This window comes from Globicephala melas, chromosome 4, assembly GCF_963455315.2.
Source record: "Globicephala melas chromosome 4, mGloMel1.2, whole genome shotgun sequence".
Lineage (NCBI taxonomy): Eukaryota > Metazoa > Chordata > Mammalia > Artiodactyla > Delphinidae > Globicephala > Globicephala melas.
In genome coordinates this window covers 131052747-131196925 of record NC_083317.1, presented here as the reverse complement: position 1 = coordinate 131196925, position 144179 = coordinate 131052747, and the positions used below count along the sequence as shown (strand labels likewise).

The 144179-nt window shown below is 38.5% G+C and overlaps 2 protein-coding genes across 11 annotated transcripts; one reads left to right on the top strand and one right to left on the bottom strand.

The window, feature by feature from the left end:
- Positions 1 to 14956: 14956 nt before the first annotated feature.
- On the top strand, positions 14957 to 31348 carry CDV3 (CDV3 homolog). Of its 6 annotated transcripts, none has more exons than XM_030873460.3 (5): positions 14957 to 15596; positions 16316 to 16392; positions 26003 to 26148; positions 27434 to 27587; positions 28777 to 31348. In XM_030873460.3, exons 1-5 carry the CDS (start codon positions 15357 to 15359, stop codon positions 28925 to 28927), a joined length of 768 nt encoding a protein of 255 aa, XP_030729320.1. In that variant the 5' UTR covers positions 14957 to 15356; the 3' UTR covers positions 28928 to 31348. The 6 variants fall into 6 exon arrangements, with proteins under 6 accessions (XP_030729320.1, XP_030729323.1, XP_030729319.1 ...); XM_030873463.3 differs by having other exon boundaries at positions 27428 to 27587; positions 28955 to 31348; XM_030873459.3 differs by having other exon boundaries at positions 27428 to 27587.
- Positions 31349 to 65629: 34281 nt separating this feature from the next.
- TOPBP1 (DNA topoisomerase II binding protein 1) lies at positions 65630 to 142990 on the bottom strand. 5 transcript variants are annotated; one of them, XM_030873457.2, is made up of 28 exons: positions 142820 to 142990; positions 142090 to 142180; positions 139739 to 139873; positions 138133 to 138276; positions 137282 to 137463; positions 135862 to 136058; positions 134233 to 134412; positions 133347 to 133507; positions 131481 to 131644; positions 131082 to 131332; positions 104981 to 105324; positions 104164 to 104336; positions 100002 to 100213; positions 98256 to 98542; positions 91472 to 91645; positions 91270 to 91379; positions 88562 to 88685; positions 87823 to 87969; positions 87603 to 87705; positions 85821 to 86013; positions 84194 to 84414; positions 83229 to 83395; positions 82879 to 82990; positions 80843 to 81006; positions 80173 to 80310; positions 77329 to 77418; positions 77030 to 77191; positions 65630 to 66453 (listed from the first exon to the last, which is right to left on the bottom strand). In XM_030873457.2, the coding sequence occupies exons 2-28, from the start codon at positions 142171 to 142173 to the stop codon at positions 66310 to 66312; spliced, it is 4563 nt and encodes a 1520-aa protein (XP_030729317.2). In that variant the 5' UTR covers positions 142174 to 142180; positions 142820 to 142990; the 3' UTR covers positions 65630 to 66309. The 5 variants fall into 5 exon arrangements, with proteins under 5 accessions (XP_030729317.2, XP_060154580.1, XP_060154581.1 ...); XM_060298597.1 differs by having other exon boundaries at positions 142090 to 142175; XM_060298598.1 differs by lacking the exon at positions 87823 to 87969.
- Positions 142991 to 144179: the final 1189 nt, after the last annotated feature.

Here is a 144179-nt window from a genome sequence, read left to right as displayed (position 1 = left end):
TTTTGACAGCTGGAAAATTAAGGTTGTGTCAGGATTCTTGTTGGTTTTGAAAAGATTATAAATCTTCTTATTTCAAAAGGGCCAGGTGAAAGGTTTTTAAATCCTGTTAAGAATTTTAGCTGGTATCCTGAGAGCAATGAGTAACCTTTGAATGGTTTTAAACAGGGGAGTGATAACCTGATCTGATTTTTTGATCCAAAAAAAAACACCCTGGTTTGGAGGGCAGGGTTTAGTGATTAATGGGATGGAGGTGAGGAACAAGGAGTACTCTAGCATGACCCTAGGGCTCTGCCCAGGGCAGCTGGGTGGGTAGGATGAGAAGCAGAAAAGGAAGGGAACGATAAGTAGCTCTTTCTTGGACCAGGTGAGCTAGGCGTGCCTGAGGGCAGGGCCTGGGGCAGGCTGTGATGGGGGCAGGCAAGCAGGCTGACTTCAGATGCTTATGCCCCAGGGCGCTGGCTGGCTGGCTACTTGGTCACAGGGACTGAAGCCCAGAAGGAGGGACCCATAGGCCAGGCCAGCTCATGGAATCAGAGGGTTCTAGGAAGGCACAGCTGGCCCAGCAGAAGAACTGAGGACACTGGGGAAGGCCCTGAGTCCATGAGGCCTTAGTAACCCAGAGACTGTTAATCCCCTCCTTTCTACCAAGGGACCAGGACTACCCCATCTTCAGGGACTGTTTGTGCTAGAGGTCATCAAGTCCCTGGAGCTTTTCAGTTTGAAGATTCTGATTCTATACCTAAGGGAAAGCACCAGCTCAGATGTAGCCCCGGGAAGAAAATCCCCTGGGTCCCTGCCCTCCCAAAGATCTACAGCCAGCCAGTGACAAATACCAAGGTGACTAGCACAGGCTGGGATCAGTGCTTTAAGAGAGATGCAAACCTGGGAAAGGCAGAGTTTAATTCCATCTGGACACCTGGAAAGGTGAAGAAGTGATGGCGGCCCTAAAAAACAGGTTGACTTCCACAGGGTGACAGGAGAAGGCAGAACAGTCTAAGAGGCAATGGTCAATGAAAAAGTCCAAAGAGGGGAAATACAGGACTTGCGGGAGACAGAGAAACTTTGCAGTGGCATGATTCTTTCCAGATGCAAGGAGGCACAGCTGTTCATACAGCTCAGACTCACAAGACTGTGAGGGTCTGGGGCAACAATCCAAACTTGGCCCCCAAATCATCTTCATCATCAGTGGCTAAAATCAAAATTTCCTGTGACATTATCTGGGAAAAATGCTAGGCAGCTCGTTCTGAGCTTGCCCTGTCCCCACCTCCAAAAGCAACTTTCCAGAGCATTTGGATGTGCATTTGTTGTACTAGCTTCATCTCTCCCTGCCTTACTTTCCTACCTGTAGTTTTCCTTTTGCCTTCTTTCTATTTAAGCCTTTAGATGAGGAAATAAGGTATGTAAAAATAAACCTATAAAACACTAAATCATATCTTTCAAAACCATTCCAATGTCCACCAAATCTCAAAGGGGCCATGAGTCTCATGGGTGGATCCAGACAGAGCAAGGGTCCAGGAGAGGACCCTAAATGAAGTGCAGGAAGGAGCAGGCTTAGGAAGGGGACTCTGGGGACAGTGCTTTGAGTGAACTGGAACTGAACACAGGAAGTCCTCAGGAACCTTGGAAGGTTATCAAAGTCAACATGCACCTGGAGTCAGCTTCCACCGAGGCTGGTCAGGTAAGACCAAATGCCAGGTCGTTTTCATCCAAATGTCACACTCAAGGGTAAAGGGAGGAGATTTTCAGTCTGCACATTTTCCACACCCAGGAAACGAGGTTCCCTTTTGTGTAGGCCATCCTGGGGAATGTGAGGACCCAGGGACCTGGGAATTGAGTTGGAATATGGTGATAAGCATTCTCGGAGCCATTGCAGATTTGTTGCAGTTTGGCGGAGCAGGACAAAGTAAGCTGGTATCAGAGCTTCTTTGTCATGGATGTGGGGCTAGGGGAGATGGAAGGGCACAGCATCACTAAGAACCTTTAATTAACTTTGCCATTTTACTGAGAACTTACAAGCAGCGGTATTCTTCATTGAGCTGCGTTTGGCAGCAGCTTTAATATATAAGCTTTGATTGTATCTTATTGATTTATATTATTTTACAATTGGTTACGTGACATGCTTTTTGTTCCTCCAGGGACAAGACCCACAGAGGCCCATAAGGAGGAGGTTTGCCAACAACAAGGGTGAAAGCTCCCAGCAGCCTCACAAAAAGTTTCCAGTTTCTACCCTCTGGCACTTCTCAGGCTGGGCATCCCACTACATGGAGATGTCTGCCTGAGGATGGGCCCGGGGGGTGGACGGGGGTGGGGTGCAGACCCCAGAATCATACCATCTTGGAGGAACTCCACACAGGAGGTTGGTCCAACTCATCAAAATACTTTCTTCCTCTGTGTAACCATTTGACTAGGGGCTAATCAATGATTCCTTGAGGCTACGCCAGGCACCTCCCTCAAACCCCAGACTGGGGAGTAGGCCAGCAAGTCAAATTCTGTTGGGCTGAGAGGGAGGGTGCCTCCTCATCTCAGAAGACTGAGCGGACGTCAGGTAGCACTGAGGTCCTCAGATGAAGCCACGGGAGCTCTAGGCAGATGGGTACTTTGTGGTGGCTATTTGCGTCCAGCCATTTTGAGGTCACAGGTAATTTTGAGATTTGAGAGAAGAGGCCAATATACCAAGTGATTTCATATTTAGTAACTACAATTACGCAGCATGAAGCTTTAATTTTTTTAATTGTCTTTTTAAAAATTTTATTTATTTTTTTATACAGCAGGTTCTTATTAGTTATCCATTTTATACACATCAGTGTATACATGTCAATCTCAATCGACCAATTCATCACACCACCACCCCCACGCCCCTGCCACTTTCCCCCCTTGGTGTCCATACGTTTGTTCTCTACATCTGTGTCTCAGTTAATGCCCTGCAAACTGGTTCATCTGTACCATTTTTCTAGGTTCCACATATATGCATTAATATATGATATTTGTTTTTCTCTTTCTGACTTACTTCACTCTGTGTGACAGTCTCTAGATCCAACCACGTCTCTACAAATGACCCAATTTCATTCCTTTTTATGGCTGAGTAATATTCCATTGTATGTATGTACCACTTCTTCTTTATCCATTCGTCTGTCGATGGGCATTTGGGTTGCTTCCATGACCTGGCTATTGTACATATTGCCGCAATGAACATTGGGATGCATGTGTCTTTTTGAATTATGGTTTTCTCTGGGTATATGCCCAGTAGTGGGATTACTGGATCATATGGTAATTTTATTTTTAGTTTTTTAAGGAATCTCCATACTGTTCTCCACAGTGGCTGTATCAATTTACATTCCCACCAACAGTGCAGGAGGGTACCCTTTTCTCCACACCCTCTTCAGCATTTGTTGTTTGTAGATTTTCTGATGATGCCCATTTTAACTGGTGTGAGGTGATACCTCATTGTAGTTTTGATTTGCATTTCTCTAATAATTAGTGATGTTGAGCAACTTTTCATGTGCTTCTTGGCCATCTGTATGTCTTATTTGGAGAAATGTCTATTTAGGTCTTCTGCCCATTTATTGATTGGGTTGTTTGTTTTTTTAATATTGAGCTGCATGAGCTGTTTATATATTTTGGAGCTTAATCCTTTGTCTGTTGATTCGTTCGCAAATATTTTCACCCCTTCTGAGGGTTGTCTTTTTGTCTTGTTTGTAGTTTCCTTTGCTTTGCAAAAGCTTTTGTTTCATTAGGTCCCATTTGTTTTTTGTTTTTTTTTTATTTCCATTACTCCAGGAGGTGGATCAAAAAAGATCTTGCTGTGATTTATGTCAAAGAGTGTTCTTCCTATGTTTTCCTCTAAGAATTTTATAGTGTCTGGTCTTACATTTAGTCTCTAATCCATTTTGAGTTTATTTTTGTGTATGGTGTTAGGGAGTGTCCTAATTTTATTCTTTTACATGTAGCTGTCCAGTTTTCCCAGCACCACTTTTTGAAGAGACGGTCTTTTCTCCATTGTATATCCTTGCCTCCTTTGTCATAGATTAGTTGACCATAGGTGCGCGGGGTTTATCTCTGGGCTTTCTATCCTGTTCCATTGATCTATATTTCTGTTTTTGTGCCAGTACCATATTGTCTTGATTACTGTAACTTTGTAGTATAGTCTGAAGTCAGGGAGTCTGATTCCTCCAGTTCCGTTTTTTTCCCTCAAGACTGCTTTGGCTATTTGGGGTCTTTTATGTCTCCATACAAATTTTAGGATTTTTTTCTTCTAGTTCTGAAAAAAAATGCCACTGGTAATTTGACAGGGATTGCATTGAATCTGTAGATTGCTTTGGGTAGCATAGTCATTTTCACAATACTGATTCTTCGAATCCAAGAACATGGTATATCTCTCCATCTGTTTGTGTCATCTTTGATTGCTTTCATCAATATCTTATAGTTTTCTGAGTACAGGTCTTTTACCTCCATAGGTAGGTTTATTCCTAAGTATTTTATTCTTTTTGTTGCAATGGTAAATGGGATTGTTTCCTTAATTTCTCTTTCTGATCTTTCATTGTTAGTGTATAGGAATGCAAGAGATTTATGTGCATTAATTTTGTAACGTGCAACATTACCAAATTCATTGATTAGCTCTAGTAGCTTTCTGGTGGCATCTTTAGGATTCTCTATGTATAGTATCATGTCATCTGCACACAGTGACAGTTTTACTTCTTCTTTTCCAATTTGTATTCATTTTATTTCTTTTTCTACTCTGATTTCCTTGGCTGGACTTCCAAAACTATGTTGAATAATAGTGGTGAGAGTGGATATCCTTGTCTTGTTCCTGATCTTAGAGGAAATGCTTTCAGGTTTTCACCATTGAGAATGATGTTTGCTGTGGGTTTGTCATATATGGCCTTTATTATATTGAGGTAGGTTCCCTCTATGCCCACTTTCTGGAGAATTTTTATCATAAATGTGTGTTGAATTTTTTCAAAAGTTTTTTTGCATCTATTGAGATGATCACATGGTTTTTATTCTTCAATTCGTTAATATGGTGTATCACATTAATTGACTTACGTATATTGAAGAATCCTTGCATACCTCAGATAAATACCACTTGATCATGGTGTATGATCCTTTTAATGTGTTGTTGGATTCTGTTTGCTAGTATTGCGTTGAGGATTTTTGCATCTATATTCATCAGTGATATTGGTCTGTAATTTTCTTTTTTTGTAGTATCATTGTCTGATTTTGGTATCAGGATCATGGTGGCCTCATAGAATGAGTTTGGGAGTGTTCATTCCTCTGCAATTTTTTGGAAGAGTTTGAGAAGAATGGGTGTTAGCTCTTCTCTAAATGTTTGATAGAATTCACATGTGAAGCCATCCGGTCCTGGACTTTTGTTTGTTGGAAGATTTTAAATAAGTTTCAATTTCGTTACTTGTGATTGGTCTGTTCACATTTTCTATTTCTTCCTGGTTCAGTCTTGGAAGGTTATACCTTTCTAAGAATTTGTCCATTTCTTCCAGGTTGTCCATTTTTTTGGCATAGAGTCGCTTATAGTAGTCTCTTAGGGTGCTTTGTATATCTGTGGTGTCTGTTGTAACTTCTTTTTCGTTTCTAATTTTATTGATTTGAGTCCCCTCCCTCTTTTTCTTGATGAGTCTGGCTAAAGGTTTATCAATTTTGTTTATCTTCTCAAAGAACCAGTTTTTCGTTTTATTGATTTTTGCTACTGTTTTTTTGTTTCTATTTCATTTATTTCTTTTTGTTTGTTTGTTTTTATAAATTTATTTATTTTATTTTTGGCTGTGTTGGGTCTTCGTTACTGTATGTGGGCTTTTCTCTAGTTGTGGCGAGCAAGGGCTACTCTTTGTTGCGGTGCACAGGCTTTGCATTGCAGTGGCTTCTCTTGTTGTGGAGCCGGGCTCTAGGCGTGAGGGCTTCAGTACTTGTGGCATGTGGGCCAGTAGTTGTGGCTCACAGGCCCTAGAGCGCAGGCTCAGTAGTTGTGGCGCATGGGCTTAGTTGCTCCGTGGCATGTGGGATCTTCCTGGACCAGGGCTTGAACCCATGTCCCCTGCATTGGCAGGCAGATTTTTAACCACTGTGCCACCAGGGAAGCCCCTATTTCATTTATTTCTGCTCTGATCTTTATGATTTCTTTCCTTCAGCTAACTTTGGGTTTTGTTTGTTCTTCTTTCTCTAGTTCCTTTTAGGTGTAAGACTAGATTGTTTATTTGAGATTTTTCTTATTTCTTGAGCTAGGCTTGTATTGCTATAAACTTCCCTCTTAGAACTGCTTTTGCTGCATCCCATAGGTTTTGGATTGTCCTGTTTTCATTGTAATTTGTTTCTAGGTATTTTTTGATTTCTTCTTTGATTTCTTCAGTGATCTCTTGGTTATTTAGTAACGTATTGTTTAGCCTCCATGTGTTTGTGTTTTTTATTTTTTTTCCCCTGTAATTGATTTCTAATCTCATAACGTTTTGGTTGGAAAAGATGTTTGATATGATTTCAATATTCTTAAATTTACTGAGGCTTGATTTGTGACCCAAGATGTGATCAATCCTGGAGAATATTCCATGTGCACTTGAGAAGGAAGTGTAATATGCTGTTTTTGGATGGAATGTCCTACAAATATCAATTAAATCTATCTGGTCTATTGTGTCATTTAAAGCTTCTCTTTCCTTATTAATTTTCTGTTTGGATGATCTGTCCATTGGTGTAAGTGTGGTGCTAAAGTCCCCCACTATTATTGTGTTACTGTCAATTTCCTCTTTTATAGCTGTTAGCAGTTGCCTTATGTATTGAGGTACTCCTATGTTGGGTGCATATATATTTATAATTGTTATATCTTCTTCTCAGATTGATCCTTTGATCATTATGTAGTGTCCTTCCTTGTCTCTGTAACTTTCTTTATTTTAAAGTCTATTTTATCTGATATGAGTATTGCTACTCCAGCTTTCTTTTGATTTCCATTTGCATGGAATATCTTTCTCCATCCCCTCAGTTTCAGTCTGTATGTGTCCATAGGTCTGAAGTGGGTCTCTTGTAGACTGCATATTTATGGGTCTTGTTTTTGTATCCATTCAGCAAGATTGTGTCTTTTGGTTGGACAATTTAATCCGTTCACGTTTAAGGTAACTATCCATATGTATGTTCCTATTCCATTTTCTTAATTGTTATGGGTTTGTTTTTGTAGGTCCTTTTCTTGTGTTCCCACTTAGAGAAGTTCCATTAGCATTTGTTTTAGAGCTGGTTTGTTGGTGCTGAATTCTCTTAGCTTTTGCTTCTCTGTAAAGCTTTTGATTTCTCCATGGAATCTGAATGAGATCCTTGCTGGGTAGAGTAATCTTGGTTGTAGGTTCTTCCCTTTCATCACTTTAAATATATCATTCCACTCTCTTCTGGCTTGTAGAGTTTCTACTGAGAAATCAGCTGTTAACCTTATGGGAGTTCCCTTGTATGTTATTTGTCACTTTTCCCTTGTTGCTTTCAGTAATTTTTCTTTGTCTTTAATTTTTGTCAATTTGATTACTATGTGTCTTGGCATGTTTCTCCTTGGGTTTATCCTGCCTTGGACTCTCTGTGCTTCCTGGACTTGGGTGGCTATTTCCTTTCCCATGTTAGGGAAGTTTTCAACTATAATCTCTTCAAATATTTTCTCGGTCCTTTCTCTCTCTCTTCTCCTTCTGGGACCCCTATAATGCGAATGTTGTTGTATTTAATGTTGTTCCAGAGGTCTCTTAGGCTGTCTTCATTTCTTTTCATTCTTTCTTCTTTACTCTGTTCCGGGGCAGTGAATTTCACCATTCTGTCTTCCATGTCACTTATCTGTTCTTCTGCCTCAGTTATTCTGCTATTGGTTCCTTCTAGTGTATTTTTCATTTCAGTTATTGTATTGTTCATCTATGTTTGTTTGTCCTTTAATTCTTTTAGGTCTTTGTTAAACATTTCTTGAATCTTCTCAATCTTTGCCCCCGTTCATTTTCTGAGTTCCTAGATCATCTTCACTATCATTATTCTGAATTCTTTCTCTGCAAGGTTGCCCATATCCACTTTATTTAGTTTTTTGGGGGGGTTTTATCTCATTCCTTCATCTGGTACAAAGTGCTCTGCCTTTTCATTTTGTCTGTCTTTCTGTCAATGTGGTTTTCCTTCCACAGGCTGCAGAATTGTAGTTCTTCTTGCTTCTGCTGTCTGCCCTCTGGTGGATGAGGCTATCTAAGAGGCTTCTGCAAGCTTCCTGATGGGAGGGACTGGTCGTGGGTAGACTGGGTATTGTTCTGGTGGGCAGAGCTCAGTAAAACTTTAATCTGCTTGCTTGCTGATGGGTGGGGCTGGGTTCTCTCCCTGTTGGTTGTTTGGCCTGAGGTGACCCAGCACTGAAGCCTACCTGGCTCTTTTGTGGGGCTAATGGCGAACTCCGGGAGGACTCATGTCAAGGAGGACTTCCCAGAACCTCTGCTACCAGTGTCCTTGTCCTCATGGTGAGGCACAGCCACCCCCCACCTCTGCAGGAGACTCTCCAACACCAGCAGGTAGGTCTAGTTCAGTCTCCTGTGGGGTTACTGCTCCTTCCCCTGGGTCCCAATGTGCACACTACTCTGTGTGTGCCCTCCAAGAGTACAGTCTCTGTTTCCCCCCGTCCTGTCAAAGTCCTCCAATCAGATCCTGCTAGCCTTCAAAGTCTGATCCTCTAGGAATTCCTCCTCCCATTGCCAGACCCCCAGGTTGGGAAGCCTGATGTGGGGCTCAGAACCTTCACTCCAGTGGGTGGACTTCTGTGGTATAAGTGTTCTCCGATTTGTGCATCACCCACCCAGCCATTATGGGATTTGATTTTATTGTGATTGCGCCCCTCCTACCATGTCATTATGGCTTCTCCTTTGTCTTTGGATGTGGGATATCTTTCTGGTGCGTTCCAGTGTCTTCTTGTCGATGATTGTTCAGCAGTTAGTCGTGATTCCATTGTCCTCGCAAGAGAGAGTGAGCGCACGTCCCTCTACTCTGCCATCCTCTTAAATTGTCTTTTTAATTATTTTTTTAATTGTCAGCAAATGTTTAGTTATTGTTTACTATGGGGCTGGCACCCACTCAGCAGGAAATGAAGACCCAGTAATGAGCCGCAGGGTCAGAGAGGACAGATAAAGGAACAGTCATCAAAAACCCCTATGCAACTATAAATCATGTTACATGCCTTAGTAATAACAAGAATACTATTAATAATAATAACTAACAGTAACTGGGATGACTCTGTGCCAGACACTGAGCTGGGTGGGCTTCAATTCCATCCTCTCATTGAGTCCTCACAGCTCCACAAGGCAGGTGTGTTTATCATCCTTAATTTACAGGTGAAAAAACCTGAGATGCAGAGAAGCTAAGTGACTTGCAAGGAAGAGGCAGAGCTGTGATTTGAGTCCAGGTCTGACTTTAGAAAACAGGTGCTTGGGGCTTTCCTGGTGGTGCAGTGGTTGAGAGTCCACCTGCCGATGCAGGGGACATGGTTCGTGCCCCAGTCCAGGAGGATCCCACATGCCGCGGAGCGGCTGGGCCCGTGAGCCATGGCCACTGGGCCTGCACGTCCGGAGCCTGTGCTCCGCAACGGGAGAGGCCACAACAGTGAGAGGCCCGTGTACTGCAAAAAAACAGGTGCTTGATCATGAAGTAAAGAGCAAGGTGCTTGTGAGAATGTAAAGGACTTGCCTTTAGTATGGGAAGCTCTCTCTAGGCTCCCTACACCCTCACCCTTTTCCTGCTTTTTTAGTCCAAGGAGGATGACAGTACTATTGACCTACTGACTTGGTAACCAAGACTGGGCTGGCTCTGATTCAGAAGCAGAAAATGTCAGACAATTTCACATTTACTTGTTGGGTCATGAAATAGGATTAGGACCGGAGTTAAGGTCAGGGATAGGATAATGGTACCTTGCCAACATAATTATATCCTTGCACTCTATGATCAAAACGATTGAGTCAGAAGGTTTTGCATTGTGCCAGAGTCATCTGACTGGCTCCCAAAGAGGCCACCCAGGGTAGTTTTACCTTGATCAATTTACCACAGAGCTGAAACTGTTTCACAGCCAAGTCAGGGTTCTGAGGTTTGTCTGCCTAGAGAAGACTGACTCCCAACAATCCAACGCATAGGAGGCTGAAGTATATAACCAGATGCCCATGTATTCATTAACAGTTGGTGTTAGTCCTCCAGTAACTGGCTGTCTCCTCCCTCAACCAGAGCACCCTTTTCCCAATATAAGCAATCCCTGGGAGCCAAATCAGTCATCAGCAGGCTGGTTGGTGAGTTAAGGGAGGCAGATGTAATAATCCAAGTCAGGGTGGGGTTTGGAGAGTCATCTCCACCTCACAGCAGGGTACGGTGTGAGCTCCAATTTCATGTTGCTCTTTCCTGGACAGTGGTAGGTAATAAGTGCCAACTTCTAGCCTCTTGGCTTTACCCTACTTCTTTTTCCTTCCTCTTTCTATATGCCAGCCTCATTCTTTCTCTTTGTTTCATGCATTCTCCATAGAATACAATGGATTAGATTGCTGATTATTCAACTGCCATCACATTCCAGCCCTTCCACCCTAAGATTACATCAAGGACATCACCTTAATGGGTGGGTTGGTTGTTCCCAAGCTCTTCATTCATTTACATAATTTTTTTGTTTATTCTCAGATATATTAGGTTGAACCATATGGAACTGCTATTTTGGTAGGTTAAAAAACAGATAGCTGCAATTTCGTGTGGTTCAACAAACAGCAGACCTGATCCACTAGGGGTGGGCTTAATGAGTCCAACTCCCTTTTGCAAGCCTTGGTGGTAGGTTTATATATGGTGTGGGGGGGTGCAGGGTCATGCATGGCAACCCTTTACCTCTTTCTGGAAACAGGCTCTTCTGGGTAGCCACTGGTGTCTGGGACCTCATTCCTCTTGTTAACCATTTATCCTCCAACTAGAACCTTAATGTCAAGGACGAGCTAACGAGGGACTTGAGGTTGAGGAAGAAGGTCAAATTTTTGGCTACACATGACTGGCTATGTATTCTAAAGCCAACAAGGAAAGATGTTAAGGAACACTTAGATAGTCCATGGTTTGTGCAATCCCCTGTTAATGTGGAAAACTGGGGACTAGTGGAGACATTTTACAAACTTCGGTCAAATGCCTCTGTGACATAGGCTGTATGCCCAACACCATTCTTACCTTCAAGTGTTTTTGTTACTGAACACAAGGCCGTGTGTCCAATGCATAGTGAGGCGAAACAATACCAAAACATCAGAGTTTGGAGCAGAGAAAGGTTTATTGTGGGGCCACGCAAGGAGAGGGGTGGCTCATGCCTTAAAAACCCCAAACTCCCCAAAAGCTTTCAGCAAAGCCCTTTTCTAGGAAAGGTAAGACAGAGGCATGGTTAGTTGCTGCAAACTTCTTGGTGTCAGATCCTTTGTTCTTGAGGTCAGGTCACCATGTTCCTGTAAACCTCCACCAAAACAAATGTTATCCTCTGTTCTACCTAAAAGGGGCAAGGTTCCAAGGCTCAACTTTCGCCCTCCAAGGTCCAGGCCCTGGCTAAGGGGAGGGGGTCCTTGCATAGGCCGGTTACCCTGCCCAGGAGCATTTGTCTGGCACCCAGTCTGGGTCCTCCCTCCAGTGCCCAGGCCGGGCTGAAGAGGCAGATCTCAGCTGGTGGCGTCCTCAGGGCCAGGTCCCCAGACCCGCCCAGCCTTCATCACTGAGGGGGCAAGGTGCACAGGACCCCACAGGCCCTCATGTTCCTCAAGCCACCCAAACGGGGGCCAGGTCCTGCAGAAGACAGCCGCTGCCATTAGATCACAGAAGTGGGGATGAGGGAGAGGTTCTCGGCTGTTTCAAGGCCTGGGCCTGGCCAATGGGTGCCTGTGGCGAGGACTCTGGAGCCCCGCAGGACACAGCCCTGTCCCCGGGCCCCCCAGCTCACCTGCTGGCCCCGAGGCCGGAGGGCCTGGAGGGTCCCAGGGAGAAAGTCGTGATCCCCCTCTCACCGCACTCTCTGCTGCAAGGACCACTGCAAGGATGTTGGTGGAGTGGACCTCTAACCCAGGCTCTAAGGGCTGCGCACCCACCCGGCCCCTATTACATTTTCAATGTGCTATAATTGTATGTATACGTGTGTGCTTCTGGCTACCAGTTTACCATACAGTAAGCTCTGTGAGGGAAGGGCCTATATCTGACTTATACTTAACTCCTAACATCAGGCCTGGCATACAGTAGGTACTCATTAAATAAATGTTTTACATAAATGAATGAGTTAATGAGTGGATGAATAGTTAAACAACAAATCATACAAATACCAGGAAAGCATCAAATACCCATGCCAAACAAAAGGTCTCTGGGCCTTTAAAGGTCAGGAACCAGGCTGCCTGTAGAAGTCAGTAGAGGTTTCACCAGAGGAAGTGACCTGAAAGTAGCTGCTCCCCAATTGGAAAAGGTCATCAGTGGAACAGGCCAGGCAGTAGCTCACAGATCTGAGAGAGGAAGCCACAAATGAAAAGTTGCTCCCCATTTCCTGGCAAGTCTTTGGCCAGCATGAGCTGCATTCCTTTGAGCTGAGCGTGTGTAGAATTTCCAGCCTAGGTAGCAGAATGGAACTTGGAATGAATAGCTCAGCAAAAAAGAACCCAGGGATAATGGGGCTGGGCCCAGCTGCCCTGTGCCAGCTCTTGAGCTCATGGAATATTGGAGCTCAGTGGGCCTTGTCGAGGGAGATAAATGATGTCCTTTGGATTATACCACTTCAGAGGACTCAGAGAGAAATTTCCACATTCAGACAGCATTAGGATACTTAGAAGATGTGCTGAAATACCTGGTAATGTTCCGAGTGCTCGCCACTATTCAACTTTCCATCTACCGAGTACAAATGAAGGTCTGTTTTGCTTTAAAGATGGGGAAGGTCCAAATATCGAGAGAGCTGGATGATGCTTCATGATGAGGACGGGGTGAAGATGAGGATTCAGGGCTCTGTGTAACACATCTGGAGGAGGGTAGCAAGGGAGATTTAAGAGGAAAACCTGGTAGGAATATATGCTGTCAGTTTCAGGTCAGGGGATTCAAAGTGGAGGAGACCAGCTCCATGCAGGAGACTATTAACTACAGATAATGACACAACCACAAAGACCCTTGTCTCTCTACTGGCCTGACCTGAGTTTTCTACATATGATCAAGTTTGGGGAGCATGCCAACAATCACAGTGAAAGATGTAGTAGAGAATTTTACTGCATTAACCCTCAACTGCTGTACCTTCTCTGCTTTTTTCCCATCATTACTTCTTTCAAGACACGGATACATTGATGGGGACCTAAGAAAAGGAGGACTGAATTTCAGTTATTCATATCTAGATCTTTTCTTCTAGATTATAACGGAGTTGAAGGCAGGAATGACAAATTACTCTGCCTGGAACAAAGGACATTGCCTTAAACATAGCTAAATAGGTCCTTCACAGATGATGAAAGAAAGAACAAAAGGAAGGAAGGGAACGAGGAAGGAGGAAAGCAAGGGAGGGAGAGAAAGGAAGAAAAAGAAATTGGATCAGAGATGTTAAGGAAGGTGGGGGAAGGGCAATACTGAACTTGGCCTGCATCACAAGAAGATACCTGGTGTCACAGAAGGAAGTTACCTAGAGACCCATCCCAGATGGTTGAGGGCAGTTTATGTTTGCGGAATTATACGTAAGCTTGCTGTTGGCCAAGGCCAGGCCCTTGATTTGCTTCTTTGACATATTCTAGGCTTAGTACGTTAATAGTGTAGGTGGAGGGGGCATGGGGGAGACAAACTTTAACGGAAAAACTGTAAAGGAAAAGACCAAGAAGTAGCTCCATTTATTGGCTGTGCTCTATCTACCCCACAAGGCTACTAACATAAGTCTGAGTCATTTCCTCAGTGGTTGTGACAGTTCTCTGTCTTTAGAAGGAGGAAGTGGAAAGTTTAATACCTTACATTAGAGGCCCTTTTTCATATGCAAGGATTCATTTCATTCTCAAGGCCAAAAAGGTACTTAAATGGCACAACCACGTATAGCATGGGCACATTTGGTCCCCATTACTATGGTATGCCATTCCCCTCCTCTTATCAGGGATAAAAAAAAAGATAGATTACAGTCATCTCGTCAGGGCAGGGGATACTATTTAAATGTAAAATCATTTATCGCATCCAATGTGTATTAAGCACTGCAACTAAGAGGTACTCTTTCCCCAAGTATCTTGCAAGAGCTAACATCTCCATTTTACAGATCAGGAGCTTGAGGGTCAGATTTAGCTTGACCTTGGTAGATAAATCAATATCTAGTAGAGTATAGATAAAACCAATAGATAAAACCAATCTCCTTTTAACTACCTACTGGCTTACTAAGATCTTTTAGTAAATGAGAACTAAACTTCAAGGCCACTGCTCCTCACTTTCATAACAATCATCCCCTATGATGAAAATGAATAGTTGCCAGACCAGAGAGGGTGAAAGTACAGAGGCCAGCAGAGCGGGTGGTACCATCTTTAACATAGCTAGCTTAACACAGGGCCTTTCCCTCTCGCTAAAGTTCAAACGACTAAAAGGCCCCAGCTGGCCCCTGACGAGCAGACACACGTGTATCGTACGCATGCGCCCAGACGGGACCTACCCGCCCCTTCGACCGGACCTCTTTAGCCAAGTCACCAACCAGCCCTCTAAATGCCCGCCCCCAAGGCTAAACCTTCGACCAATCGGGAGGCAAGAGTCATCAGGCACGTCACATTTAGCATATACCCTCTCCCCGCCCCCAAGCCATGGCCCCGCCCCGTCCGAGACAGGGATGGTCGCCAAAGCACTTCGTTCTGGCATATGATTGGCTCCTTTTCCAGCCCCGCCTCCGTCTCCTCCCGCCGCCCTCCCCTCCACTCTCCCACACTGGCGGGCGGAGCTAAGTACGCAGGCGTGGGTGTTGCCTCTCTCTTCTGGGGGCCCGCCCGCCCTCCTCCCCCTCCCTCCCTCCCCAACCCCCTTCCCCTCCTATCTGGGCCTGCGTGCGCGCGTCCTCCTCCTTCACGCGCCGCCGCTAGCCTAGCACTCTCGCTGGAACCTCTGGCCCGAACGTTCCCTTTGCCCTCCGGCTGCGGAGCGGGCGGGATCCTGCACCGCCGTCGCTGCAGCCCGGGCGGGCGGGGCGGCGACAGCGGCACGCGAGCCCGGAGGAGGGCCGTACCACCATTCGCCAGCACGCGGGGGGAGCCGCTCGCCCCGCCGCAAACGCCTCGGCGACCCCGCGGGGCTGAGGCGTCGCCGCGCCTGGGAGCTTGAGCGCCGAGCCGGCCTCGACCCCGAGCTCGGAGCCCCGCGGGCAGCGCCCGCCGCCGGCCCCACCCATCCGGGCCGAGGAGGCCGCGACCATGGCTGAGATGGAGGAGCGGAGCCTGGACAACTTCTTCGCCAAGAGAGACAAGAAGAAGAAGAAGGAGCGGAGCAACCGGGCGGCAAGCGCCGCGGGTTCGGCGGGCGTCGCCGGCGGGAGCAGCGGAGCCGCGGGCGCGGCGGGCGGTGGGGCGGGCGTGGGGACCCGGCCGGGCGACGGCGGGACCGCGGGCGCGGGGGCCACGGGCCCCGGGGCCGCCACCAAGGTTGTGACAAAGGTGAGGGGCCAGGGAGACTGGGAGTCGGGGCCCGGGCCGCGCGCTTGCGCCCATGTGCCCGCCCCCGCCCGCCTGCCAGCTTGCCTGCCCGGGGAAACGGCCGGGAGGGGCGGCCGGGGCCCGGCTGATGGGCGCGGAGGCTGCCACGTGACGCGGGCTTCCCACGGCGGGCCGCCTCGCGCTCCCCGCTGGACCCCCGGCACCCCGCTCCCGACCCGCGTCGCTTGGCTCGGGCGAGGACGCAAGCTGGCGGCGGCACCCTCCCGGGGAATCGGCCCGGGTCGGAAGTGCATCTATCGAATGACGTCTACTCTGAGTAATTTAGCGTTCTGATTTCAGACCAGTAGTCTGAGCTGAATTTTCTAACAATCACATTTGTGGCAGCTCTAACTGGCACGACTTGGTCCCGAAGTCCGTAAAAGAAAAGTCTCATGGCAAGATTGAGCTAGACGTTTAGTTGTGGGCTTCCTGTTGATTTCATCTGGCGTTTCCTGGTTGCTTTTAAAGTAACAGGTCTCATGAAGGAACGCGGTGGAAGTAAAGTTTACTCACGTTTGTCCTCCAGCCTAGTTGGCCTTGGGATTGAGCAAGGGCTTTGGCCAGAAAACGAGTCCACACTTTAGGTTCCAGCCGCTTCATCCCTTTTTCATAGTCTGATAGTTGTCTTAGTTGTGTTTTTACAAATAGCTTTAATTGACTAAGTGGTACCTGTTTTACAGGATGAAGATGAGTGGAAAGAATTTGAGCAAAAAGAGGTTGATTACAGCGGCCTAAGAGTTCAAGCAATGCAAATAAGGTATGGTCTGGTTACAGACGCGCTTAGATAACTCAAGGGATAGATACTGTATGTTTGGGGGGTTTTAGCCCCAAAACAGCATCACAGTACTCTTGTGCTTTAGATATGCTTATTAGGACTCTAATGGATTGTGCCTATTCCTCTGATGGCGGCCCTTCTATATGCTGATCAAATTAGCTGCCAGCTCTAAAATCCTGTGAGAGCTTGCCTGCTTCAAATCTTGGTTAGGCCTTTTTGAGACAGCTAAAATGGATTTTGTGGTTTCAGAATTTTTACTTTTAATATTGGTGGGTCGAAGTTAGTTTTTCTTTTTGTTTCAAAAAATAACAGGGGTGGTTTTCAGATCCTCTGTGACAGACAAGTTATATATGTATTTGTAATTGAAGCATAGTTAGAGGGAAATAGCAGATTTTACAAACAAGTTATATATGTATTCGTAATTGAAGCATAGTTAGAGGGAAATAACAGATTTTACGTATTCACACAGTGAAACCAACTTGTGTAATTAGCACTGAGGTCAAGAAACTGAACATTACTGGTAGAGGAGAAAGCCCCCTCATAGTCACTGTTTTCACCCCTCAAATGACCACTAACCTAACACTAGATTAATTTTCCTAGAAACTTATAGAAATGCAATCATACTCTAAGTATATTTTTAAAGTTCAAGAAAACAGTAATTTCTGAAAATTGGATTGGTTGGCTTAGAGAATTTGAAATTAACGTATTTTATCAAGTCCAGTCTATGGTAGTCACATGGACTTTAGATTCATGTAAATAAATGTCATGTTTTTGAGGGTCTCATGAAGTAGAAAATCCATTGGTTTAGATTAAAAACCCTTTATTCTCAGTTTCAAGAAATAAGTGATCCCTGGAAATTCCCTGGCAGTCCAGTGGTTAGGACTCAGCACTCTCACTACCAGGGGCCTGGGGTCCATCCCTGGTCAAGGAGCTAAAGTCCCGCACGCCACACAGCACAGCCAAAAAAAGAAGTGAACCCGATGCACTGCCTTCCACTTTGAAGTCTGTGATTTATATATGCCCGTGACTGCCTGGCACAGTGGAGGAAATACTTTTCCTTAACAAAATACTGTCTTTTGACCTCTCTAGATGGTAACATTTATGGTGTTAAATAACTTATTAAAAAACCAGGGCTAACTTTTATGACATTTGTTGGATACTTACCACAACTAGGCATTCACGTCCTAGGTTCTTTCACGTCGCTGTGTGAGCTTAAGCAAAGTGAAACCTGATTGATAGTGGGAAACTTATAGGAAATGCAGCTTCCCCACATTTGAAATACCTTCCGTGGTGGTGTGAAGTAGAGGTGATTAGACTGGAGGTTTATTCCCAGCCACTTCTTGGCTTCCTTCGTGTGTTAGATGTTTTTTGTTTTTTCTTTTTTTGGTTGTGTTGGGTCTTTGTTGCTGCGCACGGGCTTTCTCTAGTTGCCGCGAGCGAGGGCTACTCTTCATTGTGGTGTGCGGGCTTCTCATTGCCGTGGCTTCTTTTGTTGCAGGGCATGGGCTCTAGGCACACAGGCTTCAGTAGTTGCGGCACACAGGCTTCAGTAGTTGCAGCACACAGGCTCAGTAGTTGTGGCAAGCGGGCCCTAGAGTGCGTGGGCTTCAGTAGTTGCGGTACACTGGCTTGGTTGCTCCGTGGCATGTGGGATCTTCCCGGACCAGGGATCAAACCCATGTCCCCTGAATTGGCAGGAGGATTCTTTTTTTTTTTTTTTTTTTTTTTTTTTTGCGGTACGTGGGCCTCTCACTGTTGTGGCCTCTCCCGTTGCGGAGCACAGACTCCGGACACGCAGGCTCAGCGGCCATGGCTCATGGGCCCAGCTGCTCCGTGGCATGTGGCATCTTCCCGGACTGGGGCACGAACCCATGTCCCCTGCATCAGCAGGCGGACTCTCAACCACTGCGCCACCAGGGAAGCCCAGACCAGCTTTTTTGTACTGCTTTTTTCATTATTTAGCATCTAGTCATTGCCCCTCAGTGGCCATCCAGAGATCTTTCTCTTACCTGCTAACATTGAGAAACATACCTTCTTCAGGAAGCTGCTTTTGTGGATTCTCAGTCACTGTGGAGTCTGGGGTCTGTCTCCGTTGCCTTCATAAATCAACAGGGGAATCTAATCAACAGAGGGCTTCCAGGAAAGGCTTGAGAGTGAGAAGCCATCAGAGGGTTAATAATAATGACAAAAACTTTCACTTTATACAGCTGACGCTTGAACAACATGGGTTTGTACTGCATGGGTCCACTTATATGCAGATATTTTTCAATAGTAAATGCTGTATTACACGACCTGCGGTTGGTTGAATCTACCGATACGGAAGAACTGCAGATGAGGCATGTTAACACCCCTGTTGTTCAAGGGTCAACCATGTACTGAATATCTTTATAAACTTTGTATTAAATGTTCTTGACATTGACTCAGTAGGAGTGGGAGTCTACAAGGAAAGACACGTTGGTTCAATAGAATGGGAAGTAGGTTACTCACACAAATAGGATATAGTTGATAATGTGGCAAAAACATGGACTTTAGGGAAAGACAGACCTGGGCTTGCATTTTAGCCCTGCTGCATATGTGTGACCTTGGGCGAGTTACTTTACTTGTGAATGTTATCTGCAAAATTGAGATGACTACTCAGGATTTTTGTGAGGATTTTGAACAGGATGTTCATAATATATCCACTTGGTTAATGTTAATCAACCTCTGTTTAGTGGGTAAATTAGAATGTCTTACTCTTGGGAATTTCTCTGCTATTTAACCATGAGGCACCTGCTTTATAATACCAATATTTGAGGAGAAGGGGTAATGGAGGCACATAATATTATCATGACTAAAGTCCTACTCTGGTGAGTTAGTTCACTATGGACTTAATAGGAGAACATGACATGTTCAGGTTGGCATTAGTATAACCATATAAAGAAAAATCCTTCTCAGAGTTGCTGGAGATCTTGAATGATTGTCTTTTATGACTTGGTCTTACCTTTTGTGCAGAAGCCCTCAGAAGGGGAGAGAAATGAGATCTCTCTCTTCTGTGGAATTGGAGGGGGGTGGTTATGCCTTTAGTTTGTTACCTTTTCTATCCATGAGAGAGACAGCCTTGCTATTTCAATATGAAACAAGGGAAAATGACACTTTGAAGTTGACTTAAAAATATCTTGAAATTCTCCATCTATAGTCTTAATTGTTTTTCTCCCAACTTATTGTGTTGAAAAATTACAAACCTCAGAAAAGTTGCAAGAATAGTAGAATAAGTACCCTTATACTCTTGCTGGAGATGTACAAATCATTTTTGCCACACTTACTTTCTCTTTAGTTAGCTGCATACAGTCTTAAAAGTTTTTGACACTAGTCCTCGTAGTAAGTTAGCATGCTGGACGTTTGTTGAAGGTGAGTGTGCAATTGAAAGGGGGAGAGTTTTCAGCAGCAGCAAGCATACTGTATTAACGTCCTAGCTCACATTTACCCATTAGCTCAAGATTTAAGGACCAAGAGTATTATGAGGTCATGTGTCAAGTTTTGTGTCTAGGTTAATCTTATTCAAGATCACATTGTTTACAGACAAGTTCTGAGAGGGAAGCCATTGAGATGGTGATAAAAGAAGGGGCCTAGCGCTTGAGCTTAGATTATTGGTTGATAGTAGGACCTATAGGCCTTTCCCATCTTTAAAATGGATTTGAGGAAGAAGGATTTCATTTACTACTTATTACTAAATGGTGAGCATGTGTCATGTTTCAATAAAAAATTGAGTCCTTGGATCCCAGTGGTTTTCTAGGAATCTTAAGAAATCTAGACTTTTAAACCCATTAGGTAGAGCTGGTTAATTTGTCCTTTGAAGAGAAGAAATTATTCCAGCATCCAAGCTGGATTCGTAGTAGCAAATATTTGTGGGACTGCTTTGTCCTGGATATTGGGCATCAACTACTGGGTCTTGGAGTTGTAAAAAAAAAAAAAACTCATGCTCTACTGAACACTAGTAGATCATTTCAGTGATGTGCAGGGGCCGTGGAGTCCAGGAGAGACGCTTAGGTCTACCATGAACGGGTCAAGAAAGAGTCCTTGGATGAAATACAGTGACATTTTAAGCTGCCAGCCATGGCTCATCAGGCCATTTCTATCCCCCCAGTTTACTGTTGTAACAGTGATTGGATAATAGGGTCAAATCAGTGGTGCTGCCCAGCATTCTGGCAAAAGTGCAGTCAAGTCTGGATTTTGTTTTAGCTGCTTTTGGGGAAGGGGGAGTTAGGATACATAAATTCTCCTGTAATGTCCCTTGAGATAAGGAGGTAAGAATGTTCTGTTCTTTATAGATACACCGCTGTAGAATGTGTGATCCTGATCAGTCTTACTAAAAAAAAGTGAATTTCTCAAATCTCAAAATAGGGAAAATTTTTGTTTCATATTTTAGAGCTATAAAGAGAGTGAAATGAAGTAATAGGCAACCTGAAAGAATATGGGCTCTGGAGTCCCACTGACTTGGCTCTGCTACATTGTAGCCCTGGTGAAGGTACTTAAGTATCTGAATATCAGTCTCCTCATATGTACAATGGGTCTTCTCCCCGCCTTAGTGTTCTTTCGATTTTTAACTTTGTAAAACGGGTACAACACTGCCTGGTATAGTAGATGCTCAGTAAATATTCCTTTTTGTAGCATTATCATTCCCAGTACCCCAAAGTAGTGCCTTACAGACTAATGCATATTCAAGACAGTATACTTTGGATTGTGATAATGAATTTACAGTAACATTGTAGTTTTTATTTTTATTTTATTTACTTATTTTTTAAGCATTGTAGTTTTTAAAACATCAAATTTAGCTGATGAGACGTTGTATATTATATTTGGATCAGACGCCAAATTTTAGCCTAGTTGTCTTCTGTGGAAATAATTCTCTGCAACATGATTTTTGTTCTTTGGCATTTGGAGGTTTGACATTTTCTGGAATATGTAAATATGAAAGAGTAGTAGGCTATTTAAATTATTTCTATCCTGCCATTGTTACTATAGCACTTGGGCAAGGCTCTTAGCATCTCTGGGCCTTATTTCCCTCTGTTGGGTGAAGTGTCTTGACTAGACAATTTCCAATGTTTAGTTTAGCTGATATTTCAGAATCTTATGAAGCAAAATACTAAGTTGTCTTGTGCGTATTATCAATATACAATCCCTCTAATTAAAACAGATCACTCTTATTTTCTAGTAATAGTTTGTAATCTAGAGGTATTTTAGATTTGTGATTTTTTAAATTCATTTCTTCACTTGTCTCTGAGGGTGAAAAGGTGATGAACACTAGACAGTAAAGGAATCTTCTTTTCTTTGAGACTCTCAGCATTCTATCAGACCAAATTGGAGTTTTTCTTCAAAGTTTATTTTTTTGCAGATTAGGAAAACAATGTTTTTGTTCTTTAGAACATTTGAAGAGTATAACAGCATAAAGAAATATGCAAGAATTATTCATAATCCCTTCTGCTTAGGGATAATCAGTGTTAAAATTTTTTTGATTTTCAGTTTATTGCAAGCTGATAATTCTGGAGTTTAAATATTAAAATAATTTAAGGGGAAAGCTATTTTAATTCAGTGCATTGTTGAAATTAACCATTTCTAAATGTAACTGATCAAATGAAAGCTATCACAGTTTGGGGATATAAGAGTGTAAAAGTGCCATGAAGTCACTTAAATCTTTGTGGGGATCTTATCACCCAGTCTGGCATGGATTGGGTTGCTGCGACATTGCTAACTACATAGTCAATTATAGCTAGGTCAATTATAGCTAGTCAGTTATACCTGTGCTTTTACTCATGGACCAAGCAAATTACATTTTAGTGTAATTACATAGGTGTGGCTTCAGAGGTGGGTAACTTTTTAAAAAAACTTCTTTTGGGACAATTTTGACATTTGGATACCACTGTTAGACTCCTGGATAAATTATGACTTTCATACTCTTACCTGATCATTCTACTTAAAAGCTTTAGGAAGCAAGATCATACTGCTTAGTGTCCATTTTAAAAGAACATGTTTTCATGTTGCTTTTTTTTTTTAATGAAAACTATGTTTTTTCTTATTATAAAGGTGGTATATGTGGTGCTTATATGAAAACCTAAATATGAAAATGCTGGAGAGGGTGTGGAGAAAAGGGAAACCTCTTGCACTGTTGGTGGGAATTAATACAGCCACTATGGAGAACAGTATGGAGTTTCCTTAAAAAATTAAAAATAGAACTACTGTATGACCCAGCAATCCCACTACTGGGCATATACCCTGAGAAAACCATAATTCAAAAAGAGGCATGTACCACAATGTTCATTGCAGCTCTATTTACAGTAGCCAGGACATGGAAGCAACCTAAGTGTGCATCAACAGGTGAATGGATAAAGAAGATGTGGCACATATATACAATGGAATATTACTCAGCCATAAAAAGAAACGAAATTGAATTATTTGTAGTGAGGTGGATGGCCGTAGAGACTGTCACACAGAGTGAAGTAAGTCAGAAAGAGAAAAATAAATACTGTATGCTAACACATATATATGGAATCTAAAAAAAAAAAAAAAAAAAAAAAGTGGTTCTGAAGACCCTAGGGGCAGGACAAGAATAAAGACACAGATGTAGAGAATGGACTTGAGAACACGGGGGGGGGGGGGGGAAGGGTAAGCTGGGACGAAGTGAGAGAGTGGCATGGCCATATATACACTACCAAATGTAAAATAGATAGCTAGTGGGAAGCAGCCGCATAGCACAGGGAGATCAGCTCGGTGCTTTGTGACCACCTAGAGGGGTGGGATAGGGAGGGTGGGAGGGAGACGCAAGAGGGAGGGGGGATATATGTATACATATAGCTGATTCACTTTGTTATAAAGCAGAAACTAACACCATTGTAAAGCAATTATACTCCAATAAAGATGTTAAAAAATAATAAATAAAAAGCATGTAATACCAAATGCTTACGGCACTTACCATGTGCCAAGCACTGTTATCAGTGCTTTGTGTCTGTTAATCTTCATAATGGGGCTGTTACCCCCTTTTTACACGAGAAGACTGAGGCATACAGAAGTTAGATGCCGTACTTAGTCTTCCTGGCTAGTAAATGGCAGAGCCTGGGTGTATTGAACCAGCCAGTTTGGCTTTAAAATCTGCTCATAACTGCTTGCTCCATGAAGAAAATAAAGTCATGCATTCTAGCACCCACTTTTTAACATTTACCCAAGAAATCATTCTAATTGTCTTTCTATCTATATTAGGTGCATAGATTTTTAGTATTGATACGTTGTTGGTTTATGTGACATGATTATTACTTCCATGTTAGTGTAGGCCTAACATTTTAAATGGCTCCATAGGATTCTATTATGTGTTAGCAAAAAGGAAGACTGAAGGCTGGCTTAGCCATACTCCCCACGCTTTTTTCCTCTCAAACTATAGTCTTTAGTAAAATCGTGCTCTAAATGCAGATTGAAGGTAAGTTTGTTCCCTTTCTCGTTTTCTGTTGCCACCCTAGGCCTCTAAATTCTGGAATCATCTCTGGTTGGTGGACAATAAGTGATGGTACTATTATCTGAGTGTCTTTAAAGAAGACCATTAGCTATTCAAGAAATTTGTCATATAGCCAGAACTTATTTTAATAGACATGGAAAGAAAGCACCCTTAGATGTCATTTTGCAGAAACCAGGATATGCCCTGATGTTCCCAAGGTCACAGTCAAGGTAGGAGTCATATATACGTTGTTATGGCCATTGTCATGGATCAGATATCAAAAGGAGAAAATGTCTGAAAGAGTGGAAGGCCAGGGACAGAGCTTTAGGCAGCAGCATGTAGCATTTTCTTTTTTCTTTTTGTTGCGTTGGGTCTTCACAGCCGCGCACGGGATTTCTCTTTGTTGCGGTGCACAGGCTTCTCATTGCATTGGCTTCTCGTTGAGGAGCATGGGCTCTAGGCACACAGGCTTCAGTAGTTGCAGCATGCAGTCTCAGTAATTGCAGCACATGAGCCCTAGAGCATGGGGGCTTCAGTAGTTGAGGCACATAGGCTCAGTAGTTGCAGTGCGTGGGCTTCAGTAGTTATGGCACACGGGCTCTAGAGCACAGACTCAGTAGTTGTGGCACATGGGCTTAGTTCCTCCGCGGCATGTGGGATCTTCCTGGACCAGGGATCGAACCCATGTCCCCTGCATTGGCAGGCGGATTCTTAACCACTGCTCTACCAGGGAAGTCCCGCAGCCTGTTTTTTTTAATAGAGGAAAGGACAGTTAGATTGATGACAGAGATTGATAAGCTGAAGACCTAGGAAACACCACCACTGTCATGGAAAGTAATCCAGGGAGAAGGTTGGTGGTCTGTGCCAGGTGCATCATCTGCAAGGGCAAAGAGTTGCAAAAAGGAAGTTTGATTTGGCAGTTATCTTTGTGCTGCCAAGCCAGCGGTATAGAGGCAAGATATATGTACTTGATAATTTAGCAAATTCAGGCTTACATAAAATAGTAATAAGTAATCCAACACAAGGAGAAATAAAGATACCTTGCAGAGATCACAGACTTCTGACTCAAGTTGATTCGAGAATAAAAAAATAGGGACTTGCCTGGCAGCCCAGGGGTTAAGAATTCGCCTTCCAGTGCAGGGGATGTGGGTTCAGTCCCTGGTCGGGCAGCTAAGATACCACATGCCTTATGGCCAAAAAACCAAGAAAACATAAAACAGAAGCAATATTGTAATTCAGTAAAGACATTAAAAATGGTCCACATCAAATCTTAAAAAAAAAAATTAAAAATAGGCATTAAATAGAACAGTTCAGTCAGTCTTAGAATGGTATGTCACCACTGAGGATATATTTTGCATTTATAATCACTAGTAAGCCAAAGACTGAGTTCTTGTATTCTCTTCTTTAAATGCGTGACACATCTCTGATGTTAGGGACCAGTTCTATGTATTTCCTATGTCTAGACAGTAGAGACTGACACTAATAAAGTTGAAGCACTGATGTAAATACTGAATGCTAACTTGTTTTCCTCTGTTGGAATGTGAATTAATTTTGAGAGTATTTTTTTACATGTACTAAAGGATTAGCAAATGAAATTATACAACTTTTAAAACCCATACATTTGATCACTAAAAATATGCTTACCGTAAGTGCCTGTTTGTACACTTTGGTCCTAGAAAAAAATCAAGTAATTGTACTTTTAATCTTTCAAGTTGCCCTTTTCTCTACATTTCAGGTTAGATTGACCTCTCTTCCCTCCCTCAGTAGGGGCTGCTATAAATAATCAACACAGATTGTTAAAAGCCTGGCATGTCAGTGCGTTAAATATTTCTAGATATTCTTGAGTGTATGGAGTTTGCAAAAAGGGAAATGGAGACTGTCAGACAGAGAGGTTTTCTCAACCTTTTTCCAGCGATGAATCCTTTTACATGAAGTCCTAATGCATAAAATAGATTAAATCCCCTAATTCTTCCTCTCTTTTTTTTTTTTAAAAGCAAGTGAGGCATTTGGGCTTGAAGAGGTTAATAAGTAACTTCTCCAGAATCACAGATCATTATTGATAGAATTAAGGATTTGGACTGACAGTTTTCCTGGTGTTTCTGTAATTGAATTCACTTGTTTATTTTCCAATAGTGAAAAGGAAGAAGATGAAAATGAAAAAAGAGAAGATCCAGGTGATAACTGGGAAGAAGGCGGAGGAGGTGGTGGTGGTGTAGAAAAATCTTCAGGTCCCTGGAATAAAACAGCTCCGGTACAAGCACCTCCGGCTCCAGTAGTTGGTAACCTTCATATTTCATTTTCATAAAGATGTCTATTTGTGTATAATTTTATATGCAGTCAGCTTTCAACTAAATGCATGCTTGCACTGGGTGAGTAGGGTCTTCTTTCCATTCCTAGGAGAGAGACTTGTGTCTGATCTAAAGACTTTCATATCCTCAATAAAGAAATTTGGAAGTTAAGGCTGTAGGCTGCTTAAATCTTACTGCAGCCCTATAGCTTGCCAGATTTACATGTTTAAGCATTTTTTTTCAATGTTTGACGGCTGACTAAGGAATATTGGGTACCTGTGTCTTTTTTTTTCCATTCCCTATTTTACTCTCTCTGAAGAATGAATTCTCAGACAGGTGGATTTTATCACTCCCAAGAGGATGAAAAGTGCTTCTTGGCTCGGGGGAGAGTGGGAATGGTAAAGAAATCTTAAAGGGATCTTACAGTGGTTTGTGGCCCATCAGAGGGCCAGAGTATGTAAACATATGTACAGTGTATCTATGGTATTAACATTTTTTGCTTGGGGCGTGGGGACAGTACTGTTTAGAAGAAAGTTGTCTAAAAAGGCTCTTTCAGGAAGGCAATAAAGAAAAAATGTTGAGAAATAATGCTCTGATGTATACCCATTTTATACAGAATAATATAAAGGATAACAAATCACCCCCAAATGTTACTGTCCAAAGATCACAGATTACTACCATGCATAGTTTTTCCTTCTAGCTGCATTACACTTGAGCTAATGAATGATGTAGAGATGTTCATTTGAAAGGAAGCTTTGGATAACTAGAAAACGTGTGTAAAACACTGAATTCATGTTTAGGATGGGGGGCGGTGAATGGTATGTAAGAAAAGCTGAAAGGCTGTGTCCTCAAAATCTTGGTCATGGTACAAGACTTTTGGGCTGCTTAATTTTTTCTCCTGTTTTACTAGAAAATAAAAAATTCATTGATGATGTAAAAGTGGTCATACTTTGAAAGGTAGTCCCTGATGAGACCTGTCTCCCAGGAACAGCAGATGCCTTTCCCACTTCCAATAAGTTGACTTAATAGAACTCACTTACATAGATAATTAAAATTGTACATGGAAGAGAAATTGGAAGACTACTTTTACCCTAGAAAAATAGGCCTTTGCTTTTGGACATTTCCTCAGATAACTTTCCTTCTGTTGTTCAGAGACCCTTAATGTAAGTATTGTTTTTTTCCATACTGTTAAAATGATCAGGAATTCAGGAGTAGCTTATTAAAACGCCAAGCACTTGAATAGTTTCTCTAAACTGTTTTGAAATGTTAGTTACAGAAACCCCAGAACCGACAATGACTAGTGGCGTGTATAGGCCTCCTGGGGCCAGGTTGACCACAACAAGGAAAGCACCCCAAGGACCACCAGAAATCTACAGTGATACACAGTTCCCATCCCTGCAGTCCACTGCCAAGCATGTAGAAAGCCGGAAGTAAGTATTCTCAATATTGTGTTTTGGAGCCCTATCCTTTGGCCAGGGAGTGGGGTTTTTGGGATTTGAAAACCCACCTGGGGTGTTGCAGTAAAGCCCAAGCTGCAGCTGAGAGACAACTGAGAATTAAGGTGGGACTTATATGCCCAGGACTGGGGGGAGAAGGGGGGAAGGACCCGGGGCGGGGGGGCGAGGAGAAAGAGCACCAAAGACAAACTTCGTCTGCAAGTTTCCCTTATCCCTAGTTTATGTCATTCTGTAGCCATGACAAGTCTCATCTAGTAAGAATTCTTAATAAATATTAAGTACATTATTGCTGCTTCTGTGTTCCTTGTAATATAGAAACTAGAAAAGTCAGCAATACTTCATTATATTCCCAGTTAATATGAGTAGATGACAGATGTTGGCATTTATAAATCTAATATTAAAAATAATCTTATTTCAGCAGGTACTTAAAATGAATGCTACCTGGAGTTAAATGACCACATATGGCACATCCACATCTTATTTAGGGACATGAATTTTTTACAAAGTAAATAAAATGGGAAGAAATGTAAATGACATCAGATGGAAATTTTTCGGGGTGGCTTTTAAATTAAATCCCAGTGTTTTTGCCTCTTTGAGAGCATAGCTGGCTTGAATTTAAGCCTCCACTTGACTTGTTCCTCTGCTCTGTCCTCCACGAGAGGCAGTGATTCACCACACTCATCTTTATCTGACCCACTCCCATAAAGTAGATGTGTGGAGAGTTCTTTGAATAATGAGTAGAACTTTACTTGAATGAGGAAATTGTTGTTCTTACTTTATGCATAAAGAAAGAGATGTGTATTGTCTATTATTTGCTAAGAGTAACAATGAGTCTTAGAAGGAATCACCATGTCATTAGACAGCTTTTTAACTTTCCAGTTGTCTTGAAGTTGGTCCCAAAATAGGTCTTCAGTTAATAGTATTCAGTAGATTTGCTACCACAGAAAATAGGACCCTAGAGCTTCAGTACAGTATTCTATATTTTCTGTTCATTTGAAGCCTTAAAAGTGGTTTTGGTAAGGATTTATATACCAGTTTCCCCCTCCTGTCCCTTCCTCAGGATTTTTCTAAGGGGTGGCTTTTTTTTAAATTCAAGGAAGGATATTTTCAAAACAACCTAGTGAAGAAGAAATATTTACTGATTACATTTCTTTTCCCTTAGGGATAAAGAAATGGAGAAGAGCTTTGAAGTAGTAAGACACAAAACTAGAGGTAGGGATGAGGTTTCAAAAAACCAGGCCCTTAAACTTCAGCTAGACAACCAGTATGCTGTGCTTGAGAATCAGAAAAGCAGCCACACACAGTACAATTAAGGAATGGTGTTTGCTAACCCTTCTAAGGTAACTAGACCACAGCTAACCACCACGGACAGCCATCATCATCTGATCTCTGCTGGATCTACAACTGATGCAGACCACTCGGTATACGGGACCGGCCCTATTGCACTATGGAAGTTTAAAGTATCACAACTGCTCTTTATGTGTATTGGATTTAGGGGGATTTTCATTGTTATATAAATGTGTCAACTAGATTCAGCAGTGTTCTTTCAGAGTTACTCTGCAAATACAAAATAATCGAAAACTGCAGCCAGTGGTCATTTCAAAATCTTTTTATGTTCAGATACTGAGCCTTCGTAAGGGTTGACTACCTCAGATTTGCTGCACTCATTGTGGACTTCATGTGGATCACAACTTCTGGATAAGAAGGTTACAGCTTTTAAGTGTCGATGTGAAACTTGAAACCAGCTCTACTGGATTCCTATCAGAAATCCTGCAGAAAGTCAGCCATCTTCTGGGTTCTGATCTGCTGTAAAAGATGAAGATTTAAGTGACCTTAATTAACCTGTCCTGTGCCCCATTCATAAGGAACACTCTGTAGTGGGTATTAGACTTCCTGGAACATGCCGCTCTCTAAAGAACTGATGTGTTCAGATAATCTGTGTAGGGCTGTGATTTATAATTTAAACTTTGAGTTGTATTCTGAGGTAACCACAAATTAAATTCAACCAAACTCGGGTCACCAAGTGGGAAAAGGGGTGTGGGGGGGGAATAATCTTATTTTTTTAGTAATTTTTTATTTGGGTAGTACTTTTTCTGTGTTCCATATTAAGGCTTTTTTTTTCTTTCTTTCTTTCTTTTTTTTTTTGCTTTGACTTGGAATAGTTCTTTGACAGAGCATATTGCTTGGCTAAGTAACCTGAAATATGCATTGGAATTGTGAAACGTCTCATGAATTTGCCAATCCCTAGAGCAGAACCAGATGGCCTTTGATACAAAGGGCAGTAGATGCAGGGGGCTCTACTTCAGGTGCTGCTAAAGCTTCCTCTAATCAGGTCTAAGTTGTATAGTAAACTTGTGGAAAGAGTATATTTTCTGCTCAGGCCAAGGGAGTCACAGATGTGTCCTTATAAATTCAAAGCAGTGAGAGCAGAACCTCAACCTAAAACCCACTGAAGTTTCATGGATCTTGCATGATCTCTGACAAGAATTCCAGATGCACTTGTGCCCAAACGTTTAACGTATTAGACGCAGTGATTGTCTCAGCCTAGCTCTGTCATCAACCTCCTGGTGTGTCTTTTTACGTTGTTCATTTGGAGAGTCAGGGGCGAAAGACAGGTGATGTAGCACTTCTGTTTTTAATGATTACAGCTTAAACTATCCAGTAATTTTTAGTCCTGGAAAAGGACATCAGGACGCTACCCAGGATTACTGAAAAGTCTTTCCATCTAATGAGATAGTCTGGTAATTTCCTAGTTTTGTATCTTCGGTTCAATAGAAATATTTCAAAGTGGCATGTGACCACTTGATGCAGAGTCTGGATTTCTCTGTAATAAAATCCCTTTGCCAAATGTAGGAGTTGCAGACTTGCTACTGGCAAGAGTGAAGCAAATGGGTGAGTAAAACTATCCTGATGTGGGAGCATTTTCCTCTAGGAGTTCAGTCTTGATAAGTGTCAGTGCAGGAATCGCACTCCTAGGAGTGTTACAGAGTCATCTGCTGTCAGATGCGAACCATATCTGGGCAATAATGTTGGCATTATTTGAAGTGGCAGGCAGGATGCCTACGTTCTGGTGTACTTGGGTGAGTAGCTGAGCCAGCCAAGGAGAGGTTGGATGAGTGAGAAACAAAGGATTCTTGGTTAATCTGAAGACTTCATTTGAGAACCAAAAATCTTTTAACAAATAACCTCTTGGACCTTGAGCCACATATTTCCCCTAAAAAGTATGCATTTTTTTCCAGCAAAATTTCGTTGGGGGTTATGTTATTGAGGAATGAACTGAGACGAATATGTGGAAATGTTACTTAATGGCATAGAAATCTGAAGACCTGCAGGAGATTTAAAATTCCAACCCTTCTTATAACTTTTTAAAAGATTGTGAAATTATCAAAATGCACATGAATCAAGTTTTAATATGCTGTATGATGGGTGGATGAGGCTGTCCATTGTACCATTTCTTTCTTTGAATTCTCAGGCATGGTTTGGCAGTGCAAAAACTCTGTAACATTAACAAATTCAATAAAAAGTAAATATGTAGATTTTGGAGTCTGGTGGTTTTTACTCTTAACTGGTAACTGATTATCTTTGAAAATGGAGAATTGATGACATTCCTCCTTTGCTCTAGGAGGCTGATAATGTCATCTCGAGTGACCTTTCCATTTGAGAAATGTTTGTAGAGTACTCTTAATGTTAAAACCAGACCTGGAATGAAACTGGCTGTGAACCTGTGATGAATATTATTTTCCAAAGATAAACATTGAAATGTATTCTTGTCTTCATTGCTGTATTAAATTGTGTTATCTTAGACCATAGTAGGGAAATCTACAGTCTTTACTATGTAAACTAAAGATTTCAGGGCTTGTCCTCTGAGAAGCTTACAAATTTCTCAAATGAGAGCCATTTTAAATTTCAGGATTTCGTCTGGATTATAGTCCCTAAATTTCTAAACTAGAGGAAGTATATTTTCAGTCATTTTTGGTTGGAGTGTGAAATTTTTGAAATATCAAAAATCAAATACAAGTGCTTTTTTAACTGAACTGTTCATTTTGGAATGTAAGTATATGTATTTTTTTCATACCTACAACTCATTTATTTTGTAACTGGAAGTATGTACCTGTTAATGTTCCTCATCTATTTCACCCATCCCCACACACACCCCTCCCCTCTGGCATGTGTTGTTCTCAGTATCTATGACTGTTTCTTTGTTTGTTTTTGTTTTATAAATTCTACATATAAGTGAAATCACTATTTGTCTGAACTATTTCACTAAGCATAATACCCTCCAGGTCCATCCATGTTGCTAATGGCAAATTTTCATTCTCTTTTATGGCTGTTATTTCATTGTATCTATGTAACACATTTTCTTCATTAGGTTGCTTCCATATATTGGCTGTTGTAAATAATGCTGCATTGAACATAGGGATGTACATGTCTTTTCAAAATAATGATTTTACTTTGCTCGGATAAATACCCAGGAGTGGTATTGCTGGGTCGTATGGTAGATCTATTTTTAATTTTTTGAGGAGCCTCCATACTGTTTTCCATAGTGGCTGCACCAATTTACATTCCCACAAATAGTGCATGAGGGTTCCCCTTTCTCCACATGCTTGAGAACTCTTGTTATTTGTTGTCTTTTTGATAATAGCCATTCTGACAGGTGTGAGGTGATAACTGTGGTTTTGGTTTGCATTTCCCTGGTGATAGTGATGTTGAACATCTATCTGCATGACTTTTGTGGGAAAATGTCTTCTCAGGTCCTTCAGGTCCTCTGTCCATTTTTATTTTTATTTTTATTTTTATTTTTGGCTATGCCATGTGGCATGCAGGATCTTAGTTCCCTGACCAAGGATCGAACCCATGCCCCCTGCAGTGGAAGCGTGGAGTCTTAACCACTGGACTACCAGTGACGTCCCTGTATGAGTTCTTTTTATATTTGGATATTAACCACTTACCTGATACATCCTTTGCAAATATCTTCTCCCATTTAGTAGTTGGCCTTTTTATTTTGTTGGTAGTTTCCTTCACTGTGCAAAAGCACAAAAGCTTTTTAGGTTTATGTAGTCCCATTTGTTTATTTTTTTTTATTTCTTTTACCTGAGAAGACAGAAGATATATATATATATACACACACACACACACACACAAAACTGAGACCAATGGTAAAGAGCATCCTCCCTATGTTTTTTCTTCTAGAAACTTTATGGTTTCATGTCTTACATTTTGAGTTTATATATGGTGTGAGAAAGTAGTCCAGTTTATTTTGCATGTAGCTGTCCAGTTTCCCAAATCATTTATTGAAGATGCTGTCTTTTCTGTTGTATATCCTTTATCATAGATTAATTGATGATAAAAGTGTGAGTTTGTTTCTGGGCTCTCTATTCTGTTCCATTGATCTGTGTGTGTTTTTATGCCAGTACCATTCTGTTTTGATTACTATACCTTTGTAGTATACTTTGAAATCAGGGATCATGTTACCTCTAGCTTCGTTCTTTCTCAAGATTGTTTTGGCCTTTTGGGGTCTTTGGTGTTTCCATACAAATTTTAGAATTATTCTAGTTCTGTGAAAAATAGCATTGGTATTTTGATAGGGATTGCATTGAATCTATAGATTGCCTTGGGGGGTATGGTCACTTTAACAATATTCTTCAATCCATGAGCACAGTACATCTTCACATTTGTTAGTGTCATCAATTTCTTTCATCAGTGAATACAGGTCTTTTACCTTCCTAGTCAGATTTATTCCTGGTATTCTTTTTGATGCAACTGTAAATGGAATTTCTCTTTCTGATAGTTGTTAGTGTATAGCAATGCAACAGATTTCTGTATATTAATTTTGTAACCTGCAACTTTACTGAATTCATTGATAAGTTCTAATAGTTTTTTGGTGGCATCTTTAGGATTATCTGTATACAGTATCATGTCATCTGCAGACAGTGAGAGCATTACTTCATCCTTTGAAATTTGAATTCCTCTTATTTTTTTTCTTGTCTGATTGTTGTGGCTAGGACCTACAATACTATGTTGAATAAAAGTGGTGAGAGTGGACATCCTTGTTTTGTTCCTGATCTTAGAGGAAATGCTTTCAGCTTTTTACCATATGATGTTACCTGTAGGCTTGTCACACATGGCTTTTATTATACTGAGGTATGTTTTCTTCTGTACCCACTTTGTCGCTAATTTTTTTAAAATATTTTTGTATTTATTTTGGTGGCTCCAGGTCTTAGTTGTGGCATGCATGTGGGATCTAGTTCCCTGACCAAGGATCAAACCCGGGCCCCCTGCATTGGGAGCACAGAGTCTTACCCACTGGACCACAAGGGAAGTCCCTTTGTTGAGAATTTTTATCATAAATGGATTTTGAATTTTGTCAAAAGCTTTTCTGCATCTATTGAGATGATCATGATTTTTATTCAGTTAATATGGTGTATCACATTGATCGATTTGGGGATAAATCATCCTTGCATCCCTGGGTTAAATCCCACTTTTATCATGTTGTATGATCCTTTTAATGTATTGTTGAATTTGATTTGCTAATGTTTTCTTGAGGATTTTTGCATCTGTGTTTATCAATGATATTGGCCTGTAATTTTCTTATTTTCTTAATATCTTTGGTTTGGGTATCAGGGTGATCGTGGCCTTGTAGAATGAATTTGGAAGTGTTTCTTCCTCTGCAATTTTTGGAATTTGAGAAGGGTAGATGTTAACTCAATGTTTCGTAGAATCAGCTGTAAAGCTGTCTGGTATTGGACTTTTGTTGGAAGTTTTTGGGGTTTTTTCTTTGTTTTGTTTTTTTGTTTTTATTACTGATTCAATTTCCATTACTGTTAGTCTGTTCATGTTTTCTCCTTCCTGAATCAGTCTTGGGAGATTGTACATTCCTAGGAATGTATCCATTTCTTCTAAGTTTTCCAGTTTATTGGCATATAAGTGTTCATAGTATTCTCATGATCTTATATTTCTGTGGCATTGGTTGCAACTTCTCTGTTTTCATTGCCGATTTTTACTTACTTGGGCCTTCTCTCTTTTCCTTGATGTATCTGGCTAAAAGTTTATCAATTTTATTTATCTTTTCAAAGAATCAGCTGTTTCATTCCTTTTTTTTCTATTGTATTTTTAGTCTCTGTTTCATTTATTTCTGCTCTGATCTTTATTATTTCTTTCCTTCTACTTAACTTTGGGTTTTGTTTGTTCTTTTTCTACTTCCTTTAGGTATAAGGTTGTTTGGGTATAGGTATAAGATTTTTCTTGTTTTCTGAGGTTTACCTATAGGTATAGGTATACCTATAGGTATAGGTATAAGATTTTTCTTGTTTTCTGAGGTTTGTATTACTATAAACTTTCCTCTTAGAATGGCTTTTGCTGTGTCCCATGGATTTTGGATCATTGTGTTTTCATTTGTCACCAGGTTTCTTTTTATTTCCTCTGATTTTTTTTCAGTGACCTATTGGTTGTTCAGTAGCATATTGTTTAGCCTCCATGTGTTTGTACTTTTTGCAGTTGTTTTTTTTTCTTGTAATTAATTTCTAGTCTCATGGCATTATGGTTGGAAAAAATGCATCTGTTAAGTCCATCTGATCTAATGTGTCATTTAAGGCCAGTGTTTGTTGATTTTCTGTCTGGATGATCTGTCCATTGATGTAAGGAGAGAGGGGTGTTTAATTTAAAGTCCCCTACTATTGTGTTACTGTCAGTTTCTCCCTTTATGTCTGTTAAAATGTGCCATATATATTGAGGTGCTCCTATGTTGGGTGCATGTATACTTACAATTGTTATACATTTACAATTGTTATATCTTCTTGGATTTACAGTTGTTATATTTACAATTATTATACCTTCTTGGATTGATCCCTTGATCATTATGTAATGTCTTTCTTTGATTCTTGTTACAGTCTTTGTTTTAAAGTCTGTTTCGTCTGATATAAGTATTTCTGCCCTGGCTTTCTATTCATTTCCATTTATATGGAATACCTTTTCCCATCCCCTCACTTTCAGACTCTGTGTGTCTTTAGATCTAAAGTGAATCTCTTATAGGCAGCACATAAATTTGGGTCTTGTTTTCTGGTTGTTTTTGTAGTTCTTTTTGGTTCCTTTTTTTGTTCTCTTCCCTTGTGATTTGATTGGCGTGTTATATTTGGCTTTTGTGTTATATTTGGCTTCCTCTCTTGTGTATCTATTATAGATTTTTGGTTTGTGGTTGCCGTGAGGTTTATACATAACTATATATATATATGATTAAGTTGATTATCTCAAGTTTGAACACATTTTAACAGCCCTGCATTTTCACTCCCCCATGTTTAATGTTTTTGACACCATATTTTACATTTTCTTGTTTTATGTATCCCTTAACTACTTGTGGATATAGGTGATTTTACTACTTTTCCATATAACATTCCTAGTAGCTTCGTAAGTGATTGATCTACTACCTTGACTATATTTGCCTTTACCAATGAGATTTTTCTTTAGTAATTTTCACATTTCTAGTTGTGGTGTTTTCTTTTCCACTTAGAGAAGTACCTTTAACATTTCTTGTAGAACCAGTTTAGTGGTGCTGAACTCTTATCTTCAAATATGTTCCTTGCCTCTTTATTCTCCTGGGACCTCTATCATGAGAACGTTAATACACTTGATGTTGTCCCAGAGGTCTCTTAAACTGTCTTCACTTTTTTTTTTCTTTTTTCTGTTCAGCTTGGGTGATTTCCACTACTCTGACTTCCAGTTTGCTGGTCTGTTCCTTTGTATCATCTCGTCTCCTGTTGATTCCATCTAGTGTATTTTTTTTCAGTTACTGTATTCTTCAGATCTTTTTGAGTCGTCTTTATATTTTCTCTTTGTTAAACTTCTCACTGTGTTCATCCATTCTTCTGAGTTCATTGAGCATCTTTATTATTACTACCTTGAACTCTTTACTGGGTAGATTATCTCCACTTCATTTATCTCTTCCTCTGAGGTTTTATCTTTTTCCTTGTTTGGAACATATTCCTCTATTTCCTCTTTGCCTGATTTGCTGTTTTTATTTCTATGTATTAGGTAGGTCTGTTATGTTTCCCGATCTTGGAGAAGTGGCCTTATGTAGGAGATGTCCTGTGTGTCCCAGCAGCACACTGCCCTCCGGTCACCAGACCTATATTCTCTAGGGGTGCCCGCTCTGTGAACTTCTGGGATTTTCTGTTGTGGTGGAGCAGACTGCCGTGGGCATGCTTGTAGTCATGACTGGCCCCTGGTCCAGTTGGTCACAAGGAGCTGCTTAGTGCACAGGCCACCAGCCACTGGTGGGCAGGGTTGATTCATGGGCAGCTGGCTTCAGGAGGTGGGGGGGGCGGTTCTAGGGCTGGTGCCAGCTTGCTGGTGAGAAAGCTGAGTCCTGGGATGGTTGCTTGCAGGCCCAGGTGTCCCAGAGCTGGTGTTAGACTGCCAGTGGTTGGGGCCAGGGCCTAGGGCTAGTGCTGGCCCACTGGTATGTGAGGCCAGACCCCAGGCTGCTGGCTGAGGGGCCCAAGGTGTCTCGGAGCTGGTGTCCAACACTGGTGAGTGAGACCAGGTCCAGGGCTAGTGCTGGTCTCACTAAACCCCCACTAAAGGGTGGAGCTGGGTCCTGGGGTCTCTGGTAGGGGCCCAGGGTTCTGGAGCTGGTGTCAGCCCACTGGTGGTCAGGGCCAGGTCCTGACATGGCTGGCTTACGGGCTTTGGGGGCCCCACGAGTGGGTGGGGCCAGCTCTTGGGTTCTATGTTATGAGGGGCCAGGTCAGGGACCTTGGGGGCCTCAGGCAGGCCCACATCTGCTGTTGGTCTCCTGATGGGTAAAGCTGTGTCCCCATGCAGATAGCTGCTTGGCTTGGGGGGGCCCAAGGACTGGTGCCGACAAACTGGTGTGTGGAGTGGGGTCCCGGTGCTAATAATCTAGAAGGAGGATTCCAAAATGGCACTTGCCAGCACCAGTGTCCTTGTGATAGAATGAGGTCCCCAGAATGGCTGCTGCCAGCCATTAATGTTAACGATTTACTATTTGGTCATTCTTTGTATTTGATTGAGATTATTCTCAAAGCCCTATTTAAAATAGAACACACACAAAAACACACTTCCTATCACTCTTCCCTCCTCTAAGTTCCTCCATGGATTTTTTAACCAACTTTTTTTTCTGAGATAAAAGTCACCATTTTAAATTGTACAATTAAGTAGTTTTCAATATATTTTCAAAGTTATGGAACTATCACTACTTTTAATTCTGGAATGTTTTCATTATCCCCAAAGAAACCCCATACTCATGAGCAGTCCTTTCCTACTTCCCTTCAAATCCCCAACGCTAGGTACCGACTATTATTTTTTCTGTATAGATTTCTCTATTCTGGACATTTCATATAAACTGGGCTTTATAATATGTGGTCTTTTTTGACTGGCTTCTTTCATTTGGCATGTTTGTTTTTTTGTTTATTTATTTTTGGCTGTGTCGGGTCTTCGTTGCAGCACATGTGCGTCTCTCTAGTTGCGGCACACGGGCTTCTCTCCAGTTGTGGCATGCGGGGTTTTTTCTCTCTATATTTGTGGCTTGCGGGCTCCAGGGTGCATGGGCTCTGTAGTTGTGGTGTGTGGGCTCCAGAGCGCATGGGCTCTGTAGTTTGCGGCAGGTGGGCTCTCTCATTGAGACGCGTGAGCTCAGTAGTTGTGGCACAAGGGCTTAGTTGCCCCACAGCATGTGGGATCTTAGTTCCCCATCCAGGGATCGAACCCGCATCCCCTGCATTGGAAGGCAGATTCTTTACCATTGGACCACCAGGGTAGTCCCAGTACTTCATTCCTTTTGATTGCCAGACTTGTGTGGATATACCATATTTCATTTACCCGTTCATCATTTGATGAACATTTGGATTGTTTCCACTTTGTCCTTGTTATGAATAATGCTGCTATGAACTTACAAGTTTTTATGTCAACATGTTTTTCAATTCTCTTGGGTATATATCTAGGAATGAAATTGCTGGGTCACATGGTAACTTTTTTTGAGTAACTACCAAACTCTTTTCCAAAATGTCTGTGCAGTGTCTGAGGATTTTGATTTCCTCATAGCCTCATAATTACTTGTTACCTGACTTTTAATTCTAGTCATCCTAGTTGGCATGAAGTGATATCTCATGGTTTTGATTGCATTTCTGTAATGATTAATGATGTTGAATATCTGCTCATGTGCTTGTTGGCCATTGATATAACTTTGGAAAAATTCGTCTATGCAAATCCTTTGCTAATTTTTAAATTGACTTTTTGGCTTTTTATTATTGTTATAAGAGTTCTATATATATATATATATATTCTGGATACTACTCCCTCATCAGATACATGATTTGCAAACATTTTCTCCCATCTTCACTTTCTTAATAGTGTCTTTTGAAGCACAAAAGTTTTTAATTTTGATGAAGCCCAATTTATCTTTTTTTTTTAATTGCTTATGTTTTGGGTGTATCTAAGAAATTACCTACCAAAATCACAAAGATACTTGTTCTAAGAGTTTTGCAATTTAGCTCTTTCATTTAGAACTTTGATCCATTTTGAGTTACTTTTGAATATGGTGTGAGGTAGGAGTCTAACTTCATTCTTTTACACGTGGATATTCAGTTGTCCAGCACCATTTGTTAAAAAGACTCCTCCATCATTAAGACTCCTCCATTATTTTGCACATTAAACATCTTGTTTATCTCCCTCCACTAGAATGTGAAATTGGAGTAGAAACATGGGAAGTGATGTCAGGTTCGGAGTGTGGCATAGGATTTGGGGAGAGAGGTCAGGTGGAGGGTGGTAGACATGAAAGGATTGTGATCAGAATCTGTATTACAGGGACTTCCCTGGTGGCACAGTGGTTAAGAATCTGCCTGCAAATGCAGGGGACACGGGTTCAAGCTCTGGTCTGGGAAGATCCCACAAGCCGTGGAGCAGCTGAGCCCGAGGGCCACAACTACTGAGCCTGTGCTCTAGAGCCCGTGAGCCACAATTACTGAAGCCCACATGCCTAGAGCCTGTGCTCTGCAACAAGAGAAGCCACTGCAATGAGAATCCCACACACCATAACAAAGAATAGTCCCCACTCGCCGCAACTAGAGAAAGCCCGCACAAAGCAATGAAGACCCAACGCAGCCCCTCAAAAATGTTTTTAATAAAAAATTTTAAAAATTAAAGAAAAGAATCAGTATTACACAGTGGAGACAGAATTTAATGGGATAATCAGAGCTAGGAAGGAGAATCAAGGAAGTAGAGAATCATATACACAGATGCTCTAATAACCAGTGTCTTGAAACTGCAGGCGTATAATAGTTTTATCACCCAGCTACTTTGACAAGGCATAATGGGGCCTGCAGAATGCAGGCAAGTTATGAATTGCTTCTTTTGTTTGTTTGTTTTTTGGCCATGCTGTGCAGCTTGTGGGGTCTTAGTTCCCCAACCAGGGACTGAACCAAGCCCTGGCACTGAAAGCTCCAAGTCCTAACCATTGGACCACCAGGGAATTCCGATGAATTGTTTCTAGAGCTTGATATAAAGGTAAAGAATATTATGAAGAATAAATTAATCAAAAGACATAGATAACTGATCTAAATAAGTGTTTTTATTATCTAAAAATCAATGAGAAGGGATTATATCCACATCAAGGATTTAGAATATATATATATATATATATAAAATCATTAAGGTATTTTAAGCCTTTTGAAATTATAACCCAAGTGAGAACTAGCATTTTAGACAATAACTGGATATAGTAACAGAAGATGCGTTGAACTTAAGTTGTCAACTATTATTTCACCTGCGAATATCCTCCCCACTGAACACCCTCCTGCAACTGCACTCCACAGGGATCCAGTCAGAGCAGGCAGCAAGAAACTTGTGTGTAAGAATAAGATCCTTTGTCTCCAAATAGATGGAAGATAGTGTGTAAGTATGAAGGAAGTGGCATCCATAGTCTGTCTTAATTGGTAATAGGCCTGAGCAGACAGCTTTAATATCAGGTGAAAACATCTAAGGAGGTGGCCACATTCTCCTTAAAAAGCATAGCAGATTCAACTGAGGGGATGATTTTAAAAATTTATTACAAATATTTAGGGACTTCCCTGGTAGCACAGTGGTTGAGAATCCATCTGCCAACACAGGGGACACAGGTCCGATCCCTGGTCAGGGAGGATCCTGCATGCCATGGGTCAACTAGACCCGTGCACCACAACTACCTCTAGAGCCCACCAGTCACAACTACTGAAGCCCATGCACCTGGAGCCCATTCTCCATAACAGCAGAGGCCATCACAGTGAGAGGTTTGCACACCGCGGGCCCCCGGCAGCAACGAGGACCCAGCGCAGCCAATAATAAATAAATAAAAATAAATAAATAAATTTATTTTTAAAAAATTATTGCAAATATTTAGTATGATGTTCTACATATTTGCAGTGCCATTTTAGGAAACATGGTCTTCTGTTTTTGTTTTTCTTTAAACCTGAGAAGTTTTGACCGAAGCTCTCAGGTTTTAAATCTTAAACCAGGGTATTTACCTTTCCTTACTTTGTTATGACAAAGTGGCAATAACTTTCTATACCATCTCTTAACTCCTGTTGTATAACTTAACCTTTTTTTCCCCGAAAAACTCAAACTTTGATTTTTTTAATCTTTTTTGTGTAAGGAGGCAAAATGTACAAAATAAACTATTGATAATTTTGAATGTGAGCATATGGAAACACAGAACATTACCTCGGGACAGAGACTGTGTCCTGGATTTTCAACTCCAAAGTTCAGTCAGTGTATCATCCCTAAAAAGACTGCAGCTGAAGTTTTTATCCTGTAGCGACTTCCTTCTTAAGAAGTGAGGCAGCTCTATGGGTTACATCCATGGTTCTCAAACTGCTTCATTTTGGAAAGCCAGGAGATCTTTCTAAAAATACTGATGTCTGTAGGAGGAGGAGTTCAATCAAAGCAATGTATCAGAGGGCAGACAGCAGAAGCAAGAAGAACTACAATCCTGCACCTGTGAAACAAAAACCACATTCACAGAAAGATAGACAAGATGAAAAGGCAGAGGGCTATGTACCAGATGAAGGAACGAGATAAAACCCCAGAAAAACAACTAAATGAAGTGGAGATAGGCAACCTTCCAGAAAAAGAATTCAGAATAATGATAGTGAAGATGATCTAGGACCTCAGAAAAATAATGGATGCAAAGATTGAGAAGATGCAATGTTTAACGAAGACCTAGAAGAATTAAACAACAAACAAACAGAGATGAACAATACAATAAATGAAATGAAAATTACACTAGGAGGAATCAATAGAATAACTGAGGCAGAAGAACGGATAAGTAACCTGGAAGACAGAATAGTGGAATTCACTGCTGTGGAACAGAATAAAGAAAAAAGAATGAAAAGAAGACAGCCTAAGAGACCTCTGGGACAACATTAAATGAAACAACATTCTCATTATAGGGGTCCCAGAAGGAGAAGAGACAGAGGAAGGACTAGAGAAAATATTTGAAGAGATTATAGTCGAAAACTTCCCTAACATGGGAAAGGAAGTAGCCACCCAAGTCCAGGAAGCGCAGAGAGTCCCATACAGGATAAACCCAAAGAGAAACACACTGAGACACATAGTAATCAAATTGGCAAAAATTAAAGACAAAGAAAAATTATTGAAAGCAGCAAGGGAAAAATGACAAATAACATACAAGGGAACTCTCATAAGGTTAACAGCTGATTTCTCAGCAGAACTCTACAAGCCAGAAGGGAGTGGCATAATATACTTAAAGTGATGAAAGGGAAGAACATACAACCAAGATTATTCTAACTGACAAGGATCTCATCCAGATTCAATGGAGAAATCAAAAGTTTTACAGACAAGCAAAAGCTAAGAGAATTCTGCACCACCAACCAGCTCTACAAGAAATGCCAACAGAACTTCTCTAAGTGGGACACACAAGAGAAGAAAAGAACCTACAAAAACAAACCCAAACAATTAAGAAAATGGTAACAGGAACATACATATCGATAATTACCTTAAATGTGAATGGATTAAATGCTCCAAAGAAAAGACACAGGCTTGCTGAATGGATACAAAAACAAGACCCATATATATGCTGTCTACAGGAAACCCACTTCAGACCTAGGGACACATACAGACTGAAAGTGAGGGGAAGGAAAAAGATATTCCATGAAAATGGAAATCAAAAGAAAGCTGGAATAGCAATACTCATATCAGATAAAATAGACATTAAAATAAAGAATGTTACAAGAGACAAGGAAGGACACTACATAATGATCAAGGGATCAATCCAAGAAGAAGATATAACAATTATAAATATATATGCACACAACATAGGAGCACCTCAATACGTAAGGCAACTGCTAACAGATATAAAAGAGGAAATCGACAGTAACACAATAATACTGGGGGACTTTAACACCTCACTCCAATGGACATCGTCCAAAATGAAAATTAATAAGGACACAGAAGCTTTAAATGACACAATAGACCAGATAGATTTAATTGATATTTATAGGACATTCCATCCAAAAACAGCAGATTAGGGCTTCCCTGGTGGCGCAGTGGTTGAGAGTCTGCCTGCCGATGCAGGGGACATGGGTTCGTGCCCCAGTCTGGGAGGATCCCACATGCCGCGGAGTGGCTGGGCCTGTGAGCCATGGCCGCTGAGCCTGCGTGTCCGGAGCCTGTGCTCCGCAACGGGAGAGGCCACAGCTGTGAGAGGCCTGTGTACCACAAAAAACAAAGAACAGAAACAAAAACAAAAACAGCAGATTACACTTCCTTGTCAAGTGCACACGGAACATTCTCCAGGATAGATCACATCTTGGGTCACAAATCAAGCCTCAGTAAATTTAAGAAAATTAAAATCATATCAAAGCATCTTTTCTGACCACAACGCTATGAGATAGAAATGAATTACAGGGGAGAAAACGTAAAAAACACAAACACATGGAGGCTAAACAATACATTACTAAATAACCAAGAGATCACTGAAGATATCAAAGAAGACATCAAAAAATACCTAGAGACAAATGACAATGAAAACATGTCGATCCAAAACCTATGGGATGCAGCAAAAGCAGTTCTAAGAGGGAAGTTTATAGCTATACATGCCTACCTCAAGGAACAAGAAAAATCTCAAATAAACAATCTAACCTTACACCTAAAGGAACTAGAGAAAGAAGAACAAAGAAAACCTAAAGTTAGCTGAAGGAAAGAAATCATAAAGATCAGAGCAAAAATAAATGAAATAGAAACAAAGAAAACAATTAGCAAAGATCAATAAAACTAAAAGCTGGTTCTTTGAGAAGATAAACAAAATTGATAAACCATTTGCCAGACTCAACAAGAAAAAGAGGGAGAGAACTCAAATCAGTAAAATTAGAAATGAAAAAGGAGACATTACAACAGACACCGCAGAAATACAAAGCACCCTAAGACTCTACTAGAAGCAACTCTATGTCAATAAAATGGACAACCTGGAAGAAATGGACAAATTCTTAGAAAGGTATAACCTTCCGAGACTGAACCAGGAAGAAACAGAAAATATGAACAGACCAATCACAAGTAATGAAATTGAAGCTGTCATTAAAAATCTTCCAACAAACAAAAGTCCAGGACCAGATGGCTTCACAGGTGAATTCTATCAAACATTTAGAGAACAGCTAACACCCATCCTTCTCAAACTCTTCCAAAAAATTGCAGAGGAAGGAACACTTTCAAACTCATTCTATGAGGCCACCATCACCCTGATACCAAAACCAGACAAAGATACCACAAAAAAAGAAAATTACAGACCAATATCACTGATGAATATAGATGCAAAAATCCTCAACACAATACTAGCAAACAGAATCCAACAACACATTAAAAGGATCATACACCATGATCAAGTGGGATTTATCCGAGGTATGCAAGGATTCTTCAATATATGCAAATCAATCAATGTGATACACCATATTAAGAAGTTGAAGAATAAAAACCATATGATCATCTCAATAGTTGCAGAAAAAGCTTATAACAAAATTCAACACCCATTTATGATAACAACTCTCCAGAAAGTGGGCATAGTGAGAACCTACCTCAACATAATAAAGGCCATATGCGACAAACCCACAGCAAACATCATTCTCAACAGTGAAAAACTGAAAGCATTTCCTCTAAGATCAGGAACAAGACAAGGATGTCCACTCTCACCACTATTATTCAACATAGTTTTGGAAGTCCTAGTCATGGCAATCAGAGAAGAAAAAGAAATACAAATTGGAAAAGAAGAAGTAAAACTCTCACTGTTTACAGATGACATGATACTCTACATAGAGAATCCTAAAAATGCCACCAGAAAACTAGTAGAGCTGATCAATGAATTTGGTAAAGTTGCAGGATACAAAATTAATGCACAGAAATCTCTTGCTTTCCTATACACTAATGATGAAAAATCGGAACAAGAAATTAAGGAAACATTCCCATTTACCATTGCAGGAAAAAGAATAAAATACCTAGGAATAAACCTACCTAGGGAGAAAAAAGACCTGTATACAGAAAACTATAAGACACTGATGAAAGAAATTAAAGATGATACCAACAGATGGAGAGATATACCATGTTCTTGGATTCGAAGAATCAGTATTGTGAAAATGACTATACTACCCAAAGCAATCTACAGATTCAATGCAATGCCTATCAAATTACCAATGGCATTTTTTATAGAACTAGAACAAAAAAATCTTAAAATTTGTATGGAGACACAAAAGGCCCTGAATAGCCAAAACAGTCTTGAGGGGAAAAAACAGAGCTGGAGGAATCAGACTCCCTGACTTCAGACTATACTACAAAGCTACAGTAATCAAGACAATATGATACTGGCACAAAAACAGAAACATAGATGAATGGAACAAGAAAGAAAGCTCAGAGATAAACCCACGCACCTATGGTCAACTAATCTATGACAAAGAAGGCAAAGATATACAATGGAGAAAAGATGGTCTCTTCAATAAGTGGTGCTGGGAAAACTGGACAGCTACATGCAAAAGAATGAAATTAGAACACTCCCTAACACTATACAGAAAACTAAACTCAAAATGGATTTAAGACCTAAATGTAAGACCGGACACTATAAAACTCTTAGAGGAAAACATAGGAAAAACACTCTTTGACATAAATCACATAAATCACAGCAGAATCTTTTACCTCCTAAAGTAATGGAAATAAAAACAAAAATAAACAAATGGGACCTAATGAAACTTAAAAGCTTTTGCACCGCAAAGGAAACTACAAACAAGATGAAAAGACAACCCTCAGAATGGGAGAAAATATTTGCAAACGAATCAATGGACAAAGGATTAATCTCCAAAATATATAAACAGCTCATGCAGCTCAATATTAAAAAAACAAACAACCCAATCCAAAAATGGACAGAAGTCCTAAATAGACATTTCTCCAAAGAAGACATACAGATGGCCAAGAAGCAAATGAAAAGCTGCTTAATATCACTAATTATTAGAGAAATGCAAATCAAAACTACAATGAGGTATCACCTCACACCAGTTAGAATGGGCATCACCAGAAAATCTACAAACAACAAATGCTGGAGAGGGTGTGGAGAAAAGGGAACCTTCTTGCACTGTTGGTGGGAATGTAAATTGGTACAGCCACTATGGAGAACAGTATGGAGGTTCCCTAAAAAACTAAAAATAGAATTACCATATGATCCAGCAATTTGACCACTGGGCATATACCCAGAGAAAACCATAATTCAAAAAGACGAATGCACCCCAGTGTTCATTGCAGCACTATTTACAATAGCCAGATCATGGAAGCAACCTAAATGCCCATTGACAGACGAATGGATAAAGAAGATGTAGTACATATATACAATGGAATATTACTCATCCATAAGAAGGAACGAAATTGGGTCACATGTTGAGACGTGGTTGGATCTAGAGACTCATACAGAGTGAAGTAAGTCAGAAAGAGAAAAACAAATATCGTATATTAATGCATGTATGTGGAACCTAGAAAAATGGTACAGATGAACCGTTTGCAGGGCAGAAGTTGAGACACAGATGTAGAGAACAAACATATGGACACCAAGGGGGGAAAGCTGTGGCAGGGTGTGGATGGTGGTATGATGAATTAGGTAATTGGGATTGACATGTATACACTGATGTGTATAAAATTGATGACTAATTAGAATGTGTTGTATAAAAAAAATAAATTAAAAAAATTTAAAAAACAAAACAAAAAAGTACTGATGTCTGACTCCCACTCCCAGGCATTCTGATTTAATTGGTTTGGGGTGTGACCTGCACACAGGGATATTTTTTCTCTTCAGTTAATTCTAATGTGTGGCAAATTATGGGAACCACTGGGCTATGTCAAAGTGAGAGACAAATGGTCTCTCTGTGACTGAGTGGGAAAACATTCACAGAGCTCATTAGACTATGTAGGAAATTCTTTCTACTGTATTCTTAGCCCAGAAAAGATTATCATATTTCTAAATGCATTATTGGAGACTGTGAAATGGGAGGAAATGGATACTGAAATGGGAAGGGGGAAGACCTGTAAGCTGAAATACTAAGTTTTTTTGATTTTTCCATACACCTTTTTATAGTTCAGTAATTATCAGCATAAAGGCTATGTTAAATATTTCCCAGAAAACTGCCTCACCATCAATATAATTACCGTAGCTACTTTGTTTTCCTTCTCATACAGTAATTTGTTTGACTTGTGTCTTGACAATAAGTCTGACCATTCCAGAAGTTACTCACTGTGCATGTTAATCTGCCTTACACTGACTACTTTTAATTTGTCCTTCCATTATGTTGCCCAGTGACACCACCTCTAGGTTTTAAGGGTTTCTTTGTAATTCTGAGTTCTCCCTGGTGACTATGAAATGAACATGATTAAATTTACCAGAGACAGGCTTTAGCAACTGCACTATCCTACGGCTTACCTACTCAGCCCTGGAACCTCAGACGCTTTACTGCCCACACTCCTGGCCGGTGGTTTACTTCAGTTACCTTCTAGGGGTTTTTGGGTTGCACTGAAGCATCCTTTTGAATGGCGTGTGGGCACAGAGAGGAATCCTCTTAGGCTTGTCTTTGGCTTTAGATGGCTGGAACTAATGCAGTTGTCTTCCTGGGTTTCTCTGATTTTAGAGTTCAGATGTATGCCTTTAATTAGGACCTGAATTAAACTTGCATGTCAGGGACTCCCAACCTCAGTTAACACCACGTTAGTGTAATGGGGATGAAAGCAGGTTGCAGCTTCTGTTATGTTCCTGTGTCCTTTTCTGACACTCCCTTCTTCCTTCTCTTTTTTTAGCCTTAGCTCTAGTCTGGCAAGGGTGTTAAATAGCAAATCATTTGTTAGAATTTTTTTTTAGAGAATTATTTTTTTTAATTAATTAATTTATTTAGGCTGCACCAGGTCTTAGTTGCAGCACATGGAATCTTCGTTGTGGCATGTGGGATTTTTAGTTGCAGCATGTGGACTTCTTAGTTGTGGCATGCATGTGGGATCTACTTCCCTGACCAGGGATCGAACCCGGGCCCCCTGCATTGGGAGCATGGAGTCTTACTGGACCACCAGGGAAGTCCCCATTTGTTAGAATTTTTAAAAATTACTCATATAGTATTTAACCTTGGGCCAGGCACTCTTCAAAACAGGTAACAAATGTTACTCATTTAATTCCTGGCAGTCCCTTAAAGATGGGAAAATAGGTTCTGAAAAATTAGGTAAACTTGCCTGAATCACAGAGCAGGTGATAAAGGAGCCAGGATTCCACCCCAGGTGTTTTGGCCCTGGCGTGTTCTTAACCATGAGGTTTTACTTCCACTCCACTTGCTAGATTTAAGGCTAGAGAAGGAAAGTGGGAAACTAATGTTTCTTCGAATTTGGCTTGAAAATGCCTTTTGCCATATTCCCATCCCAAGGTCGGTATGAATGTCCTAGAGGCTGGTTTCCTTACAGTCTCCCTCTCAAAGTAGCAGAAGATAGAGTTCCTGATACTGAGGTGAGGTGTACTACCTTTAATTTTTTTTCTGGGTGTGGGATTTTATTTTTTAGGATGTTTTATGATTCAAATACACTAGTACAGAGAATAGTATAATAGATGTCCTCAAACCCATAGCCCAGCTTCAACAATTACCAATCTGTGGACCACTCTTATTTCACCTGCAAACACCCTCCCCATTTCCCGGATTAATTTAAACTAATCCCAGACTTAGTTCATCTATAAATGTTTCACCTAGGGATAAAGATCCCTAACCATAACACCATTATCACACATAAACAACTAACATTTTCTTTCTTTTTTAAAAATTAATTTTATTTTATTTATTTTTGGCTGCATTGGGTTTTCTTTGCTGCACGTGGGTTTTCTCTAGATGTGGCAAGTGGGGTCTACTGTTCATGGTGGTACGTAGGCTTCTCATTGCAGTGGCTTCTCTTGTTGTGGAGCACGGGCTCTAGGCACACAGGCTTCAGTAGTTGTGGTGCGTGGGCTCAGTAGTTGTGGCTCGTGGGCTCTAGAGCACAGGCTCAGTAGTTGTGGCGCACAGGCTTGACAACTAACATTTTCTTAATATCAAATATCCTATTGGTGTTAAAATTACTCTGATTTCTCCTGGTGCTTTACAGTTGGTTTGTATGAAACAATCCAGACAAGGATGACCCATTGCATTTAGTCTTTAAGGCTCCTATAATTTTCCCACTGTATTCTTACCACAATTCTGGTCATTTGGCTTGTAGAATTGTCCACATTCTGAACTTAGCAGGTTACTTTCCTATGTCTCCTATAAATGAGTCGTGTGCCCGTTATTAATTGATAGCCTTATTTTGTGGTTCAAGAACTCTGGACCCTGTACACATCTGTGCTTTGCCAACAGAGGGCGCCAGAGGAACACTGCAGAGTTAGCAAGAGGACCGTGTCTTTCTTCAGGTCCTCTGGGAGGATTGGCATGTGGAGCCTGGGATGTTCACCTCAGCAGCCCTCGCGGTTCAGCCACCCTCCAGAAGTTACTTCAGCCCATATTCCCCAGCAAGTTTCTCTGCCACTGGCAGGTTGGCTGTTGCAGTGGCAGCCATGCTCTCCCCTCACAGGTTTGAACCTCAGCCTTGGGAGGGACCCTTGCCTTTAAGTTTCTAAGTTCCTTTCTTGTTCACTCTTCCTCAGCTCTAGGACTAGTGGCTGCTTTCTGTAGTTGCTACTGCTGTACCCCTAAGCACACTCTTTTACCCTTTTTAATTGTTAACCACTTTAACTAGTTAATAATTCTTTATATTTTTCCTGTCTAAATTACTGGTTTAATTTGTTTCCTGACTGAATGCTGGCTGATGAAATGGTACCAGGAATGGTCTCAGGAGACAAATCTTCAAAGATTGGATTTGGGGATTGGTTTGGTGGTACCTTTGGACTCAAGCAAAATGATGAGCTCCTTGCCAGTGGGAAATGGGATACTCATAATCCACGACATGCATTACAGTTCAGCTACCACCTCTGTTTGTGATGAAGTGTCTGCTGAAGCAAGTGCTTTGGGAGCCCCTGGGACTTGGGCTGCACTTGAGTTTTATGGCAGTAATGATGCCTGCAAGGGCTAGTGTGGGGCTGGTTCTCCATGCACTGGAGTGCTTACAAGAAGAAATGACAAGCTCAGGTCCTGAAACTCTCAGCTCAAGTCACCGTCCAAGGACCAGAGAGCATCCATGGCAGCCCTAAGAGAATCATTTCACGGAGCCAGGGAGCTGATGTTGCTGAAAATCAAACAAGACTTAATTGTGCAGGTTGTAGAATTATGACATCAGTTGAATTCACAACCTCATTAAGTTGCTCATGTGAAATTTAGGATATTGACTGGGAGAGATGGAGGAACTTGGAATGGCAAATTCTGGTTGGACTCAGGCTAAACTGAGAGTGTTAAAAAGTCAAGTCTCTCTGAGCCTTCCTTGTCAGTGGACATAGTTTGCCCTCCTGTGTTAGCTGAGGAGGCGAACATTTTCTTGAAAATCCTGAGATTCTTCACTTGGGTCAGAGTGCCTTGCAAAGACATGCTCATTCTCAAGAACTTCTTTGATGCCAGTAATTGTGTCTGACAGGCTCTAGAGTGCAGGCTCAGTAGTTGTGGCGCATGGGTTTAGTTGCTCCGTGGCATGTGGAATCTTCCCGGACCAGGGATCAAACCCGTGTCCCCTGCACTGGCAGGTGGATTCTTAACCACTGTGCCACAAGGGGAGTCCCTTCTGCCCATTTTTTAATCAGATTGGTTTTTTGCTATTGAGTTGCATGGATTCTTATACAATTTGGATATTAACCTTTTATCAGTTATATGGTTTACAAATATTTTCTCCCATTCAGTAGGTTGCCTTTTCATTTTGTGGATGGTTTTCTTTGCTGTGCAGAAGTATTTAGTTCCACTTGTTTATTTTTGCTTTTGGTGTCAAATCCAAAGTATCATCACCAAGACCTATGTCAAGGAGATCACTGCTATGTTTTCTTCCAGGAGTTTTATGGTTTTAGGTCTTACGTTCAGGACTTTAATCCATTTTGAGTATATTTTTGTGTATGGAATAAGATAGCGGTCCAGTTTCATTGTTTTGCATGTGGTTGCTCAGTTTTCCCATCACTATTTATTTATTTATTTACTTATTTATTTATTTATTTTGCGGTACGCGGGCCTCTCACTGTTGTGGCCTCTCCCGTTGCGGAGCACAGGCTCCGGACGCACAGGCTCAGTGACCATGGATCACGGGCCTAGCCGCTCCGCGGCACCTGGGATCTTCCCGGACCGGGGCACGAACCCATGTCCCCTGCATCGGCAGACGGACTCTCAACCACTGCGCCACCAGGGAAGCCCCTTCCTATCACCATTTATTGAAGAGATTATCTTTCCCCCATTGTATATCCTTAACACCTTTTTTGTAAGTTAATTGACTATGTATGTGTGGGCTTATTCTGTTCCATTGATCTATGTGTCTGTTTTTAATGTCCACACCATACTATTTTTTAAAATAAATTTATTTATTTTTGGCTGTGTTGGGTCTTCGTTGCTGTGCGCGGGCTTTCTCTAGTTGTGGCAAGCGGGGGCTACTCTTCATTGAGGTACTCAGGCTTCTTATTGTGGTGGCTTCTTTTACTGTGGAGCACACGCTCTAGTCACATGGGTTTCAGTAGTTGTGGTGTGCGGGCTCAGTAGCTGTGGCCCACAGGCTCAGCTGCTCCACCGCATGTGGGATCTTCCCAGACCAGGGCTTGAACCCGTGTTCCCTGCATTGACAGGCAGATTCTTAACCACTGAGCCACCAGGGAAGCCCCGCACCATACTATTTTGATGAATATATCTTTGTAATATAGTTTGAAATCAGGAACCATGATGCTTCCAGCTGTGTTATTCTTTCTCAAGTTGCTTTGGCTATTCAGGTCTTTTGTGATTCCATACAAATTTTATGACTACTATATATATGTATAAAATATATATTATATATATAATATATATTATTCTTTAATCATCAAATTATATATATAATTACATATATATTTTATTGAAATATAGTTGATTTACAATGTTGTGTTAGTTTAAGGGTAGAGCACAGTGATTCAGTCATATAGCTATATATATAGGTATATGACAATATATTCTTTTTCAGATTATTTTCCCTTATAAGTTATTACAGCATATTGAGTATATTTTTCTGTGCTATATAGTAGGTCCTTGTTGGTCATCTATTTTATATATAGTAGTGTGTATATATTAATCCCAACTTCCTAATTTATCCCTCCACCACCTCTTTTCCCTTTGGAAATAAGTTTGTTTTCTATGTTTGTGGGTCTATTTCTATTTTGTAAATAAGTTCATTTGTATCTTTTTTTAAAAAAAGATTCCACATATAAGCAATATCATATGATATTTGTCTTTGTCTGGCTTACTTCACTTAGTATGACAATCTCTAGGTCCATCCACATTGCTGCAAATGGCATTATTTTACTCTTTTTTATGGCTGAGTAATATTCCATTGCATACATATAACACACACACACACACACACACACACACACATCTTCTTTACCCATTCATCTGTTCATGGATATTTGTGTGGTTTCCGTATCTTGGCTATTGTAAATAGTGCTGCTATGATAAGTGGGGTGCATGTATCTTTTTGAATTAGAGTTTTTGTCTTTTCTGGATATATGCCTAGGAGTGGGATTGCTGGATCATATGGTAACTCTATTTTTAGTTATTTAAGGAGCCACCATACTGTTTCTCATAGTGGTTGCATCAATTTACATTCCCACCAACAGTGTAAGAGGGTTCCTATTTCTCCACACCCTCTCCAGCATTTATTACTTGTAGACTTCTTCTTTTTTTTTCTTTTTTTGGTCATGTTGTGCAGCATGTGGGATCTTAGTTCCCTTACCAGGGATCAAACCCGCACCCCCTGCATTAGAAGCATGGAGTCTTAACCATTGGACCACCAGGGAATTCTATTTGTAGATTTTTGATGATAGGCATTCTGACTGATGTGAGGTGATAGCTCACTGTGGTTTTGATTTGCATTTCTCCAATAATTAGCGATGTTGGGCATCTTTTCATGTGCTTGTTGGCCATCTGTATGTCTTCTTTGGAGAAATGTCTATTTAGGTCTTCTGCCCTTTTTTGATTGAGTTGTTTGGCTTTTTTTTTTATATGAAGTTGTATGAGCTGTTTATATATTTTGGAAATTAACCCCTTGGCATTATATCATTTGCAAATATTTTCTCCCATTCTGTAATTTGTCTTTTCATTTTGTTTATGGTTTCTTTTGTTGTGCAAAAGCTTGTAAGTTTGATTAGGTCCCATTAGTTTATTTTTGCTTTTATTTTTTTGCCTGGGGAGACTGATCTAAGAATATATTTCTACGATTTATGTCGGGGGATGTTTTGCCTATGTTTTCTAGGAGTTTTATGGTGTCATGTCTTTTTTTTTAAAATAAATTTATTTATTTTTGGCTGCGTTGGGTCTTTGTTGCTACATGCGGGCTTTCTCTAGTTTCAGCAAGGAGGGGCTACTCTTCGTTGTGGTGCACAGGCTTCTCATTGTGGTGTCTTCTTTTGTTACAGAGCATGGGCTATGGGCATGTGGGCTTCAGTAGTTGTGGCACTCAGGCTCAGTAGTTGTGGCTGGCAGGCTCTAGAACGCAGGCTCAGTAGTTGTGGTGCGTGGGCTTAGTTGCTCCGAGGCGTGTGGGATCTTCCTGGACCAGAGCTCGAACCCATGTCCCCTGCATTGGCAGGCAGATTCTTAACCACTGCGCCACCAGGGAAGTCCAGTGTCATGTCTTATATTTAAGTCTTTAAACCTTCTTGAGTTTATTTTTGTATATGGTATGAAGGAATGTTCTTTTTTTAAAAAAAATAAATTTATTTATTTATTTTTGGCTCCATTAGGTCTTCATTGCTGCACGTGGGCTTTCTGTAGTTGCGGTGAGCGGGGGCTACTCTTCATTGTGATGCATGAGCTTCTCATTGCAGTGGCTTCTCTTTGTTGTAGAGCATGGATTCTAGGCACACAGGCTTCGGTAGTTGTAGCACATGGGCTCAGTAATTGTGGTTGGTGGGCTCTAGAGCGCAGGCTCAGTAGTTGTGGCGCATGAGCTTAATTGCTCCACGGCATGTGGAATCTTCCTGGACCAGGGATTGAACCTGTGTCCCAAATAATTTTAGGATTATTTGTTCTAGCTTTGTGAAAAATGTCATGGGTAATTTGATAGGAATTGCATTAAATCTGTAGATTGCTTTGGATAGTAGGACCATTATAACAATATTAATTTTTCCAATCCAAGAGCATGGGATCTCTTTCCATTTCTTTGAATCATCTTCAATTTCCTTTATCAATGTTTTATGGTTATCAGCGTATAGGTCTAGGATTGTTTTCTTAATTTCACTTTCTGATAGTTCATTATTAGTGTACAGAAATGCAATTTATTTTTGCATATTGATTTTATGTCCTGCTTCATTACTGAATTCATTATTTAATTCTAACAGTTTTTTGGTGGAGTCTTTAGGGTTTTCTTGCTATAATACCATGTCATCTGCAAACAGTAACAGTTTCACTTCTTCCTTTTCAATTTAGATGCCTTTTATTTCTTTTTCTTGCCTCATTGCTCTGGCTAAGGCTTCCAATACTATGATGAATAAAAGTGGCAAGAGTGGGCCTTTGTCTTGTTCCTGATCTTAGAGGAAAAGCTTTCAGCTATTCACTGTTGAGTATGATGTTGGCTGTTGGCTGGTCATGCATGGCTTTTATTATGTTGGGGTGCATTCTCTCTATAACCACTTTTCTGAGAGTTTCTAAAATGGATGTTGAATTTTGTGAAAAGCTTTTTCAGCATCTATTGAGATGATCATAGGATTTTTATTCTTCATTTTAATATGGTGTATCACATTGACTGATTGTGGATATCGAACCACCCCTATCCCTTGCATCCCTGGAATAAATCCCATTTAATCATGGTTTCTGATCCTTTTAATGTATTGTTGAATTCAGTTTGCAAATATTCTGTTGAGGATTTTTGCATCTATGTTCATTGTTGGCCTGTAATTTTCTTTTCTTCTAGTGTCTTTGGTTTTGGTATCAGGGTAATGCTGGCCTCATAAAATTGGTTTGGAAGTGTTCCCTCCTCTTTTGTTTTTTTGAAAGAGTTTGAGAAGGATTGGTATTCTTTAAATGTTTGCTAGAACTTACCAGTAGAATCATCTGGTCCTGGACTTTTGTTTGTTAAGAAGTTTTGGATTACTGATTCAATCTGCTTACTAGTAATCACTGTAATCAAATTTTTTATTTCCTAGATACACCAGAAATACATCTACACGTGGAACAACTCATACAGAGCACCTACTGAACGCTGGCAGAAGACCTCAGACCTCCCAAAAGTCAAGAAACCCCCCACGTACCTGGTTAGGGCAAAAGAAAAAAATAAACAGAGACAAAAGGATAGGGACGGGTCCTGCACCAGCGGGAGGGAGCTGTGAAGGAGGAAAAGTGTCCACACACTAGCAAGCCCCTTCGCGGGCGGAGACTGCGGGTGGTGGAGTTAGGGGAGCTTCGAAGCCGCGGAGGAGAGCACAGCAACAGGGTGCGGAGGGCAAAGCGGAGAGATTCCAGCGCGGAGGATCAGGGCCGACCGGCACTCACCAGCCGAGAGGCTTGTCTGCTCACCCGCCGGGGCGGGAGGGGCTGGGAGCTGAGGCTCCGGCTTCAGTCGGAGCGCCGGGAGAGGACTGGGTTTGGCGGCGTGAACACAGCCTGCAGGGCGTTAGTGCACCGCGGCTAGCCGGGAGGGAGTCCAGGGAAAAGTCTGGACATGCCGAAATGGCAAGAGACTTTTTCTTCCCTCTTTGTTTCCTGGTGCGCGAGGAGAGGGGATTAAGAACGCTGCTTAAAGGAGCTCCAGAGACGGGCGCGAGCCGCGGCTAAAAGTGCGGACCCCAGAGCAGACATGAGACGCTAAGGCCGCCGCTGCCGCCACCAAGAAGCCTGTGTGCGAACACAGGTCACTATCCACACACCCCCTTCCGGGGAGCCTGTGCAGCCCGCCACTGCCAGGGTCCCGGGATCCAGGGACAACTCCCCCGGGAGACCGCACGGCGCACCTCAGGCTGGCAACGTCACGCCGGCCTCTGCCGCCGCAGGCCCGCCCTGCACTCTGTGACCCTCCCTACCCCCCGGCCTGAGTGAGCCAGAGCCTCTGAATCAGCGGCTCCTTTAACCCCGTCCTGTCTGAGCGAAGAACAGACGCCCTCCGGCGACCTACACTCAGAAGCGGGGCCAAATCCAAAGCTGAGCCCCTGGGAGCTGTGAGAACAAAGAAGAGAAAGGGAAATCTCTCCCAGCAGCCTCAGAAGCAGCGGATTAAAGCTCCACAATCAACTTGATGTACCCTGCATCTGTGGAATACCTGAATAGACAATGAATCATCCCAAATTAAGGAGCCGTGTGGATGAAAGGCTCTTGGTGCTGCAGCCATGAGTTAGTGCTGTGCCTCTGAGGTGGGAGAGCCAACTTCAGGACACAGGTCCACAAGAGGCCTCCCAGCTGCACATAATATCAAATGGCGAATATCTCCCACAGATCTCCATCTCAACGCCAGCACCCAGCTTCACTCAATGACCAGCAAGCTACAGTGCTGGACATCCTATGCCAAACAACTAGCAAGACAGGAACACAACCCCACCCATTAGCTGAGAGGCTGCCCAAAATCATAATAAGTCTACAGACACCCCAAAACACACCACCAGACGTGGACCTGCCCACCAGGAAGACAAGATCCAGCCTCATCCACCAGAACACAGGCACTAGTACCCTCCACCAGGAAGCCTACACAACCCACTGAACCAACCTTAGCCACTGGGGACAGACACTAAAAACAACAGGAACTACGAACCTTCAGCCTGCAAAAAGGAGACCCCAAACACAGTAAGATAAGCAAAATGGAAAGACAGAAAAACACACAGCAGATGAAGGAGCAAGATAAAAACCCACCAGACCTAACAAATGAAGAGGAAATAGGCAGTCTACCTGAAAAAGAATTCAGAATAATGATAGTAAAGATGATCCAAAATCTTGGAAATAGAATAGACAAAATGCAAGAAACAGTTAACAAGGACCTAGAAGAACTAAAGATGAAGCAAACAATGATGAACAACACAATAAATGAGATGAAAAATACTCTAGATGGGATCAATAGCAGAATAACTGAGGCAGAAGAATGGATAAGTGACCTGGAAGATAAAATAGTGGAAATAACTAATGCAGAGCAGAATAAAGAAAAAAGAATGAAAAGAACTGAGGACAGTCGCAGAGACCTCTGGGACAACATTAAACGCACCAACATTCGAATTATAGGGGTTCCAGAAGAAGAAGAGAAAAAGAAAGGGACTGAGAAAATATTTGAAGAGATTATAGTTGAAAACTTCCCTAATATGGGAAAGGAAATAGTTAATCAAGTCCACCAAGCACAAAGAGTCCCATACAGGATAAATCCAAGGAGAAACATGCCAAGACACATATTAATCAAACAGCCAGAAAAGGGGAAATCGACAGTAACACAATCATAGTAGGGGACTTTAACACTCCACTTTCACCAATGGACAGATCATCCAAAAAGAAAATAAATAAGGAAACACAAGCTTTAGATCCATTAAACAAGATGGACTTAATTGATATTTATAGGATATTCCATCCAAAAACAACAGAATACACATTTTTCTCAAGTGCTCATGGAACATTCTCCAGGATAGATCATATCTTGGGTCACAAAAAAGCCTTGGTAAATTTAAGAAAATTGAAATTGTATCAAGTATCTTTTCCGACCACAACACTATGAGACTAGATATCAATTACAGGAAAAGATCTGTAAAAAATACAGACACATGGAGGCTAAACAGTACACTACTTAATAACGAAGTGATCACTGAAGAAATCAAAGAGGAAATCACAAAGTACCTAGAAACAAAGGACAATGGAGACATGACGACTCAAAATCTATGGGATGCAGCAAAAGCAGTTCTAAGAGGGAAGTTTATAGCAATACAATCAATCGTACCTTAAGAAACAGGAAACATCTCGAATAAACAACCTAACCTTGCACCTAAAGCAATTAGAGAAAGAAGAACAAAAAAACCCCAAAGTTAGCAGAAGGAAAGAAATCATAAAAATCAGATCAGAAATAAATGAAGGAAACTATAGCAAAGATCAATAAAACTAAAAGCTGGTTCTTTGAAAGGATAAACAAAATTGATAAACCATTAGCCAGACTCAACAAGAAAAAAAGGGAGAAGACTGAAATCAATAGAATTAGAAATGAAAAAGGAGAAGTAACGACTGACACTGCAGAAATACAAAAGATCTTGAGAGATTACTACAAGCAACTCTATGCCAATCAAATGGACAACCTGGAAGAAATGGACAAATTCTTAGAAAGGCACAACCTGACAAGACTGAATCAGGAAGGAATAGAAAATATGAACAGACCAATGACAAGCACTGAAATTGAAACTGTGATTAAATATCTTCCAACAAGCAAAAGCCCAGGACCAGATGGCTTCACAGGCGAATTCTATCAAACATTTAGAGAAAAGCTATCACTTACCCTTCTAAAACTCTTCCAAAATACAGCAGAGGGAGGAACACTCCCAAACTCATTCTACGAGGCCACCATCACCCTGATACCAAAACCAGACAAGGATGTCACAAAGAAAGAAAACTACAGGCCAATATCACTGATGAACATAGATGCAAAAATCCTCAACAAAATACTAGCAAACAGAATCCAACAGCACATTAAACGGATCGTACACCATGATCAAGTGGGGTTCATTCCAGGAATGCAAGGATTCTTCAATATACGCAAATCAATCAACGTGATAAACCATATTAACAAATTGAAGGAGAAAAACCATATGATCATCTCAATAGATGCAGAGAAAGCTTTTGACAAAATTCAACACCCATTTATGATAAAAACCCTGCAGAAAGTAGGCATAGAGGGAACTTTCCTCAACATAATAAAGGCCATATATGACAAACCCACAGCCAACATCGTCCTCAATGGTGAAAAACTGAAAGCATTTCCACTAAGATCAGGAACAAGAGAAGGTTGCCCACTCTCACCACTCTTATTCAACATAGTTTTGGAAGTTTTAACCACAGCAATCAGAGAAGAAAAGGAAATAAAAGGAATCCAAATCGGAAAAGAAGTAAAGCTGTCACTCTTTGCAGATGACATGATACTATACATAGAGAATCCTAAAGATGCTACCAGCAAACTACTAGAGCTAATCAATGAATTTGGTAAAGTAGCAGGATACAAAATTAATGCACAGAAATCTCTGGCATTCCTATACACTAAGGATGAATAATCTGAAAGTGAAATCAAGAAAACACTCCCATTTGCCATTGCAACCAAAAGAATAAAATATCTAGGAATAAACCTACCTAAGGAGACAAAAGACCTGTATGCAGAAAATTATAAGACACTGGTGAAAGAAATTAAAAATGATACAAATAGATGGAGAGATATAGCATGTTCTTGGATTGGAAGAATCAACATTGTGAAAATGACTGTACTACCCAAAGCAATCTACAGATTCAATGCAATCCCTATCAAACTACCATTGGCATTTTTCACAAAACTAGAACAAAATATTTCACAATTTGTATGGAAACACAGAAGACCCCGAATAGCCAAAACAATCTTGAGAACGAAAAATGGAGCTGGAGGAATCAGGCTTCCTGACTTCAGACTATACTACAAAGCTACAGTAATCAAGACAGTATGGTACTGGCACAAAAACAGAAATATAGATCAATGGAACAGGATAGAAAGCCCAGAGATAAACCCATGCACATATGGTCACCTTATCTTTGATAAAGGAGGCAGGAATGTACAGTGGAGAAAGGACAGCCTCTTCAATAAGTGGTGCTGGGAAAACTGGACAGGTACATGTAAAAGTATGAGATTAGATCACTCCCTAACACCATACACAAAAATAGCTCAAAATGGATTAAAGACCTAAATGTAAGGCCAGAAACTATCAAACTCTTAGAGGAAAACATAGGCAGGACACTCTATGACATAAATCACAGCAAGGTCCTTTTTGACCCACCTCCTAGAGAAATGGAAATAAAAACAAAAATAAACAAATGGGACCTAGTGAAACTTAAAAGCTTTTGCGCAGCAAAGGAAACCATAAACAAGACCAAAAGACAACCCTCAGAATGGGAGAAAATATTTGCAAATGAAGCAACTGACAAAGGATTAATCTCCAAAATTTACAAGCAGCTCATGCAGCTCAATAACAAAAAAACAGACAACCCAATCCAAAAATGGGCAGAAGACCTAAATAGACATTTCTCCAAAGAAGATATGCCGACTGCCAACAAACACATGAAAGAATGCTCAACATCACTAATCATTAGAGAAATGCAAATCAAAACTACAATGAGATATCATCTCACACCAGTCAGAATGGTCATCATCAAAAAATCTAGAAATAATAATTGCTGGAGAGGGTGTGGAGGAAAGGGAACCCTCTTACACTGTTGGTGGGAATGTAAATTGATACAGCCACTGTGGAGAACAGTATGGAGGTTCCTTAAAAAACTACAAATAGAACTACCATATGACCCAGCAATCCCACTACTGGGCATATATCCTGAGAAAACCATAATTCAAAAAGAGTCATGTACCAAAATGTTTATTGCAGCTCTATTTACAATAGCCCAGAGATGGAAACAACCTAAGTGTCCATCATCGGATGAATGGATAAAGAAGATGTGGCACATATATACAATGGAATATTACTCAGCCATAAAAAGAAACGAAATTGAGCTATTTGTAATGAGGTGGATAGACCTAGAGTCTGTCATACAGAGTGAAGTTAGTCAGAAAGAGAGAGACAAATACCGTATGCTAACACATATATATGGAATTTAAGGAAAAAAATGTCATGAAAAACCTAGGGGTGAAACAGGAATAATGACACAGACTTACTAGAGAATGGACTTGAGGATATGGGGAGGGGGAAGGGTGAGCTGTGACAAAGCGAGAGAGAGGCATGGCCATATATACACTACCAAACGTAAGGTAGATAGCTACTGGGAAGCAGCCGCATAGCACGGGGAGATCAGCTCGGTGCTTTGTGACCGCCTGGAGGGGTGGGATAGGGAGGGTGGGAGGGAGGGAGGGAGACGCAAACGGGAAGAGATATGGGAATATATGTATATATATAACTGATGCATTTTGTTGTGAAGCTGAAACTAACATATCATCGTAAAACAATTATACTCCAATAAAGATGTTAAAAATTTTTTTTATTTCCTCATGACTTAGTCTTTGTAGTCTGTATGTTTCTAGAAATTTATCCATTTTTAATAGGTTGTCCAATTTGTTGGTGTATAATTATTCATAGTAGACATCGTAATGTCTCTGCTTTCATTTCTGACTTTGAGTCCTCTTTTGAGTCTAGCTAAGGTTTGTTTCTTTAGTTTATATTTGATATTTCATTTTTCAAAAACAGCTCTTAGTTTCATTGATCTTTTCTATTGTCTTTTAGTCTCTACTTCATTTCTGCTCTGATCTTTGTTATTTCCTTCCTTCTAAATTTATAAATTTAGACTTAGTTTCTTCTTCTTTTTGTAGTTTCTTGAAGTCTAAAGTTAGGTTGTTTGAGATCTTTCTTGTTTCTTAATAAGGCTTTTATCACTATTAACTTCCCTCTTAGAACTGCTTTTGCTGCATCACATAAGTGTTGGTATGTTGTATTTCCATTTTCATTTGTTTCAAAGTATTTTTTTATTTCTCTTTTGATGTCTTCTTTGACCCATTTGTTGTTCAGTAGCATGTTGTTTAATCTCCACATATTTGTTGATTTTTCCAGTTTTCTTCTTGTAATTGATTTCTAGTTTCATATCGTTGTGGTCAGAAAAGATGCTTGGTATGATTTCAGTCTTCTTAAATTTATTGACTTGTTTTGTGGCCTAACATATTATCTATGCTGGAGAATGTTTTATGTGCACCTGAGAAGAATGTGTATTCTGTTGCTCTTGGATGGAATGTTCTATATATGTCTGTTAAGTCCATTTGATCTAATGTGTCATTTAAGGCCAGTGATTCTGTATTGATTTTCATTGTGGATGATCTATTCATGAATTAAAGTAGAATATTAAAATCCCTTACAACTATATTGCTGTCTATTTCTTCCTTTATGTGTGTTAATTTTTGCATTATATATTTAGGTGATTCTATGTTGGGTGCGTAAATATTTACAAATATTGTATTCTCTTGTAGGGTTGACCCTTTTATCATTTGTATAATGACTTTCTTTGTCTCTTTGACTTAAAATCTATTTTGTCCATTATAAGTATAGCTAGTCCAGCTTTCTCTGGGTTCCATTTCAAGGAATGTCTTTTTATATCCCTTCACTTTCAGTCTTTTTGTGTCCTTACATCTGAAGTGAGTCTCTGCTGAGGCCCATATAGATGTTTTTTGTTGTTGATGTATTGTTTTGTTTTTTTATCCATTCAGCTACTCTATGTCTTTTGTTTGGAGAATTTACTCCATTTACATTTATAATAATTATTGATAGGTACATAGTTATTGCCATTTTGTTAATTGTTTTCTGGCTGTTTTGTAGTTCCTCTGTTCCCTTGTTCATCTCTTGCTCTCTTACTTTTTGATTTGATGGTTTTCTGTAGTGGTATGCTTTGATTCCTTTCTCTTTGTCTTTTATGTATCTACTGTGGGTTGTGCTTTGTGGTTACCATGAGCTTACATAAAACAACTTATATTTTTATTTATAACAGTTTATTTTAAGTTGATAACAACTTAAGTTTGATCTCATTCTAAAGCTCTACATTTTTACTCCCCACACCACGTTTTATATTGATGTCACAATTTACATCTTTTAATCTTGTGTATCCATTAACAAATTGTTATTGTTATTAATATTGTTATTATTGTTAAAAAATTGTAGTTTTACTACTCTTGTCTTAACCTTCCTAGTACCTTTATAAGTGATTAACTCACCAATTTTACATTAGATTTTTCTGAATTTTACTATATATTTATCTCTAACAGTGAGATTTATACTTCCATGTTTCTCATTACTAATTAGTGCCTCCAACCCTCTTTCAGCTTAAAGAAGTTCCTTTAACATTTCTTGTAAGTCTGGTCTAGTATTGATGAACTTCTCTAGCTTTTCCTTGTCTGGAAAACCCTCTATCTCTCCTCCAATTCTGAAGGACAAGTTTGCCAGCACAGTATTTTTTTCTTTCAGCACTTTAAATATATCATGCCACTCCCTTCTGGCCTGATGTCTTCAGAAAGTGAGAGTGACCCCCGGGGCATGGGGTTTTTGGGTTTTATGGGTTAATTTCATAGGCTAATGAGTGGGAGGAATATTCTTGCTATTTCAGTGAAACGTGGGTATTTCCCAGGTATTCAGCCACTGCCCACTTTTCTGGTCCACGTAAGGGGGAGTGATTTTTAGTATTACAACAGGGGTCCCCAACGCCCAGGCCACATAGCAGGAGGTGAGCGGTGGGTGAGCCAGCAAAGCTTCATCTGCCGCTCCCCTTTGTTCCCATTACCGCCTGAACCATCCCCCACCCCACCACCCCCCATCCGTGGAAAAATTGTCTTCCTCGAAACTGGTTCCTGGTGGCAAAAAGATTGGGGACCACTGTATTACAATATAGGTATAATGAGCTAAAGGTCAATGACCAGACTATTCTTGAAGCCTCCTTGGTTTCAGCCAGTTCCAGCTCCTTTTTATTGAATCCCAACAGCTGTGCCCCTCCTTCATTTTCTAGCTGTTCTGTCCTCCCCTTTCCTTCCTGTCTTTTAACAGGTTTGGACTAGAGCAGTGGTTTGTCTTTTTTGGGTGGGAAGCCACGGATGTGAACTCTAAAACTCTGAGCTCTACCCTACGAAAGTGTGCTTATGCCATTCCTGAGCATTATGGCGCAGTTTGTGAACCTCTGCATGGTAATATTGTTATTAGTCTGCTGGGGCTGCCAAAAGAGAATACCACAGAGTGGGTGGCTTGAACAACAAACTTCTCACAATTCTGGAGGCTAAAATTCTAAGGCTGAGGTGCTGCCATGGGTGGCTTCTGGTAAGGCATCTCTTCCTAATTTGCAGACAGCTGCCTCTGTGTCCCCACATGGTCTTGTCTTTCCTCTCTTTCCTCTGTGCCCATGAACTCCTGGTCTCTCCTCATAAGGCCACCAGTCCTACCAAAGTAGGGCCCCATTCATAGGACCTCATTTAGCCTGAATTACCCCCTCAATGGCCCAATTTCCAAGTACAGTTATGTATGGGGTTAAGTTTCAATTTACGAAATTTTCTTTTGGGGGTTGAGGAAGAAAGACACGATTCAGCCCATAATATAAATACTGAGTATAACTGAGTGCTGTGTCTGCATTGAGGGCCCTGCTTCTGTAAGCTGTCTCAGAGAGCACGTGCTCTAAGTGGTTTGCTCCTGAAGCCCACGCACTACCTTACAGCTAAGGTGTCTTATTTGTTGAATTAATGGTGATGAGATCAGACCAATGAACATGAAAAATTCATGGAGGAATATAAGATGCTAATTTAAGCGGCACAGATTAAAATACTGTAGTAATACTAAGGAGAAAATAAGAATAATCAAGGAAAGATTTTTGTTTTTTTTTCCTTTTTAAATGAGATACCTACCTATGCTTGGAATTATTTGCATGCTAAGAAGAACTTGCTGGCATTAGGACATTTACAGTGTTAAGAGCCAAAGCCTGAGTTGAAATGATTTATGCAGGGTGTAGACCGATCTGGAGCCTTAAAATTGTAAACTGTGTGTTGAAGGCCTGAACTGAAAAAATAGTTCATAATCTTGGCAGAAAAGAAAATGGTACATTAGTTAATTTTTCCTGGGATAGAGAAATGGAATAACATTTGTTGTTTTGTCAACAGTGTGCTCATCAAGATTTGTAGAGTAACTATTTCAAAGAATTTTTAAGTAGTGAAATTCAGGGAGAAACTTACTGCAAACTGCCAATGAAAGGACCCAACTAACACAAACTGGCTCTAATAAAACCAGGCCCATGTGTTTTTTTGCTTGGGGGAGGGACAGGAGTACAGTTTATATAACAGTGCTACCTGTTTGGCGGTGTAGGAATTCGTATTGTGAAGGGCAAGGATAACCCCTACTCCATTTAGAGGAAAACCTGATGAAAACTTCAGGGGTTTGATGTCCAGGTTGAGGACTTTAATCCATCACCATTTGAATTTGGCTTTAAAAGAATTATTAGGAATTGAACAGTTTACATCAAAATTACAAACAAAATGAGGTAGCTTTATAATTAGAGAATTGTGGTCATGCATGTAGCACCTGGTGTTTAGGTTTAGATTATTTAATAGAGGCTACTGCAATTTTGTAGTTCCTTTTTTTTCAACCCACTAGACCAATATTCTATATAAACAGAAACATGACTAGATTCACTTTTTAATGTGTTTTACAAATCTTTTATTGCTTCAACAAGAAAATGGATACCAGAAAGCTTTTCTTTTTAAAAACTTATTTGAACTACTTTGAGTCACTACTTTTATTCTTTATTGTCCTTATTTTCGAAGTTTTGGCGTCCAAACTTGGAAAACCTCATGGAGATTTGTATAAACATGCATATACATATATACACACACATTAAGTTTAAAGCCTCAGTTCCTCATTAAACCTTGCGCTCAGGCTCCTGTTAAAAAGAGGTAAAATGGTGAGAAGCTAAAAATCATGGAAAACAAGAATAAATCCCAATTGATAATTTCCTTGTTGTTATGAATTAAAAGACATTTTAAGGCAAAATCTATCACCTTGCTAAAACTTCTACTAAGCTACAGACTCAGATATTTACAAGAAAATAAATAAACAAAAAGCCCTTTACACATGTCAATATGGTTTAATGACAAGCTAGCTGAGGAGTTGCACTTTGTTATTTTAGGTAACTTTCCATTCAGGAACAGTTAATATTTCAATGATTAAAATTTCAGGTGTTAAAAACTAACTTCAAGCAGGGTCATTGTTACACTGAAGCTGAATTCTTCAAGTTCTTGTCTTTAAATTACTATACAAATCCATCACAGTTACATTCAAGCTATTAATTTAAAACACATTTAATGTTTGGTAACTGAGTAAATACAATTACTGTACTCTAGGTCGTTTGATTTTATTTTTCTCTGTAGGAGCTTTCCTCTTTTGTGAGAATCCAGGCCCAGGTTCCTTATTATTCTGAAGAAATGAAATAGCTTCTGGTAGACAGTAATTTTCTACTTGAGGAGGAGATTCCTATAAAAGGGGGTAAAAAACCCAACATTGTTCATTTTTTTCAGATTTCAAACTGTTAATTAGGTAATAGATTCCTTTACTCTGCTTTATGACCAAAAAACTTAAACATTTGTCTTTCAAGGTAGCTATTTAGCACCTGTCACCATTAGTGACAGATCCTGTGTAACAAAATTTCACCTTTATCAGAAAAATGAGTTTATAGCTCAGGCAGAGTGGGGCTAGCTCAGATCTTAATGGTTTCATCTGTAAAATATGGATTAAGTACAGAATATGGAAAATATGGTAAAATACAGTTAATAGCTATCATTTAACTGTGAGATATTATGTTTAGTGTAAATTTTTGAAAATCTTTGAATGGAATGGGATGAATTCCCCTTTTCATTTTTTATGGCTTTTAGTCTGAGGAGAAGCCCCTGTCTGTGTCATGTTGACTGGCTAAAACTTTAACAGAAAACTTTGAAGAACCAGAGGACAGAATGGCAACCACAGCACTAGAAAATGAGGTGGGAAATTCCAGAAAGTTTGGGAGGAGCTCCAAACTCTGTGTTATAAACACTGACCAAATCCTTGCTTGACCCCTAAATCATGTATGTGCAGAGACTCAAGGTAAGGCTCAAAGAACCCAACTAAGATTTGAGCTGCCACTCACTGCGGAGGGTCAGCCAAGTAAACTGCCTGCTAAACAAATAAAATGGTCCTCTTCAGAAGAACATGACAGGATCTAGTCTCTACAACTGATTTGTAATTTCTAGGATACATCCATAATTACTATACACGTGAAGAAGCAGAACATGAACTATTCTCAAGAAAAACAAATCACCCCCCAAAATGGAAATACTTAAGCATCAACTTAAGAAAAAAATATACATATACTGAAAATTACAAAATGCCCATGAAAGAAATCAATCTAAATAATTAGAGATAAGCTGTCCTCAGTGACTAAAAGGCTTAACATAGTAAAGATGTCAAACACTCAAACTGATCTGTAGGTTTAATGTAATTCCTATCAAAATCATAGAAAGGTATTTTTATAGACAAACAGACTTATTTAAAAATTTACATATAAAGACACAGTCAAAAAGAAGTACAGGCCCTAGAATAGCAACAACAATTTTGAAAAAGAGGAATAAAGAGGAAGGAATCACGACCTAATATTAGGACTTATTATGTATACAGTAATTAAGAGTCTTGCAGAGGGAAAGACACATAGATTGATGGAACAGAACAGAGAATGCAGAAATAGACCCACACAAAATGCACATCTGAATACTGACCAAGGTGCAAGTGCAACTAAATGGAGTATAGTTCTTTTAACAAATGGTGCTGGAGCAACTGGACATGCTGAGGCAGAAAACCCCTCAACCAACCTCCTAACAATTTTGACCTAAACCTTACACCTCTACGTATTATCAGACATAAAAAGTAAAAACTATAAAACCTTTTTTAAAACTTGTTTTGCAAAAATTCCTGTTAAGAGGATAAAGGTAGGGGATCCCTGGTGGTCCAGTGGTTAGGACTCAGTGCTTCCACTACCGGGGGCACGGGTTCAATCCCTGGTTGAGGAACTAAGATCCTGCTAGCTGTGTGGCTAAGCCAAAAAAAAAGAGGATAAAGGTAAATGGATGAATACATAAGCCACAGACTGGAAGAAAATATGTGCAAATACATATCCAACAAAAGACTAGTATCTATTATAAACAACTCTCAAGCGTAAAAAAAAACAATTCAATTACAAAGTGGACAAAAGACATGAAGAGACATTTCAAGGAAGAGGATATGAACATGGCAAATAAGCACACAAAAAGATGGTCACTTTGATTAGCCATTAGGAAAATGCAAGTTAAAATCACAAGAGAGATCATACACCAAATGAAATGGCTAAATAAAAAATGACAACTAAATGCAGATGAGGATACAAAGAAACTGGATCACTCATACATTGATGGTGAGAATGTAAAATATGCCCACTTTGTAAACACACTCTTGAGAATTTATCCCAGTGCAATGAAATCTTATTTTCACATATGAAACTGTACATAAACGGAAACAACCCAGATGTCCTTCCATAGGTTAATGATTAACTGTGGTACATCTGTACTACTCAGCAATAAAAGGTAATAAAAGTATTCATTGTTGCATAAGAATGCAACAATCTGGATGAAACTCAAAGGAATTTTACTGAGTGAAAAAAGCCAATTGCCAAAGTTTACACACTATTATTAATTCCATTTATTTAAGTTTTAAAAAATGAGGGATTCTTGGGCTTCCCTGGTGGCGTAGTGGTTAAGAGTCCACCTGCTGATGCGGGGGACATGGATTTGTGCCCCGGTCTGGGAAGATCCCACATGCCGCAGAGTGGCTGGGCCCGTGAGCCATGGCCACTGAGCCTGCGCGTCTGGAGCCTGTGCTCCGCAACGGGAGAGGCCACAACAGTGAGAGGCCTGCGTGCTGCAAAAAAAAAAAAAAAAAAAGAGGGATTCTTGTAGTGATAGAACTGTTCTGTATCTTGACTGTGGTGACAGATACATGAACTTACACATGATAAAACTGCAGAAATCTAAATACACAAATATACATGAATAGAAGTAAAACTGGGGAAATCTGAATAAGCTTGGATTGTATAAAGCCAATATCCTGGTTGTAAGGATATCCTTGTTTTTGCAAGATGCTACCCACTAGTGTAACCTGGAGAAAGTGTATATGGAATCTCTCTGTATTATTTCTTACTACTGCATGTAAATCTACAATTATTTCCAAATAAAAAGTTTCATTAAAAAAAAAGTAACAGAACATCTTGCTCATGACCCAGATGTTGGAAATAGTAGACAATTGCAACATAGCTATTATAACTGTTCTTAATGATATAAAGGAAAATATGCTTGAAATGAGTGAACAGACGAAATCTCAGCACAAAAACAGAAACCACAGAAAAGAACCAAAGCGATTTTAGATATAAACAAGTAATACTTAAAAAAAAAATTTTATTTATTTTTGGCTGTGTTGGGTCTTCACTGCTGCACGCAGGCTTTCTCTAGTTGTGGCAAATGGGAGCTACTCTTCGTTTTGGTGCGTGGGCTTCTCATTGCAGTGGCTTTCTTGTTGTGGAGCATGGGCTCCAGGCATGCAGGCTTCAGTAGTTGCATCATGTGGGCTCAGTAGTTGTGGCATACAGGCCCTAGAGCACACGGGCTTCAGTAGTTGTGGCGCACAGGCTCAGCAGTTGTGGCGTGCAGGCTCTAGAGCACAGGCTCAGTAGTTGTGGTGCACAGGCTCAGTTGCTCCGTGGCATGTGGGATCTTCCCAGACCAGGAATTGAACCCGCGTTCCCTGCATTCGCAGGCAGATTCTTAACCACAGAGCCACCAGGGAAGTCCAAAAATATAAGACTTAAATCAAAGTCTCACTGGATAGGATTAAGAGCAGATGAAAATAACAGGAAAAAATCAGTGAAGTTGGAGATAGATACACAGGAATTGGGCAATCAGAAGAGCACAGAGAAAAATAATTGCAAATAAGTGAATACAGGCTTAGGGGCCTGTGGGACAATATCAAAAGAGTAACATGAGTAACTGAATTCCCAGACAGAAAAGAATGAAGCAGAAAAATAGCAGAATGAAGAAATAATGCCCCAAATTTCCCAAACTTGGTGAGAGACATAAGTTTAAAGAAGCTTTGTGAATACCAATCAGGATTCATACAAAGAAACCATACCTGGAAATATAAATGGTTGAAAATCAAAGATGAAGAGAAAATCCTGAGAACAGCCAGGAGAAAAATGACACATTGCATAAAGGAGAACAATTCAAATTACCATTAACTTCTTATCAGAAACAATGGAGGCCTTAGGACTTCCTCAGTGGTCCAGTGGTAAAGAGACCACCTTCTAATTCAGGCGACACAGTTTCGATCTCTGGTCAGGGAACTAAGATCCCACATGCCCTGGGGCAACTAAGCCTGTGCGCCTCAACGAGAGAGCCCGCATTCCACAAAACTACAGAGCCCAGGCGCTCTGGAGCCCACGTGACCCAACTAGAGAGAGAAAAAAACCCACACACTACAACAAAAGAGAAGCCTGTGTGCCACAATGAAGAGCCCATGCCACAAAGATCCTGCATGCCTCAACGAAGATCCCAAGTGCTGCAATTAAGACCCAACACAGCCAAAAAACATTATTTATTTTAAAAAATAAATATTTTGTTAAAAAGTAAAAAGAAAAAGAAACAATGGAGGCCAGGAGAGAATGAAGTCTTTATTGAAGTACCAGAAGAAGAAAAAAAACTCAACCCCAAATTCTATATCCTGCCAAGAATCTTCAAGAATAAAGGTAAAATAGACATTTTCAAAAAAAAGAGAAAAAAAGAAAACTAGCATTGATCCCCATCATATTTGTACTACAAACTAAAGAAAGTTCTTCAGGCTGAAGGAAAATGATACCAGATGGAAACTTAGATATTCAGAAAAAAATAACACTCAAAATGGTATACATTAGGGTAAATATAAAAGACTTTTTTCCCTTTTGATTTCCTTAAAATACATTGGATTGTTTAAAGCAAAACTTACTTAAAGTATAACACTGTACTTGTGGGGCTAAAACAGATAGATGGGCCAGACATTAAATATTTTAGTAGTTGCAAATTTCTGTTGCGACTACTCAACTCTGCAGTTGTAGTGCAAAAGCAGCCAAAGAGAATATGCAAATGTAAGAACGTGGCTGGGTTTCAATAAAACTTTATTAATAAAACAGGCAGTGGGCTGGATTTGGCCTGTGGGCTATAGTTTACTGGCCCTTGGTTTGAAGAACAGGGGAAGCAAAGGAATCTATATGGTTCAAGATTTCTGCATTTTATGCAGTGGCACAATATTAACTCTAGGAAGATTATGAAAAATTAAGGAAGTATATTGTAATCTGTAGAGCAAAACACCCCCGCCCCTCTAAAAAAAAGCAGAGAAGTTTTTGCTTTAAAAAGACAATGGAGGGTCTTCCCTGGTGGCGCAGTAGCTGAAAATCTGCCTGCCAATGCAGGGGACATGGGTTTGAGCCCTGGGCAGGGAAGATCCCACGTGCTGTGGAGCAACTAAGCCCATGCGCCACAACTACTGAGCCTGTCCTCTAGAGCCTGTGAGCCACAACTACTGAGCCCGCGTGCTGCAACTACTGAAGCCTGTGCACCTCGAGCCCATGCTCCGCAGCAAGAGAAGCCACAGCAATGAGAAGGCCACGCACTGCGATGAAGAGTAGCTCTTGCTCTCCACAACTAGAGAAAGCCCACGTGCAGCAACGAAGACCCAACACAGCCAAAAAAAATAAAAATAAAAATAAAAATAAAAATAAAAATAAAAAGAGACAATGGAGGGGATTTCCCTGGTGGTCCAGTGGTTAAGACTCCACATTCCCAATGCAGGGGGCCTGGGTTTGATCCCTGGTTAGGGAACTAGATCCCATGTGCAGCAACTAAAGATCCTGCAAGCTGCAACAAAGATCCCACACATGGCAACAAAGATCCCCCATGCCACAACACAGCCAAATAAATAATAAATAAATATTAAAAAAAAAGACAATGGATGAAATGGAATTCTAAAAAATATTAAATACCAAAAAAAGCAAGAAAAGAAGAACTAACGAACAAAGAACTGAAGAGACAAACCAAAAACAAATGGCAAAAAAAAAAAAAAACAGTATCAGTAATTACGGACTAAACATTCCAGATAATAAAAAGCAAGGCCCAACTATGTCCTGTTTACAAAAAAGCCGTTTTAAATATAAAGACACAAATAATTTAAAAATTAAAAAAAGATAAATTAAATACCTGGGAAAAAAATTAACCAAGGAGGTAAAGCATCTGTAAACTGAAAACTGTAAGACATTGATGAAAGAAACTGAAAAAGATACAAATAAATGAAAAGATAAGCTGTGCTCATGGACTGGAAGAATATTGTTAAAATATCCTTACTACCCAAAGCAGTCTGCAGATTCAATGCAATCCCTATCAAAATTCCAATGGCATTTTTCAGAGAAACAGAACAAACAAACCTAAAATTTGTATGGAACCACAAAATATCTCAAATATCAAAAGCAATGTTAAGAACAACAAAGTTGGAAGCATCATGCTCCCTGATTTCAAACTATATTACAAAGCTACAGTAATCAAAATAATACGGTATTGGCACAAAAACAGATCAATGGAACAGACTAGAGAGCCCAGAAGTAAACATATGCATACATGATCAATTAATTTACGACAAAGGTGCCAAGAATATACAATAGGGAAAAGACAGTCTTTTCGATAAATAGTGTTGGGAAAATGGAACCCCCACATGCAGAAGAATGAAACTCGACCACTATCTTATATCATACACAAAAATAAACCCAAAATGGATTAAAGACTTGAACATAAGACCTGAAACCATAAAATTCCTAGAAAAAAACAGGCAGCAAGCTCCTTGACACTGGTTTTGGTGATGATTTTTTGGATTTGACACCAAAAGCAAAGTAACAAAAGCAAAAATTAACAAGTGAAACTATATCAAACCAAAAAACTTCTGCACAGTGAAGGAAACCATCAACAAAATGAAAAGCCAACTTATCAAATAGGAGAAAGTATTTGCAAATTATATATCTGATAAGGGTTAATATCCAAAATATATACAGAACTCATACAACTCAACAGCAAAAAAAAAAAAAAAAAAAAAAAAAAAAAAAAACTGATTAAAAAATGGGCAGAGGATCTGAATAGACATTTTCCCAAAGAAGACATACAGATGGCCAACAGGTACATGAAATGGTGCTCAACACCACTAATCAACAGAGAAATGCAAATCAAAACCACAATGAGATACCACCTCACACCCATTAGGATAATTAACATAAAAAAGACAAGAGATAACACATGTTGGCAATAACATAAAAAAGACAAGAGATAACACATGTTGGCAAGGATGCAGAGAAAATGGAAACTTTGTGCACCATTGGTGGGAATATAAATGGTGCAGCCACTCTGGAAAACAGTATGGAGGTTCCACAAAAAATTAAATACAGAACTACTATATGGTCCAACAGTTCCACTTCTGGGTATTTATCTAAAGGAAACAAAAACATTAACTCGAAGATATCTAACAGCCAAGACATGACTGTCCAGCAATGAATGAATGGATAAAGAAAACTGGTATGTACACGTATACACACACACACACACACACACACACACAAAATGGAATATGATTCAGCCATTAAAGAGGAAATCCTGCCAATTGTGGCAAAATGGATGGACCTTGAGGGCATTATGCTAAGCAAAAAAAGTCAGAAAGAGAAATACAAATACTGTATGATCTCTTGTTAAGTGGAATCTAAAAAAAACAAAACCCTCAAAACTCAATAGATACAACAGAGAACAGACTGGTGGTTGCTTGACAGAGGCAGGGGGGTGAGGGGTGGGCAAAATGGATAAAGGTGGTCAAGAGGTACAAATTTGTTATAAAATAAATAAGCTGTGGGAATATAATACACAGCGTAATGGTTATAGTTAATAATACTGTACGGTATATTTGAAAGTTGTTGAGACTCAATTTTGGAAGTTCTTATCACAAGATTAAAGAAAATTGTAATTATGTGTGGTGATGGATGTTAACTAGACTTACTGCGTAGATCATTTCGTAAAATATACATATACTGAATCATTCATTATTTTGTACACCTGAAACTAATATTATATGCCAATTGTATCTCAATTCAAAAAAAAAAAAAAAAAAGGTGGCCAGACTCATCATTTAGGCAGATCAGAAGACTCCTCTTTGGATAAAAATGAAACAATTCAAGAAGCACATAAAGTTATGAATCTAGGAGAGGTGTCCAATAACTAGTTCATCCACACCATCTCACCCAGCTCAAAATGGACAAGACCCAACTATGCTCAGTACTTCTAAGCAGCTTTTTACCCCCTGTTTTTTTTTAAGTGATATTTAAAAAAATTAATTATTTATTTTTATGTTTGGCTGTGTTGGGTCTTCATTGCTGTGTGCAGGCTTTCTCTAGTTGCGGCAAGTGGGGGCTACTCTTCATTGCGGTGCGTGGGCTTCTCATTGCAGTGGCTTCTCTTGTTGAGGAGCATGGGTTCTAGGCTCGCAGGCTTCAGTAGTTGTGGCACACTGGCTTAGTTGTTCTGCAGCATGTGGGATCTTCCTGGACCAGGGCTCAAACCTGTGTCCCCTGCACTGGCAGGCTGGTTCTTGACCACTGTGCCACCAGGGAAGTCCCTACCCCCTACTCTTAATCATGGACAGAAAACCAAGAATTACTAGATATCTGATAAATTCCTCTAACATGGAAGATAAAAACCCAGATAAAGGGAAAAACACAGCTTGGTGGAAGTAGAAACTATGCAGAGATAAGAAAACTTAAAAAAAATACATCAATAAATCCTCTGAGAGCTCACAGAAGGTATTAATCAATGAAACAAGAAAACATTAAAACAATAAAATATAAATTCAAAAAATGAAAACAGGTCTAAAACATGATAGCAAAATGAAGTTGATAGAATATTGAACTGCAAGAATCTCTCAAAAAGATAAAAATAAGTGAAAAATAATAAAATCTAATATACAAATAGCAGAAGTACAGAAGGAGAGAACAGAAAGTGGGAAAAAAACCCCTCATCATTGAAATAATTCAAGATTTCCCAGAACTCAAAGATAGAAGTTACCAGACCAGAAAGGGCCCAAGTGCCCAGCATAATATAAATAGATCCTCATGAGAGTGTATCATTTTGAAATTTCATGAAACTGGGGCAAAAAGAACTTCCTAAGTAGATTACAGTTACATATAAAGGATTAAGAATCAGATGGCTTTAGACTGCTCAATGGCAATACTAGAAGCAAGGAGACAAACAATCAAAAGTCTAAGAGAAAGCAGTTTCCAACCTAGAATTTGATGCCCAGCCAAACTATCAGTCTAGTAGGAATGAGAATAGAAAAAAGAATTTCCAGACATAGAAAGTCTCAATTTACCTTCCATGTGTTCCCTCTCAAGAAGTTACGAGAAGAGACCTCCATCACAATGAGACAGCAGATCAGGATGACATGCAATTCAGAAAGAGGAGATTCAACAGAAAAGAGACAAATGGTGGTGAATGGAGCTCCTGGGACGATGGCAGTGTACAGAAGTAGACAGAGGGTGACAAAGATCCCTGCAGTCACCACACCTAGTTTCTAAGCTGAAGTCAGAACACTGGGGTGAGCCTATCTCAGAGTCCTATCTGTGCTTGGCTTATCTTGGCCATGAACTTGACATGAAGCTGCTGCTCTCCCCTCCTTAGCCTGCTGCTTCACACTATAGAAGTGTTCTGTTTTGACTTACTCCAGAGAGCTACAGATAGGCAATAATAAGCTCAGATGCAGAAATACAGAGCAGCTCACTCCCCCAATGTGTTTCTCCAGACATCTAGTATTTGACACACATTACAACCCTGAGAAAGGCAGGAACAACCGGGAAGGAGCAACAGGGAGTTCCTATGGGACTAGCAATCTTCTATTTCTTATCCTCGGCACCTGAATGACATTTTGCTATTCTTTAACCAGAACATATTTTCTATACACTCTTTTTTATGTAAAAAGAAAAAAATACCCCCAAATTATAGCACATGTACAAGTTTAACACAGCACAAGTTTAAGCAATTAATCTATGTTGGGTCCCATCTTAGATGGCAGCTGTATCCCTGAAACGATCAGAAATTTCTGGAGGGATGAGGTATGGGAAGTTCTCTACATTCCCCCAATCCCTGCCCTTTTCCCAGTGGGTAATATTTTAAAACCTCATGTCTCAACAAATAGAGATTTTTAAAAAGTTATTTAGATGTTCAAGGAGAGCTAGTACTGGTTTACTAAGTCCTAATCAATACACCCCACTGCTTTATGACAGAGGCTTTGCATGCATGTTTCAGGCACTCCTATTAAAAGCTGACCAACTTCCAAAAACAAGCAGCAACAACCACAAAGCAGGTTAGTTTTGGCTTCCCCCTACTTCTACACTAATCTGTTTGAAATCCTTTGTTGTAAGACATTTACAATCATGTGTCATATCTTGCTGATTCCTGATGGCATTTTAGGCACTCCAGTGTCAAGATTTTTCTTTGCCCATTCAAACCACCCAACATAGGCCAATTCTGAACAGGAGTATAGTGAGCCCTCCATGTAGTGTTTCATTTCCCTTACTGTCTAACACAGGTATTTACAGTGTATCGAAACAAAAGGTCAAGAAAATTTAAAAAGGACCCTTGGGTAAATGTTTCTCCTTGGACTCGCGCAATCAATTTCTGCTTTCTTTATATTCCAACATTTTAGAGGGCACTTTTAGAGGTACCCAGATTTTTATACCCATTTCATATTTAACTTCTAGGCTAAATGTTTACATAGGTTTTCATTATTTTAAAAAATAGACTGAAACTGAAAGGGGTTGAATGGGGGAGACTAACAAGAGATTAACAGTCTATGAATAACAAGCCGAGGGTTTTGTTGTGCAGTTATGTCTCTATGCATATAAGCACATTTCTGGTGGTGAGGAGGTCAAGGACAGGATCTTACAAACCTGCATAAGAAAATCAGCAATGTATTCCGTTTTCAAGCAGTACACATTCTGGGCAGCAGCTTCTGCTATATTAACTCCCAAGTCATCTGGTTTTAGTTTATTAACGTCAGAAAAGAGATGTGTAGCTTCTTTAAATAAAGATACAGAATGACCAGGTAGCACCTAAGGAAAAAACAAAAAGCATCACAATCTATCAGTGTTTCAAAGTAGTTCAACTGTATAATCTACACATAAAGGATTACCATTTCACAAAGCACAGAAAATCAAGAATTGATCACAGCAACCTTGTCAATACAAACCTTTGCTCCTCCTGACTGAAGAAGGCGTTTGAATCCTGCTTCTCGGGACTGATCGACATGTAAAATAACCTTCCACCCACTAAATGCCCCCTACAAATAAAAAAATAATCAGTGTTGAAATTATTTGGAAAAATAAATGACAAAATAATATAAAAAATACATTATTTTCTCTGTCAATGAATAACCTTATAACCTTTACTTCTGATGAACACACTGATAACTATCTTGGTCAGAATACTCTGAAACACATAGCCACGGTGTCTGGCACACAGCAGCCCATCAATAAATACATGAAGAATGAAGGAAAATGTTTTAATGATTTGGTAACATTAAAACAAAGCAACGTGACATTTGTTTAGTCTTTTCTACTATTTTTTTCTTAAAACTAATCAAAGGTAGAGCCTAAAGCACAGCTTCTTAGATGAGATGAAGCCTCCAGTTAATATTTCTCTTGAAAATATTTACAAATTTGAAACATAAAATATTTAAGTACAGAATTAGCAATTAACAGAAGCCTGTGGAATTAATTTAAAAGAAAGGGAATCAAGGCTAACAGGGACTTGGAGACAGCAGAGAACTCAGAATATAACACAAAAGATGATATAACTCAGGTTCCTAACCTTTTTGTGAGCCATGGACCCATTTGGAAGTCTAGTAAAACCTATGGATCTGTTCTCTAAATAACTTAAAAAAAATAACAGCTTATGTTGAGATGTAATTTCCATACCATATGAATGTTTTTTAAATGTCCAAAATAAAATACAAAGTATTACAAAAGAAACCATTTTATTGAAAAGTATCAAAATGTTTCAAAATTTGTGACATAATAATAGACGTGCTTCTATATTAAACCCATCATAGGGTTGAAAATACGGTTCAGTCAAAAATGCATTAAGGGACTTCCCTGGTGATCCAGTGGTAAAGAGTCTGTCTTCAAATGAAGGGGATGCACGTTCAATCCCTGGTCAGGTCCCAGGGATCCCACATGCCGTGGGGCAACTAAGCCTGTGTGCCACAACTACTGAGCTTGCATGCCTCAACGAGAGAGCCTGCGTGCTGCAAACTACAGAGTCAACATGCTCTGGAACTCACGCGCCACAACTAGGAGCCCATGCACCCTGTGTGCCACAAATAGAGAGAAGCCCGCACGCCAATGAAGAGCCCATGCACTGCAATGAAAGATCCCATGTGCCTCAATGAAGATCTCATGTGCCACAACTAAGATCCAACACAGCCAAAAAAAAAAAAAAAAAAAAGCATTTAAATACACCTAACCTACTGAACATCATAGCTTACCAGCCCAGCCTATCTTAAATATGCTCATAACACTTATATTAGTCTGTGGTTGGGCAAAATCATCTAACACAAAGCCAATTTTATAATAAAGTGGTTGAACATCTCATGTAATTTATTGAATGCTATACTGAAAGTGAAAAACAGAATGGTTTTAAGTATATCGGTTGTTTACCCCCATGATCACGTGGCTCACTGGGAGCTGTGGCTGCTGCCTCTGCCCAGTATCACCAGAGAATACTGTACTGCATAATGCTAGCCTGAGAAAAGACCAACATTCAAAATTCAAACTATGGTTTTTACTGAATGTGTATCACTTTTGTACCATCATAAAGTCGAACCATTGCAAGTTGGGGAGGTCTGTATGTACTATTTTAAAGTTGTGACAAACATAAACAGTATTTCAAGTTGCAATCATAATACAAGCAAAAATATCTGATTCCTGTGGGGCAAAATCATAGTACTGTTCATAGTGTTGCGATTTGTTGCCTAGACTTACAATGAAGGAAATGTTAACTTTCAATTAGAGGTTAGTAAAAATAAGGATGTATTTCTTCCCCCATCCAAAGTGTATAGCCTTCCTGGATCCCAATGTTCATTGTAGCACTATTTACAATAGCCAGGACATGGAAGCAAGCTAAATGTCCACCAACAGAGGAATGAATAAAGAAGATGTGGTACATATATATGATGGAATATTACTCAGCCATATAAAGGAACAAAATTGGGTCATTTGTAGAGACGTGGATGGACCTAGAGGCTATCACAGAGTGAAATAAGTCAGAAAGAGAAAAACAAATACTGTATATTAACGCATATATGTGGAATCTAGAAAAATGGTATAGATGAACTTATTTGCAAAGCAGAGAGACACAGATGTGGAGAATAAACGTATGGATACCAGTGGGGGGAAGGGAGGGGGTGGGATGGATTGGGAGACTGGGATTGACATATATGCAGTACTATGTATAAAATAGATAACTAATGAGAACAGAATGTATAGCACAGGGACCTCTTAGTGCTCTGTGGTGACCTAAATGGGAAGGAAATACAAGGAAGAGGGGATATATGTATACATGTGGCTGATTCACTTTGCTGTACAGCAGAAACTAACACAACATTGTAAAGTAACTATACTCCAATAAAAGACAAAACAAAACAAAACAAAAACAAAGTGTATATAGCCTTCCTGAATTTGATCTATAAAACTCCTTTGGGAGAGTCTGTGGACCCCAAGTTGAGAAGCCCTGAAGCTGGATGCTAGAAAGACTCTTTGGAAGAAATACAGTATGGGTCACATTTTACACATATAAATGATTTTTAAGAGAGCTGTCAACATTATATATATCTTACTGCTGATCATAATTAGAAGAATTAGGAATCAACACTAAGCTCAATTTAGAATGTCCAAATTAAGTATATCAATCAAGTGATAAAAGACAAATAGAATTATTCTTATTTTGTCAAGCACATTCTCTGAAAAAAAAAATCTGGACTAGTCATGACATCGAATGCCATTTATACTACCTACATAATTATATACGTTAATACCTCAATAATGCCTGATTCTTGTCTTTGCTGGATTTTCTTCCTCCATCTCATCGCTGCAAGTGCTAGTTTTCGTTGCTGTACACTGATTCCAGTCAAAACATCAAGTATGGAACTACTTCCCCATTCATAGTCTTCTTCCTAGAGAATTAGTCCAACAAACTTTTGAGTTCATAGAATATGTCCTCAAAGAATCCACAATCTAATAAGAGTTACAAGCGATACATTCCATTCCTCTAAATACAGAGGATACTAAGTAAGCATCAGTTTATGAGCATGGAGGAAATGTAGATTAATTTGGCTTCGTATGAAAGTCAAGTATATCTGGCTTTTAATTAGAAATCAGAAGAATATTGCATACATTTCTAAGAAACTATATCTTAGCAATTGGTAATAGATTATTGGGCTTCACCTACTGTAAGATGAACTTCACAGAAGGACATGGTCTCAAAAGAGGTATGTATTAACAGCTTGATTACCTGTCTACACAGGCGAGATCCCTGAATGATCTTGATTGAAAACGTCAAAAAGTACACGATAGATATTACTGCAATGGTCAGTTAGGAACCAAAATATTTCAAATAATTAGCTTAATATTTTATGTGCTGGAATCAGTTATTAAGACCTTTACTTTTAAAGAAAAACAACCCTTCACATGAATTTGCATACACACCAGCATGAAGCGCCCAGCAGTCCTGCAAGCTTCAAGGTAGGAGCGATGGAGCACCCACTTCCCAGCTGCCACTGAAGCTAAATACTTCTCGTTTCGAAGTGGATGTCCCACAACAATGTGCGTACAGTTGGGATCAAAGCACTGCTTCTCAATCACTAATCCCCCTTGATTAGAAAAAATATAGGTACTTTATTGATTCTTAAATTTTCCTGAGGGAAAATGTACCTCAACTATGCAGAGGAATTATTTATAAACAAAATGTACCAATAAACAAACCCCCTAACATACTTTACATATATTTTTTAATAAAATAATGTTTATTATGAAAATTTAAACTCCAACAGTAGATAAAACAGTAAAATGAACCCCCATACACTGTCTACCATACACTGGCTAAGATTATCAAAACTTCACCATCCTTACTTCAAACTACCCCGTTTTTTGCTTAACCATTTTAAAGCAAATACCAGATATCATTTTAATTTATCCCTATGTATTCAGTATGCATCTCTAAAATACATGGAAATTTTCTCATACAGCTACAATGCCACTATCAGATCTAATATAATTAACAAAAATTCTTTGCTCTCTCAATACTAAATCCTTGTTCAAAGGGGGAAACTATTTCTTCTGCTTTTAGTGGAAATAAGGTCAGTAGACCCATACAGAAGCTTGGGAGGAAAACACTAGGTAAATAGAGATGAAGAAGGTGGGAGCTGAACCCTTTTTCAGATATGTATTATGAAGTCTGACTTTGAGGACAGAAGAAGGCATAAGTAAATGTAAGCTTATGTAAAGCATGGCTTTTGATTACACTTTAGAGGTTAGGCAGAGTATCAAGAACTTTCTAAGATTTCAACAAAACAATGGAACTCCACTCATGCTTTACAGGTGACTCTAATAATAGCAACAAGACTTTTTGAGCACTTACTATATACATGCCAGGGACTGTTGAAAGTTGAAAGTATTAACTCATTTAATCCTCACAACTCTATGAACGCACTATTGTTATGTGCAATTTGCACATGAGGACACAGGTACAGAGTAACTCACCCAGAATCACAGTGACAAAAGAATAGGTAAAAATTCCATTCCTAATATCAATATCTAACTCTACATAACAAATTTATTCTGTGACCAACAGAATAAATAGTTCTCCACATCCTTAAAAGGATAGCACTAAATGACATTTAATCTTTTCTTGATGATTCAGGGCCACTATTAAAAACAACCATTATTTCTTAATGTTTTCTCTAGGTCAAGTTGTCATATTAAGTTCTTCCCAGTAATGTTCTTAACTCTATAGGGCTGCTTTGTTCAATACAGTAGCCACTAGCCACATGTGGCTACTGAACACCTGAAGCACAGCCAGTCCAAGTTGAGATGTGCTGTACGTGTAAAATATATCCCAGATTTCAAAGACTTAGTAAGAAAAAAAGGTAAATTATCTCACTGATATTTTATACTAATTACACATTGAATATAATATTTTGCATATACTAGGTTAAATAAAATATATATTTAAAATTAATTTCACCTCTTTCTTTCCACTCTTTAAAATGTAGCTCCTAGAAAGTTTACCTTCCTAGTATGCTGCTTTCAGAATGGTGTCAGATGGAGAGCCTGACAACTAGTGGAATAAGAATGTCACATGAGGAGGAACTCCTGTCTGGATGTCACTGTACCTTCAACTTCATAAAAATGTAGTTTTAATCATATTTTAAGTCTATAATTCCATTGATTTTGTCCAAGGTTTCAACAATGAACAAATGCTCAAAGCAGCATAAGATTCTTAAACCTTAATGGTTGGTTTCAATTTAAATCTTTAAATCCTATGACCCAGTGACTTTAGATTTAGATTAGAGCTTTATAAAATCAAAGTTCTACTGGTGACTCAGTGTATGGCCTGAGGCAAGTTACCCATCTTTTTAATCTCAATTTCCACAGCTTACAAATGATATCAATAATTAGCTACATTTGACTTCCAAATAAGGTTACTATATGGGACATTTTTGACCTAAGTAAAATACTTGTACCTAGTTTTTCAATCAGATGACAATAATCAATACGTTCTTGAGGATTCAGAGATGACAACTGAAATATGTACTGTTTTTTTAAGTCTTCATGAGTCTCCTCTATCGTTATAATCTGGAATGGAAGAGTTTATTTTAGAAAAAATTAACATTAAAAAGTTATCAGGCCTATGTTCTTTTATAGTGACATTTTACTTAGTCTTCTGAGTTATCAAATATAGAAATAATAATAGAGTGCAAAGAAATGCAGTTTTCAACATTCGATGAACCCTTGATATTGATATCAATAAATTCTGAATGCAGCATAAGAGCAATATCCAAAAGCCTTATCACCAAACTAAGGATAAACGAACCTTTTCTCTAGGGTGTGGAGCCACAGGTGGGTTGGCTAGGGGGAAGGCAATACTGGGGGCTTGAGGCGTAGGGATCAGGTGGCTGTCTTTTATTGGAGTTTCCAGTTCTTCAGAGATCGGGTGTTTTGGGGCTTCAGTCACACATATGTTCTCAGGATCACAGACAGCTGAGGGCAATAAAATGCTGCAGTGTGATGTTATCCAAATACGACTAAGAACAAAGTCTAGGAAATATTCTCATCTGTCTTAGCCAAGATGAAATTAAACACAAATTCTGGAATGTAAAGAGTACATGCAAAAAAAGTAACCTATTTCTAGAGCTTATAATTAAATGCAATTAGTTAGCTTTAAAAGGGCAAATGGCTTCTCTGTGGGTTTGCCTAACCCTTTCTTTAAGTACCATGCTCTCACCAGTAAAATGTAGACAAAATTTTAAAAGTGAGAGCAATTCTACACCTGAAGAAAATCAGAAGCAGAGATAAATCTATATATCTAGTATAGAGATATAATCATGTGAAAGAGAAAGGGGGGGAAAATGACCAATGATGAGAGATGGGAAGTATTTTGTTTTCAAGGTCAAGTCCAAGGAAGTTGGATAGGGAATCCAGAAAGAAACACATACAACTCCAAATGTAGGTATGTGCTGGGTGGAATTCAGAAGAAGACTTAAATGTAACTAAGATGACTGGAAGAAAAACCAAGCATTAACTACACAACGCAAAAAGGACTGGAAAAATGTACAGGGAAAAAAATGCCTAACCCTAAATTTCCAAATTAAAGAATCAAAATATATTTTTCAATTTACCCAAATCTAAGGTTTGGGTTTAAACTTAAAACATCTAGTGAGTTTTTCATTTGCATGTACAATTCAGAGAACCACAGTAACCACAGGTGCTTATCTGTTTATTGTCAAGAGGTCAACATGTACCTAATACAAACAACTAAATAGATTTCTTTCTCATTACCCTGTTCAGCAATTTCTGAATCATGTAAAGGCTCCTGGAAAGGAGAATCCTCCAATTTTTTAACATCAGCCTGAAGCTCAGAGTATTGTGTGGGACAACTAGGCCACTGCAAATTGCTGGCAAGTCTTGCTCTCTCTTCCCTGGCTGTAGGGTCATCCCAAATGATCTGTTCATTTTGGGAGGGCTCTGTGTTGACATCAGGTACTGTTTGACGAGATTGCCTAAGGAATAAAAGTCACAATTTTAGTAACGGATAGCCATAACAAAATCCCACTCATAAATTCTGTAAGTCTTGTAAATTGGTGGTTCACCTTTATATGTCCACCATCTAGCACATAGTAAGCACTTGAAAATACTTATTGAATAAGTGAACTTCGGGAAATTTTTAATTTTTAAAATGTTTCTTCCAGAAACTTATCTGTTTTACCTAGAAAATGAAACACATATTTTGACTGAATGTCCATATATTTAAAACTTCAAAGGGGGAGTTTACTGTCAAGAAATTTTAAAAAATTCTAAATGATTACTGCTTTTAAAAAGGGATTTCTCTTAATTATATAGGCTTAGGGTAACATGGTAATGTTTAGAAACCTGGTTACTTTGCTGACCAGTCAATAGTTGTATTTTTATCACTGGAAATAGTAAGAACTATAATTACACAGGAAGTGTACTATCTACAGGCTGCCTTAAAAGCAGGTCCTTTTGGCTACTGGTAACCAAACCTCCCAGAGTCTAGGTAGAACAGCCTTACAGTGAACTACGGTGAAACATGTTTTTATGGTATAACTGTAACAATTCCACTGGAAAGTAAATAGAATTCCAATATCTTCCTTCACTGTGTATACTGAATATTTCAATTCCATATATATATGGAATCTTAGTAAAAATAATTTGCCAAAGCTGATGGTACTCCCAAAGTGTTCATTTGCCTCAAATACAAGGAAGATGGCCTTTTATTCTCAGAGCTTATTTATTTACTCTGACTTTGACACAAGATTTAGGCCCTCTAAAATGATAAAAACATGATCTGGTCTATTAAACAAAAAACCATTTTTGCTCAGTACTCAGATAAAAGAAATAGCCTCATGAAATATACAGTTAATGTAGATAAATGCACAGTTAAATTAATTCAAGATATAAGTACCATAATTCATCAATCAGAGATTTTTCTATCAAGGAAAAGATGAAGTTATTCTACTGAACTTAAGTCACATCACACTAAGATCTGTAATCACCTTCCCTAGAAGACAGATTTATAAAGAGAATACAAAACACATGTAGTTCCAATAAGAAGTAACTGCTTAAATATATATATACACATATATATATGCACTTACTGTTTAATACCAATATTATTTAATTCTAATATTAAGAACTGAGGGGACTATCCATTGAATCCATTTCAAACAAGGCAAACTGGATCTTAAAATCATTTCTTTCTCAGGGGAGGTAATAAAATGTATTACTCATGCCTCACAGGAAGCAGTTGCTTCGTATGGAATTAACCTCTGCTTCCTGTCCCCAAGTAAGAATTCTAGAACTGCCTGGAACAAGAGAAGGAAGAAGGAAAAGTTAGGAAGGAAGGGAGGAAGGAAAAGCTATTCTGCCACCAGCGACAGGTACGGACCTCAGTGCCTCTAGGACTCTACTTCGTCCGCTGCGGGCAGAGCGAGCGCTGTCAGGGGTTGAAGAGGCACTGTTACAACCACTTCTTGAAAGGGAAGTCCTCTGCCCTTGGGGTTTCACTAGTGAAGTTGCAGACATTATCTCCTGCAGCTGCTTTTGAAAGTTCTCTCTCATCTCCAAGGTCTGTGTCAGAGCTTGAGACAAACACAAATACACCAATCAAGGGAAGTTTCTCCTTTCTATCACACCCTATTCACATTAACTATTTTGTCTAGATTTGGTTGAACATAAATTTATTAACTTGACATTTATCAGATACTTACTATAGGCTATAGTAATGTACTAAGACTATGAATCCTGCAGAACATAAAGGCAACCCTTACTACGAGGACTGTAGAGGAAATAATCAGGAAGCCCTTTGCAGACACTGTGCTAAGACCCACAGTCGTCATCCTTTTGTAGAGCTCCCTGCCTGCTTCTGACCCTCTCATGTTCTGTACTACACCAAGGTACATTACAGTCATTTATGATTTTCCCCTATGGTCCTCAAAAACACAGACCACAACATACTTATCTTTGGTTTCCTTGTAGACTAAACATTGAAGTAGGTACTAAATAAAGATTTTTGGAATGAACAGAGTGGGACTAACTAAACAGGTAAATCATAGACAGGGAAAGCTATGGTAGGGTGAGAAAAATAGAAAATATTAATCCATTAAAAAGAGGACACCTATAGATATAAGGTTATTCAATGCTGTACTCTTTATAACAGCAAGAAATTAGAAATAAACTACATTCCCATCAACAAAGAACTGGCTAAACAAAGTGGGCCATTCATACTGTGAATACTATACAGTTGCCAAAAAAAGGGAAAATGACTGAAAAAGATCCTATGTACTAATAAAGACACTCCACAGGTAGAACTGCTAAATAAAAAGATCAGGATCAAAGTATAAAACAGAATATACAATAGTCAGTATTTACGCATTTTTTTAAAAGTGGGGAAGGAGAAAACTTATTTATTTATTTTTGACTGTGTTGGGCCTTCGTTGCCGCGCACGGGCTTTCTCTAGTTGTGGCGAGCGGGGGCTACTCTTTGTTGTGGTGCACGGGCTTCTCATTGCGGTGCCTTCTCTTGTTGCGGAGCACGGGCTCTAGGTGTGCAGGCTTCAGTAGCTGTGGCACACAGGCTTAGCTGCTCTGCGGCATGTGGGATCTTCCCGGACCAGGGCTCGAACCCATGTCCCCTGCATTAGCAGGTGGATTCTTAACCACTGCACCACCAGGGAAGTCCCAGAAAACATGTTTGATTGTACGCATGAAACAGCTCTAGAAGGCTCCATAAGAAAATAACATCAGAAGGGTGGGAGAAACTTTTCACACCTCCTTCTGCACCTTTAAAACCATGTGAATTTATGTTAAAATATATTGTGCACATAATAAAACTTTTTGAAAGTCACTGAAAGGAACTGAACCAAAGGACAAATGTTTAAAAAATTACCAACTCCACCTACCTTTAATAGAATAGGGCTGTGTCACACTAACTCTGTAAAATACCTAGTTCCACACATTTCACAGGTTTCACACTAAAATCACTTAAAGCTTTGTTAACTATTACTTAATGATTGGCATGGAACCTCAATTCAGTCCTCAAATATATGCTTTACTTGTATTCAGCAACATAGAAAAAAACTTTTATTTGTCCATCTGATGCAAAGGAAGCATTCCATATTAAAGATACATATTTATAAATTTTTTTTGTTTGTAATTTGAAATATTTTACCTCCTTTAGAGTCATTCCTGCCATTTCCATTTGATGTTGCTGGTTCTTTATTACTGGTAGTCATACTGTCTATATCATTTTCTTCTACAGGCAAATGATCTGGCTATTGAAGGAGAAAAATTACCATTTCTCAAACCAAGCCCAGTATAAGGTTTCATAGCAGTATATGATTGTACATTCAGCTTAAAGAGGGGGTAAATGTATCATCGATATCATCTACCTCATCATCCTTCGTTGTCAAATCAGCTGAGAGTAGTCGGTTATTACAAAGTCTGCCATCTTGCACTGCACTGATATCCAAGCTCATTTTGGGATTATAAGTATGTGGATAAAGAGATTCAGGAAGATGTTTATACTCTTGGGCACACTGCAATACAATGGTGTGCTTTAAAACAGGACTGAAAAAAAATCTTAGCAAATAAGTGATGTTAAGTAGAATAAAGACAGCCAATACATTATGTTTTAAGATGGCAAGAGTCCACAAAATTAAAGTTTTGAAAAGTAGTTGACACTTAAAAATCCCATCAAATGACAAACTGTCCTCACTTTTTAAATGTCATGTCCACTAAAGTATAAAATCTAATTCTATTTCTATGCTTTTGCCAAGGTATCTATCACATTCCAGGCAATACCCAGAAAGAAAAGGAAAGGGAAGAAGAGGAAAGAAAAGAAGCTGTATTGGCATGCTAAATTAATTCTCCTCAAATTATTATAAAATTTTCTTTCATACCATTTTTAATTAGCAAAAAGAATCAGAGACTCTGAAAGAGTACCCATTAAAGACTCGTTAAGCATTTAAGGATTAAAGATCTTAATTTTTTGATGCCAAAGATATGAAATGTGTAATTAACTAAGGTTATCGAACTTGTTTACATACAAAGAAATGGGTTTGTGCCTTGAAATACTGTTTACATGCATTTTCATTTAACAGGGAGGGGAGGGAAAAAAGTATGGCTTACTTCTAAAAGCCAGTGCTCTGAAACAATGTGTATTCCTCTCTCTTTTACAGATTTATACTCCCGATTAGTGTCATTTGGTCTCCCTTGATAAATGAAATGAGTCACTGTCTCATCAAAACTCCACCTGAAACAAGCAAACACACACAAAAATGAATACCTGAGAGAAATAACTACATTTGTTTAAGATGATCATTACTGTCTATAAACAGAATACTCTGACCTTCTCAAAACTTTCAAGAACCAGAGTAAGCAAAAAACATTAAATGACAGGCTCCACTTTCATTGTCAAATTTTATACATATATCTCTAGGTATATAAATGCAGAGACATATTTAGAAGGATATTCTTGAAAATATTACTTTCCTTTGTATACTTTTCTAAATTTTCAATTTTCTTTTATAATATCATTTTATAAAGGTGATATAACAATAAAAGTATTTTCAAGTTAATGAAATGGCAAAGCATCCAATCTGTCTTCCAGTTGTTGGCAGTCACTATTCACTGTACATTTGCTCTGTGCCCCATAACACACTGTACTTTACATAGCATTATTTCATCCATTCCTCACAACAATCCTAAAACAATGTATTATTTTACTCATTTAACAGATAAGAAAACTGAAGGGCATGGTTAAAGTAACCTGTTCAAGGATATTCAGTGAATAAGAGGTAGAGCCAGTTTTGACTTCAAAACTCACACTCTTAGCTATTACATTATGCTCCTGATTTCTTTCCATTTAATATTTTCTTGATTATTTTAGGAAAATAATCTAAAAAAGTAAAATATGTCATCCTTCAAAAGATCAAGTAAAAACCAAGGAGGAAATAAAAAGTGTAATTCTAAATGTAATCACCAAAATAAAGGGAGGTTTCTCTTTATGGATACCTAACATACTTCCCATTTCCTAATTAAGAAATATCTCTGAACGTGTTTTTTTTTTTTTTTTTTGCCACGTCGCTCGGCTTGCGGGATCTCAGTTCCCCGACCAGGGACTGAATCCTGGCCACAGCAGTGAACGCCCAGAATCCTAACCACTAGACCACCAGGGAACTCCTATTTCTGAACTTTTTAAATAGCCAAGTTAAACAAATTAAGAAGGAATATTCCCTCCTAAATTATATTATAAACATTCTATTTCTCACTGTCCATGTGTCCTTAGAAATAATAGTGAAAAACCCCCTGCTAATTGAATTGCCAGTCTTTCTAATAATTGTTTCTATTTCTGCTGTGAGGTAAAACAGTAAAATGTAAATAAATTATCAAGATAATTCAAAAAAAAAGGAATATCTTTTGCCTGAATCATCTTGGTTTACTACTATCTGACTCCACTGTGATAATACAAAAACTGTGCCTTTTAGTCCTTCAAGAACAGACCATCAATGGTTATAGACAGTAGATGGAGATAGATCAGGAGTTGGCAAATTTTTTCTTTCTTTCTTTCCTTTTTTTTTGGCTGCACTGCATAGCATGCAGGATCCTAGTTCCCCGACCAGGGATGGAACCTGTACCCCCAGTAGTGGAAGTGCAGTCTTAACCACTAGACCACCAGGGAATTCCCAGGACTGGCATTTTAAATCTTATAGAAACACAAGTCATATATGTTCCTTTTAAATCTTACATCAAGTCCACATCCAAATGGAATACTGAAGGAAGCATTCAATTTTGACAAATATGAATACTCTCATAGGGCTACTGTGAGAATGAAATGAGATAATACTTGCCTCATACTAAGCCCTCAGCAACTAGTAATATAAATATAATAGTAATTATATAACATTAGACAATTACATAATAAGTATTATAGAATAATATGTCTATAAAATAGACAATACAAATAATAGTTATAATAAGTAAGAAACCTTTACCCTTCGACAATAGATGAATTAAACACTAAGGTGCTTATAACTATCACAGACCCATTTTATTTTTACATTCTCCTGATCTAATTTCTTTATCAAAAAGAAAGATAACTGAAATGACTTACCAAAGGGAAAGATAAAGCTAATCATGTTCCTCAAACTGTTTGTTACTTGTAAAACCAATCATTGTGCTATCTATGAATGGCTGAAAACAGGTGATCAAGAAAGCAAGCTCCACAGACAATGGAGGGATACAATCAATTCAGGATTGGCCGGAATAGGCAAGGGTCTCTCATTCCCTGATACTGATGCCATTTATGCTAGAGACCTGTCTCTAGTTTGGCTGTCAGGTTGAGAGTGGATCTGATAAACTATGCCTCCAGAGTAGTAAAAATGATAGAAATTCAAACATGCTCAAAAAGACACTTTTAATTCAGGAGTGCTGCAGTACTTAGTACTACTTACAGAAAGGTTCTAATTTGAAAATCACTAAGAAACATGCTTAATGTCAGACCTAAATGTATTACTAGACTATAAACTCCTTGAAGACAAGGATTTTTTTCTAGATTATACTCATTCATGGATCCCAAGTTTTTAGAATAGTGAGTGGCACAAAATAAGTTCTCATGTATTTGTTAAACATGCCCTAAAAACATACTTGTAAGAGTGAATTGATATGGGAGAGAATATTTTAAAAGGATGTGCTAAATTAAAAATCAATTGGAGAGATTTTGTAGATAATATGACAAACTAAAAGTCAAAATAATGTTTTTTATAGATGCTCACAACAGTTTTAGGTTTCCCTATAAATTTAGGCCATACCACCAAACAGAAAGATGAACCAACTACCTGTAGTCTGCACCTAGAGAGGCTGCAATCCCATTTAGTTCACTCTGCTTCTTACTGAGTTTTTTACTAACACATACCACTACCTTGTGAAGTGGCTTTGGAGCTTCTTCCTGCCCATGGAAAATAAAAGAAACAGATCAACGATTATTGTTTTAAGTGTTTTTTATCTAAAACTTCCTTATAATGAGAGATTTAATTCTACCTTTTCTGACTGGGCATCTTTCAGTTGAGGGCTGGCAGAAAGAGCGACAGTATTTCGAGAGCTATTTGCCAAAGCAAGTTTCAAGTTTCTGACAATGACTTCTGAGAGTGGTGTACTCAGTTTCCTTTTCTGCTGGCTGGGACCTCCTGGAGTTTCCAAGGCTGCAAGTGCATCCTGTATGTATGGAGGGGGAGAGGGAGAAAGGAAGAGAGGAAAAGGAGAAGAAAAGGAGAGAGAAAGGAAGAAGAGGGGAGAGAAGGGAAGAGAGAGAGGTAAACAGAAAAAGGAAAAAGGGAGAAAAAAGAGGTAAAGAGAGAAAGGGAATAATCCTCAATATTAATTGGATTATAGTTTTAACCTCCTCCAGTTTTCCTCTAAACAACAATAAAAAGACTGAACTAGTATCTATTATGAAGAAAAGAAATTTCATACTGTCTAGCAAATTAGTTCAAAGAGACTGACAAGTTTACATTTTCAGCAGCACTTACCACATTTGTCTGATCTTAGAGTTGAAGTTGGTTAAAATTAATGATACCAAAAAACAAAATAAATGAACAAGTAAACAAACAAAACACACAGACGGAAACAAGTAAGCAAGGATGGATATAAATAAGACATGAACTATAAAGAAGGTTAAAAAGTTAGATTGAGCTGAGAATTGTGAAAAATCTTCAAAGGTACAAAATGTATTCCTGTTCCCAAGCCACCCACAATTCCCTCGTGAGCAGAGGCCACTGCTGTCCAGGGCTTGTGCTCATTCTCTTTCCCATCTACATAGTATTCCATGTATACAGCAGTAAGTATGTAACCAGTGCTCAACTGATGAATATTTAGATTAACAATCTTTTGCCAGTATAACAATGTAGTGAATAACCTTGTACACACACATTTTGTACACACAAGAGTAAAGGGAACCATTTAAGCAAAATGTGCGCACCAACGCTGACATTCTCATGAGCAAAGCATTAGTGTTTCCCAACATGCTTGACAGCACAGTGGGTAATCAGATTTTTCTTTTTTGCCAATCTGATAGGTTAAAAAATATATCTGCATGCTTTAATTTTCCATCCTCTTATAGTGAATGAGATTAAACATCTTCATGCATGTATAGTTTTCCATCCTCTTATACTGAATGAGATTAAGCACCTTCATGCATGTATAATATTTCTATTCAATTTTTTGTGACAGATATCTCTTCCTATCCTTCGCTTATTTTCCCATTAGGTTATTAGTCTTTTTAAAATATCCACTTGCCTAAATATATCTGTATATATTTTTATGCACATATATACCCACTATGATATACACATATTTGTTCCCAATTTGTCATTTGTCAAATTTTTGCCATGGAGAATTTTTTTTAAAACAAATACTTTTATTGCATATTTATAAAATCTGCATAGTTGAATGTAGAGAATTTTTTAATGCTGTCAAATTCATATGAATCTTTTATTTCTTTTGGTATTATGTTATAGTTAGAAAGGCCTTCCTCACAATGGAATTATTTAAAAACAAACTCACTCTCTCATGGCCTGTTCTAGTATTTTTATGCCTTCCTTTCTTGTACTTAAGTATCGGATCCTCTGAAATTCATTCTGATGTAAGGTTTGAGGTTTTATCCTAACTGTTTTCTCAGATGGCTACCCAGTTGTCTGATTTGAATGTCCCCTTAGTCATATAATGCATTCTTCTATCTATGGGGTGTAATCTTCTGCATTGATTTGATTATTCATGTAACAATAACACACTGCTTCAATTACTGAAGCTCTATAAGATGTTTTAATAATTAGTAGGGCTAGTGCCTTCCCTTAATTATTCTTTTCAGAATTTTTATACTATTTCTGCTTACATTTTTAATAGGATCTATATTATCTTTTTAGATCTTTAGGATGTTTAATCTTTTTTTTGAGAACATGGTAAGGCTTTCTATTTGCAAAAGTTTTTTTTTTGTTTTTTTTTTTAAATTTCTCTGCAGCATTTAAAAGAATTCTTCATATACAAAAGAAATCAGAGCTCCCACACCATGTCTACCCGCCTTCTGAACCTATGCCATGAGCACTGCTTTCCTTCTGGTACTTTCCCCCCCTTAAACATTAGATCCCAACTCCTCTCACTAATTCTCCCCTCTCATCTGCACCATCAACTGGATCTCTACTGATCCATCACATTGGCATAGTTATTTCTTCCATTATAAAAACAAAACAACCTTCTTTTGATCATACTTTGCCCTACAGCTAGCACCCCATTTCTTGATTCCCCTTTACAGTAAGACTCCTCAAACGCATAGTTTATAGTCAATGTCCCGAACTCTTCCCACATTCCTGTAGGAACCCACTTGCTTCCACCTCCACAATGTCACAATAACCCTTATTGTTAAGATCACCAGCGTCCACAATGCCAAATCCCGTGGTCAACTTTCTATTCTCACCTTTGTTGATCTTTCAGCAGCATCTGACATAGTGAACTACTCCTTCCTCAATACTTTCTTACTTAGTCTCTAAGACAATCTCTAGGCTTTCTCTTCCCTCACTGGTGGCTCCTCTCAGTCTCCTTTGCTGTTTCCTTCTCTAAATGTGAGCCCCTATGGGTGTTCCTTAGACCTTTTCTCTTTTCTTCTGCTCTCTTGGCATCTCTTCTTATATGGCTTTAAATATTACCTACAAACTCGGATCTCCAAATTTCTTTCTCTAGCCCAGACCACTCACCATTCCTCAAACTCCAGGCTTTATGTGTAACTGCCTATCTGACAAAGTACTTGGATGTCTAACAGGCATCTCAAACTTTATGTGTCCAAAACACGAGCTCTTGATCTTTAGGCTCCAATCCCAAAGCATTCTATTCAACTCAGTTGACTGGCAGCTCCATTTTTCTAATCTCAGACCAAAATTCAGAGAAGCCAAATTCTAAACATTTAAAAACTCACCATGTATTAGGGAAAATTGATTGAGAATGATCAATATCTACACATATCCTTGTAAAACTATTAGACTTTAAAAATAAAAGAAAAATCCACATGGCTTTCAGGCAAAAGGAAATAATTTACAAAGACAACATAATTAGATTGGCATTACAATTTTCAAAAACAACATACATAAAAGCAAGGTAGGGCTTCCCTGGTGGCGCAGTGGTTGAGAGTCCGCCTGCCGACGCAGGGGACATGGGTTCGTGCCCCGGTCTGGGAAGATCCCACATGCTGCGGAGCGGCTGGGCCCGTGAGCCATGGCTGCCGAGCCTGTGCGTCCGGAGCCTGTGCTCCACAACGGGAGAGGCCACAACAGTGAGAGGTCCGCATACCGCAAAAAAAAAAAAAAAAAAAAAAAAAAAAAAAAGGCAAGGTAGCAGTGGACCAGCATTTTCAGGAAACTCAAGGGAAAAAAAAAAAAAGCAAACCAAGAATAGTACATCTGAACAATTTGTTGAAGAATCAAGGCCTTAGTAAAAGTTTTAAAGGTGCAGAACTTCATTCCTACCAAAAGAGGACAGGGAAGCTTCACAAAGGACAGACAGTGAGCATTTCATATATTTAAATGCAGAGTTAAGATTAAAACAAGGGTGAGGGCCATGGGTTGAAGAATATATAAACATTTTATTTTCTGACAAAGTAGACAAATGTAACTAAAAATAGTGGAAGAGAGAAAAGGTGGAAACAGGATAAGATCATTGACTGCAATAGAAGCAGTAAGCAGGGGATCTAGACATAATTTAAAACTGTCATATAAAAGGTTAAGAAGGGGGATTAAGAACACTATAAGAAACCATGAGGCTAAAACAAACACTTTCCTAAATACCAAAAGGAAAAAAAAAAACACAAAGAGGACACAATAAGTGAAGAAACATATAATAAAAATATATAAAACATAATCACAAAGCAATTACAATATAATATATGACAGAAATGAGACCAAATACAATATAAGTCATATTAAATGTGAATGTGCTTAACCTGCCTAACTGAAACATTTTCAAAATGGCTCAAAAAGCAAACCCAACTCTATGCTGTATACAGGAGACCTACTTAAAACACAGCAATCCAAAAAGGCTAAAAATGAAGGAATGCACAGATTTATAAGGGAAATGAAAACAGTAAGAGAGAAGCGATTGAAATCCTGATACCAAAGTACACTTCAAGCCAAAAGCATTAAATGAGACAAAGGACACATTCCTACTTACATAACAGTTACGAATATCTATGCACTAAGTAATACTGCAATTATCTATTCAAAACAAAAACCACATCAGATGCAGGGAGAAATTAAAAACACACCAATATTAGGAAACTTGAAAATACCACTTAGTATAAGAAGAGTTAAATGAACAAAAAATAGTAAAGGATATAAAAGATCTAAACAATATAATCAATATGTCAGACTTTTATCTATAGAGAGAAAACCCTGATAAAGAATATATCTTATCAAAGAATGTTCTCAAAAATCAAAGAATGTTCTCAAAAACTGCTCATATATCAGGGTACAAAGAAAAGATCAGTAAGTTCTGTGAAGTAGAAATATTACAAACAAAAGTCTGATCACAATGCAATAAAACTAGAAATTAAAAATGAAACAAACAAAATCCTTCCATCTGGAAATTAATGAAAACTCTACATATCTGAGTAAAAGGTTATATGAGTATTCCTTATACTATTTTTATTTTGCAACTTCTTGTAAGTTAGGAATTATTTCCAAGTATAATATTAAAAAAAAAAAACTTATAATACTTCTTTGGCAAGGATGGGGAAACTGGGTGCTCAATACACTATTGGTGGAAGTATAAACTGGTACAACCATTTGGACAGCCTGTCAGTCTCTACTGAAGGTGAAAGATGACCCAGCGATTTCACTTCTAGGTATATACCAAAAAGCAAAGCATGTATACATATTCCAAGAGACATGCACAAGAATGTTCATAGTAGTCCTATTTGTAAGAGCAAAAAACTAGTAACCACCTAAATGCCCATCAACAGTAGACTGAATATGTAAATTGTGATATATCCATATACTGGATTATTACACAGTAATAAAATCAATGAATTATAGAGATAGCAACATGGACAAATCTTCTAAATGAAGGTTGAACAAAAATAGACAGACTCATAATACATGTTATGATTCCACCTATTTAAAAGTGAAAAACAAGCATAACAAAGCTAGTGGTAGAAGTCAGGAGTATTACCTTTGGGGAGGAAGGAGGAAGAAGTGATGGGAAGGGGGGACTTGAGGAAGATTCTATAGAATTGGCAATGATCTCTTTCTGAATATGTATTGTGTCTTCCCAACTGTTAACACCAATGTTTCATTTATCAGCACATTTGTTGTACTTTTCTGGATGTGTGTCAATTAAAAATTAAGTTAAATAAGGGGCGCTTTTTATTGTGAGGGCTAATGTATGTTCAATTTTGTGACCCATATGGAATCATGGGCCCTTCTGTTTTCAGAGAAAAAATTCAAAATACCATATTACATCAATTTGAAGAACCACTGATTATAAGATGAAGAACTATTTTATATATCACAAAAGACAGAGAGAGAGAGACACTGCTAAATACACTATGACTAAACAATGAAACCTTTAAATGTGTTTTGTACCTTCACTGAGACTATTTCTATTTCAGAACCATCAGCTTTTCACTGCAAGGTAGAAGAATGGTCTCAATGACTAGAAATATTTCTACTATCTTCTTGTCTCCTAATATTATTTCATTTACTATTCAAAGAGTCTATGAGCTTTGAGACCCTGGAAATCATCTAGATATGCTCCATGATTTTACAGACGGGGATAATGAAACCCAAAGAGGTTGACTCGCCTTAAAAGGCTGCAAGAGGAAAAGCAGAGGCCTGACTCTAGATCTTGCAGTTCCCAAACCAGTGGTTTTCCTCTACTTCTTAAGGCACAAGGAACAGTGTTAATCACAGCACAAAATGTTACTTCAGAAGAAATTTGATCAAAGATTTAGCTTGGAGAAAACTGTCCCGGGTATCAATTTATATTTATTTTCTAAAGATGAACAATCTGTAAACTTTAAGTCTGCTCCAAAACATACTAGTAAAAATTATTAAACTCTATGAGTAAAACCTCAATAGACAAACCGTACAATAATTTTGCAAAGTCATGGATAAAAAAAACACATGGTTTGAATAGCCATTTGAAAGGCCAAAAACTACTAAAGGAACAGTGAAGAAATTATCTTTGGGGAATGAAAGGAAACCATTTGAGAAGCTTGAATTAGCCCTTGATTTGTGAATGAATTTTTCAGAAGGGGAGCCATACTCCAGTGCTCAGAAGATCAAAGAAAGATGCACACTTAACTCATCTTTTTAAGGGAAATGATTGAAAAGTAAAGTGATAACAGACATTTTCAGAAAGAGCACCGGGTGTACACCTAGAATCAAAACGTAAGTAGCAATGTGTTTATGTTATTTTACAGTTTATGAAACTATTTCATCACACAATTACACTTAATCCTTATGATAAACCTGTAAGTTTTCAGAGTAAGTGATACTATGCTCTTTGTACAAAAGGAACTAATGCTCAGATACATTAAATGATCTGTGAGTCATACCGTTCATGGCAGATATAGGACTTGAATCCAGATGTCCTGATTTCACACCGTATATATCTCTAGCTGTTACCTCAAACCTGGATATATGTAGGGATTCAATACTATGCATCTATTTGCCAACACTTCTGGAAGTTACTACTACAAACTTCAGAGGTGATGGAGAACTTGGTGCTTTACTTTATAAGCTATGAAACTGTTATGTCCAGCACCACTTTCTATAAGCCTTACCTTCACATCAAAGGAAGGCTTGAAGAGTTTGTCCTTGGACAGAAACTTTGATGGTGTATCCAGGCATAATGAGGGCTCCTTCTGAAGTGGTTGTCCTGCTGCAGGGGAGACTGAAGCCTGTCCGGAGTGCTGTGAGATCACTGCATGGAAAGCTTTACTCTGAAAGCGGTTCATATCTAAAGGTGTAACGGCTGTTTTTCTGTGAGTTTCCAGGTCTGTGACAGGATGCTCTGGAGTATCTGGATTTAGATTCACCCCGTTTGTTGTCTCAGTTTCCAGACTTTGTTCTAGAGATTTAAAATGAAAAGAAACAAATGTGAGCCACTAATGTCTTTTGTGTCTAAAGAGGCACACAAGAAGTGATGTTTTTACATCTTATTGTGAGTTTTCATGTGAATTCTCAAGTATACTTCAAACCACAAAGTTATATACCTACTTTCAAAGAAACAAACCAGACAATATACTAAAATGTGTTGAGTTAGACAAGTACATCAACTGAAAGAAATAATTAATGAAATTAGATTTCCTGTTTCATCTTGTTGTAACTTGAAATATTCTCAATAAACCTCATATTTTGCCCAAAATTATATAAATAATGTCATCTTAGTCAATGGCAGAGTAATCCCAATTACATGCACTCAGAGTTAACAACTACGGTCAGGTTTTTGGAAAGTGCTTAATGAAGTTTTAATATTACTTTGCCTGCATTGTAAAATTTCCAGGTTGTCTAAATAAAGTAGTAAGTATGGGCTTCCCTGGTGGCGCAGTGGTTGAGAGCCCGCCTGCCGATGCGGGGGACACGGGTTCGTGCCTTGGTCCGGGAAGATCCCACATGCCGCGGAGCGGCTGGGCCCGTGAGCCACGGCCGCTGAGCCTGCGCATCCGGAGCCTGTGCTCCACAATGGGAGAGGCCACAATAGTGAGAGGCCCGCGTACCGCAAAAAAAAAAAAAAAAAAAGTAGTAAGTAATAGCTTTGAGAAGCTTCCCTGGTTTGCCCAGGGATGCCATCATCTTACAAGAGAGGCTACTGTGTCCTCCCACCCTGCCTCCTACCTTTTTTTCAACATTTAACAAATACACTTATTAGACGGCTGCTCCGTGCCAGGCCCAATCTAGACAATGAAAATATATAATGCACAAGACACATGTACTCCTTGCCTTTTCAGAGCTTATGGTTGAGCGGGGAAACATGAAAGTAAACTACAACGGTAACAGTGGGATGAGAGCTACAAAAGGCCAGGGTGTTATGGCAAGACAAAGGCCATACTTGGTGAGTCAAGGAAGGCTTTCCAGGGAAAGTGATATCCAAGTCGAGAACTGAAAGATAAGGAGAAACAGGCTAGCATGAAGCAGGCAAGAGATAACATGCAAAAGCCCAAAGATGAGGAATAGAGAGCACTTTACTCACAAGATGTGTCAGTATGAGCCACTGAAGGAACAGTAAATGGGATCTAAGCTCATTAGACTTCAAACACTGAGACCCTAGAATGCTCCTATATTGTTCTGTACCCTGTAGCTTTCAGATAGTGCCTACACTTGATAGTACAGATACAAATTAAACATTTGTGCTATGAACGCATATTTATTTGGCCCCACACCCCCAATAATGAGTGCCCAAGAGTGGCTCACATGAAAGGGAGAAATTTTAATGCCCTGTCCTAAAAATAAGTTTTAGCACATTCATATCCCAGAAACCATCAAATTGTAAAAATATATACATAAAAGGACGAAACAGAAGTATGAACCTTCTTTAGGTGAATTTTTGATCAGAAAATGGCTTTCATTTGCTCTCTTTCCCAATCTAGCAGTCTCCAACAGCCAAGCTATAGTGACCGCTGGTAAATTCCACTTCTTGGCAGCTTCATATTTAGAACCACTTGGTTCTTTCAATACAAGATGTGTACTGGCAAACATGCCTTTCTTTGCATTGGATTTGCGAACGAAGAATTCTTGAACACTGAAAGTTACATTTAAAGAAAAGCAAATGTCATATGCACAATTAGCCAGCAAAGTAAGAATGAAGTTTCTAATACAATGGTTTTGTTAGAGTTCTGAATATATGAAAATACTCACAGATTAAAAGTTGGCTCTATTTCTTAAATTAAGCTAATCCCCTTACAAGTGCTTACTCTAGAATGAAATTAAACTTTTTATAAAAACATAAGCAAATTAAACTAGACTTACAAGAAATAACCAGAAAAACCATCTATTTAATTAGTCATCACCCATCCACCTTGTCTTTCCTCCCAAAAGAAGGCAGCATGGAACAACTACGGGAGCAAAGGAAGAGTATGAATAACACATTATATCTTTTAGCCCACTACAACTTCTCCAAGTATTTTCACATATTTCATTCGATCCTCTCAATATTTGTGAAATACAAATATTTTACAAATTATTGTAAAAATACGACCTGAGAAAAGATGCAGAGAAATTAAACGCCTTCCTCATGATCACAGAATATTAAAGGAAATATGGGGGCAAAAACAGAATATGAGATATAAACAGAATTGTCTTTTCTTTTAGGACTTCTGGGTTTTAAGTCTAGATCCCCACTTTTAAGATGTTTTTAATATTCCACATTTTTCCTAGTACTTTCACGGATTCATTTTTCACATTTAACCCACTGATCAATTAATTTGGTACTTATTTTGGGATGAGATGTTGCTCCAACTTTACTGAATCATATTTATTAAATAAACCATCTCTTCCTCAATAAGTTGAAATATCACTTTTATCATATACCAAATTCCTGTTTGTGTTTAGGTCTATTTCTAGACTTTCTGCCTGTTCACTGAACTTTCTGCTACTTACAGACACACTGTTTTATCTAGTGAGGTTTACAAAATATATTTAAATAACTATTCTATTTCAGAATTTTTATGACTTTCCTGCTTGCTAATATTTTCTTTGAATTTAAGAATTAGTTTGCTTATTGCCCTCTCTAAAAAATTTCTTTAAAACGTTTAGTCTTCCTGTCCAAGAACAGATACATCTTTCATACTGTTTAAGTCTTATTTATTTCCCTCAATAGCATTTTACAAGTTTCTGTAGCTCTTCCAAGTTTCCCTTTAAAATTTTTTTAAAAATCGAAGTATAGTTGACATACAATATTGTATTAGTTTCAGGTGTACTACGTAGTGACTCGACATTTAAATGCATTACAAATGATCAACACCAAAAGTATAGAAGCCATCTGTCAACATACAAAGCTAGTACAGTATTACTTTTTTCCTTATGCTGAATATTACATCCCCATGACGTTTTAACTTTATAACTGGAATTCTGTACCTGTTAATCCCTCTTCACCTTCCCCTCTGGTGACTATTTTGTTTGTTCCTTTGTTTTGTTCTTTTAGATTCCACATCATGTTGCTAGGTGTTTTATCTCTTATTCCAGATTTAGTAAGAGACCTTTGTTTTCATTAGCTCTTCTAACTGGTTGTACATATGAAGGTCAGTGACTTCTGTATATTAATATTCTACATAACCACTTTGCTGAATTTTTCTGTGAGCACCACTTTAGTCTGTTGCCATATTTTGTTATTGTTATTTGTTACAATTTCAGTTTTTTCCAAAAGCTTACTGTTTGGTATAATCCAAGTACACAACACAGCAAAAAAGGAAATATACAATTTAATGAATTATCATAAGATGAAAACCCTTATATCAACCACCCACGTCAGAAGACAGAATCTTACCAGTCACTCCAGAACCTCTCCAACGTGCCTCTTCTCAGTTACTAACCCCCTTCCCTCCCTTGCTAACAGTAGCCACTATTTGGATATTTATGATCATCACTTCCTTACTTTTCTTTTGTTTTATCACATAGTGCATCTTTAAACACTACATTTAATTTTTTATGTCTTTTAGCTTGCAGGTTCCCTCTTCTTTCCTTGCCCCCTTGTTGAAGACACTATAATGTAGAGCTACTTCAGAGTCTGGATTTTGCTGATTGTATTGCTGTGCTGTAGTAGAACATGTTATTCTCCTGTATTTCCTATAATTCAGTAGTTGAATCTAGGTTTTATTAGATTGAGGTTTCATTATTTTGCTAAGACTACTTCAAGGTGGTGATGTATTCTTCACAAGGAAGCATATGTCTGGTTTTCTCTTTAGTATGTGATTAACTGTTGGTTTTCAATGCCTAGAATCTTTCATTTATTAGGAGTCACAATCTTATCATTCCTTTTTCACTTATTTGTTGGAATACTTCTATAAAGGGAAATTGTCTTATCCATTATTATGGTACTCTGATACAGACTGTATAGGAAAGGCAGGATAAATACTTTGATCCTTTCTCTTTATTTACCAGCTTTCAAAATAATGAGTTGGTTTCCTAGCATCCTTCAAACATGACCAATTAGCTTAGTTTGTTTGGTGCCATTATGAAGTTATGATTTAAACATTATTTGATGTGTCTGGATCCACTGCTATTATTATCTCTAGTGACAACTTTTCCTGTCTTTAGCCAGTGGAGGTCCTTTTGACACAACCCTTCCTACTAGTCTTCAATAATATATCAATACTTGCTCTCTGTTCTGACAAAATGTTCCAGACTCACTGGTATCTTTTCTGCCCCAGACCTAGAACTGATCATTTCTTTAAGCTTTAGTTTCTTTTAGTGGGAAGTGGTATTTTAAGGTCACAATGTGGGCACTGGTGTTGCTTGTTACTATCAGGTTGATAATGATTTCTAGGCTTAAAAGTGGTTTTGAATTCCTCTTTGAACCAAGAGTTACTAAAAAGTTCTAAAATGCTGAGTTGATAAAGTCTTTTCATCTTCTATTTCTCCTACTCATTTCTAATTTTGGGTTTTTTTTTTTTGTACTATGATTACAGAATATGGTCTCCACTCTTTCTACTTCAGGGAACTTACTGAGGTTTTCTTTGTGGCCAATTTCTATACAGGCAACGTTTATGAGTGTTCCACAGGTGCTTGAAATGGTATGGTCACTGTTTTAGAGTGGATAGCTAACTATGCTGTTTAAATCTGTATCCTTTCTTGTTTTCCATTTGACCTGTCATGAGGTAAAAGGTGGGAATTAAAGTCTCTTACAATTAATGTTTCTGCTGATTCCTCATTGAATTTCCTGCTGTTTTTGTTCTATGAATGGTAGTCATGCTCTATTTGGTATATACATATTTTTTACCTTCAGTGTAAACAGCACTCTTTATTTACAGTGCTCTTCTTTTTCCTGTTTAATGCCTTTTGATTTGAATCCAAACTTGTCTGACGTTAAAACTGCAACACTCTCTTTTCTTTTGATATATCTTTGCCCATCTTTTTTTTTCCCCAAATGTTCTGAATCATTTAGGTTTAGAAGTGTCTCTTGTTTAAAAGCATTTTAAGCGCTGCTTAATGATATAATCTAAAAGAACTTTTCCTTTAATGTAAAGTTTAGTTCATTTATATTTATTTATATAATGAGTTTTCTACTTCCTTTTTGAACAGCCACCATTAAAGTTCACTTACAGGTTGGGCTAATCTGGATTTTGGAACTTTAAAATTCATTTTCTTTCTCCCAAAGTATTCATTATTTCTGCTTAACATTTGCACTGCAGAAAAACAATTAATGTACACTGAAAAAGAATAAATCATCCAGATGGCATATGGAAGGGAATAAATAATGCTTAGATAAGCAACACTCAATAACGACCCATGTATCAGCTTTAAATATTCCCTTTCCTGGTAGGTAAGCATTAACACCTGGAGCCTTAACATTTGCCAGGCATCCGTCTAACAGCATTCTCCCTCTCCCACTTTGAGCCATCACATAGATATGCAACACACTCCTCATAAATATTATAAAGACACCCAGTGAAATCCTAATTTGAATGCTCTTCTATAAGTCAAAACAAATAAAAAGTACACCAAGACAGCAGGTACACTAAAAATACTACATACCTTGCTCCAAGGCAATTTGCTAAGAATGTCAACGAATCTTTTTCAGCTCCTGCACACTGGCTGAATGAAAGAACACAATCCTCTAAAGGAGTCATTCCTGCCATTACTGGGACTGGTGTGAAGAGAGGATTTGACTTTGGATCAGTTAAAGTCTGATAGTCTATACAAGTTACCTTTCAAAAACAAGAGAAACAATAACATCAACCTGAAATAAGCGACTAGTGGTTAACACTGGTTCAGTTACAGTAACAGTAATTTTAGTTTAGATGAAAACCAATTTTACTTTCATATAAATGTGTATATATGCTCATTCTCAACACATTTAAAATTATAACATTAAAGAAATACATACACACCAATCCGTTATATAGGATGTTAAAATCAGTCAGATTTGTCATCTTTGAATTTTGCTTAAAACTTAATTTCTTCCAATGTATTATCACTTTTTCTCTTTGAAAGTTGAAAAATAAATCAATGATGAAATTATTAGTGATAAGCCAACAAGATGGAATAATACAAAAGTGTATGTCATGTTTTGGTAGTAAGAAAACTAGGAAAATTGAAATAATATGAGATGACCTGGAGTAACTTCCTAAGAAGGAACACTGCTGGTGTGGCCCCTCTATTCTACCAGGATTAGGACCAAGAAGCTTGCATAGTTTATTATTTACACTTTCCATTGTTAAAAGCAAAATCCAGACAGTGCTCAAACCCAAATACCAATTTACTGAAACTGAACTGCCTAAGAAATAAATGTGTACTCCTAGTTTCAGACATCCTTCAATACTATATTTCAACTGCTACAGTGTTTTCTTACCAGCCATGTATTTGTAACAACTTCTCCCACAGTTGCCTGTACTTCACACCCCAGCAGAGGAACCACAGCATAATCAGCAACAACTCTGCTCTGAAGTGACACAATTTTTCCAGCATTTTCTCTTATGATAGTTGCAATATTAAATTCATTTTCATTACTAAAACCTAAAATAAGAAAACTCTTTTGGCTAAATAAACCTTCTTCAGTAACTGTAGAAGCATCAGGGAGGCAATGACTGACGGAAGACTGGTTTTCTTCTTGCAGAGAAATATGAGTAGAATCAATAAGGGGCTCCACATGAGCAGAATCATTAAAGGGTCCAACTTCAGACTGCGCAACTTCAACTGGAACAGAAAAAGAAATGTTTTCTAACAGGTATTTTATTTTATAAAGTTTATTTCCTAGTAAGGATATTAAGGTAACATGGAACCTGAGAACTGTGACCACACATATAAAACTAAGGCTTTATAAGTATACAATGAAGAAAGAATATGAACCATCCCATCCTCTGGGTTCCCAGGAGTGTTATCAGTATTACTATCCTAGGACAACAGCAATCATGTTACTATTCTAAGTATTACTAGTGTACTAGAAAACTCTAATTAGTTGAAAATTATGAAGCTCCAATAACTCCATGGGCCTGTTTGAGTTCCGAAACTGGTTCAGATAATTCACAACAGAATTAAAAAAATATCATTAAGGAAAAAATGGAAGCAACAGGCCTAAGTGGTCAAGCCCATCACATGGAAATAACTGAATAAATGCAATAATAAGAGAATTATGGTTATTTCCCTTTCAAAAATTTCTATAAAGTTTTATAATGAAATTGGAGCTATTTAACTTCTATACCGATTCTTAAGAAAACAACTGATCAAGGACCCAACAGTCTCAACAATTTCATTTCAGGATAAAGTTGGCTTATAAATGGGTAGTAGAAGAAAAAAAACATAGATATTTTAAAATATAAATGTCAATAATGAAAATGCAGCTGCTGCCAGTGTCCTAGTCCTCACGGTGAGACACAGCTACCCCCTGCCTCTGCAGGAGACCTTCCAACACTAGCAGGATGTTAGACACTGGAAAAGTCCTGGTTTAAAAATAAAGGGATTAGGAGAGGGCAGACAGCAGAAGCAAGAAGAACTACAGTCCTGCAGCCTGTGGAACTAAAACCACATTCACAGAAAGACAGACAAGACAAAAAGGCAGAGGGGGCTTCCCTGGTGGCGCAGTGGTTGAGAGTCCGCCTGCCGATGCAGGGGACACGGGTCCATTCCCCGGTCCGGGAAGATCCCACATGCCGTGGAGCAGCTGGGCCCATGAGCCATGGCCGCTGAGCCTGTGCGTCCGGAGCCTGTGCTCCGCAACGGGAGAGGCCACAACAGTGAGAGGTCCACATACCGCAAAACAAAAACAAACAAACAAACAAACACACAAAAAAGGCAGAGGGCAATGTACCAGATGAAGGAACAAGATAAAACCCCAGAAAAACAACTAAATGAAGTAGAGATAGGCAACCTTCCAGAAAAACAATTTAGAATAATGATAGTGAAGACGACCCAGGACCTTGGAAAAAGGATGGAGGCAAAGATTGAAAAGATGCAAGAAATGTTTAACAAAGACCTAGGAGAATTAAAGAACAAACAAACAGAGATGAACAATACAATAACTGAAATGAAAAATACACTGGAAGGAATCAACAGCAGAATAACTGAGGTAGAAGAATGGATAAGTGACCTGGAAGACAGAATGGTGGAATTCAGTGCTGTGGAACAGAATAAAGAAAAAAGAATGAAAAGAAATGAAGACAGACTAAGAGACCTCTGGGACAACATTAAACGCAACATTCGCATTATAGGGGTCCCAGAAGGAGAAGAGAGAGAAAAAGGACCCGAGAAAATATTTGAAGAGATTATAGTCAAAAACTTCCCTAACATGGGAAAGGAAGTTGCCACGCAAGTCCAGGAAGCACAGAGACTCCCATACAGGATAAACCCAAGGAGAAACACGCCGAGACACACAGTAAGCAAATTGGCAAAAATTAAAGACAAAGAAAAATTATAGAAAGCAACAAGGGAAAAACGACAACATACAAGGGAACTCAAATAAGGTTAAAAGTTGATTTCTCAGCAGAAACTCTAAAAGCCAGAAGGGAGTGGCATGACATATTTAAAGTGATGAAAGGGAAGAACTTAAAACCAAGATTACTCTACCCGGCAAGGATCTCATTCAGATTCCATGGAGAAATCAAAAGCTTTACAGACAAGCAAAAGCAAAGAGAATTCAGCTCCACCAAACCAGCTCTACAACAAATGCTAAAGGAACTTCTCTAAGTGGGAAACACAAGAGAAAAAAGGACCTACAAAAACAAACCCAAAACAACTAAGAAAATGGTAACAGGAACATACATATAGATAATTCCCTTAAACGTGAATGGATTAAATGCTCCAAGCAAAAGACACAGGCTCGCTGAATGGATACAAAAACAAGACCCATATATATGCTGTCTACAGGAGACCCACTTGAGACCTAGGGACACATACAGACTGGAAGTGAAGGGATGGAAAATGATATTCCATGCAAATGGAAATCAAAAGAAAGCTGGAGTAGCAATACTCATATCTGATAAAATAGACTTTAAAACAAAAAATGTTACAAGAGACAAGGAAGGACACTACATAATGATCAAGGAATCAATCCAAAAAGAAGATATAACAATTATAAATATATATGCACCCAACATAGGAGCACCTCAATACGTAAGGCAACTGCTAACAGCTATAAAAGAGGAAATCGACAGTAACACAATAATAGTGGGGGGACTTCCCTAGTGGTGCAGTGGTTAAGAATCCGCCTGCCAATGCAGGGAACATGGGTTTGAGCTCTGGTCCAGGAAGATCCCACATGCCGCGGAGTAAGTAAGCCAGTGCGTCACAACTACTGAGCCTGCTATCTAGAGCCCGTGAGCCACAACTACTGAGCCCATGTGCCACAAGTACCGAAGCCTGTGCACCTAGAGCCCATGCTCTGCAACAAAAGAAGCCACTGCAATGAGAAGCCTGTGCACCGCAATGAAGAGTAGCCCGCTCCCCGCAACTAGAGAAAGCCCACGCACAGCAACGAAGACCCAATGTGCCAAAAATAAATTAATTAATTAATAAAAATAATAACAGTGGGGGACTTTAACACCTCACTTACACCAATGGACTGATCATCCAAACAGAAAATTAATAAGGAAAAACAAGCTTTAAATGACACAATACACCAGATATATTTATAGGACACTCCATCCAAAACCAGCAGATTACAGTTTCTTCTCAAGTGCACACAGAAGATTCTCCATGATAGATCACATCTTGGGTCACAAACCAAGCCTCAGTAAAGTTAAGAAAACTGAAATAGTATCAAGCACCTTTTCCAACCACAACACTATGAGATTAGAAATCAATTACAGAGAAAAAAAACGTAAAAACCACAAACACATGGAGGCTAAACAATACGTTACTAAATGACCAAAAGATCACTGAAGAAATCAAAGAGGACATTAAAAAATACCTAGAAACAAATGACAATAAAAACATGACAATCCAAATCCTATGGGATGCAGCAAAAGCAGTTCTAAGAGGGAACTTTATAGCAATAGAATTGTACCTCAAAAAGAACCAAACATCTCAAATAAACAATCTAACCTTACACCTAAAACAACTAGAGAAAGAAGAACAAACAAAACCCAAAGTTAGCAGAAGGAAAGAAATCATAAAGATCAGAGCAGAAATAAATGAAACAGAAACAAAGAAAACAATAGCAAAGATCAATAAAACTAAAATCTGCTTCTTTGAGAAGATAAACATAATTGATAAACCATTAGCCAGACTCATCAAGAAAAGTGGGAGAGGACTCAAATCAATAAAATTGGAAATGAAAAAGGAGATGTTACAACAGACACTGCAGAAATACAAAGCACCCTAAGAGACTACTACAAGTAACTCTATGCCAATAAAATGGACAACCTGGAAGAAACGGACATATTCTTAGAAAGGTATGACCTTCCAAGACTGAATCAGGAAGAAACCGAAAATATGAACAGACCAATCACAAGTAATGAAATTGAAACTGTGATTAAAAATCTTCCAACAACAATAACAACAACAAAAATCTTCCAACAAACAAAAGTCCAGGACCAGATGGCTTCACAGGTGAATTCTATCAAACATTTAGAGAACAGCTAACACCCATCCTTCTCAAACTCTTCCAAAAAATTGCAGAGGAAGGAACACTTCCAAACTCATTCTATGAAGCCACCATCATCCTGATACCAAAACAGACAAAGATACTACAAAAAAAGAAAGTTACAGACCAATATTACTGATGAATATAGATGCAAAAGTCCTCAACAAAATACTAGCAAACAATCCAACAACACATTAAAAGGATCATACACCATGATCAACTGGGATTTATCCCAGGGATGCAAGGATTCTTCAATATATGTAAATCAATCAATTTGATATACCACATTAACAAACTGAAGAAGAAAAACCATATGATCATCTCAATAGATGCAGAAAAAGCTTTTGACAAAATTCAACACCCATTTATGATAAAAACTCTCTAGAAAGTGGGCATAGAGGAAATGTACCTCAGCATAATAAAGGCCATATACGACAAACCCACAGCAAACATCATTCTCAATGGTGAAAAACTGAAAGCATTTCCTCTAAGATCAGGAACAAGACAAGGATATCCACTCTCACCACTATTATTCAACATAGTTTTGGAAGTCCTAGCCACGGCAGTCAGTGAAGAAAAAGAAATAAAAGAAACACAAATTGGAAAAGAAGTAAAACTGTCACTGTTTGCAGATGACATGATACTATACATAGAGAATCCTAAAGATGCCACCAGAAAACTACTAGAGCTAATCAATGAATTTGGTAATGTTGCACGTTACAAAATTAATGCACATAAATCTCTTGCATTCCTATACATTAATGATGAAAAATGTGAAAGAGAAAATAAGGAAACACTCCCATTTACCACTGCAACAAGAAGAATAAAATACCTAGGAATAAGCCTACCTAGGGAGACAAAAGACCTGTATGCAGAAAAGTATAAGACACTGATGAAAGAAATTAAAGATGAAACAAACAGATGGAGACATATACCACGTTCTTGGATTGGAAGAATCAATATTGTGAAAATGACTATACTACCCAAAGCAATCTACAGATTCAATGCAACCCCTATCAAATTACCAATGGCATTTTTTATAGAACTAGAACAAATAAATCTTAAAATTTGTATGGAGACACAAAAGACCCTGAATAGCCAAAGCAGTCTTGAGGGAAAAAAACGGAGCTGGATGAATCAGGCTCCCTGACTTCAGACTACACTACAAAGCTACGGTAATTAAGACAATATGGTAGTGGCACAAAAACAGAAACATAGATCAATGGAACGGGATAGAAAGCACAGATGTAAACCCACACACCTACGGTCAACTAATCTATGACAAAGGAGGCAAGGATATACAATGGCGACAGTCTCTTCAGTAAGTGGTGCTCGGAGAACTGGACAGCTACATGTAAAAGAATGAAATTAGAACACTCCCTAACACCATACACAAAAATAAACTCAAAATGGATTCGAGACCTAAATGTAAGACCAGACATTATAAAATTCTTGGAGGAAAACATAGGAAGAACATTCTTTGACATAAATCACAGCAAGGCCTTTTTTGATCCACCTCCTAGAGTAATGGAAATAAAAACAAAAATAAACAAATGGGACCTAATGAAACTTAAGTTTTTGCACCGCAAAGGAAACTACAAACAAGATGAAAAGACAACCCTCAGAATGGGAGAAAATATTTGCAAACGAATCAATGGACAAAGGATTAATCTACAAAATATATAAACAGCTCATGCAGCTCAATATTAAAAAAAAAACAACCCAATCGAAAAATGGGCAGAAGACCTAAATAGACATTTCTCCAAAGAGGACATATAGATGGTCAAGAAGCACATGAAAAGCTGCTCAACATCACTAATTATTAGAGAAATGCAAATCAAAACTAGTGAGGTATCACACCTCACACCAGTTAGAATGGGCATCATCAGAAAATCTACAAACAACAAATGCTGGAGAGGGTGTGGAGAAAAGGGAACCCTCTTGCACTATTGGAGGGAATGTAAATTTATGCAGTCACTATGGAGAACAGTATGGAGGGCCCTTAAAAAACTAAGAATAGCATTACCATATGACCCAGCAGTCCCACTACTGGGCATACACCCAGAGAAACCATAATTCAAAAAGACGCATGCACCCCAGTGTTCATTGCAGCACTATTTACAATAGCCAGGACATGGAAACAACCTAAATGCCCATCAACAGATGAATGGATAAAGAAGATGTGGTACATATATACAATGGAATATTACTCAGCCATAAGAAGGAACGAAACAGGGTCATTTGTAGAGATGTGGATGGATCTAGAGACTGTCATATGGAGTGAAGTAAGTCAGAAACAGAAAAACAAATATCGTATATTAACACATATATGTGGAATCTAGAAAAATGGTACTGATGAACCGGTTTGCAGGGCAGAAAATGAGACACAGATACAGTGAACAAACGTATGGACACCAAGGGGGGAAAGTGGTGGGGAGGGGGTGGAGGTGGGGTGGTGTGATGAATTGGGAGATTGGGATTGACATGTATACACCAATATGTATAAAATGGATAACTAATAAGAGCCTGCTGTATGATAAAATAAATCAAATTAAATTAAAAAAAAATAAAGAGATTAGGAGCAGTTGCTCTACTGACTTGCTGTATAAAAAGAAAAAGAAAATGCATACCCTAATATGCAATAAATATTATGAAATCAATGCTAAAAGTTTAAGAGGTAAAAACTTAGTATGTTCTTGAAAACTCTAGTGGTGCTGTGTTGAAGGGTAATGCCTTACAGCAGAGATAGGCAAACTACAGCCTAGGGGCCAAAGTGGGCCCATGGCCTGTGTATTATCATTTTTACATTTTTAAATGGTTGCAAAAACAAAACAAAACAAAATAGAATGTGTGACAGAGGCAGAATGTGGCTGGTAAAGCCCAAAATATTTACTGTCTGGCCTTTTACAAAAACAGTTTGCCAAGCCCTGCTTCATGGGATTCCAACAAGCCTGGAAGGTATTCAAGGATTCTTAACATTTATTTATATAGGCACTGTGCCTAAGTGCTTTACATGCATGTAATTAATGGTCATGATACTATTAGGCTCATTCTATTGCTGTATCTATACCCTTTCTTCAAGAAGAATACCAGGCTTAAAGAGGTTATGTAACTTACCTAAAGTCATACAGTTATTAGGTGGCAGAAATGAGATATAAACCGAAGTCTGTCTGACTCCAGGGTCCATAACATTATGTTATAGTGCCATATTCTTATTTCTATCTTCATCTCCAATAGACACGACCGTTTTCACTTTTAAACTAATTACTGTTTATATATACTTTAATTCCTACTTAATACAAGTATTTAAATTGCTCTTACTGACACTCTGAAGAAGCAGTTTTGTCTAGAGCATTACTGATCAGTAGGTCAGGAGACTCTATGACCCTCAGTTTCATATTATAAGGAATAAGGGATAACAGTATATTTATAATTTATAGAGATGTATGAGGATGAATAAGCTTAGATGGAAATAAAGGTGACATGATACTATAAAACATTTTGGAAAGTAGTTTTAAAAATAGATATTTCTAATATAAAATGTAAAAACAAAATATTTTGCCATTAAAATTGTTCACAATCACATCTAGGAGGAAAAAAACAACTTTGTTTGATGTCTATATATAGGTGGTGAGATAGGAAGAAGGAAGAAGCCCAGAGGAATTTTAGACTACTATAAAAACAAACTAGAAATACTAAGTTTTATAAATGATAAGTAAAACCCTGAAGTTATTAAAGACTCAGAATAAATTAACATGTTCTACAGTAGTTCTTCCCATTTATTTTAGAAATAAAACCCTTTCTCAAATAGATGTCATTCAGTAGCCCAATAGACTACCAAATAATAGGCTTTTTGACAAGACTATTATTGAAAAAGCTCTCTCAAATCAAAAGTAATTTTGTTTTAAGAGGTAACTGAAAATACTTGATTACATTCTTCTAAATTTGATGCTTGGGGATTCACTGAGATTTACTGTCACTAAATCCTTTCAAAGTCAGTAGACTACTAGCTGCTTTAGAAAGGAAGGTTTGAGAAACCAACTGCCTGCCTCCAGCAAGTACCCTTGTTGAAGGATAATGCATAAAACTACTTCCAGTCAATCTGCGGCTTCTTTATACTAGAACATCCTAAAAAATTAGGATGATCTGATATGATACACTACTAAAGCATAAGCAAGTGGTCTGACAAAAGTCAATTCTGCAGTACTCCATGAAGAGAAACAGTGTGGATAAAAAAATATGAATACTGAAAGTTCCTTTCTAGAAATATGGTAGGCTAGATATTCAAAACCTACTCACTAAAAACACCTAAAATACAGGATGAAGTATTAAAGGTATCCTTATAAATACATAGCTGAGTTTGCAAGAAAGCAAGAGAAATTCTCAAGGGCTAAAAAGGAAGTAGTAGCATGAATTCAGATCATTAAGTGATTACTAAAGCTAACGATTAACATCTATTTTGGCAGTGACCTATACCCTTAGAATTTAAGGATATCACATAGAGGGATAGGAGTCAAGCCTTTGATCTCACACAAATTAGACGTGGGGCAGAGTACTCCTTACCACTCAGAAACACTAAAGGGAAATGCCTTCAGTGAAAATGTCGACCAAAACCCAAACAACCACCACCACCACCAAGTCCACCCTGCAAAAGGAGATGACAAGTACACTTTATTTTTCTGAGGCACAGAAGAACATTTATGAAAATCACTTCCTAAACACCTCATAGACCAAAGATATGATAAAATTAGAAAATATTTAGACTTGAACAATTACAAAAATGCTACATAGAAGATCTTTTGAAATATAACTGAGTTACTACTTTCAGAGAAATCTACTGACATAAACACTTAGATAAAAAGACTAAAAAAAACAAATTGTGCAACTTAAGAAATCAGAAGAAAAAAGAGAAGAAAAAAAAGAGTAAGACAATAAATTAATGAAACAAAAATCAAACTTGGTTTGTTAAAAAGACTAATGAAACTGGTATTTAAATCTCCTAGAAAATATAGCTTACCAAAACTTATTCAGGAAAAAATACAACAATGAAATAGTTTCATATCCATTAAATAAATCCGTACTATAAAATCAGGCCAGGCCATTAGACCAGGCCGTTAGACAGATGAGTTTCATCACACATTCAAGTATAAGGGAACTCGAATCGTACATAAACTGAGATTAAAGAAAAAAAAATCGTACATAAACTGAGATTAAAGAAAAAAAAAGTAACTCACCAATCCATTTTATCAATAATAACAAAACCCAACAAGGACAACAGGAAAAGGAAAATTATAGGCCAATATCACACCGAATAGATAAAATCCTAAATAAAATATTAGTAAACTGAACACAGTAAAAAAAAAAGATGAATATATCATATCCAGAAGAATTTAAACTTGATTTAACAATGTAAAATCTACTAATGCAATTTACCACACCAAGGAGAAAAAACCATATAATTCTAATGAGCAGAGGAAAAGTACATAATACCCAGATCACAGCCCTAAAGAATAAAAACTACAAAACTTTTAGAAGAAAACATACAAGAAAAGCATCATTGCATTAGATTTGGCAATGATTTCTTAATTATGACACCAAAAACACAGGCAATGAGAAAACAATAAATTGGACTTCATCACAATTAAAACTTTTGTCCATCAAAGAACACAGGGTGAAAAGGCTACCCAAAGAATGGGTGAAAATATATGCAAATCATATATCTGATAAGGGATCAATATTCAAAATACATAAAGAACTCCTACTACTCAGGAACAAAAAAATCAACCCAATTGAATAAACATTTCTCCAAAGAAGATTTATAGATGGCTAATAAAAACATGAAATGATGCTCAGTGTCACTAATCATCAGGGAAATGCAAATCAAAACCACCAGTGAGATACCACTTCATACCCATTAGGATGATGTTTATTAAAAAAAAAAGCAGAAAATACAATATGTTGGTAAGGATGTGGAGGAACTGGAACCCCTGTGCATTGCTGGTGAGAATGTAAAGTGGTACACCACTGTGGAAAACAGCAAGGTGGTTTCCCAAAAAATTAAACATAGAATTACCATATGACTTATCAATTCCACTTCTGGGACTGTATCTAAAAGAAATGAAAGCAGGGACTTGAACAGATACCTGTACAGCGACGTTCACAGCACCATTATTTACAAAAGCCAACCACAGAGAAAACTCAAGTGTCCATCAACAGAAAGGAAGAGACAATTCCAACATACAATGAACTATTATTCAACTTAAATAAGGAATGAAATTCTGACACATGCTAAAACATGGATGAAACTTGAGGACATTATGGTAAGTGAAATAAGACACAAAAGGACAGATACTGTATGAGTCCATTTATATGAGCTACCTAGAATGGTCAAATTCAGATACAGAAAATAGAATGGTGGTTGCCAGGGACTGGGCAGAGGGAGGAAGACAGAGTTACTATTTAATGGCTATAATGTTTCAGTTTGGGAAGATAAAAAAGTTCTGGCATGAACGGTAATGATGGTGGCACAAGAGTGTGAATATAGTACCACTAAATTGTACAACTAAAAATAGTTAAAATGGTAAATTTTATGTTAGGCATATTTTACCACAATTTTTAAAAACTCAATACCCAGAGAGAGGAGGAAGATGGCGGAAGAGTAAGACATGGAGTTCACCTTCCTCCCCACAGATACATCAGAAATACATCTACACGTGGAACAACTCCTACAGAACACCTACTGAACGCTGGCAGAAGACCTCAGACCTCCCAAAATGCAGGAAAGTCCCCACGTACCTGGGTAGGGCAAAAAAAAAAAAGAATAAACACAGACAAAAGAATAGGGACGGGACCTGCACCAGTGGGAGGGAGCCGTGAAGGAGGAAAGGTTTCCACACACTAGAAGCCCCTTCGCGGGCGGAGACTGCGGGTGGCGGGGTGGGGGGAGCTTCAGAGCCGCGGAGGCGAGAGCAGCCACAGGGGTCCGGAGGGCAAAGCGGAGAGATTACCGCACAGAGAATCGGTGCCGACCAGCGCTCATCACCCCGAGAGGCTTGTCTGCTCACCCGCTGGGGCAGGCGGGGCTGGGAGCTGAGGCTCGGGCTTCGGTCGGAGCGCAGGGAGAGGACTGGAGGCGTGCACACAGCCTGACGGGGTTCGTGCACCACGGCTAGCCGGGAGGGAGTCTGGGAAAAAGTCTGGACCTGCCAAAGAGGCAAGAGACTTCTTCTTCCCTCTTTGTTTCCTGGTGCGGGAGGAGAGGGGATTAAGAGCACTGCTTAAGGAGCTCCAGAGATCGGCGCGAGCAGCGGCTAACAGTGCGGACCCCAGAGATGGGCATGAGACGCTAAGGCTGCTGCTGCCACCACCAAGAAGCCTGTGTGCGAGAACAGGTCACTCTCCACACCTCTCTTCCAGGGAGCCTGTGCAGGCCGCCACTGCCAGGGTCCTGGGACCCAGGGACAACTTCCCCGGGGGAATGCACGGCGCGCCTCAGGCTGGTGCAACATCACACCGGCCACTGCTGCCACAGGCGCACCACGCACTCCGTGCCCCTCCCTCCCCCCGGCCTGAGTGAGCCAGAGCCCCCGAATCAGCAGCTCCTTTAACCCCGTCCTGTCTGAGCGAAGAACAGATGCCCTCCGGCGACCTACACGCAGAGGCAGGGCCAAATCCAAACCTGAACCCCAGGAGCTGTGCAAACAAAGAAGAGAAAGGGAAATCTCTCCCAGCAGCCTCAGGAGCAGTGGATAAAATCTCCACAATCAACATGATGTACCCTGCATCTGTGGAACACCTGAAGAGACAACGAATCATCCCAAATTGAGGAGGTGGACTTTGAGAGCAAGATATATTATTTTTTCCCCTTTTCCGCTTTTTGTGAGTATGTGTACACTTCTGTGTGAGATTTTGTCTGTATAGCTTTGCTTTCACCATTTGTCCTAGGGTTCTATCCAACCGTCTTTTTTTTTTTTACTTAAAAAAAATTTTTTTTTCTTAATAATTTTTTATTTTATTATACCTTATTTTATTTTCCTCTATCCTTTCCTTCCTCCCTCCCTCCCTCCCTTTCTTTCTTTCTACTTTTCCTCCCTTTTATTCTGAGCAGTGTCGATGAAAGACTCTTGGTGCTGAAGCCAGCAGTCAGTGATGTGACTCTGAGGTGGGAGAGCCAACTTCAGGACACTGGTCCACAAGAGACCTCCCAGCTCCACGTAATATCAAATGGCGAAAATCTCCCAGAGATCTCCATCTCAACACCAACACCCAGCTTCACTCAACGACCAGCAAGCTACAGTGCTGGACAACCTATGCCAAACAACTAGCAAGACAGGAACACAACCCCATCCATTAGCAGAGAGGCTGCCTAAAATCATAAGTCCACAGACACCCCAAAACACACCACCAGACGTGGACCTGCCCACCAGAAAAAAAAGATCCAGCCCCATTCACCAGAACACAGGCATGAGTCCCCTCCACCAGGAAGCCTACACAACCCACTGAACCAACTTTAGCCACAGGGGACAGACACCAAAAACAACAGAAACTACGAACCTGCAGCCTGCAAAAAGGAGACCCCAAACACAGTAAGATAAGCAAAATGAAAAGACAGAAAAACACACAGCAGATGAAGGAGCAAGATAAAAACCCACCAGACCTAACAAATGAAGAGGAAATAGGCAGTCTACCTGAAAAAGAATTCAGAATAATGGTAGTAAAGATGATCCAAAATCTTGGAAATAGAATAGACAAAATGCAAGAAACATTTAACAAGGACCTAGAAGAAATAAAGATGAAACAAGCAACAATGAACAACACAATAAATGAAATTAAAAATACTCTAGAAGGGATCAATAGCAGAATAACTGAGGCAGAAGAACAGAAAGGGACCTGGAAGACAGAATACTGGAAATAACTACTGTAGAGCAGAATAAAGAAAAAAGAATGAAAAGGACTGAGGACAATCTCAGAGACCTCTGGGACAACATTAAACGCACCAACATTCGAATTATAGGGGTCCCAGAAGAAGAAGAGAAAATGAAAGGGACTAAAAAAATATTTGAAGACATTATAGTTGAGAACTTCCCTAATATGAGAAAGGAAATAGTTAATCAAGTCCGCCAAGCACAGAGAGTCCCATACAGGATAAATCCAAGGAGAAACACGTTAAGACACATATTAATCAAACTGTCAAAAGTTAAATACAAAGAAAACATATTAAAAGCAGCAAAGGAAAAACAACAAATAGCACACAAGGAAATCCCCATAAGGTTAACAGCTGATCTTTCAGCAGAAACTCTGCAAGCCAGAAGGGACTGGCAGGATATATTTAAAGTGATGAAGGAGAAAAACCTGCAACCAAGATTACTCTACCCAGCAAGGATCTCATTCAGATTTGATGGAGAACTTAAAGCCTTTGCAGACAAGCAAAAGCTGAGAGAGTTCAGCACCACCAAACCAGCTCTACAACAAATGCTAAAGGATCTTCTCTAGGCAAGAAACAGAAGAGAAGGAAAAGACCTATAACAAACCCCAAACAATTAGGAAAATGGGAATAGGAACATACGTATCGATAATTACCTTAAATGTAAATGGATTAAATGCTCCCACCAAAAGACACAGACTGGCTGAATGGATACAAAAACAAGACCCAGACATATGCTGTCTACAAGAGACCCACTTCAGACCTAGAGACACATACAGACTGCAAGTGAGGGGATGGAAAAACATATTCCATGCAAATGGAAATCAAAAGAAAGCTGGAGTAGCAATTCTCATATCAGACAAAATAGACTTTAAAATAAGGACTATTAGAAGAGACAAAGGACACTACACAATGATCAAGGGATCGATCCAAGAAGAAGATATAACAATTTTAAGTATCTATGCACCTAACATAGGAGCACCTCAATACATAAGGCAAATACTAACAGCCGTAGAAGGGGAAGTCGACAGTAACACATTCATAGTAGGGGACTTTAACACCCCACTTTCACCAATGGACAGATCATCCAAAATGAAAATAAATAAGGAAACACAGGTTTAAAGGATACATTAAACAAGATGGACTTAATTGATATTTATAGGACATTCCATCCAAAATCAACAGAATACACTTTTTTCTCAAGTGCTCATGGAACATTCTCCAGGACAGATCATATATTGGGTCACAAATCAAGCCTTGGTAAATTTAAGAAAATTGAAATTGTATCAAGTTTCTTCTCCGACCACAATGCTATGAGACTAGATATCAATTACAGGAAAAGATCTGTAAAAAATACAAACACATGGAGGCTAAACAATACACTACTTAATAACGAAGTGATCAATGAAGAAATCAAAGAGGAAACCAAAAAATACCTAGAAACAAATGACAATGGAGACACGACGACCCACAACCTATGCGATGCAACAAAAGCAGTTCTAAGAGGGAGGTTTATAGCAATACAATCCTACCTTAAGAAACAGGAAACATCTCGAATAAACAACCTAACCTTGCACCTAAAGCAATTAGAGAAAGAAGAACAAAAAAACCCCAAAGTTAGCAGAAGGAAAGAAATCATAAAGATCAGATCAGAAATAAATGAAAAAGAAATGAAGGAAACGATAGCAAAGATCAATAAAACTGAAAGTTGGTACTTTGAGAAGATAAACAAAATTAATAAACCATTAGCCAGACCCATCAAGAAAAAAAGGGAGAAGACTCAAATCAATAGAATTAGAAATGAAAAAGGAGAAGTAACAACTGACACTGCAGAAATACAAAAGATCACGAGAGATTACTACACGCAACTCTATGCCAATAAAATGGACAACCTGGAAGAAATGGACAAATTCTTAGAAATGCTCAACATGCCAAGACTGAATCAGGAAGAAATGGAAAATATGAACAGACCAATCACAAGCACTGAAATTGAAACTGTGATTAAAAATCTTCCAACAAACAAAAGCCCAGGACCAGATGGCTTCACAGGCGAATTCTATCAAACATTTAGAGAAGAGCTAACACCTATCTTTCTCAAGCTCTTCCAAAATACAGCAGAGGGAGGAACACTCCCAAACTCATTGTACAAGGCCACCATCACCCTGATACCAAAACCAGGCAAGGATGTCACAAAGAAAGAAAACTACAGGCCAATATCACGGATGAACATAGATGCAAAAATCCTCAATAAAATACTAGCAAACAGAATCCAACAGCACATTAAAAGGATCATACACCATGGATCAAGTGGCATTTATTCCAGGAATGCAAGGATTCTTCAATATATGCAAATCAATCAATGTGATACACCATATTAACAAACTGAAGGAGAAAAACCATATGGTCATCTCAACAGATGCAGAGAAAGCTTTTGACAAAATTCAACACCCATTTATGATAAAAGCCCTGCAGAAAGTAGGCATAGAGGGAACTTTCCTCAACATAATAAAGGCCATATATGACAAACCCACAGCCAACATCATCCTCAATGGTGAAAAACTGAAAGCATTTCCACTAAGATCAGGAACAAGACAAGGTTGCCCACTCTCACCACTCTTATTCAACATAGTTTTGGAAGTTTTAGCCACAGCAATCAGAGAAGAAAAAGAAATAAAAGGAATCAAAATCAGAAAAGAAGTAAAGCTGTCACTGTTTGCAGAGGACATAGAGAATCCTAAAGATGCTACCAGAAAACTACTAGAGCTAATCAATGAATTTGGTAAAGTAGCAGGATACAACATTAATGCACAGAAATCTCTTGCATTCCTATACACTAATGATGAAAAATCTGAAAGTGAAATCAAGAAAACACTCCCATTTACCATTGCACAAAAAGAATAAAATATCTAGGAATAAACCTACCTAAGGAGACAGAAGACCTGTATGCAGAAAATTATAAGACACTGATGAAAGAAATTAAAGACGATACAAACAGATGGAGAGATATACCATGTTCTTGGGTTGGAAGAATCAACATTGTGAAAATGACTGTACTACCCAAAGCAATCTACAGATTCAATGCAATCCTTAGCAAACTACCACTGGCATTTTTCACAGAAGTAGAACAAAAAATTTCACAATATGTATGGAAACACAGAAGACCCCGAATAGCAAAGCAATCTTGAGAACGAAAAACGGAGCTGGAGGAATCAGGCTCCCTGACTTCAGACTATACTACAAAGCTACAGTATCAAGAGAGTATGGTACTGGCACAAAAACAGAAATATAGATCAACGGAACAGGATAGAAAGACCCAGAGATAAACCCACGCACATATGGCCACCTTATCTTTGATAAAGGAGGCAGGAATGTACAGTGGAGAAAGGACAGCTCAGGAAGTGGTGCGAGGAAAACTGGACAGGTACATGTAAAAGTATGAGATTAGATCACTCCCTAACACCATACACAAAAATAAGCTCAAAATGGATTAAAGACCTAAATGTAAGGCCAGAAACTATCAGACTGTTAGAGAAAAACAGGCAAAACACTCTTATGTCATAAATCACAGCAAGATCCTTTTTGACCCACCTCCTAGAGAAATGGAAATAAAAACAAAAATAAACAAATGGGACCTAATGAAACTTCAAAGCTTTTGCACAGCAAAGGAAACCATAAACAAGACCAAAAGACAACCCTCAGAATGGGAGAAAATATTTGCAAATGAAGAAACTGACAGAGGATTAATCTCCAAAATTTACAAGCAGCTCATGCAGCTCAATAACAAAAAAACAAACAACCCAATCTAAAAATGGGCAGAAGACCTAAACAGACATTTCTCCAAAGAAGATATATAGACTGCGAACAAACACATGAAAGAATGCTCAACATCACTAATCATTAGAGAAATGCAAATCAAAACTACAATGAGGTACACCTCACACCAGTCAGAATGGCCATCATCAAAAAATCTACAAACAATAAATGCTGGAGACAGTGTGGACAAAAGGGAACACTCTTGCACTGCTGGTGGGAATGTGAATTGGTACAGCCAGTATGGAGAACAGTATGGAGGTTCCTTAAAAAACTACAAATAGAACTACCATATGACCCAGCAATCCCACTATTGGGCATATACCCTGAGAAAACCATAATTCAAAAAGAGGCATGTACCAAAATTTTCATTTCAGCTGTATTGCCCGGAGATGGAAACAACGTAAGTGCCCATCATCGGATAAATGGATAAAGAAGATGTGCCACATATATACAATGGAATATTACTCAGCCATAAAAAGAAACGAAATTGAGCTATGTGTAATGAGGTGGATAGACCTAGAGTCTGTCGTAGAGAGTGAAGTAAGTCAGAAAGAGAAAGACAAATACCGTATGCTAACACATATATATGGAATTTAAGACAAAAAAATGTCATGAAGAACGTAGGGGTAAGACAGGAATAAAGACACAGACCTACTAGAGAAGGGACTTGAGGATATGGGGAGGGGGAAGGGTGAGCTGTGACAAAGCGAGAGAGAGACATGGACATATGTACACTACCAAACGTAAGGTGGATAGCTAGTGGGAAGCAGCCGCATAGTACAGGGAGATCAGCTCGGTGCTTTGTGACCACCTAGAGGGGTGAGATAGGGAGGGTGGGAGGGAGGGAGATGCAAACGGGAAGAGATATGGGAATATATGTATATATATAACTGATTCACTTTGTTATAAAGCAGAAACTAACACACCATTGTAAAGCAATTATACCCCAATAAAGATGCTAAAAAAAAAAAAAACATGTACCAAAATGTTCATTACAGCTCTATTTACAATAGCCAGGAGATGGAAAGAACCTAAGTGTCCATCATTGGATGAATGCATAAAGAAGATGTGGCACATATATACAATGGAATATTACTCAGCCATAAAGAGAAATGAAATTGAGCTATTTGTAATGAGGTGAATGGACCTAGAGTCTGTCATACAGAGTGAAGTAAATCAGGAGGAGAAAAACAAATACTGTATGCTAACACATATATATGGAATTTAAGAAAAAAATGTCATGAAGAACGTAGGGGTTAAGACAGGAAGAAAGACACAGACCTACTAGAGAAGGGATTTGAGGATATGGGGAGGGGGAAGGGTAAGCTGTGACAAAGTGAGAGAGTGGCATGGACATATATACACTACCAAACATAAGGTAGATAGCTAGTGGGAAGCAGCCGCATAGCACAGGGAGATCAGCTTGGTGCTTTGTGACCACCTAGAGGGGTGGGATTGGGAGGGAGGGAGACGCAAGAAGGAAGAGATATGGGAACATCTGTATATGTATAACTGATTCACTTTGTTATAAAGCAGAAACTAACACACCATTGTAAAGCAATTTTACTCTGATAAAGGTGTTAAAATTTTTATTATGAAGTATTTAATACATCTAAAAACATATAAAGAATAATGAGTAACCATATACTACTAATCTAGCTATTAGAAAAAATAAAATATTTTACTTGGCCAAAATTCTCCTGTGAATCCCTTCCCATTTTCTTTGTGGTTTACAACATATATATAACTGTAAGTAATATATACACTACTTCATTTTGCGTGTATTTTGACTTACATAAGTGATACATGGTATGTACTCTTTTGCTATCCTAACCTCAGCATGAGAGATATTCATCTCATCCAAGTAACTGGTTATGAATGTACCACACTGGTATATGAACATACCACAATTTATTTTTCCACCTAAGGATATTTTTATTGTGTTTTTTTTTGGTTTTGCTTTGTTGTTTTGCCAATACAGTACAAACCGTACTGCTGAGATTGTTCTTATGCACGTCTCTGTGCACATGAGCAAGAATTTTTCTAGGGTTGGCTTGGCTGATTCCTGGGATATGTACATATTCCACTTTCTTACATAATGCATATTGCTTTCTGAAGTGTTTGTTCTAGTTTACCACTTTATACTAGAACAATAGTAAGGATTCCTATTGCACATCCTTTCAACATTTAGAATTTCCCATAAGGCTTGAAATTCTTATTAATTTGATGGATGTAAAGTGGGATCTCATTGTAGTTTTAATCTTATAACTGACTGCTAATAAGGTAGAGCATCTTTTTGAGTGTTATTTGACGAATACTTTAAAGTAGTTGGATTTTTCAATCTTATTTTGTGGTCTGTGGTTTTCTATTTTATACAAGTTTTCCTATCTGAGGGTCATAAAGTTACTTTTATGTATATGTTTTAGAGGTCTTAAAGTTTTGCCTTCCCACATTACGTCTTCAATCCACATGGAGTTGATTTTTGTATTTGATAAGAAGTGTTCAGATTATCCATGTGGATAATCACTTGTTTTCAAACTTTTTATTGAATAGGTCATCCTTTTTCTACTAATTTGCACTGCTGCCCCTGTCATTTATTAAGGGTCTGTTAAATGGGGATCTGTGTTTAAGCTTTTTATTCTGTTCCATTGAGATACTGCAGTGATAAACCATCTTATTATAATAACTTTGTGTAAAATGTTTTGATATCTGAAATAAAAGGACTCTCCAATTTTCTTTACAAAAGTGTCTTACCCTTTTTTGGACCTTTGCTTCTAATTTTTTAAATTAGTTTGTCAGTTTGCATAAATCAGTATGGGAATTTGGTTGGGATTCTATTAAATTTATAATTTGGAGCAGAATTGACAACTTTACAATGAAAAATTCTTCCTTTCCATGAATATAGAATATCAGCATACAGTTTTATCTTTTTTTAATGTTTTTCAATAAAGTATAACTACACTCATAAGATCCTGCACATGCTGTGTTATAAGTATTCCTAATTTTTTGTTTTCTATTTATATTATGTTCATTTGTTCTTTTTGATATTTTAATTTTTATGTCTTAAAATTACATTTTTGAACTGTTTGCTGGTATATAAGAATGAAATATTTTTAATATCAGATATCATATTAAAAGTTTTCTATAGAACATTCTGTGTATTGAGTTGTTTTTTTTTGTTTTTTTTAACATCTTTATTGGAGTATAATTGCTTTACAATGGTGTGTTAGTTTCTGCTTTATAACAGTGAATCAGTTATACATATACACATGTTCCCATATCTCTTCATTCTTGCATCTCCCTCCCACCTTCCCTATCCCAACCCTCTAGGTGGACCCGCTAGGCAGATGTTTCCCACTAGCTATCTATTTTACATTTGGTAGTGTAAATAAGTCAATGTTACTCTTTCACTTCATCCCAGCTTACCCTGCCCCCTCCCTGTGTCCTCAAGTCCATTCTCTACGTCTGCGTCTTTATTCCTGTCCTGCTCCTAGGTTCATAAGAACTTTTTTTTTTTTTAGATTCCATATATGTGTTACCATATGGTATTTTTCACTTTCTGACTTAGTTCACTCTGTAAGACAGACTCTAGGTGCACCAACCTCACTACAAATAACTCAATTTTGTTTCTTTTTATGGTTGAGTAGTATTCCATTGTATACATTGCCACATCTTCTTTACCCATTCATCTGTCCATGGATACTTAGGTTGCTTCCATGTCCTGGCTATTGTAAATAGTGCTGCAATAAACATTGTGGTACATTAACTCTTTTTGAATTATGGTTTTCTCAGGGTACATGCCCAGTAGTGGGATTGCTGGGTCATAAAGTAGTTCTGTTTTTAGTGTTTTAAGGAACCTCCATACTGTTCTCCATAGTGGCTGCACCAATTTACATTCTCACCAACAGTGCAAGTGGGTTCTCTTTTCTCCACACCCTCTCCAGCATTTATTGTTTGTAAATTTTTTGATGATGGCCATTCTGACAAGTGTGAGGTGATACCTCATTGTAACTTTGATTTGCATTTCTCTAATGATTAATGAGGCTGAGTATCCTTGCATGTGCTTGTTGGCAATCTGTATATCTTCTGTGGAGAAACGTCTATTTAGGTCTTCTGCCCATTTTTGGATTGGGTTTTTTTTTTTTTTATATTGAGCTGCATAAGCTGCTTGTATATTTTGGAGATTAATCCTTTGTCAGTTACTTCATTTGCAAATATCTTCTCCCATTCTGAGGGTTCTCTTTTCATCTTGTTTATGGTTTCCATTGCTGTGCAAAAGGCTTTACGTTTCATTAGGTTCCATTTGTTTACTTGTTTTTATTTCCATTTCTCTAGGAGGTGGGTCAAAAAGGATCTTGCTGTGATTTATGTCATAGAGTGTTCTATGTTTTCCTCTAAGGGTTTTATAGTGTCTGGCCTTATATTTAGGTCTTTAATCCATTTTGAGTTTATTTTTGTATATGGTGTTAGGGAATGTTCTAATTTCATTCATTTACATGTAGCTGTCCAGTTTTCCCAGCACCACTTATTGAAGAGGCTGTCTTTTCTCCATTGTATATTCTTGCCTCCTTTATGAAAGATAAGGTGACCATTATAGGCAGGGGTTTATCTCTGGGCTTTCTATCCTGTTCCATTGATCTCTATTTCTGTGTTTGTGCCAGCACCATACTGTCTTGATTACTGTAGCTTTGTAGTATAGTCTGAAGACCGGGAGCCTGATTCCTCCAGTTCTGGCTTTCTTTCTCAAGATTGCGTTGGGTATTTGGGTTCTTTTGTGTTTCCATACAAATTGTGAAATTTTTTGTTCTAGTTCTGTGAAAAATGCCATTGGTAGTTTGATAGGGATTGCATTGAATCTGTAGATTGCTTTGGGTACTATAGTCATTTTCACAATATTGATTCTTCCAAAGCAAGAATATGGTGTATCTCTGTGTTTGTATCATCTTTAATTTCTTTCATCAGTGTCTCATAGTTTTCTGCATACAGGTCTTTTATCTCCTTAGGTAGGTTTATTCCTAGGTATTTTATTCTTTTTGTTGGAATGGTAAATGGGAGTGTTTCCTTAATTTCTCTCAGATTTTCTGTCGTCAGTATATAGGAATGCAAGAGATTTCTGTGCATTAATTTCGTATCCTGCTACTCTACAAATTCATCAATTAGCTCCAGTAGTTTTCTGGTAGCATTATTAGGATTTTCTATGTATAGTATCATGTCATCTGCAAACAGTGCCAGTTTTACTTCTTCTTTTCCGATTTGGATTCCTCTTATTTCTTTTTCTTCTCTGACTGCTGTGGGTAAAACTTCCAAAACTATGTTGAATACTGCTGAGAGTGGGCACCCTTGACTTGTTCCTGATCTTAGAGAAAATGGTTTCAGTTTTTCACCTTTGAGAAGGATATTGACTGTCAGTTTATCATCTATGTCCTTTATTAAGTTGAGGTAGGTTCCCTCTGTGCCCACTTTCTCGTGAGTTTTTGTCATAAGTGGGTGATGAATTTTGTCGAAAGCTTTTTCTGCATCTACTGAGATTACCATATGGTTTTTATCCTTCAATTTGTTAATATTGTGTATCACATTGATTGATTTGTGTATACTGAAGAATCCTTGCATTCCTTAGATAAACCCCACTTGATCATGGTGTATGACCCTTTTAGTGTGCGGTTGGATTCTGTGTGCTAGTATTTTGTTGAGGATTTTTGCATCTATGTTCATCAGAGATATTGGCCTGTAGTTTTCTTTTTTTGTGACATCTTTGTCTGGCTTTGGTATCAAGGTGATGGTGGCCTTGTAGAATGAGTTTGGGAGTGTTCTTCCCTCTGCTATATCTTGGAAGCGTTTGAGAAGGATAGGTGTTAACTCTTCTCTAAATGTTTGATAGAATTCGCCTGCGAAGCCATCTGGTCCTGGGCTTTTGTTTGTTGGAAGATTTTTAATCACAGTTTCAATTTCAGTGCTTGTGATTGGTCTGTTTATATTTTCTATTTCTTCCTGGTTCAGTCTTGGAAGGTTGTGCTTTTCTAAGAATTTGTCCATTTCTTCCAGTTTGTCCATTTTATTGGCATAGAGTTGCTTGTAGTAATCTCTCATGATCCTTTGTATTTCTACAGTGTCAGTTGTTACTTCTCCTTTTTCATTTCTAATTCTGTTGATTTGTCTTCTCCCTTTTTTTCTTGATGAGTCTGGCTAATGGTTTATCAATTTTATCTTCTCAAAGAACTAGCTTTTAGCTTTATTGACCTTTGCTATCGTTTCCTTCATTTCTATTTCATTGATATCTGATCTAACCTTTATGATTTCTTTCCTTCTACTAACTTCGGGGTTTTTTTGTCCTTCTTTCTCTAATTCCTTTAGGTGTAAGGTTAGGTTGTTTGAGATATTTCTTTTTCCTTCAGGTAGGATTGTATTGCTATAAACTTCTCTCTTAGAACTGCTTTTGCTGCATCCCAGAGGTTTTGTGTCATGGTGTTTCTATTGTCATTTGTTTCTAGGTATTTTTTGATTTCTTCTTTGATTTCTTCAGTGATCTCTCGGTTATTTAGTAGTGTATTGTTTAGCCTCCATGTGTTTGTATTTTTTACAGATTGCTTTCCTGTAACTGATATCTAGTTTCAAAGCGTTGTGGTTGGAAAAGATACTTGATACAATTTCAATTTTCTTAAATTTACTAAGGCTTGATTTGTGACCTATGATATGGTCTATCCTGGAGAATATTCCATGAGCACTTGAGAAGAAAGTGTATTCTTCTGCTTTTGGATGTAATGTCCTATAAATATCAATTAAGTCCATCTTGTTTAATGTCATTTAAAGCTTGTGTTTCCTTATTTATTTTCATTTTTCATCTCTTCATTGGTGAAAGTGAGGTGTTAATACCCCTACTATGATTGTGTTACTGTCGATTTCCCTTTTATGGCTGTTAGCATTTGCCCTATGTATTGAGGTGCTCCTATGTTGGGTGCATAAATACTTACAATTGTTATATCTTCTTCGAGTGATCCCTTGATCATTATGTAGTGTCTTTTTGGTCTCTTGTAATAGTGTCTATTTTAAAGTCTATTTTGTCTGATACGAGAATTGCTACTCCAGCTTTCTTTTGATTTCCATTTGCATGGAGTATCTTTTTCCATCCCCTCAGTTTCAGTCTGTATATGTCCCTAGATCTGAAGTGGGTCTCTTATAGACAGCATATATATGGGTCTTGTTTTTGTATCCATTCAGCCAGTCTATGTCTTTTGTTTGGAGCATTTAATCCATTTACATTTAAGGTAATTATCGATATGTATGTTCCTATTCCCATTTTCTTAATTGTTTTGGGTTACTGTAGGTCTTTTCCATCTCTTGTGTTTCCTGCCTAGAGAAGTTCCTTTAGCATTTGTTGTAAAGCTGGTTTTGTGGTGATGAATTCTCTTAGTTTTTGCTTGTCTGTAAAGGTTTTAATTTCTCTGTTGAATCTGAATGAGATCCTTGTGGGTAGAGGAATCTTGGTTGTAGGTCTTTCCCTTTCATCACTTTAAACATGTCCTGCCACTCCCTTCTGTCTTGCTGAGTTTCTACTGGAAGATCAGCTGTTAACCTTATGGGGATTCCCTTGTATGTTATTTGTTGCTTTTCCGTTGCTGCTTTTAATATTTGTTCTTTGCATTTAATTTTTGATAGTTTGATAAATATGTGTCTTGGCGTGTTTCTCCTTGGATTGATCCTGTATGGGACTCTCTGCGCTTCCTGGACTTGACTATGTCCTTTCCCATGTTAGGGACATTTTCAACTATAATCTCTTCCAATATTTTCTCAGTCCCTTTCTTTTCCTCTTCTTCTTCTGGGACCCCTATAATTCGAATGTTGGTGCATTTAATGTCCCAGAGATCTCTGAGACTGTCCTCAATTCTTTTCATTCTTCTTTTTGTTTATTCTGCTCCCTGGCAGTTACTTGCACCATTTTATCTTCCAGCTCACTTCTTCTGCCTCAATTGAGTTCTTCTGCCTCAATTATTCTGCTATTGATTCCTTGAGTATTTTTAATTTCAGTAATTGTGTTGCTCATCACTGTTCGTTTGCTCCTTAGTTCTTCTAGATCCTTGATAAATGTTTTTTGTATTTTCTCCATTCTGTTTTTGAGATTTTGAATCATTTTTACTATCATTACTCTGCATTCTTTTTCAGGTAGGTTGCCTATTTTGTCGTCATTTATTTGTCTTGCAGGTTTTTACCTTGCTCCATTGTCTGCAACATAGTTTTTTGTTGTTGTGTTTTTTTTTTTTTTTTGATTGGTGGTGCTGTATTCCTGTCTTACTGGTTGTTTCGCCTGAGATGTCCAGCACTGGAGTCTGCAGGCAGTTGGATAGAGCCAAGTCTTGGTGCTGAGATGAGGACCTCCAGGAGGTGTCACTCCAATTAATATTCTCTGGGGTCTGATGTTCTCTGTTAGTCCAGAGATTTGAACTCAGATCTCCCACCACAGGAGCTCAGGCCTGACCTCCGGCCTGGGAACCAAGATTCCGTAAGCCTCATGGGGGAGGGGAGGGGAGGGGAGGGACAGATCAGTACAATATCAAAGAATAGAAAACAAAATACAATTAGAAAGATATGAAATATATTAGAAAAAATAAAACTATAATTGAAACAACTGTAACAAAATGAAACCACAACAGAAAAAAAAAAGGGTGGAGGGCGGGAACAAGGCAAAACAAGAGAAGAATAACAAAGTATAAAGAGTAAAAAAATAAGAAATGCTGCCCACAACTCTTTACTGGCAATTTTGCTTACCACACTGAGACTACATCCTGAGATGGTAGTCTACAGTGCAGCATTATACCCATCAAAGAGCACAATTACCAAGTAAGAGGCATTTGTTACAAGGTTAAAATAAAAGTTCAGGGCTTTACAAACTCACACAAACCAAGTAATGCCTGTGTATAAAACAGATCTAAGAGGAACAAGTGAGTTGAAGAGAGAAGAGGGAGTCAGAAGGTCCAGAATCCCTTAGCCTTGCCTGCTTAAAAAAAAGAAGTGACACACACAAAACTTCAAGGGAAGAAAAACGTTAGTTTAACTAAATTCTAGAGAACCTGGCAGAAATCACATATGTATATATTCTGCTACCAAAATATTTAATGACTGTAAACACTAATCACTCTTTCTTACCTATGGTTGGGTTATTAGTCGCATATTGAGAGAGCAGATCTTCATCAGTTTCCTCATGCTTTTCATTTGGAGCAAAGTCTTTCTTAGAGAAGCTGCTCTTCTTCCTTTTTAAAAGGGTTGTTTTACTTTCAGGTTGGTCTGAAACTGGAATTTCCACGGGCTGGTAGTTAGCATGGATATATGGCTCTTCAGGAAGCATATTACCTTTACTAAAACACTCTAGCAACCATTTTGCTCCCACTACGTGAGGCCTACAAAAATAGTACATAGTTATATATTAGTTTAAACTATAAGGACCACAATCCCACTTGCCATGCAGTTTACATAATTGCCAGGACATGCAATTTAAAAAAAATTATCACAGAGTAGAAATTGCTTTGAATTAAAAACTGACAAAACCTGTGGGCTGATTTATCCCAAAACTGCTTCAATTCATCATCATAATCTCCCACAATAACATGAGTTACATCTTCATTGAGCTGATTAAAGCGAACTCCACCTCCACTGTTAATAAGTCTTCTCAGTTTATCTAGCTTTCTGCCACTAAAACCGCAAAGATAGATCTGCAAAGAAAGAAAACATTTAGATTAATGTATTTAAAATGGCTTATTTCTCTCAATAGAAACCTATTTATTAAAAGCATATATCTAAATCCATTGTGCGTAAATAAGACAACTCTTGTTTACACTTTAAGATACATTAAGAAGTGACGTATATTCTGAAGGTTTGAATTTTAAAATATTCTTAAATTTTATCATTTCTTCACAATCCCATAGCATTATTACCCTTTACAGTAGACACTACTTGATAAGTATTCTGAGGCTTTAAATAAAATAGAAGCCAGAATAATTCAATTATCTTCTGAACATTAGTGCATAGCAATTTCTAAAATCAGGTAGCTTCTTAAATTGTTCTTACCACTTTTAAATTTTAAAGTAATTACAGAAATAAACTGGCATTAAACACTTGAATTCAGAAAAGCTAGGTTTAAATTTTGGTTCAGCTGCCAATGATTAACCACATGACCAGCTCAAGATACTCAGACTCTTTAAACCAATTTTCTTACTTATATATTGAGATATCTTTTTCACAGAGTTGATTAAACAAGAAAATTTAAGTCAAAGAGCTAAGCAGAATGCTTAGGATGATATGTAAGCAGTAACTTATTTTTAACTATCAATATGTATATATATACTTTTGGAGGCACGGATGGGGTTATGTATGTATTTAAACCAATTTAATCAATATAACAATCTTCTTCAACTCTATTTTACATAATGTGTCTTTAAAAAACTTCTTAATGACCAATCTATTCCTAACTGCATTTATATCCCAAACTAAATAACCTCCATCACTAGAATACACTTTAACAAAAATGAGGAATCATGTTTTTCTATATGAATAATTAAGTCATATTCAGAATTAGTATAGTCTAGATAAAAGATTACACAACACACTTCCTGTTCTGCTAGTAAACTGCTAAGTTTTAAAAGTATAGAAAGGAAGGTAATTTGCCCAATTTCCTTAACAATAAAATAAGGTTAAATCTTTGCTACTCTAGAATTAATGCTTAGCCTATTGATTCTACAAACAAGAATATATTAAGTATTCAGTTCTAGGAGATATATATATGATGATCCCATCAAAGGCACTTATAAGATAGTTACTCAGACACTAAAAAATAAAATAGCCCAAGAGATATTAAACAAAGCAGTACACCTAATGGTTAGGAATATAGGCTTTGGAGTAGATGTCTGGCTACTTAATGTCTGTGAGATTCTGAACAGGAACTTTAATCCTCTAAGTATCAGTCTCAATATTATCTGTTTTAGAGTTATTTGTGGGAATTAAATGGGATTATATATAAAACGTATCAACAATGTATATGAAATAATTAGCACACTGTCTAGTATGTTATAAACACTTAATAAATGATAGCTATAAATAAAAATTCATTAAGTGGTTCAGAAACTAAATGCTCTCAAAACACAGTAGATGGAAAGATTAAGGTAGTTATTAGGAAGGTTCAGAGAAGAGTTGAAAAAAATGATATGAACTTTTAATGGATGAGAGATGAAGGTACACCCCAGGCATAGAGCCCCTAAGCTAAAAGATAGACATGGCCTAATGAGTGCATCTGCTTAGCTAGAGTGGAGGGCTTATGTAAATGAGGAACAAGCCCAACTCTAAAGGGTCTTCAAAGTGAAGCTACAAGTACTAAAGTATATTATCACTTACTGCATTTATTACATGATAAAGACATACCCGACAACCATCTAATAAATCTTCAGGTGCCTGAAATGCACTGACATCCAGATTTTCAAGTGTAGGCTCCACTTTGCTATTAAGAACTGAACTATATATTGATTCATTTATGCAACTTGCACTGATGTTGGAAATATGGCTGACATCTGAAAGAGCATAACCTACATATTGAAAACAAAGATGTAATTTATGGAGATAAAATAATTGTGATTACATATTTTCCTACACATGAACTTTTCTTATACAAAAAGAGCCATGAACAATTTCTAAAGTAAGATTCAAATGCTTTTACTGAAATCTTGGTGGCAAAGTATGAAAAGGGAAAATGAAACTAATTAAGGCTCATATCTTATTTAAATGAAAATATATTTAATACATTCTCTTAATAGTGACTTGCTTCCAATAAAAATCTGAAGTTGCTGGCTTTAAGGTCCAGGAAAGTTACATTTGAAAAAAAATTTATAACATTTGTTAAATTGCCAACATTAATACCTCCAAAACAGAAATGGTTTTAAATTTTATATGAATACAGATGATCTATAACAATTGCAGCAAACTAATAAAGAAAATGTACTAATACCTGCCAGTCAAGTTTTAAAAAATTAATTCCCTTAAGTCTTTATTAACATTCTTAATTTCTTTAATAATCTTGTGCATTACATGAGGGTATGAAAGTACGCACTCATTATAAAAAGAAATATCAGGAGTTCTGGACTAATTTTTTAATACAATTCGGTTATTTTATTATACAATTATACCTGGAAGCATAGCAAGAAAAGATGGAATTTCCTACTGTACCTCCCTGATCCTATTAACAAATCAATTCTTACACAGAAAACTGACTGTCTTAAAACTGATTGTTTACTTTAATCCGAAAGAGACTTACTATTAGTTGTGTTGATCTGGCCAGTAGGAGTTGAAGTATCAGGCATAGTCTTTGCTTCTGGTCTAGGCTCTGTCTTATATATGGATTCATCCTGACAAAAACCTTTCTCAACACTGTCAAAAAACCACTGCACAGTCACACAGTGTACATTCCATCTCCTGGCACATTCATATTTTTGACCTATTATGTTCATTAAGAAAGAGAAACAGAGAGAGAGAGAAATGCAAACCATTAAAATCTTTGTAGAAATATTTAAATGACAGGTTATAAAAAAAATCTACCTGGGACAAAATTAAAGTTACCAGCAATTACTCTTACTTTTAACAGTATGCTATAGTGTATTAAAAGGTAATATATTAGGTTATTGCTCAATTATATTTTCTATGTGTTGTTAAATACACATGCTATGATGCTATGCGAGGGGGTTTATCTTTTACAAAACTGCACAGAGACAGAGGCAACTGTGGGGTAACTCAATATTTTCGAGTACAGCCTCCATCATTTAAATTCTTTAAACCATTTTCTTAATCTGTAACATGGGGATAACTCACAGAATTATGTGGTTTAATAAACTGTATAAAATAACCGTGAAAATTATAAATGTCTGCAATATAAAAAACAGCAACTTTCAAGAGACTATTCCTATTTCAACAGGATTCTACTTGAAGTCCAGGATAGAGAGGCAAATAGTTAAATAAGTCATATTAAAAATACGTATCTTTTATTGCCTTAAAAAAACTTTTTAACACAATGTATTTTGAAACGGTATAGAGAAACTGAGGACAATATATAGTAAACAAGAAAGGTTTCTTTGACGTTCATGAGAGCTGAGAGATGTACTGTCTTTAGATTCAGAAAACCAATAGCAGTCATCAACTTTACTCACAATCATAATATCATAATTGGCCATACCCGAAGTTCTCACTTAAAGACAATTATTAATTTTAATTTTTTCCCTAATTTTACTTATTTAGGGAGCTTAATAAAACACAGTACAGATATAAAAAGATATAATAAAAATATTAATAAAACTCTGCTCTTATCAATTTTTATATATTTTAAGAGTACTGGTAAAAAATATTCTCCAGAATAAAGGTTATAGAACACCAAAATTAACTGCAATTTTAAGGAATTCTTCTTCTTGGTAATATATTTTTCTTCTTTTAGTAGTCTCATGTTCTGCAAGGTGCATCTTCAAGTTAAAACTTGTAGTTCATTGAGTAAGGTTGATTCATTCAACTAAAAACTAAGCCAAGCCTTTAAAATTTATAATTAGAAAGAAATGTAATTTAGCGACATCTATTAGCTTTCTTGTTATTCATTCAAATCTCTCATCTCTTAAGTACTGGGTAACCGTGTGGGGACTTAAAAAACAAACAAAAAAAGATCTGAAAATAAATTTAGATAAAACCCCACTGGAAATTTTTGTTTTTTAATATTTATTCAATGACCTGATAAAGACTTGGGAAGTCATGTAAGTTTTCTAAAGATTATAAACCAAACTATGTTTGCAAGAAAAAAAACCATAGCAGATTTATGACATGTCAGAAGTAAAAGGTATTCTATAATGATCTTAAAATGTTAAATAGTAGAAAATGTTGCATTTGTTCATTTGGGAAACAGTTTTACCTTTTGGTTCTTGCACAATGAGGTGTGTACACTCATTCATTTTCAACTGTCCCATATATTGACCTCCATGCTTAACTGTGAGTTGCTGAACTGCTTTCCTGTCTAAGCCACGTAAGCCAGTGACACAGATTATGCAACCAAGAAAAATAGGACACTTGAAGTCTTCCATGTCTATATCGGTATATCTAACTATTTTTCTGGGGTAAACAAACAATAAAAAAGAAAAAAACATTAACATATTAAATATACCAGATAGTTTAAATTTACCAGAAGAATAATGACAAACAACAGAAATATCACTAATGCTTTCCTCATTTTTTAGGATTTTAATCATTATTAAGGGAAACTGATAAACACACTTCAAATGATACTAATTGCTCATGTAGCTCAAACCATGTCTCTAATAAAAACTAATGTTTCAGAGTCTCTCAAGTAAAACTGTTTTATGGGAAAATATATATTTCATTAACTGTAAATCCATGCTGGTGAAAGTGGTGCATTTTCCAAAATTATAAGTCTAAATTTCTACCTAAAAACCCAAAGGTTCCTTGGTTGCCTACTAGAAAAACAGACTTTTAATTCCTCCATTATACTATACAAATAATAAGGAATGCTTTTTGGCAGAATGCCAACAAAAATATCATTATCATTCTGTTGCCGTGCTAGGCAGATGTGCTGACAAAACAGGCTAGGACGAAACACAACGTGGAGACGTGTTTAGGATGTGCTAGATGGTGTTGAAAGGAAGACTGGAAAATGCCTGTTTAATTCAAACGGTACCTGGACTTATTGGTTGTTAATCTAATTCTAATGGAAACTCAATTCTATCCTTTGAAATAGGCTCTAAGCTCCATGAGGGCAGGGATGCTGTCCTGTTCTGCTCTCCACTTATATCTAATGCCTAACTCAGGCCAGGTACATAAAATGGGCTCAGTTAATGTTTACTGAATGATCACATCTCAGTTAATGGCTTATATGTGTTTATATTCAACCTTAAATATGTCTTTTTTGGGAGGGAATACGAATGCCAAAGTGGCTAAAATTTACTCTCCATCTTAACATGTTAGCACAGTATTGAAGGATAAATGCAACATAAAAGCTACAGTTGCCACACTGATTTTCTCAACTATTTTATAAATGTTTACTTCTGAAAACCATTTTATTATCAAAGCATTGCTTACCTTGTGGCTAATGCTAAAGCCCATAGCCCATTCCACCTATCAACTTATACCTTGATAATAAGAGCTTGTAGATTACCTTTTGTTTTCATTGGAGAGAAGAGTAATGATCCTATTTTTGTCCCCAAATAACAAATCCAAAGAGGATACCATAAAACCTCCCCTATGAAAACCCACAATGTGCCAAAGTGATTGAATGTATCATTTATTCAAATCTAGAAAATATCTGAAAACTTTCTTACTTCTCTTGTGACTTCTCCCAAAGTGTTTTTACCCAAGAAGGAAGTAAAATAGGTTTCTTCAGGTTTGCAGCAACTAAATACTTTTTGCTACCAACTTCTCCTGCAATAAGGTGAGTTACTGATATGTTAAGGTCTCTGTATATGCGTCCACCCATCATTTGTACATATTTATGAACTTCTTCCTATAGCCCCAAAAGAAAATATACTGTTAATACTGAAACAAACAATATCTCTTCCATTTTTTTATACAATATCCCATAAACATCTTTTGTTGTTAGCTTGAATGCACAAATGTTTCTCACCACTATAAAGTTAAATAATTAATGAAACTACTTTTTGGAAGATAAAGTTTAAATTTTAGAATAATTACCTTTATATACATTATTTTCCTACATTTATCTCTTGCAACTCCATGAATTTAATTATGTTGGTTCTACAGTAAACACTATATATTTTAATATACTACATACACATTGATACTTAAAAATATACAAATTATATATAGAATATATAAAAACATATATGTAAATCTCAATCCTTTTTTAAAAGATTAAGCAACTACGGTGGAAAAATGTGACTCAAAAACAAACAGGGAAAATTACACAGGGAAAAAAGTGAGTTTCCTTTTTAAATCAAAACAAAAAACTTCAACTAGCCAGTTTGCAATAAAAGATTCCACTGTATTCAATTTATTAAAAAATAAAAAAAGATATACATTGTCATCTTGACTTAGTTATCAGTCATAAACACCAAGTCAAGGTCTTTCAAAATATACCCTACACAGTGAAAAGTTAAGTGTGGAAATACATACATATTGACCATGATATTCCACTCAATACTGCAACACCTACCCTTTTATCATTTTCCAGGCTTGTACAAGATATGGTTACATCAGACATAACCATGTTATAAACTGGATGTTCAGCTCTTGGGACACATCGTTGATGGTGCATACAAAATATGACTACTTGAGGACCAACAATTCTGCAGCCAAGCTACAAAAACAGAGAAAGTTTACTAAGTAGAAAAAGACCTCCAGTCTTATAAAATTACATTTTGTAATACTGTATTTACCAATTCTTTACAGAAGTTGATGACCACTGCAGAAAAACCACCAAATTTTTACAAGAAAAAAAAATAACCATTATATAACTTCTCAGACACATCACACGTTAACATACACACACAAGCAAATCAAACAATGCAGGCTATCAAAAGAAATAAGCTCCAAAAGCCACACTCACTCAAAATTGCCATTAAAATTTTAATTTCTGAAACAAACACAATAGGAGATATGAGTAACAGTCTTATGCCATAATAATTAGGAAATATCTCCATTTACTTTTCAAATGAAGCAGCCAGCCAATGAAGCGGTTAAAAAGTGTTGAGAGCTCAACTAACCCCCCTGTAAAAAACCTATTCTGCTACAAAAAATGTATAATCCTAGGCAGTTCCTACATTTGTTTTTTAAATACTTTGTTTGCAACTCAATGTCTTTCCAAGGAAGACCTACAAAGACTTCTCCTAAGGTATCACTTTCATTGATAACTGAGAAACGTGACAATCTTGCTCAACATCAGCACATCCAACCCAGGCTAAAAAGCCTACAGCTGCCAAAGTCACCAAAGCATGACCGATATAAATATCTACAGGGTAAATGATTATTGCTATCTTTTCCATCAGTCATAAGAAAACTGAGTTTTCGATGCTATTGATTCTATCTTACAAGCGGTGTTATTTCCAAAAGGAGGGTAAGACCAACAATGCTTTTGGCAAAGGTGGGCACAGACCTTCCATATACTGTACAGATAGTACTGCATCTACCTACTCTTCTATGCTTTCTTCTCCTTCAAACAAGAATCACTTCTTTGTAATTTGGATGTAATTACAGCCAGTTTACTTTTATTTCAATGCTTCTCTCTTGTCCAGACACCAAAAAGTAATGAGTCAGTAGACTCTAGAATCAACAAAAAGAAATAAGATGGCTCAATGGTATATTAGCAATGCTCGGCCCCCAAATGCTTCCTTTAGCATATAATTTTTCAGACCCTATACAAAGTACAGGTACTAAAATTCAAGAGCACACAGGAAAGACAGTAAGTAACCCAGGATTATGTTGAAGTCTTTTCCTACTCTACTATTTTTCCCTAATATATCTTGCAATCAAACTGAGTTTAAGTACAGTAGAACTTCATCAATAAAATGCTTCATTACTACAGGGTTAAATTATTCTAAGTGAAGTTAAATTCCCTGAAATATAAAAATTACATACTAACCAAAGCCTACTGTAATATGATTTACCTTGAAAAATACTATTCTGGTCTTCCAAAACCAAAGGATTCCTCTCAATTCATAATTTGCAAAATACTTCATGATCAGTAAAGAACTTACGTCCACTGAAGCAAAAACAAACCAAAAAACAGACTACCTGAAAGAACACACTAAAAGTTAGCAAACCTTTTTGAGATGATCAAAGACTTTGCCACTAAAAGGGTCACAGATATAAAGTGATCTATCATTCTCCTTCATTTTCAATGCCTCTTCTTCTGTAATAATCTGAAGATATTCTTCTGATTGGAACTCTTTCATTGACTGAAAGAAAAAGTAAGAATGCATATGAAATAATTCACCTGTATTTATGTCCTATGAACTCTATCTTTAAAATCCATCTCAAAACCAGCCTTTCTCCTATTGAAAGGAACCGTCATCTCTCACTAGACCTGTGCAGAAGTCTCCAAAGTGGTTCCTTCTCCCTCCCTTCCCCTAAATCTGTTCTCTACCCAGCACCTGGTAATCTTTTTAACAATACAAAAAAGGTCATGTCACCCTGTTAAAAACCTCCAGTGGGGCTTCCCTGGTGGTGCAGTGGTTGAGAGTCCGCCTGCCGATGCAGGGCACACGAGTTCGTGCCCCAGTCCGGGAAGATCCCATATGCCGCAGAGCGACTGGGCCCGGGAGCCATGGCCACTGAGCCTGCGCGTCTGGAGCCTGTGCTCCGCAACGGGAGAGGCCACAACAGTGAGGGGCCCACGTGCCGCAAAACAAACAAACAAACAAAAAACCTCCAGCAGCTTCCCACCACACTCAGAATAAAATCCACGTTTCTTATAATTGCCTACAAGACCGTAGAGTCTGGCCCCTGCCTATCTCCCCACACTTACCTTCTTCCTCTAATCCCTTTTGCTCCCTCTTCCCTAGCCACTCCTGCTTTCTTTTGCAACCTAGAACAAACTAAGCATGACCTCATTTAGAGGTTTTACTCTTTTTCCCGCTGCCTGGAATACTCTTCCCCCCAGGACTTCACCTGACTTACCTTACTTCAACCACATCTGCTCACATGTCACTTCCTCAGAGATGCCTTTCCTTATCACCCTTTTCTAAAATATTCTTTCCCTATCCCTCTAGTGTATTTTATGAAGAAAAATAACATAGATAGTATATATATATATACACACACACACACACACATACACACACACACGTATACACATACTGTTTTTGTCTCTCTCCCTTCTAAGAATGAAAATTTCATGATCTATCTTGTTTGCCAAAATATCCTGGCTCCCAGTAAACACTCGAATATTTTTTGAACAAATTTTGAAGTCCTTACGTTAAATACTTAGGGTGATCCTTTTAAAACGATTAAGTCAGATAATGTTACTCTTCCGATTAAAAGCCCCCAGTGGCTCTCCATCTCACTGGAAGAAAAAGCCAAAGTCTTTACCATGGCCCACAAGGCCCTTCATGACCTCCTTACTCTTACTCTCTAAAGCACACCTTAGCATTCTTTCCACCTCCCTTCTTCACTACACTACAGCCACACTAAAGCAGGACAGACACCGCAAGCACTTTCCCAGGGTTTGTGTATGATTATTTCCTCTGCCTGAAACCTTCCTCTGCAGATATCCACATGGCTCATTTTCTCACCTCCTTCAAGTATACTCAAGTATCATCTTCTCCATAAAGTCTACCCTGATCACACTCCATTTAAAATAAATTGTAACTTTCCCTTCTCCCCCAACAAACAACCTCCAGAACACCTTAACTGCTTTGTTTTTCTCTTCCCATAGCACTTGGCACCTTTAACATTACAGTTTACTCATTTATATGTCTGATTAATGTCTATTTCCTCCAGCTAGAATAGAATGTAAGCTCTGAGAAAGTATGGATATTTGCCTGATCTCATCACTGATATATCCCAAGTACTAGAACAGTGCTTCTTAGATGATGGACATTCAATAATTGTTTGCTCAATGAATGAACTTTAAAGAAAAACCTGCTACAACAGTGTTCCTTAAACTTTAACGTACACAGGATCTTGTTAAAAAGCATATTCCAACTGGTAAGTCTGAGTTGGGGTCCAACTCTCAGGCCATGGTGATGCTACTGTGGTCTGTGAGTAGCAAGGCTCTACACTATCTAGATAATATAATACTGTACATAATGAGACATAGTTAACAATTAACAACAACAGAAATGAAGTGTAACCAATATAGGACTGACTCAAATTTTTTCAACACACAAAGGTCTATGGTTAGTAGACAAAAGAAAACAATTTCCAAGAATAGTAGGTCCATCACTGTCAATAGAAATGTCATTAAAGATTTCAAGCCCCCCAAAATACAGTGATATACTAATATCAATTCAAAACTGTGTAACAATGAGATACTTATCAATGTAGACTACAGTAAAACTATCATGAAAATAAAATAACTATGACTAAGACAAAAAAGCCTAATAAATCAAAAACACTAAAAACAAGAAAATGAATTCACAGCATCAAACAAGACATTTTCAAGTAGTCTTACCTCAAGAGCTTTAAAAAAACATTCAGAATTGTCTGAAGACTTTAAAAACTTCACAAAAAGCGGTTCTTTGTCATTGTGGGACATTTCTGAACTGTCAAAATAAAGGAACCATGAACAAGAACAAAAACACATTACATATTAAGTTAAATGTTTTAAAGCACCTATTCTTCTGCGAAGACAAGAATGCCACAGCACAAACATTCCGGCTTTGCCCATGAATTCGTCCATTACGATTTGTAACAAACACTGGAATGTGGGTACAATCAAGGAAAAAGATGACAACACCAATCCTTGCAAATCAGAGAACGAAATTAATGTACGCTAAACTGAATATATCTAGGACCTTTGCTCTGGGGCTAAGTCTCCTAAGCCAATAGTCATTCAATTGCATTATGCTTAAGGATGCTCAGAACGAATCGGTCCCTGTGGGTATCCGCGGCCCTCGAGGTAGGTCAGCCCTCAGTAAACGGACTTCAAATATAAACATTAAAGCCAGCCAGCAAAGTCAGGCGCCTAAAAGGCCGGACGCTCTAGCTCCCCAGGTCCCAGGGAAAGGCCCGGCTCTCGGTCCAGCCGCAGTTACTCCCTCTCCGGCGTCTAAGTCCTATCCGCCGGCCCAGGGGCCGGTTACAAGGTCCGGAAACCAGGGCTCGGAAGGCCAGAAGCAGCATCGCGACCTCCCAGCGGGGCGGCGGGAGGGAGCTGGGTCCTTACTCCGAGCCTCACTCACCTCGGTGGAGCCTGGGAGTCTCCAGGCGGCGAGTGGGGGGCCCCGCGGCCCGTGGGACGGCGGCTGGGGTCGGGCGCTAGCCCGGCGCACAACCGCCGCCCCCTGCGGCGCCCCCGGCCCTAGCAAGCGCAGACCCGGAAATTGCCGAACCGCGACCCAACTTTCGCGCCAGCCGCGCGGACGCGCCCGCCCCTTCCGGCGGAAGTGACACCACCGCAGTTGCGGGAGGAGGGCGGAGACGTAAGGCTGCGGAGGTGGGTGGGGCGCGTGGCGCGCTGGGCCGGGGGCAAGGGGTACCCGGAGCTTTGAGGTCGGAGCCTCGAGGTGGGAGCCTCGCGATCAGGGCTTGCAAGCGCGGGCCTGTGCTCCGCTGGGAGCTGGCCAAGCGCTCACGGCTAGCGGGTGGGGCCGCAGGCCAGAAGTTCCTTAGAGGAGGCCCTAGCACATCAAAAAATATAGGCAGGAAAAAGGTTTCTTTAATAAATATTTTATACTGAGAAACCATATATTATCATCCAAAACAACTCTGTGAGGCAAATAGTGGTATCTCCATTTTACAGATGTAAAAACTGAGGCTTAGGGAAGGTATATGACGGGTTCAAGGTCACAGTAAGTGGTAGAATTAAGACTGCATCCAAGTCTTTTTGATTCCATGGACTGGCGGACTGGATTCTTTTTCCTCCAGTATAGTCCGAATGTACTCACCAGCTACCACAGCCAAGAGGTCTAAAGGGAAGAAAGATGTCAGGATGACGTGAATTACACACCTGGTGCAAAGAGGTCTTTGCCAACTTCTTCAGGAGTGCCACACCACCCCCTTCAGTGAGCATCTCATTTTCTTTCTCTGTAATTCCCCGAGTGTTGGGCAGATTCTGGGATGGAACCTAATGTTCAAATAGCACAGGTCAGGGGAGAGGAGGTGAAATAGGACTGCAGGATCTCCGCTTGTTGACGGCCAATGACAAACTGCTTAGTTAGCGTTTTTCCTCATTTTATTCTTGACTACTGAGATTGAGAAAATCAGGACTTGAGTAATGTGACAGTTTCATGACCTGTACTTCAATTGTTTTTAGTGTCTCAAGATGGCAAAGATCAGCAGTGTGTGAACACACCTGTGGAACGTGAGTCAGAATCAGTAACACTGAGGCTCAAAGGTAAAGGCCTGTTGTCAGGAAGGGAGTGAGGAAAGCCTTACAAATAAACCAAAGTTAGTAGAGTTGTTAAACAAAAAGAGAGAGAGAGAGCTGACACTGCCACAGTCCATCGTGAAGGAGCAGGTCTGTCGTGGGGCATGTCACAGTGGACAGAGGGCTCCTGCTTGGACTGCTTCTGCTCACTCTGCTCGGCAGTCCTCTAGAAC

Excerpts from the sequence above, each read along its gene's own strand:
- CDV3 (XM_030873459.3), top strand. The coding sequence starts at position 15,357 with ATGGCTGAGATGGAGGAGCGGAGCCTGGACAACTTCTTCGCCAAGAGA. Across the intron at positions 26,149-27,427 it reads ACCTCCGGCTCCAGTAGTTG|TTACAGAAACCCCAGAACCG; the intron begins GTAACCTTCATA and ends TTGAAATGTTAG. Across the intron at positions 27,588-28,776 it reads AAGCATGTAGAAAGCCGGAA|GGATAAAGAAATGGAGAAGA; the intron begins GTAAGTATTCTC and ends CTTTTCCCTTAG.
- TOPBP1 (XM_030873457.2), bottom strand. The coding sequence starts at position 142,173 with ATGTCCCACAATGACAAAGAACCGCTTTTTGTGAAGTTTTTAAAGTCT. Across the intron at positions 139,874-142,089 it reads GTTTTTTTAAAGCTCTTGAG|TCAATGAAAGAGTTCCAATC; the intron begins GTAAGACTACTT and ends TTTTTCTTTCAG. Across the intron at positions 138,277-139,738 it reads TCTTTGATCATCTCAAAAAG|CTTGGCTGCAGAATTGTTGG; the intron begins GTTTGCTAACTT and ends CTGTTTTTGTAG.